The sequence below is a fragment of the Geotrypetes seraphini genome, chromosome 11 (genome assembly GCF_902459505.1).
Source record: "Geotrypetes seraphini chromosome 11, aGeoSer1.1, whole genome shotgun sequence".
In the NCBI taxonomy this organism is placed as follows: Eukaryota; Metazoa; Chordata; class Amphibia; order Gymnophiona; family Dermophiidae; genus Geotrypetes; species Geotrypetes seraphini.
Window position 1 is genome coordinate 4659963 of NC_047094.1, and position 133503 is coordinate 4793465.

General features: G+C 43.3%; 3 protein-coding genes and 1 non-coding gene across 4 annotated transcripts; 1 reads left to right on the forward strand and 3 right to left on the reverse strand.

Annotated features, from left to right (window-relative positions):
* The first annotated feature begins 5954 nt into the window (after window positions 1-5954).
* On the forward strand, window positions 5955-55983 carry ZNF598 (zinc finger protein 598, E3 ubiquitin ligase). Its single transcript, XM_033914468.1, has 12 exons — window positions 5955-6299; window positions 17614-17726; window positions 19514-19643; window positions 22133-22344; window positions 24467-24684; window positions 25094-25211; window positions 28583-28767; window positions 29844-29925; window positions 30844-31616; window positions 32346-32484; window positions 53041-53185; window positions 53440-55983. Exons 1-12 carry the CDS (start codon window positions 6132-6134, stop codon window positions 53785-53787), a joined length of 2631 nt encoding a protein of 876 aa, XP_033770359.1. The 5' UTR covers window positions 5955-6131; the 3' UTR covers window positions 53788-55983.
* A 13689-nt stretch (window positions 55984-69672) lies between these two features.
* SYNGR3 (synaptogyrin 3) lies at window positions 69673-82667 on the reverse strand. Its single transcript, XM_033914734.1, has 4 exons — window positions 82519-82667; window positions 78368-78599; window positions 75426-75568; window positions 69673-72432 (listed from the first exon to the last, which is right to left on the reverse strand). The coding sequence occupies exons 1-4, from the start codon at window positions 82615-82617 to the stop codon at window positions 72223-72225; spliced, it is 684 nt and encodes a 227-aa protein (XP_033770625.1). The 5' UTR covers window positions 82618-82667; the 3' UTR covers window positions 69673-72222.
* A 7303-nt stretch (window positions 82668-89970) lies between these two features.
* Window positions 89971-95807, reverse strand: GFER (growth factor, augmenter of liver regeneration). Its single transcript, XM_033962508.1, has 3 exons — window positions 95664-95807; window positions 93276-93475; window positions 89971-90491 (listed from the first exon to the last, which is right to left on the reverse strand). Exons 1-3 carry the CDS (start codon window positions 95805-95807, stop codon window positions 90329-90331), a joined length of 507 nt encoding a protein of 168 aa, XP_033818399.1. The 3' UTR covers window positions 89971-90328.
* On the reverse strand, window positions 90793-90895 carry LOC117345901. Its single transcript, XR_004536526.1, has one exon. It is a non-coding gene; the product is annotated as a U6 spliceosomal RNA (small nuclear RNA).
* Window positions 95808-133503: the final 37696 nt, after the last annotated feature.

The window sequence follows — 133503 nt, forward strand, 5'->3', positions numbered from 1 at the left end:
ATTTTCTTTTTCTTATACACCCCTGCAACAAAAAAAAAAAACCAACATATCTATCACCCTCAGAAATGCCAGACCAATAAATAACAAAAACATCAAACTAAAAGACCTCACAGATAAAAACTGGGACATATTCCTGACTACCAAAACCTGGCTTAAAGATAATGATAGTTACACCAGGTATATGTCCCTTAGGCTATCACGTTTTAGCAGGTTCCGTTTACACAAAGGAGTAACAGTCATTATTGTATCAATTGATTATATATTCTATTGCACTTTGTGTTTGTTTTTGAAATTAATAAGGAATAAAAAGAAAAAACATGCCCTGCCAAAGATAACTGTGCAAACTGTAACCTAGAAACTAATCGTTTGTATCATAGAAACTTGACAGCAGATAAAGGTCAAATGGCCCATCCAGTCTGCCCATCTGCAGTAATCATTATCTCTTTCTCTCTCCGAGAGATCCCACGTGCCCATCCCAGGCCCTTTTGAATTCAGACACAGTCTCTGTCTCCACCACCTCTTCCGGGAGACTGTTCCACACATCCACCACCCTTTCCGTAAAAAAGTATTTCCTTAGATTACTCCGGAGCTTCTCACCTCTTAACTCCCTCCTGTGCTCTCTCATTGCAGTTTCCTTTCAAATGAAAGAGACTCGACTCAGGCGCATTTACATCACGTAAGTATTTAAACGTCTCTATCATGTCTCCCCTCTCCCGCCTTGAGATCTGTCCCCATACGCCTTATCACAAAGACCACTTGTTCTGTAATTATGTCAAATTGTAACTCGTCAACTATATACTATGTATGTTTAACCTGTAAGCCGTTCTGAGCTCTTTGGGGATAGAAAATGAAATAAATAATACATTTGTAGATCATTTTGATCCAAGTAAAATCATTAGGATGCCCTTTTTTTGTTCTGACTTACATTTCTAGGGTGGCAAAATTGGCAGAGGCAGGTGATACTATTCCGACAAAGTATTGAGGCACGAGCTTTTGAAGACCAGAGTCAGATGTACTGTATTGAGGAAGTGGACTCTGGTGCAGTGGTTAGAGCTACAGCCTTGGCACCCTGAGGTTGTGGGTTCAAATTCCTCACTGCTCCTTGTGACCCTGGACAAGTCACTTCATCCCCCCTCCCATTGCCCCAGGTACACTAGATAGAGTTTGAGCCCACCAGGACAGATAGGGAAATATGAATATAACACCCCTCCCCATTCCTAACCTTACTGTTTGCGTGTTGGCTGTTCAGCAGCAATATCCATGACATCCTGTTTGTCTGTTTAGATTGTAAGCTCTTTGGAGCAGGGACTGTCTTTGTAACTGTATACATCTGGTAGCGCTATAGAAATAATTAATAGTAGTAGTAGCTGATATAAGTGGTATATAAATTAACATAAATAAATGTCTCAATAAACTGGATAGTTTATAAGGTGTCAATTTTTTTTACACCAGACTTCCTTCCCCCCCCCCCCCCCTTCCCCGTCTATGAAGCCAAGTTAGGGTATTTTTATCGCCAACTAACAGAGGTACTCCCTTTTTAAATTTCTAGAGGAGAAATGTGTGCTTATCTTTAGAATGAATTTTGGAAAGACAACTGAAGAAGCCCAGAAAATGTTGCCCAGCTATAAGTGATGCGTAAAAAGCTAAAGTATAAAGGCGTGCAAACAAGAGAACCCAAATGTATTAGACCTACAAAAGAAATAATAGAGCCCATTATTAGGTTAATTTATATTTGTAAAAACCAAATCTACTCTGAAGTTAAACATTGTTAAAATTACCATAAGATGATAACCAGCAGAATAATACGTATAATGACTCATGCTCAGAATTAACTGGAGCCGAGTTTAAAGGTTCATCAATTCACGTCCATGAATAGAACCTATTACTTCTAATGACGTCAAGGCAATCATTTAAGTGCGATTAACTGAGCTAAGAAAGAGCCCAAAGAGGCGTATGAGCATTAACTCAGGAGGTCTCTGTATTCAAATACCCATGGGCAGGTGATTTGCACTTTGGCTGCTGTCATGATGGATATAAGCAGCAACCAAACACCTTCGAGTGAACGAAGCAGACGGGTGGAGGGCATGTGCCTGCTCATCGGTGGCACCAGCTTCCAGTGATTATAACCCCCCCACTGCAGAACATGAGGAGAGGGTGTGTCTTTTCTTTTTAAATATAATTTCAGCAATTCTCATTTATAGAAACATAGCCATAAACAGAAAAGGTGGTTCTTTTGTCTTAAAGTTTCCTGCTAAGTGCTGGGTTTCGATAGAAGGAAAACATTTTTTGTTTTTTGATCCCAAACAGTTATTGCAATTTGTTGTGGCCAGAGAAGGGGGGGGGAGTGACCATTGCTGCAGTGACAATACCTACAGTTTAATGAACCAGCTGCTGGAAGCTGTCTCTCAAATTTCTATTATGTCCTGATGATTTGTTAATATTTTTCTTTATAAGCTTTCTTAGGTCTTGGATTATGTAATTTGTGGACTAAATAATTAATATTTAATTTAGTTTTGGCTGGTCTTAGACCGTCCATATTTTTATATTGTTATTCCAATCAATATTCAAGTTGATGTTCGTGTAAAAATTTTGAATAAAGGTTAAAAAAAAAAATGCCACAACTTGATATACTAAGGCCCGGATTCTCTGAACAGCGCCAATATTGGCGAGCATCTAAAAAGCAGCTGCCGATTACGTTTCAATCATGCTACAGTGTGCAGAGGACATTCAGACATGGCCCCAAGCTTGGGAAAGAAGACACATTGTTCTGCCCCCGGCAGCCTTTCCCTGGTTGTGTCAGGGCTCCAAGATGTGCCTTATGTAATTCAGTAATTTCCCAGAACTTTATTGCCAGGATATGTGAGCTAGGCATTATGGGCAATGTAGTCTCACTCATGCTGCAGCCACTCCTGCTTACCTGTGCAAGTTGTGTCTCTAGTGGTCTATCTCCTGCAAGACCTCCTTTTTCCTCTCAGCTAAGTTTGTACTTCTTTGTCTCACGTCTCACTTCCTGGTCATTTCTGTACCTTTGCTCTGACAAGGTCAGCAAGGTGTGACCTTTCTTCTGCTACCTGGTGCTAAACTCTGTTCCTATAGGTCTCTCTCTTGCACCTCCTCCCCTTGCCTTGCCTCTCTCTGTTCCTTTGTTCATGGTCACTAATGCTCCTGCCTGCATCAGCTACACATGACTGACCCCCCCCCCCCCCCACACACACACCCCTTGATTACAGGACCATCTATTCACCCAAAGCATCTGATCTCACGCAAGAGTAATCCCCTCTTTGTCCTGTATAAACACAAATGTTACTAGTACAGTGGCTCTAGCTGTACTCTCCAATTGAGATGATTCTGGAATCCCAGTAAGATCCAACACACCAGGTTCTTCTGCCACTTTTAACTAAGTTAAAGAAGGGATTCTACGATTATTTTACAGATCTGAAAATGTTGTTTTCTTTGGACTCAAAATTGCAATATTTCCTGATGTCTCTAAATGGATGCAATCCAGACGTAAGACGATTTGACTTTACGTCAATCTACCTTTCAACTGCACTTTCCATGTAAATGTTGTATTTCTTTATCAAAATAATAGATATGTGTTCTTTGAAGCAGATCAACTACAATTCTTTTTGGAAGGCAATTTCAAGGAGCCTTGGTAACAATGCTTAAAATTCTGATTATTTGGAATTAGATTACATAGAAACATGATGGCAAATAAAGGCCAAATGGCCCATCCAGTCTGCCCATCCGCAGTAACCATTTAGGCTCCCTTTAACCCACTGTCATTAGAGCCCAGCAGAGCTAGGCCTCTTCATCAATCACCAAAGATTATTAACATGGACTTACATAGTAACATAGTAGATGACGGCAGATAAAGACCCGAATGGTCCATCCAGTCTGCCCAACTTGATTCAATTTAAAAATTTTTTCTTCTTAGCTATTTCTGGGCAAGAATCCAAAGCTTTACCCGGTACTGTGCTTGAGTTCCTACTGCCGAAATCTCCATCCAAACCTACTCCAGCCCATCTACACCCTCCCAGCCATTGAAGCTCTCCCCAGCCCATCCTCCACCAAACGGCCATATACACAGACCGTGCAAGTCTGCCCAGTACTGGCCTTAGTTCAATATTTAATATTATTTTCCGATTCTAGATCCTCTGTGTTCATCCCATGCTTTTTTGAACTCCATCACCGTTTTCCTCTCCACCACCTCTCTTGGGATCACATTCCAGGCATCCACCACCTTCTCCGTAAAGTAGAATTTCCTAACATTGCCCCTGAATCTACCACCCCTCAACCTCAAATTATGTCCTCTGGTTTTACCATTTTCCTTTCTCTGGAAAAGATTTTGTTCTACGTTAATACCCTTCAAGTATTTGAACGTCTGAATCATATCTCCCCTGTCTCTCCTTTCCTCTAGGGTATACATATTCAGGGCTTCCAGTCTCTCCTCATACGTCTTCTGGCGCAAGCCTCCTATCATTTTCGTCGCCCTCCTCTGGACCGCCTCAAGTCTTCTTACGTCTTTCGCCAGATACGGTCTCCAAAACTGAGCACAATACTCCAAGTGGGGCCTCACCAATGACCTGTACAGGGGCATCAACACCTTCTTCCTTCTACTGACTACGCCTCTCTTTATACAGCCCAGAATCCTTCTGGCAGCAGCCACTGCCTTGTCACACTGTTTTTTCGCCTTTAGATCTTCGGACACTATCACCCCAAGGTCCCTCTCCCCGTCCGTGCATATCAGCTTCTCTCCTCCCAGCATATACGGTTCCTTCCTATTATTAATCCCCAAATGCATTACTCTGCATTTCTTTGCATTGAATTTTAGTTGCCAGGCATTAGACCATTCCTCTAACTTTTGCAGATCCTTTTTCATATTTTCCACTCCCTCTGTTACAAATCTTGGTATCATCTGCAAAAAGGCACATTTTTCCTTCTAACCCTTCCGCTTCTCGTTTCCAGAATAAGCAGCATAAAATCTGGTTTTCTCCTTGGCATCTTGCCAGGTACCTGTGACCTAGGTTGGCCACTGTTGGAAACAGGATACTGGACTTGATGGACTTTTGGTCTGTCCCAGTAGGGCAGTTGTGTTCTTTCTGTAGGGATAGTTCTCCTCTGATAAAAAGTAGGACTAGGGTGATGCACTGAAGCTACTAAGCAGTAGAATTAATTTGTTGCTGAAGAATGTGGCAAAAGCAGTTGGCTTAGCAGGGTTTAAAGTATAAGTCCATAAGTGAATTATTGAGATGGACTTGGGGAAACCCAGTTTATTCCTAGGATAAAATATGTGGGTAGTTGGGACCTGGGTTGGCCACTGTTGGAAACAGGATACAGGACCTGATGGACCTTTGGTCTGTCCCAGTAGGGCAGTTCTTGTGTTCTTTATGTAGGGATAGTTATTCTCTAATAAAAAGTGGGACTAGGGTGATGCACTGAAGCTACTAAGTAGTAGTTAAAACAAAGAGGAAAAATATTTTTTCAAACTCTGTAATGTATTGCTGAAGAATGTGGCAAAAGCAGTTGGCTTAGCAGGGTTTAAAGTATAAGTCCATAAGTGAATTATTGAGATGGACTTGGGGAATTCCTAGGATAAAATATGTGGGTAGTTGGGACCTGGGTTGGCCACTGTTGGAAACAGGATACAGGACCTGATGGACCTTTGGTCTGTCCCAGTAGGGCAGCTCTTGTGTTCTTTATGTAGGGATAGTTATTCTCTAATAAAAAGTGGGTGATGCACTGAAGCTACTAAGTAGTAGTTAAAACAAAGAGGAAAAATATTTTTTCAAACTCTGTAATGTATTGCTGAAGAATGTGGCAAAAGCAGTTGGCTTAGCAGGGCTTAAGAAAGGGGTTGGTTAATATATTCCGGGTCGGCCGCCGGAGCTGAGGTAAAGCTTTTCCCGCTTCCGCCTTGGCAGCGGCTCGAGCCGTCGCGTGACCAGCCCTGGCCCCGCCCCAGCCCGACACGCAGGGAGGACGTTGCTGGCGAGTGGGCGTGGCCACGGGCCAGCGAGCGCGCCCACTCGCTGGCGTCGCACTTCCGCCGCTGGCCCGGGTGACGTCACCGGGAGCCGGTAGTGCGCGCGAGCGGCCGCCGCGGGTGAGGAGAAGGCGAGAGCGCTCCCGCCATGGCCTACCACACGGCGGAGCCGGGCGCTTGCGTGCTCTGCTGCCAGGAGCTGGAGGCCTTCGCCCTGGGCAAGTGCGAGCACCCCATCTGCTTCCGCTGCTCCACCAAGATGCGCGTCCTGTGCGAGCAGCGCTACTGCGCCGTGTGCCGGGAGGAGCTGGACAAGGTGAGCGGGAGCGGGAGCGGGCGGGGGAGGGGGCTTCCCGCGGGGACACCTTTTTCCCGCGGGAGGAGCTCGGTTTCCCGCCTCTTCAGCTCATAATCAATTGCCTGCTAAAGTCTTTCACCTCCCTCTTCATTAGGGCTGTCCCGAAAACCCGACTGGCTGGTGGGAACCACTGGGCCAGAACAATCGGGAATAAATATGTATGAGAGAGATTTGCATATAATGGAAGTGACAGGCATGCAAATCTGCCCCATGCATATTCATTAAGGCTGTCCTGAAAACCCGACTGGCTGGTGGTCCTCCAGGACAGGGTTGGGAACCACTGGGCTAGAACAATCGGGAATAAATATGCATGAGAGAGATTTGCATATAATGGAAGTGACAGGCATGCAAATCTGCCCCATGCATATTCATTAAGGCTGTCCTGAAAACCCGACTGGCTGGTGGTCCTCCAGGACAGGGTTGGGAACCACTGGGCTAGAACAATCGGGAATAAATATGCATGAGAGAGATTTGCATATAATGGAAGTAACAGGCATGCAAATCTGCCCCATGCATATTCATTAAGGCTGTCCCGAAAACCCGACTGGCTGGTGGCCCTCCAGGACAGGGTTGGGAACCACTGGGCCAGAACAATCGGGAATAAATATGCATGAGAGATTTGCATATAATGGAAGTGACAGGCATGCAAATCTGCCCCATGCAGATTCATTAGGGCTGTCCCGAAAACCCGACTGGCTGGTGGGAACCACTGGGCTAGAACAATCGGGAATAAATATGCATGAGAGAGATTTGCATATAATGGAAGTAACAGGCATTAAAATCTGGCTCATGCATATTCATTAGGGCTGTCCCGAAAACCCGACTGGCTGGTGGGAACCACTGGGTTAGAACAATAGGCTTTTCAAGCTAGTCCTAATAAACATGCATGAGAGAGATTTGCATATAATGGAAGTGACAGGCATGCAAATCTGGCTCATGCATATTCATTAGGGCTGTCCTGAAAACCCAATTGGCCTGGTGGTCCACCAGGACAGGGTTGGGAATCACTGATCTAGAAGACACGTTAAAGCCCTGCAATTGCAACTCCTGAGGTCTTCCATATTCTGCTTTCCTACTGTCAACTCCACTGCTTGCTTGGAATAGGAAGGAGATTTTAGGCAGGACAATTGTTGGAGGCGCCTAAGGAAAATGATCTCTGCAACTATTACTTATAAAAAGCAACACTGTCCAGTGCCTTGAGATAAAACAAGTTTTATTATTTCTTGATATCCTGCAAATCACAGTCACTAAGCGACTTACAATACAATTAATATCATACAAAAAATGGGAATAATAAAAGTAAAACAAAATAACATAACAAACAATACAAGAGAGATAGAAACACAGTCTAATTGCTCTCCATGACTATCTCGTATTACATTGTCTAGGAGAGTCTTCAAATACTTCTTGAAAATATGGAGTGAGGGCTGCAGTCTCAGATCCCTGAACTGAGAAAATGGAATTACGTGAATGGTCAAGAAATATCTCTCCCGAAATATCAAGCCGATTTTGATTGAGAGATCTTAGTGTTCGGGTGTAAGATACTTACGAAGAAATAAAGGGGTGTCTGTTGCGTGAATTTTGAATACAAACCATCCTCTAAAAATGTATATTCTCCAATCAAACGTGCCTTCATTTTTTTTTTAATCTTGAGATGCCTCAGATGTACATAGGCATGTTCATGAATTTGGAGGAGATTATAGTCCCTTGTTAGCTCCCTAAAAGCAATAAATGTGTCCTCATTATATAAATGACCCCCCATCAAGCTAAACCCAATGTCTTCTGTAAGCAGATGGTAGGATCCCTGGAGGGAGCAGAGGATTGTAACAGATAAGGGTATAGCTAGATAATTGGACATCTTGTTCAGTTCTCATGGAGTCCCATATTTTAAAAGCGTGAACATAAGAATTGTCGCTGCTGGGTCAGACCAGTGGTCCACCATGCCCAGCAGTCCGCTTACGCGGTGGCCCTTTGGTCAAAGACCAGTGTCTTAACTGAGACTAGCTTTACCTGCATACGTTCTGGATCAGTAGAGACATCTCTTGGTAGGTTATGATATTGGTTGGCAAGTCATAACAAGTAACTCAGGGGCAGTTCCCACTTGATGTTCTTCAGTACATACCCATAGCTCATAGGTATGATTTTGGTACTGCTGCTGTGGTCTGGTCAGCATGATAATAAATCCACAAATTAGGAACACCTAGGCACCTCTTTTTATGTTCAAACAGTTTTTATAGGCATCTCTTTCTTTTTTTTAATATAAATCTCAGTACACCACCGTTCTGGTAAACCTAGTTCCTGTTAGTCCAAATAAACTGAATGACACAGACTTACAAACATTTGATAGTCTCTTTAAGAATGGTTTCTGGTAAAACTTTGGAAAAGGTATAATTTAAACTTTATTGGCTTATATCCCACTTTATACAAAGTGTGTTCCAAAAGGTACTTGCATAATATTATCAGACCACATACAATTAAACAAATCAAACAGCGCCTACAATTACATTGAAGCTTCAATCCCCATATTTCATCTTACAAAACAAATACCTTTTCAGTAGTTTCTTAAAATTGTACAAATTGCCCTGCTCCCGGATGTACAGAAGGATCTCATTCCATGCCTGCAGGCCTCTGCACGAAAACATACCTGCCCTCGACACCTGCAAACATTCATTTTAATAGTAGAAATGCTACTAAACCAGGTGAGTGAGAGTCCCTTCCAGCATTCCAGATCCGCTTTCATAGTCAAAAACAGTTTTAGATAATTAGTCTGACAAAATTGATCATATTTAGGTTGTAGCTAAATCCCCAAATTTTTCAATTCCTTTTTACCCCAATGAAAAGAACATAAGAATAGCCTTACTGGGTCAGACCAATGGTCCATCAAGTCCAGTAGCCTGTTCTCATGGTGGCCAATCCAGGTCACTAGTATCTGGCCAAAACCTAAGGAGTAGCAATGTTCTATACTATTGATACAAGGCAAGCAGTGGCTTCCCCTATGTCTTTCTCAATATGGACTTTTCCTTCAGGAACTTGTCCAAACCTTTCTTAAAACCAGCTACGCTATCCGCTCTTACCACATCCTCTGGCAATGCGTTCCACAGTTTAACTGAGTGAAAAAATATTTCCTCCTATTGATTTTAAAAGTATTTCCCTGTAACTTCATCGAGTGTCCCCTAGTCTTTGTCATTTTTGACGGAACGAAAAATCGATCCACTTGTGGCCTGTAAATTCTATGAAGTACGTTTATCCAAAGTGAGATTAAGGACCTCTGCTTTCCCCATATTAACCAAGGGAATAGGCTTTTAGGCCCAGATTGATCGCGTGTCAGTCACATGATGGTGACGAGTACAGAATCATGCCTCCGGCAAAAGTAGGCCTACCTATGATGTAAATCGTGCCTCCAAAGGTGCTTTAGGCTACCTAATGCCACTTCTGGTATTAGCCACACCCACAGAGGCATTAGGCAACCATAGCACCTGTGGAGGCCCGATTCCAGGGCCAATTTTTTAGGCGCTTTGAAACTCAAATTAAAAACGTTGTTTTAGTAGCGCTTTTTATTGAGTTTGGGCACCTAAAAAATCGGCACCATTAACACGTTATTTATTTAATTCGTTTTCCATCCCGTTGTCTCCAAAGAGCTCAAAATGGATTTCAGGTTAAACATATATAATATACAGTTAGGTTACATTTGCACTGGTTTTTCCATAATTTCAGTATGAGTTTACTGTACAAGTTTTTATCCTAACTTGACACATATTAGGGGTCTAAGACTAATACACTTCTCCCTCCATATTCACTGTGATAGGGGATTAACAGAACCGCAAATACAGAAAAACCGTGAATAACTTTTTCATGTTATTCGCTGTTTTATATTAAAAACCATCGTGAATATGGTGAAACCGCAAATAACTGGTGAGAGACCTGGCCTGTTCCTGAAGGAGAGGCAAAACACGGTGAAGAAAGTGCTGGGAATCGGCGATTTTCTCTGTAAATGCTTGGAACCAGCAATTTCTCTATGCAAGCTGATGTCATTTGGGGGGAGAGGAGCCGGCAAGCTAAAAACTGTGACTAATCGAAACCATGAATACGGAGGGAGAAGTGTATACAGGGTACCGGTTACAATTGACCCTAGTTATCCTTACGATGCAAGTTTGATCCTAATTGACAGGACAGTTTACAGGTTGAATTTGTCATAGTTACAGTACAAGTTTCCTTACGTGATCTTGTCAGTCAAGGTTAGGTGCAGAGGTTTGTTTTTATTGCTTTCCCAGGGAAAGAAGAGGTCAAAGACAACAAAACATTGTCTGAGGAAAGATTTATACTCCTTATACCGTACTTTCCCTCCATCATGCCCCTAATAGATGGATTTGTACAAAAGGCTGAAACCAAGGTTCCATTACTGGTGCAAAAAATAACAGGGATAAAGGGCAAATTGCTGAGTACCTCTGGTAGCATTGCCCCGAATGGCTCCAACACAAGCACATGGTGCAGAGTATAACCCCTTCTCCTGGCTATGAAAAGTCTCTCCAAGACCAGCTTTAAATAGCATGTGATCCAGAAAATCCCAGTGGACCCTGTCAGAGGCCTTGTCTTTATCAATCCCTAACAAGAAAGACTGTTGTGCACTTTTGGAGGATATCCTGTATAACTTAAATTAATCCGTTTTCTGATATTGCATAACATAACTTTAGTCTTCTATACCGCCATGATTGGATGACTTCTAGGCGGTTCACACTGAAGAGAGCTGGACAATCAGCGAATTACAATATGCAAATTATAATAGTACAACATATTACTCAAGAATAGACAGAATAAAATTATTAGATTTAGTGTAACTTCTGTTTAATAATAATAATAATTTATAATAATAATTTATTTTTTTATATACCGCCAAAGCCATGAAAAGTTCGAGGTGGTTTACAACAAGAAGCGCTGGACAATCAGCGAAGAGGTCAACAATTCAAAGAGATCTATACAATCTTATATAATGGAAGAAGTAGAAAGCTAAAAAGTTCTTTAGGTTAAATGGTTGAATTTGCAGTGCTATAGACTTCTTATTTTGCAATCGATTGAACAAGCAAAGAGGTCAACAAATCAAAGAGATCTATACAATCTTATGTAAAGGAAGAAGTAGAAAGCTAAAAAGTTCTTAAGGTTAATGGTTGAAATTTGCAGTGCTATAGACTTCTTATTTTGCAATCGATTGAACAAGCGAAGAGCTCAACAAATCAAAGAGATCTATACAATCTTATGTAAAGGAAGAAGTAGAAAGCTAAAAAGTTCTTTAGGTTAATGGTTGAATTTGCAGTGCTATAGACTTCTTATTTTGCAATCGATTGAACAAGCGAAGAGGTCAACAAATCAAAAAGATCTATACAATCTTATGTAAAGGAAGAAGTAGAAAGCTAAAAAGTTCTTTAGGTTAATGGTTGAATTTGCAGTGCTATAGACTTCTTATTTTGCAATCGATTGAACAAGCGAAGAGGTCAACAAATCAAAGAGATCTATACAATCTTATGTAAAGGAAGAAGTAGAAAGCTAAAAAGTTCTTAAGGTTAATGGTTGAAATTTGCAGTGCTATAGACTTCTTATTTTGCAATCGATTGAACAAGCGAAGAGGTCAACAAATCAAAGAGATCTATACAATCTTATGTAAAGGAAGAAGTAGAAAGCTAAAAAGTTCTTAAGGTTAATGGTTGAAATTTGCAGTGCTATAGACTTCTTATTTTGCAATCGATTGAACAAGCGAAGAGGTCAACAAATCAAAGAGATCTATTCAATCTTATGTAAAGGAAGAAGTAGAAAGCTAAAAAGTTCTTTAGGTTAATGGTTGAATTTGCAGTGCTATAGACTTCTTATTTTGCAATCGATTGAACAAGCGAAGAGGTCAACAAATCAAAGAGATCTATACAATCTTATGTAAAGGAAGAAGTAGAAAGCTAAAAAGTTCTTAAGGTTAATGGTTGAAATTTGCAGTGCTATAGACTTCTTATTTTGCAATCGATTGAACAAGCGAAGAGGTCAACAAATCAAAGAGATCTATTCAATCTTATGTAAAGGAAGAAGTAGAAAGCTAAAAAGTTCTTTAGGTTAATGGTTGAATTTGCAGTGCTATAGACTTCTTATTTTGCAATCGATTGAACAAGCGAAGAGGTCAACAAATCAAAAAGATCTATACAATCTTATGTAAAGGAAGAAGTAGAAAGCTAAAAAGTTCTTTAGGTTAATGGTTGAATTTGCAGTGCTATAGACTTCTTATTTTGCAATCGATTGAACAAGCGAAGAGGTCAACAAATCAAAGAGATCTATACAATCTTATGTAAAGGAAGAAGTAGAAAGCTAAAAAGTTCTTAAGGTTAATGGTTGAAATTTGCAGTGCTATAGACTTCTTATTTTGCAATCGATTGAACAAGCGAAGAGGTCAACAAATCAAAGAGATCTATACAATCTTATGTAAAGGAAGAAGTAGAAAGCTAAAAAGTTCTTAAGGTTAATGGTTGAAATTTGCAGTGCTATAGACTTCTTATTTTGCAATCGATTGAACAAGCGAAGAGGTCAACAAATCAAAGAGATCTATTCAATCTTATGTAAAGGAAGAAGTAGAAAGCTAAAAAGTTCTTTAGGTTAATGGTTGAATTTGCAGTGCTATAGACTTCTTATTTTGCAATCGATTGAACAAGCGAAGAGGTCAACAAATCAAAGAGATCTATACAATCTTATGTAAAGGAAGAAGTAGAAAGCTAAAAAGTTCTTAAGGTTAATGGTTGAAATTTGCAGTGCTATAGACTTCTTATTTTGCAATCGATTGAACAAGCGAAGAGGTCAACAAATCAAAGAGATCTATACAATCTTATGTAAAGGAAGAAGTAGAAAGCTAAAAAGTTCTTTAGGTTAATGGTTGAATTTGCAGTGCTATAGACTTCTTATTTTGCAATCGATTGAACAAGCGAAGAGGTCAACAAATCAAAGAGATCTATACAATCTTATGTAAAGGAAGAAGTAGAAAGCTAAAAAGTTCTTAAGGTTAATGGTTGAAATTTGCAGTGCTATAGACTTCTTATTTTGCAATCGATTGAACAAGCGAAGAGGTCAACAAATCAAAGAGATCTATACAATCTTATGTAAAGGAAGAAGTAGAAAGCTAAAAAGTTCTTTAGGTTAATGGTTGAATTTGCAGTGCTATAGACTTCTTATTTTGCAATCGATTGAACAAGCGAAGAGGTCAACAAATCAAAAAGATCTATACAATCTTATGTAAAGGAAGAAGTAGAAAGCTAAAAAGTTCTTTAGGTTAATGGTTGAAATTTGCAGTGCTATAGACTTCTTATTTTGCAATCGATTGAACAAGCGAAGAGGTCAACAAATCAAAGAGATCTATTCAATCTTATGTAAAGGAAGAAGTAGAAAGCTAAAAAGTTCTTTAGGTTAATGGTTGAATTTGCAGTGCTATAGACTTCTTATTTTGCAATCGATTGAACAAGCGAAGAGGTCAACAAATCAAAGAGATCTATACAATCTTATGTAAAGGAAGAAGTAGAAAGCTAAAAAGTTCTTAAGGTTAATGGTTGAAATTTGCAGTGCTATAGACTTCTTATTTTGCAATCGATTGAACAAGCGAAGAGGTCAACAAATCAAAGAGATCTATACAATCTTATGTAAAGGAAGAAGTAGAAAGCTAAAAAGTTCTTTAGGTTAATGGTTGAATTTGCAGTGCTATAGACTTCTTATTTTGCAATCGATTGAACAAGCGAAGAGGTCAACAAATCAAAAAGATCTATACAATCTTATGTAAAGGAAGAAGTAGAAAGCTAAAAAGTTCTTTAGGTTAATGGTTGAAATTTGCAGTGCTATAGACTTCTTATTTTGCAATCGATTGAACAAGCGAAGAGGTCAACAAATCAAAGAGATCTATTCAATCTTATGTAAAGGAAGAAGTAGAAAGCTAAAAAGTTCTTTAGGTTAATGGTTGAATTTGCAGTGCTATAGACTTCTTATTTTGCAATCGATTGAACAAGCGAAGAGGTCAACAAATCAAAGAGATCTATTCAATCTTATGTAAAGGAAGAAGTAGAAAGCTAAAAAGTTCTTAAGGTTAATGGTTGAAATGTGCAGTGCTATAGACTTCTTATTTTGCAATCGATTGAACAAGCGAAGAGGTCAACAAATCAAAGAGATCTATACAATCTTATGTAAAGGAAGAAGTAGAAAGCTAAAAAGTTCTTTAGGTTAATGGTTGAATTTGCAGTGCTATAGACTTCTTATTTTGCAATCGATTGAACAAGCGAAGAGGTCAACAAATCAAAGAGATCTATACAATCTTATGTAAAGGAAGAAGTAGAAAGCTAAAAAGTTCTTAAGGTTAATGGTTGAAATTTGCAGTGCTATAGACTTCTTATTTTGCAATCGATTGAACAAGCGAAGAGGTCAACAAATCAAAGAGATCTATACAATCTTATGTAAAGGAAGAAGTAGAAAGCTAAAAAGTTCTTTAGGTTAATGGTTGAATTTGCAGTGCTATAGACTTCTTATTTTGCAATCGATTGAACAAGCGAAGAGGTCAACAAATCAAAGAGATCTATACAATCTTATGTAAAGGAAGAAGTAGAAAGCTAAAAAGTTCTTAAGGTTAATGGTTGAAATTTGCAGTGCTATAGACTTCTTATTTTGCAATCGATTGAACAAGCGAAGAGGTCAACAAATCAAAGAGATCTATACAATCTTATGTAAAGGAAGAAGTAGAAAGCTAAAAAGTTCTTTAGGTTAATGGTTGAATTTGCAGTGCTATAGACTTCTTATTTTGCAATCGATTGAACAAGCGAAGAGGTCAACAAATCAAAGAGATCTATTCAATCTTATGTAAAGGAAGAAGTAGAAAGCTAAAAAGTTCTTTAGGTTAATGGTTGAATTTGCAGTGCTATAGACTTCTTATTTTGCAATCGATTGAACAAGCGAAGAGGTCAACAAATCAAAGAGATCTATACAATCTTATGTAAAGGAAGAAGTAGAAAGCTAAAAAATTCTTTAGGTTAATGGTTGAAATTTGCAGTGCTATAGAATTCTTAGTTTACAAATCGATTGAACAAACTCGTTTTTATCAATTTTCTAAAATTGAGGTAGGTTGAGGAGTGTAAGATAAAGTTACTGATCCAATCGTTCCATTTGCCTGCCTGGAAGGCGAGGGTTCTGGGCAGGCCTTTATTGTTGGATAGGAGAACAGATGTATTCTTCGTGTGGGCCTAGTAGAACTTGCCAGATTAAATTGGGAAACTAGGTAAGTTGGGGCCAGACCAAGGTATTGATTTATAAGACAGGCAAGAGAACTTGAACAGAATTCGTGCCTCCAGGGGAAGCCAGTGGAGTTTTAGGTAATAGGGATCCCATTTCTTCAGCCCAAAGATCAGTCGAACCGCTGAATTTTAGGAGATAAATCTATCAAACAAATGCAGTTTTAATTTCTTTCCTAAAGGCGCCGTAAGTCAGCCTAGCTCCAAGACTGCTGTTTACTTGCTTGATACATGAGAGTCCTATCCAGAAAGGATTTCTATTTACAGCCAGTAATGCTTGGGTATGCAAATAAATTACAATTTCTGGTTATCCTTGTAGGACTATATAACATAAAATGAGATAAAAGATAGGTAGGAGCTAGTCCCCAAACCAGCTTGAAACAAACGCAAGAAAACTTAAACATTATTCGTGCCTCTATTGGCAACCAGTGCAGCAGTCTGTAGTAGGTCGCTTTTTTTTCATTCCAAATATCAAGCGGACAGCCGTGTTCTGTAGTATTCTTAATTTCCTCACTGTTTTTTTAGGTATACCCAAATAAACGATATTGCAATAGTCTAATATAGATAGAACCAAGGACTGCCTGTTATTTTTTTTTTTTTGGGGGGGGGGGGTTTAGGACAAAGCTCATCTGATCTGAATGTATAAGGGTAGGGAAAGCTTTTCCAAGATTCACGGCCAATACTTTTCTAAATATTTTCACTCTAACCTTTCCTTCCTTTGGTATAACAGAAGTCTAGGCATGTGACATTGTGGTGACCTCCATTTCTCACCTGATTCATAAGCTTCACAATCAGGATAGAATTCTAAGCCCAGTGATTTACCAATCACCAGACCCCTAACAGATCCAAGGACCTCTTCTTGTGTCAGTATTGAATTCAAGCTATCTATCTAAGATATAGTGGCGCTAGAAAAAGTTCAAAGAAGAGCGACCAAGATAAAAGGAAATGGAACTCCTCTCGTATGAGGAAAGACTAAAAAGGTTAGGGCTCTTCAGCTTGGAAAAGAGACAGCTAAGGGGAGATATGATTGAAGTCTACAAAATCCTGAGTGGAGTCGAAAAGATACAAGTGGATCGATTTTTCACTCTGTCAAAAATTACAAAGACTAGGGGACACTCGATGAAGTTACAGAGAAATACTTTTAAAACCAATAGGAGGAAGTTTTTTTTTTCACTCAGAGAATAGTTAAGCTCTAGAACACGTTGCCAGAGGATGTGGAAAGAGCGGATAGCGTAGCTGGTTTTAAGAAAGGTTTGAATAAGTTCCTGGAGGAAAAGTCTGTTATTGAGAAAGATATGGGGGGAGCCACTGCTTGCCCTGGATCGATAGCATGGAATGTTGCCACTCCTTGGGTTTTGGACAGGTACTAGGGACCTGGATTGGCCACCGTGAGGACTGCTTGATGGACCATTGATCTGACCCAGTAAGGCTAGTCTTTTGCTCTTAAGCAGAAGAAAGAGTAAGTCTGAGACTGCTAAGTAGTTTTGGATATCAGCAGGGTGATTTTTAGTATCACTTGTATACAGTTCCTCTAAAAATTCCCAAAAGCATGCTCTAAACTGAGCTAATTTACATTATAAAGAGAAGCCTCTCAAGACTGCCTTTAAAGCACCCCAAATAATATGGAGGGATGGGCCAGTATTTGAATTGTGTTCTAAAGAGTCATCTTGCACACTCTCTTCATTGTTAAGCAGGCTTCTATTAAGACTCCTTGTACCCTTAACTTGGGAGTCAGCTACTTGCCTGTAATGGGTTTCCCATGATCAGGGGGATATGTTTCCTTCTGCCTTTCCCTCCGCTGAATGACATGCTCAGAATGTTACCTATGTGTAACTGGCTTCTCCAAGTGTCCACGGAGAACCCCTGCTACAAGTAAGCAGCCTCACTGCCTGCTATTCTGGGATTACTTCTATCCTTAGTATTGATTCATTGTAGGAGAAAAGAATCCTCCATACTTAATTGTGAATGAACTTTTTTTTTTAATTTAGGTTGTTTTTGTAAAGAAATTGGTACCATTTTCTACAATTGCAACCCACCAGTTACAATGTGAGAAGAAATACGGCATCTACTTTGCTGATGGAAAAGTGTTTTCCCTCTATAGGTAAGTGCATTTACCTTGACTTTGTCTTTTATGATTGAAATAATTGTAAAATTTGCATCATATCTGTCAGCATCCAACACAGAATTATCCTTTACGTCATCAAAAGTAATGTATGGACAGTTTGGGCATCAGAGCTCCATATCCTATATTTTCCATTTTTCAGAAAGAAGTCATAGTTTTACGTGATCTCTTACGCAAAAGAAACAAGAAAATGACACCAGATAAAGACGATATGGCCTATCCAGTTTGCCCAACCATACTATCTACTGTATATAATAACATAGTAAATGACGGCAGAGAAAGACGAATAGTCCATCCAGTCTGCCCATTAGTTATACTCATTAAAAATACATGATTAAATTCTTTGATATTTCTGGGCTGTAGACTGTAAAGTCCACCTGGTCTTGTCCTAGGTTCCAACTGCTGAAGTTGCCATCCAAGCTCACTCTAGCCTATCCAACCATCCTGTTTTCAGGATATCTACCATAAAGTCTGGCTAGTAACATCCTCATGTTCCAAGTTAGTGGAGTTCCCATTGATGCCCTCCCCAGCCCAATCCTACACCAAATCATTACATATGGGACACAGACCGTGCAAGTCTGTCCAGTACCAGCCTTAGCGCTTTAATTTACATTCTTCATTTTCGAATTAGAGATCCTCTATGTTTATCTCATGCTTTTTCCTCTCCATCACTTCCCTCGACTATAAACCAAAATAACATTTTCCTTCCCTTTTTAGAGGGAAAAATGTTAAATATAAACCAAGGGTTTATATTCAGGTGCCACCCAGCTGTACACCTACCTGCCCCATCTGAACCTAGCGCTGGCCTCTCCCTGGGTCCGCTTTAAATCCTGGTGGTGTGGTGAGCCAAACCGTGATGGGAGCAATCCCTCCCTCGGAGAAGCAGCGCATGCCTCCCCCCAGGCCTACCTTAATCACTGGTAGCCCAGTGGGGTGAGTTGGGGCAGGAGCGCTCCTCTTATGACCCTGTCTGCTTAGTCTCACTGAAAAAAAAATGACTTCCATGAGTTGCCATGGCAATTCGCAAGACTTGACCACCAGGATTTAAGGTGGATCTAAATATAAAGAGTATTTTTGGCCCAAAACCTAGGATTATATTTGAGTATATATGATACTATGTTTCTCTCTCTTAGAGTATCTATGTGCTTATAAATTCATATACAGTCTTCATCTCCTCCACCTCCACTGGGAGGCTGTTTATACATGCACCACCACCCTTTTAGCAGAGAAGGGCTTCTTAGATTACTCCTGAGTACATCCCCTTTAACCTTCAACCTATGCCCTCTCATTTCATAGCTCCTTTCAATAGAACGAGGTCACAGATGTGTTTAACTGGGTCTATTTTATTTTTTCTTTTCCATCACATTTTCAACCTCCTTGGCTACCTTAAGATCATCAGATATGTTCACCTCAAGAGCCAGCATACAAGTGAAATGTTGGTCAAATAGTAAATTCTTGACCCAGAATAATAACGTTTCAAGGCATAAAATAGTTTTATAATTGCTACTACTATTCATGATAGAAGAAGAAAAAGTATACATGTCACAGGGAGGGAGGACAGTGGATTGACAGCTGAACTGCCTTAATGTAAAAAGTTCACACCATTTTATTAAATGTATCCCAGTTTGGGCTTCTCTTCCAGGATATCATAGACCTTTTTCCCAGCAGTCTTTGTACCTAACAGTAATGAACCAGGGATCCAGGGTGGGGGTGGGGTGGTTCTTTTCCGACTGCCTCTTTCTCTCATACCCATTGCTTTGCTTCAGGCGGTTGCTGCTGCATGAGTGCGCTCTGTGTCCAGAGATACGACCCTTTCACTCCTTTCTCGATTTGGAGCAGCACATGAGGAAACAACATGAGCTCTTCTGCTGTAAGCTCTGTGTGAAGTACCTAAAGGTGAGCAACAGTTGTGGATAGAAATACTGGGGCAAGAGGAGGGTTAATAAGCTTTTCTCTAGAAACATGACAGCAGATAAAGACCAAATGGCCCATCCAGTCCACTCTCTCCTCCTCTCCCTAAGAGATCCCACATGCCTATCCCACGCTATCTTGCATTCAGATAGTCTTCATCACCACCACCTCCACTCGGAGACTTTCACACATCTACTGCCCTTTAATTATATACAAGAAATTAGTCTGTTTCAGTTAGGAATAATACCTCTTTTCCATATCATCCTTTCCCACTATTTAGATAATGTAGATTTGATATGTTTTTTTGCTGGGCAACCACTTCAGCTCCCTTGAAGTTGTGGCAGCAAGGTCTGATCTTAATGGTGGAACTGTTCCCCCTTTGACCTTACGGCCTGACCATTGTAGGGTATGACTGAGGCGCAAGGGTTATGCAGATTCAGTGACTGCAACTCTGCTTCAGGCTAGAGAATGATCTACTTTGGTTGGAGAATGTTTGAAGGCTGGTGTGCAGAGAGAGCAATTTCTTTTTATTCCTCTTCCTCAATAGCCCACATCTTGGCTTTTCTTTAGTCGGGCCTGGAGAAGGGCTTAGCATTTGGGTCTCTGACTTGCTTTGACTTGTTTCAGAGGTCAACTGCAATGTTCTTTCTTGGTGGCACACCCTGACGTCAGGTTTTTGACAGGTGTGGTACATATTTGTTCTGGAATGGAACCTCAGTCTGTTCTTTGTGTGCTTCAAAATGCTTCTTTTGAGCCTCTCAAACACCTTAAACTGAAGACACTGTTGTTTAATGGTGATTGCCTTTGTGTACTGCATTTCAGAAATTCAGGCCTTTTTATGCCGGGGGAGGGGGTGTTTCTGGGCAGTCCCGTCCTTTCTCCTGAAGATGGTATCCACGTTTCACATTAACCAGTTACTGGGGCTCCCTTTTTTTCGCAAAGCGGATTGTGGAAGTCCATCCTTGAGACTACTCCATGTTTGGTGGATCCTTCTCCACTACTTGGAGTAACCAATGAATTTTGAAAATCGGACAGACTCGTCATCCTTTCAGTAAGTAGAAACGGGGTTTAGCAGTGACCAAACCTATGACTGAAAGATGTTTGATGGAGGCTATTACTTGGACCTATATTCTTGCAGGTAAATGGCCACTTTCTTCCTTGCAAGCCTACTTGATGAGGTGGGTGACTGCTTCCTGGGCGGACACTACCTTGATATCACCAGAGGATATTTGCAAGGTAGTAACATGTTTGTCCCTACACACCTTTGTTGATCATTATAGGGTAGATGTGGTGGCTCATTTGGAGCTTCAGTATTACAGGCAACAGTGCCAAGAATAGTGGGAAAAGATGATATAGAAAGAAGGAGAAATTAGGTCTTACCTGATCATTTTCTTTCCATTAGTCCATCACACTACTCCAGAAGCCCTCCTGTTGCTTCTGTCTTAACTAGCCATAAGAAGAGTTAGCTTATTACCTGTTAAGCTGGCTGTTTTCTCTCAAGTGTCTCCTCTTTATTTCAGTCATTTGAGGAGTGCAAAAGTTTCTGCTGTTATTTAGTAGTTTTTCTTGTTCTGAAGTTATGGTTTATGGTTGTTTGAGTCTTGGTATTTTTTTATTCACATTGCTTGTTTACGTAAATACTGAAGGGGCTGGGGTACCTCACTGGGGTTAAGACGCAAATGAGCTTGTACCTCCACTTGCTGGTCGATGGACATAACTATTCTTATTACCACAAGTTTTGGAATAGTGTAAAGCAGGGGTGTCCAACCTTTTGGCTTCCCTGGGTCGCATTGTCCGAAAACAATTTTCTGGGGCTGCACAAACGCTACAGCAAGACAGAGGAGGGAGCTGGCAAGACGGTAAACACCCGGGGGCAGCAGAGGAAAACACTGCATCGACCAGGGCCGCAGGTTGGACACCCCTGGTGTAAAGGATTAATGGAAAGAAAATGATCAGATTAGATCTAATTTTTCCTTATGTCTTAAGCCAGAGTTTAAATGGTGTCACTACAAGGGACTTGATTTCTTAACTTGAAATCTGTAAGATTAGTGACTTGTTAAAAAACAATTGTAAATAGCGTAATATGTTTTAATACCAAGGGATCGAGGCGGTCAGTTGAACAATTTCTTCATCACTAGTAGATGCCCACAAATATTTGCAGAGGGACAGAGTATTTGCAGGCAGCACCCCTCCCCCCCCCGGGTCTAACCTCGCACTTGCTTTTCCCTCCTTCATCCCACATGGAAAGTGATCCAGCCATCACAGATGTTTTGTGGATCTAGTGACCTATGTTGGTTGGGCAACTGATTTGATTTCCATCTTCCTTAGCAAGGACAGGAGGTCAATGCAACAGCCTTCTTCCATCTTGCAGAGGAGATAATAGAGAACGTCAGTGCTGCTGTTGACATTGAGAAATGTCAGAGGGGATGCCTTCTATGGTTTTAAGATTTTTGGAAATATTTTTTTTTTCTCAGAACTTTACATATGAACGTAAATGGTATTCCCGCAAGGACCTGGCTCGGCATCGCATACATGGTGACTCTGATGATACATCTCACCGTGGGCACCCACTGTGTAAATTCTGTGATGAACGTTATCTGGACAATGATGAGCTGCTGAAACATCTGCGAAGAGATCACTACTTCTGTCACTTCTGTGATTCTGATGGTGCCCAAGAATATTACAGGTCTGTTGCATCCTGGTATGTGGGGGAAAAAGATTACGTTCTTTAATCGTCTCTCCAGACCGGCACAGCAACTGATGGGTAATAGCTCACCATGACCAGCAGGTGGAGACTGAGACACAGACTTTGGCTGTAGTACAAGTGGGCTGTGCAGTCCCAAGTACAACCAGTGTGTTCTCAGTCTCCAGCAGGGGGAGGTGATAAGCCTGTGCAGGTGGCATTTCCTTACTGAGCCCTGAGTATAATGCACTCAAGTCATGCACTCCCCACACTTGCCTCTATCTCCTTTTGTTTAGCTTGGAGCAGATGCTTCAACTCGGCTGTGTTTCATTCTCAGCCAATAGAGATTGTCCTTGTTTGAGCAGTGTGATGGGGCTAGTGTGAAATGACCATTCTAGGACTTAGTGCAAGTGGAAAAAGAAAAATCAAAACTCTTCTGTCAAGCATCTTTTATTCCTCTCAAAATAATGTCAGTGCATAAGTGTGGCTGAATCAGTCTTCTGTCTTTATGCTGCATTACTTATTTTGTGGAGGTGCTAATCAGAGATCAATGAAATTCATAGCTAGTTTATACTTCATAAGCCAACAATAAAATGTGGAATGGTGCTCTGTAAATAATGTAAGTGTGGTAGGAGGAATTCACCCACTGCTCTTCCAATCCTGAAATTCAAGAGTGTAAACTTGAATAAGATAATGGGAGGAGTTGTCGGATTATTAGAGCAGCAAACTTAGAACCAGGGAAGCCAGATTCAAACCCATCTACTGCTCCTTGTGATCTTGGACAAGTTACAACCCTCCGTTGCCGACTGCACCTGAATGCAACTTGCCTTGAGCTACTATTGAAACAGGTGTGAACTTAAAAAAGAAAACACACAAAGTGTTTGTCAGGAGAGCATCTGATCTAATGGGGTCCTTTTTATTAAGGTAATCTAATGGATTTAGTGCATGCTAAATGCCACACAGCCGATTATAATAATAATAATTTATTTTTGTATACCACTATACCAGAAAAGGTTCAAAGCGGTTCACAACAAGATAAAATATATACAATCAATAAAATTGAAATGACATAATAAAAACAGTCAATTAAAATTGGAATACATCAATTAAGAATCAGTTAGAATTGAAATGCATCAGTTAAAAAACAAAAGTGAATTAAAACAGTTGTAATACTAGGATATTTAATGTTTTCCTAAAATCAAAATAAGAAGTGGCCTCTAATATAGGTTTTCCTAGCCACATATTCAGTTTGGCGGCCTGGAAGGAAAATATTTTGTCAAAAAACTTCTTATATTGGCAGGATTTTAAAGGGGGATAGTTGAATAGATTTATTCTACGTGTTCTCTTGTTGAGATAATTCAAAGAGAAATGGGAAGCAAGATAATAATAATAACAGTTTATATACCGCAGTACCGTGAAGTTCTATGCGGTTTACAAAAGATTAAAAGACGTTACAAATTGATTGAACTTAAAAGAGGTGAAAGAAAGTGGTTAATAGGTCAAGAGAACCGTATTGAGAAGAAAGAGATGTACGGGTCAGCTGTCTAGATATTTCAGGAACAGATATGTTTTTAGGCACTTCCTGAATTCAGTAATCTGGTAACATCCCAAAAACTGCTTTGTAACAAATACAGGAAAACGTAAACAGAATTCTGGACTCTACTGGCAACCAGTGAAGTTTGCCTATGGGCTGCATGGTGCTTAAGGCACACTGGTTTGTTAGGATAGCAAGATCCCTGAAAATCTAAGGGCAAGGAGTACAGGAAAGAATATTCATTGGAACTAAAAGAAGCTGGGAAAGTAATCGGGACCATGAAGGAAAATTAGTCCAACAGCTTTGTGTTCAGGTATGTTAGTGAAAGGATTGAAAAACTAAGCTGGGGAGCAACCGGGTCTCGGGTTTGATATACGGCTTACAATCCAAGTCACAGCTCATCCAGTAGAAGATGACATGACTTGATCAAAGTCACAAGGGCATCTGTAGGATTTGAACCCTGCCTTCTCCTGGTTCTCAGCTTGTTGCTGGGGTTCTTTCAGCAGCCAGAGCAGAGAACATTGGTTTGGTATCCAGGTTATGGGTTGGGATGCTTTTAGAAGGCTGCTTTACTGTTAATTCTTTTTCTAGTGACTATGATTACCTGCGAGAACATTTCCGTGAAACTCATTTCCTTTGTGAAGAGGGTCGTTGTGCTTCTGAGCAGTTCACACATGCTTTTCGAACAGAGATAGACTACAAAGCTCACAAAACATCCTTCCACAGCAAGAACCGGGCTGAGGCCCGGCAGAACCGACAGATTGACCTTCAGTTTAATTACACCCCACGTCATCAGCGGAGGAATGAGGGTGAGTGATAATTTTAGTTTTGAATTAGTATAGCAACTTTAAATGTGTTGTCAAAGTAATACAAAATGTTAGCTGTCTGATATTAGCAGTCACCTGTGGGGAGTGTGTGGCACAGTGGTTAGAGCTACAGCCTCAGCACCCTGAGGTCGCGGGTTCAAACCCACACTGCTCCTTGTGACCCTGGGCAGGTCACTTAATCCCACCATTGCCCCAGGTACATTACATAGATTGTGAGCCCACCAGGACAGATAGAGTACCTGAATGTAAACCACTTAGGCTATAAGTGGTATCTAAATACTAAAATAAATATAAAAATATATATTGAACCATAGAATGATAAACCTTAAAACAATGACATTAACAGAAGACAATATTTGTGTGTGTTTTCAACTGTGGTCATGTGTTGCAGGTGTGGTAAGCAGGGAGGACTTTGAAGAGGTGGACAGATATAACAGACAACAGGGGCGACCAGGCAGAGGAGGATCCCGAGGAGGACAGAACAGGAGAGGAAGCTGGCGGTACAAGAGGTACAAGAGCTCGCTCGCTCGCTCTCTGCCATACAAGCCCTATCGATTGTTTACAGTAGGACAATCGATATTATAAACCTGACACTTTTCTTTTTCATATCCTTTCCTACCAGATAAAAATGGACTGGGTTGAGAGCTAGCAAATACCTCCGACTAGAGCTTCTCACCCCTCCTAAGATCTCAAGATGGTCACAATATTCTGCCTTCCCTTAGGAGCTGCTATTGTCTCCTCTTCCCCCCCTCCTTCTTTCAGGATGAGGGGGCAGTAGTTGTGCATCTATTTTGGAAGGGGGAATTGTTGTCTAGGTGAGGGTGTATCTGAATACATCTGAGGAGCTTTCAGAGTCTATGGTGCATCCAAGGAAACCCCTAATTTGGCAGGGATCTGGAAGTTTTCCAAAACGTTTAGAATATAGGGACTACTCAGTGCGATGTGCCAGGTACAGCATTAAAGGCAGCCAGCATAGTGCCCAAGTTGTACCCTCTGCCCCATAGAAGATCAGAATTTTCTGGTGAGGCTCCCCAGAATGTATAGTTATACCAATGTTATGGAAGCCTATTATGGTCAAAAGTGGGACATTCAGGACCAGAGGTTGGAATCTCTTCTGGAACAGTCTTTCCTCCCCTGTTTCCACTATCTTGGCTCTCCGCAAATCCTAACTCCACCAGATCCACTCAAAAATTCATACTATCATTCCCCTCTTTAAAAGGCATATCCCATACAGGAAAACTTGGAACATCCCTCCTCTTCAAGATCACCGAGCTGTGGAACAGCTTATCTGCCCCTCTTCGGAGTGCAACCTCCCTCCAACGCTTCAGAAAACATTTGAAAACTTGGCTTTTCTCTAAAATGTAACCACTCCCTCCCTCTCCTCTTTGCTTAGTCCCCTCTTTCTTTCCTTTTTACCAAGCCCTTCTTCTTCCCATTGGAGTTCCTTTCTTTAGTAATTCCTGTAAACCGTGTCGAGCTCTACTTCTGTGGAGATGATGCGGTATACAAACTTAAGGTTTAGTTTAGTTTAGTGCAATAGGTGTGCCATTCTGGACAGATGGGTAATCTCCCCATTCTCATGAGCTGTGCAGAAGGAATCCATTCCAGCTTCTCAACATCTCCTTCTTCACCAGAGGGCTCTGCTACCCCCTTCAGTTTTTCCTTTTGAACACGAGCTGGGAGGAGTCTTTCTGATCTGTTTTGTATATTTCATTTCATTCAAGAGGCCAAATTGCTGGCATTCCAGTCCACAGGTTCTAAGAAAGAGGGCCAGATTCTGAAAACGTTGGATGTGAAGAGAGTCCTTCTGCAATATCTTGAGTTCAGGCTGTCTGACCATCTCTTTGTGCTCACCCAGCAGACTCAGTGTGGCACACCAGTGTCCAAGGCTACGATTTCCAAATGGATCCACAGGGCCATTTGTCAACATATGTTGCCCGTGGAAAACAAAACAGTGGAGAGTTCAAGTTTCTGATGTGCAACTTTATTTCAAAACTCTACCTAAGAGTGCAATGGCTCGACACACACGTGTTTCGGCCACCATGGCCTATCTCAGGAGCCTTGCTGTTAACTTTTTCTACTGTGTAGAGCAGTGCATATCCTACAACTAAAAAGTACACTTATAATACTCTTTCATTGCTATGCAGAGTGTCGCATATTGTAAGAAACCATTTCAAAGAAACACTTTTGGATAAGATTCTCGTGAATATCATCAAGAAGATAAAGCTTTATGGCAACGTTTAACGTGTTTGTTATATTTTCAGAGCAGAACAGAGGGATACAGGGAAACTCCCCAAACTATAACTCTGTTCTGTTCTGAAAATATAACAAACATGTTAAACGTTGCCATAAAGCTTTATCTTCTTGATGATATTCACGAGAATCTTATCCAAAAGTGTTTCTATATAAGGCTATTGCCTGCTTTGGTACAAACTAAAGGGGACAACAGAACCCTCTGGTGAATGAGAAGGTGTTGTAAAGCTGGAATGGATTCCTTTAGCATGGCTTGCGACATGGGGGGATTACCTGTCCATCCAGAATGACACACCTGTCTACTAGAAAAGATATTAGCAAGGTAAGAATCTAATTTCTTTTTTGAGGCCTCCAAACTGACCTATGCAGCAGCCTTGTATTCAGGGACCTCTTGAGCTGGGTTCAACAGTTCTGTGAAGCTTGCAAGAGGAGAGATCTTTAGTTTGGAAGTCAGAGCAGCATGTCCTTGTAAGACAGGAAGCCAGAGGAACTGGAGACTGAGAAAGCCATCAGCATTCATTTAGGGGTAGATTGTGCTTCCAACTCCTGCCTAACTTGTAAGGAAAGATTTCTGCATTTCTTGTTGAAGTCCCTTTCTTTTTTTTTTGTTCAATAAATGTTTTTCAAAATAATCAAGAATACCATACAGAGCCAAACATAACAGTAAATTCACGGCACCAGCATACCTACCTAATATACAGCACCAAATTGTAAATCCCCAAAATAACTCATACAACCATGTCTTTTCAAATCCCCCCCCCCCCAACTGTTCACCCCATGTGGATGAGCACCGAGTGTGTTCTTCAGAGCACTCATCCATAATCTACCTGGTCCCCCCCCCACCCAAGTCTTCCCTCACTAGTAAAGTTCAAGGAAATTCAAAGAGTAAAGATCTTATGCCATCTCTCTTTCTCATTCTACAGCTTCACTCAAATATTATTTTAATTTGCCCAATCATGGACCTTAGATTGACATCAGTTTCCTTTTGCAGTTTTTCCTCCCATATATTTCCTCTTTCCTCTGGCTAGCTCAGATACAGTGTTTATAGTATAATAGCAAAATGTTCCTTATTGTCCATACCAGACCAGTTCAGCCAAAGTTCTATTTCTTTGTCTTTTGCTGGTAGGGAGATATAACTCATTCATCTGGACTGGTCTGGTCTGGTAAGACTGAAGGAAAGAAAATGAGCAGGAAAATTTATTTTCCACTTTTTTTTTCTCCTCCTAGTGTATGCACTAACCATTCAGCAGTCCTGTTTTTGAACAGTATAAGAGGTTAATAAAAGGTCATCTTTGATTTATTAATCTCCATTCCTTCAAGTGGATTAACATGGCAACACATTGTGCTCCGCATTGAACATTAAAAGTCAGTTTTGTTATGTTTGAAACAGCTTTTAATTCTTTGTTTTTATCTATGCTGGACTAAAACTGGAATTTTACAGATCACTGCAGGAACTTAATGAGGGAGGGGGCAGAATCTTTGCTAATTTGCTTTTATGCCAGATAAATTCAGGTGTAGGTCTTTTCTAGTACGAGTTGTGTGCAGTATCTGTTTTCACCTAGCATGTGATATCCTGAAGCGGAAAACCAGTAAAACGTGCCTGGCTGAAACCTTTTTACACTCGCAGGGAAGAGGAAGACAGAGAGATTGCAGCAGCTGTGAGGGCATCGGTAGCAGCAAGACGACAAGAGGAAAGGAAACAGGGGGATAATAAAGAAGATGGCAGTAAACCTAGAAGGGATGATGGGAGAGGAGACCCTGAAGAAGGCAGCTCCTCTAAGAAAATGTCCAGACCTCCTCAGGACACTACAGGTTTGCTGCCTCTTGAGATTGATGTGGCTGCTTGGATTCATGGTTTGGGAGTGCTGCTTGGGAGACACTCACTTCCTGCTGTGTACCACAGGAAGAAAAGAAAAGTTAATGAGATAAATACTTAGAAATAAACTACATACACTTGCGCCTTTTTCAAATATTTTTTTTGCTGTAAAAATGAAAGGGATTACAGACAACTGCTCCATGGTGCCTGGACATGGATTTGCTGCTCCCACCTGCTTATTCACGATTTTAAAGCAAAAAAGTCATTTTTATTTTTCGGGCTATTTTAAGCCCTCTAAGTTCCCCCTTAAGCCTTACCTGGCAGTCTAGCGGGTTTTCGGGGCAGGAGCAATCTTCCCACGCTCCTGCCCTGTGTAGATTGCTCATAGGAAATGGCTCGAGAGACTACGGGAGCTCAAGGCAGCCATTTCCTGTGAGCGATCTGCACGGGGCAGGAGCGTGGGAAGATCGCTCCTGCTTGAAAACTCGCTAGACCACCAGGTAAGGCTTAAGGGGAGGCTTTCAGGGCTTAAAATAAGCAGGGGTTAGGGGCAGAACCGGCCCGAATATTATTCACAGTTTTTTAATATTCACGGGCTGGCTCTGCCCCTAACCCCCGCGAAAACGGAGGGAGATCTGTATTTTCTTTTTCCTTTTAGTTAAGGAAAAAGGCATCCAAAAATGTGAAGGCACATTAAAGTATCAAAGTAATGCGAGTTAATGCTAGATGTATGTTCCAAGTAATTGGACCTTTACTATGGAACTCGGTTCCATATTCGATCCGTCTGACCTCTGATTTTTTTAAGCCTATTTTTTCTGACTTGCCGTTTCAAATTTGGTTACTTTGTAATCTTATAATTGCTTGGCTTTTTATTTTAAGACATATGTGTAGGTTATTTATTTTATTCTGGTATTTTAATAATCTGCTATTTTCTGTTTGATTATGCATGTAACATTTTATTGTAATTGTGTATGTAGTTATCTGCGGGCTACAAGCGTAATAAATAAGAATGTCGGCTGCAAAAGTCAGTTGAGGGGTAAGCGCTTCTGAATCTGTGTTTTCTCATTAAAAGCTGCCAAGGAAGTGGAGAAGCCATCAGTTAATGCTGGGACTCAAAGTCAAGAGGATATTCCAGCGTTTGCATCTCTTCCAAGGTATGCAGCAGAATAAATGTTTTATAACACGCATATTGCAAAAGACCAGATAAAGCACCAACAAACAGGGTTCGTTATTTTATTCTTTACTCAGTCCTGTTACATGAGTAAAATTTTGGACTAGTTTTAAAGATTAATGGGTAGGTTCTCTGAGCACAGTTTTAGAATTGGACTGCTTTTGTAGTTGGGTCTAGAGGTAATGAGAAGCAGGACATCTGGTGCTGGCATTAAACTTAATAATTGTCCCTACCTAGAACAACCAACAGGGTCATTTTGGCTCTCATTTAATGGTATTTTAAAATGATGCAAGTTTGTTGTAACTTGTTTTGGGAATTCCATGAAAAGAAGGACTGTTACCTTGAAGAAATAAACTGGGCCTAAAGCACCTCTCTCGGGTGAACTGCTAATCCTTGGTATTGATGCAGTATAGATTTGCTGCTGCTGCTTGGGTTGTCGCTATGGCTCAGGTTTTCATGCAGGCTGTGGGCCTATGTGATGACTGGGTTAGGTATGAGATCTGAAGGAGGAGGAGCCAGCCAAAACCAAGAGCTACTGAGAGACAGCTGTCAGGTTCCCCTTGATGTTGAACGAGAGTAATGGTGCCAAGTAATGCATTTGGAGATGCAGATCTCCCATAAGAGCCATAAAAACACTTCAGAGCAACAAAGCCAAATAAAGGGTTTAAAAAAAGCCACTACTAATATACCTAGCTAGAATTCACTATCAAATTATGTAGCGAGAGATTTACTAGCTGTAGCAAAGAAACTGGGAAGGCCCACAGTCCATTAACAGAGTTGAATAGGGCATTTGTATTTGGGTTGGGTTTGTGATGCATTATAAGATATTTTGAGTAAACTTAAAAGCTGACAAGGTACCAAACAGCTCCACTGTTCTTTATTTTATATACCATTTTTCCAGTTCTGTTGAGCCGGTGTCTGCTAAGTTGAAGGATGAGGATTTCCCAAGCTTGTCCCCTGCAGTCTCCTCAGCGGTCTCCACCGTATCCACAGGACTCTCTCTGTCTTATGCTTCTGCACGAAAATCTTCCGCCTTCCAAGAAGAGGACTTCCCAGCTCTAGTGTCAAAACATAAGCCAAACAAAACCGTTTCCACCGTTATGTCAGCGTGGGCCAATGGGTCCTCCAAAAATATGGTCAAAACGAACCCTTCCAATGGGACCAGTTCAAATCCCCCTGTGAAAAAATCCAGCTCTGCAGGTAGCAAAGTGAGCCACAAGAGCAGTAAAGTGCCCATCTCGGAAGAGGAGGAGGATGAAGAAGGCGGGAAGAGCACTCTGGAGGTGAGGAACACACCCACTATGTTTGACATCTCTTCCCTGCTGACAGCGTCCTCTGCGCAGACTCTTGCAAAAGTTGGAAAGAAAAAGAGGATGGGAACAGAAAAGAAGAGCTGCTTATCCGCTCCGCCAGCTCCAGTGGAAGCTGCTCGCTCCTCTCATAAGGAGAATGTGTTGGAGGCTGGGCGCACACCCACCCCACAAGCCCTTTCGGTTTTGAGCGATAAATCCAATACGGTTGCCAACGGACACACTGAGAAACAGGACACCAGTACCAGTAAATCTAAGGAACCCCCTGGCCTGAGGAAGCCAGTGGGAGTCCACCAGTGCCCGTTACCTGATGAGGACTTTCCAGCTCTTGAAAACCATACCATGTCAAGAATGCCACCCCCAGGTAACGGCTTTATTGCTGATGACCAGTCAATCCTTTTAATAATTAAATGCCTTTCACTAGCTTAGTCATAATTTGATATACTGACCATTGACAAGTATCTGGTCGCTTTACAATCCTAAAATTTAAGTTACAATAAAAGTAAAATGGGGCAATAACATAAAGTATTGGACAAGACATGAACAAAATTGATAAGAGAGGGACGGGGGAAAAGGGAAGATTCAAAATGGGGAGGGGGAAGAATAAGGAGGGAAGCTAAATTTAATGCTATTTCTGGGAGAGCATCCCGTGAAAAAATTGATCCTGTGTAGCCCTCTCAAAGCCTATTATGATCTCTTTATTTTGAATTTCTTGTCCATTGAAATCAAGATTTTACTTTGCGCTTTAGTAATAACTTTCAAGCATTTTGAATGTGTTTATCATATCTTTGCCTCTCCCTTCACCCCCTCCTATGTCTCAGTGATCCATCCTCGTAATACTTTAGCTGAAGATCCCATATCACTTTGGTAGCTGTCTCTTGAACTGTCTCCAGCTTAGCATTTTTTTTTAATCTCATTTTTTGTTTAGAAGGAACCTTAAAAGTCTGGTTTTATGAACAAAGTGCTGTTCTAGTCTTTTTCCTCTCTTCTTAATGATATACAGTAGCTCATTAGAGTGGGCAGACTTGATGGGCTATGGCCCTTTTCTGCCGTCATTTTCTATGTTTCTAATAAACATGTTGCTTTTCTTTAGGATTTACCTCTGTAGTGTCATTAAAGGGTTGCCATCCGCCTCCAGGATTATCAACCTCCCTCAACAATCCTCCTCCTGGCTTTACTACTATTCCACCCAAAAGCATTTCCTCAGGTTCCCCGCTTATACCAGCGAAAGAGTAAGTTTTGTTTCAATGTACTCAGTTTTTTTCAGCATGCATGCTATCGTCGTTGGAAGGGTTGAGCAGAGCCCACTCACCATCGCTCATTAAACCTGTTAAGAACATAAAACATAAGCGTTGCCATACTGGGAAAAGTCCGCAGGTCCATCAAGCCCAGTATTTTGTTTCTAACAGAGGCCAATCCAGATCACAAGTACCTGACAAGATCCCAGAAGAGTAAAACAGATTTTATGTTACTTATCCCATAAATAAGTAGTAGATTTTCACAAGTCCATCTTGCTAATGGCTTATGTACTTTTCTTTTAGGAAGTTATGCAGTCTTATTTTAAACCCCGCTAAGCTAACAGCTTTTACTACATTCTCTGGCAACAAATTCCAGAAATTTATTACACGTTCAGTGAAGATATATTTTCTCTATTTGTTATAAATTTACTACCACTCTCTTTATACATGAGTTAATTTACTAGTCCTGGGGCTCCGGAGGGTGTTTTGAGCATGGTTTGCATTTTGTATGTTGGACATAGTTTGGTTTGCACTTTGTACATTGAAAAACTTTGAGTCTTGTATGGTTTTAGTGTATTCTGTACTGGTTCAGTTTTCGACTCAATAAAAATCATTTGAACATAAATTTACTACTACTTACCCCCGTGACATGTCTCCCGGGGGCAAGAACGAAGGACATCACGGACAGAATAGAGAGGATCCTGGAAGGAGCTGAGACGGAGGAGACATCAGTGATAATCCACGTTGGAACCAACGATGTCAGCAGAAGAAATTACAACAGGACGGCACTAACTGAGCAGTTCAAGACCCTAGGGAGGAAACTGAAGCTGAGGACGAGGAAGATAGCTTTTTCTGAGATCCTGCCAGTACCGAGGGTGGATGCGAGGAGACAGACTGAGCTGCAAGCAATAAATGGATGGCTGAGGAGATGGTGCGAAGAGGAAGGTTTCCACTTTGTAAGGAACTGGACAACTTTTTAGGGGAAGAACAAGCTCTTCAGGAGGGACGGACTGCACCTGAGCACGGCGGGAACAAGAATGCTGGCAAACAACGTCAAGACTGCAATAGATAAGGCTTTAAACTGAGGAGAAGGGGAAAGCCGACAGTCGATCTAACAACAACACATCGGACTAGAGTATCGAACAAAGATACTGAGCGGGGAAATTGTAGAGTAGGACTTCAGGATGGAATACAGTGGTCCAAGGAACAACTGGAACTGGAGAGCAAAAAGAAGAGTAAACAGCAGAAGCTAAAGGGACATGTAAAAGTGGGGAAGCTGGCTGAGGATAAAGGGGACACAACACAGAAGGAGGAAGAACAAAACGAAACTTGAGAGCTGGCAGCCCTAGAGGGGGTCGGCGGGAGCAACAAACCACAAGAGAAACCAGCAAGGAAAACAAACAACCGGGACTACAATTGCTTATACACAAACGCAAGGAGCCTGAGAGCCAAAATGGGAGAACTGGAAGTCATAGCCAACAAGGAGGACCTAGACATAATTGGAATCACAGAGACATGGTGGTCCAAGGAAAACAAATGGGATGTGGTCCTACCGGGGTACAAACTCTATAGGAGGGACAGGACGTACAAGAAGGGTGGAGGAATAGCGTTATATATAAAAGACTCCATTCACTCGACCAGGATGGAAACAGCAGTAAGGGCGGACATTTTGGAATTACTTTGGGTTAAGTTACCAGGAAGAAATGGGGCTGACATTAAACTGGGACTGTACTATCGCCCACCGGGACAGCCGGAAGCCAACGACCAAGATCTGGAGGCTGAATTGAGGCAGGAATGCAAAGGAGGAAGTGTGGTAGTGATGGGGGATTTCAACTACCCTGGGATAGACTGGAGTATTGGACACTCCAACTGCGTGAGGGAAACAAAATTCCTGGAGGCTGTGAGGGACTGTTTCATGGAACAGTTGGTCAAGGACCCAACGCGAGGAGATGCCACTCTCGACCTAATCCTCAACGGGCTAGGGGGACCCGCAAAGGAGGTAGTAGTAATAGCGCCACTGGGAAACAGCGATCACAATATGATCCAGTACAAACTAGAAGCAGGAACATCAAAGGTGAAGAGAACCACATCGACAGCGCTAAACTTCAGAAAAGGGAACTACGACGCTATGAGAAAGATGGTTGGAAAGAAACTCAGAAGCAGCTCAGGGAAGATGGAGATCGTAGAGAAAGCCTGGTCCCTACTCAAGGACACGGTGCACAAAGCACAAAACCTGTACGTCCCCAGGTTTAGGAAAGGGTGCAAAAAGAATCGAGCAAAAAACCCGATGTGGATAACAAACGCAGTGAAAAAGGTGATAAGGGACAAGAAAATATCGTTCAAAAATTGGAAAAGGGACCAAACTGAGGAAAACCAGAAGGAACACAAAAAACAACAAAAGGAATGTCACCGGGTGGTTAAGGAAGCAAAAAAAGAATACGAGGAGAGACTGGCTAGGGAAGAGGGAAACTTCAAACCATTCTTCAAGTACGTGAAGGGGAAGCAACCGGCAAGAGAGGAAGTGGGACCTTTGGATGATGGAAATAAGAAGGGAGTGGTGAGAGAGGGAAAAGAGGTAGCCGACAGGTTAAACAAGTTCTTCTCGTCGGTCTTCACAAGCGAGGATACATCCAATGTTCCAGAACCCGAGGAAATCATAAGTGGGGATCAGGACGAAAAGCTAGAGCAAATAGAGGTAAGCCAAGAGGATATCCTCCGACAGATAGACAGATTAAAGAGTGTCAAATCACCAGGCCCAGATGGAATCCACCCAAGGGTACTAAAAGAACTGAGAAATGAAATAGCGTTTACACTCCAGCAAATCTATAACCTATCCTTAAAAACTGGGAAGATCCCGGAGGACTGGAAAAAAGCGAATGTCACAACTATCTTCAAGAAGGGATCGAGGGGAGACCCAGGAAACTACAGGCCAGTGAGCTTGACCTCTGATCCGGGAAAGATGATGGAATCACTGGTCAAGGACAGCATCTGCGAGCAATTGGAAAGCAATGGACAGCTGAGGGCGAGCCAGCACGGCTTCAGCAAAGGAAGGTCGTGCCTTACAAACTTACTGCACTTCTTCGAAGGGATAAACAGCCAGATGGACAAAGGGGAATCCATTGACATCATTTACCTTGACTTCCAAAAAGTCTTCGACAAGGTACCCCATGAACGGCTGCTTAAAAAGTTGTGGAACCACAGGGTGGAAGGGGATGTCTACCGATGGATTAAACACTGGTTGGAGGGCAGGAAACAGAGGGTTGGAGTAAAGGGCCAATACTCTGACTGGCAAAGGGTCACGAGCGGAGTTCCGCAGGGGTCGGTACTGGGACCACTCCTGTTCAATATATTTATAAATGACCTGAAGACGGGGACAAATTGTGAGGTTATAAAATTTGCAGATGACCCCAAACTCTGCAGCAGGGTTAGAACCACAGAAGACTGTGAGGACCTCCAAAGGGACCTAACGAAACTGGAAAAATGGGCAAAAAAGTGGCAAATGAGCTTTAACGTAGAGAAATGCAAGGTCATGCATGTAGGGAAAAAGAACCCGATATTCAGCTACAAAATGGGGAAATCATTGCTAGGGGTAAGTAACCTTGAAAGAGACCTGGGTGTGTTGGTGGATACAACACTGAAGGCATCGGCACAATGTGCGGCAGCCTCAAAGAAAGCAAACAGAATGTTGGGCATCATCAAAAGTGGTATCACAACCAGGACGAAGGAAGTCATCATGCCACTGTATCGTGCAATGGTGCGCCCCCATCTGGAGTACTGTGTCCAGTACTGGTCACTGTACCTCAAGAAAGACATGGCAATACTTGAGGGAGTCCAGAGAAGAGCAACTAAATTGGTAAGAGGTATGGAAAACCTTTCATACACTGATAGGTTAGATAAGCTGGGGCTTTTCTCCCTGGAAAAGCGGAGACTTAGAGGAGACATGATAGAAACCTTCAAAATCTTGAAAGGCATAGAGAAGGTAGACAGGGACAGATTCTTCAGAGTGAGGGGAGCCACAAATACAACGGGGCACTCAGAGAAATTCAAAGGGGACAGGTTTAGAACAAATGCTAGGAAGTTCTTCTTTACTCAGAGGGTGGTGGACACATGGAAAGTGCTCCCGGAGGCTATGGTAGGGCAGGGCACGCTACAGGGGTTCAAAGAAGGTTTGGATAAATACCTACAGGACAAGGGGATTGAGGGGTACAGATAGACATAGAGATAGGTACAGGAAAGACAGGGACACTTAACAGGTCATGGACCTGATGGGCCGCCGCGGGTGCGGGCTGCTGGGTGCGATGGACCTCTGGTCTGACCCGGCGGAGGCAACTCTTATGTTCTTATGTTCCCTTCATTCCATGCTCCCTAGTCCTTGTACTTTTGGAAAGAGTAAACAAGCAATTCGCATCTACTCATTGCACTCTGCTCAGTACTTTATAGACCTCTCTCGTATCTCCCCTGAGCTGTCTCTTCTCCAAGCTAAAGAGTCTTAGCTGCTTTAGCCTTTTCTCATAGGGAAGTTGTCCATTTCCGTTTCTCTGTACATTTTCTAATTGTACTGTATCTTTTACTGAGATGTGGTGACCAGAATTACACACAGTATTGGGTGCAGCCATACCAGGGAGTAATTCAGAGGCATTATAATAATTTCAGGTATCCCAGGACAAGCAGGCAGCATATTCTTAACGCATAAGTGACGTCACCGACGGAGCCCTGGTACGGACACTTTTAACTAGAAAGTTCTAGTTGGCCACACCGCGCATGCGCGAGTGCCTTCCCGCCCGACGGAGGAGTGCGTGGTCCCCAGTTTCTTCGTTTCCGCGGAGCGAAGAAGACGCATGTGTTTTCAACGGCCGTTGAAAAATCAGTTTCTGCCTTCCCGCTCGCGTAATTTTTCGTTTTTCTTCTATTTTTTCCCTTCGGATTACTTTACTTCTATTTAAAAAAAAAAACAAAAAAAACTCGTCGAGTTTTCTTTATTTTTTCAGGCCGGCCTCGGCGGGGCCTGTTGCCACCATACAGGCCTCCGGCTTCGATTTTGCGGAGGCCGTGTTTCCCTTCATGCCCCCTCAACCGGGCTTTAAGAAGTGCCAGCGGTGTGCACGCCCGATCTCTCTCACCGACCCGCACAATTGGTGCCTGCAGTGCTTGGGTCCGGAGCATCAGGCTGACACCTGCACCCGCTGTGCTACTCTTAAAAAGCGCACATTGAAAAATAGGCAGATCCAGCAAAATATTCTCTTCGGTACCGGATCTGCCATGGAACCTGCCGCGACGTCGTCGGCACCGACTACTTCGACGCCACCGGATCCTTCTTCGGGGTCGCTGGCCCCAGGTAAGCTGGCTAAGAAGCCTTCCACTTCCCTTGAGCGCCCTCCTGCCACGGCTGCGACGCCGGTCCTCCCGGCATCGCACCGACCCCGCAAACGCTCCGCTCCGATATCGGTGAGTGCCTCGTCATCAGCCTCCTCATCGCCGGAGCGTAGAGCAGAACCTATGGTACCGAAGAAGAAAAAAGCGGTACCGGTGCCTCCCCTGGACGACCGCATTGCGGCCATACTCCAAGCCCAATTACAAGAACAGCTGCAGCAACAACTCCAGCAACTGTTGCCGGCAATGTTGGCCCCACACCTTCCGGTACCGAACCGGTCCGAGCCTCGCACGATCCCATCGGTGTCGATCCCCTCGGTACCGCTTAACACTTCCATGCCGGTACTCTCGGCTGAACCACACCGTTCCCAACCTATGGTGCAGGCCCGCTCTGATACCGACCCTTCCCGGTACCAGGAATGACACCGGTCTTCCTCTCCCGGTACCGCCTCAGTATGCTCCGGCAAGTCTCTCTCCAAGACCCGCCATGCCGAGCCCTCCACACCGATGTCCCGCCGTGCGCACCCCGACATCAGGGACCCGGACTTATGGGAAGAATCCCTGCACAGTACCGAGGAAGACGCTTCGTCAACAGACGAGGAACCCTCGGTGGCTGATACCGGTTCAAAACCCGAACAGTCCTCTTTCACCAAATTCCTCAGGGAGATGTCGACGGCTCTTTCCATTCCCTTAGAGTCCGACTCTAAAAAGTCCCAGGCTTTTCTCGATGCCCTAGACTTTGAGCAACCTCCCAAGGAATTTCTTAAGTTACCCGTCCACGACATCCTACGGGAAACTTTTTATAAAAACTGGGAGAACCCCCTCACTGTCCCCGGGGCCCCTCGCAAACTGGATAGCTTGTACCGGGTCATTCCAATCCCAGGGTTTGACAAGCCTCAATTGCCCCATGAATCTCTCCTGATAGAGTCCACCTTGAAGAAAACTCAGGGCTCCAGTGTCTATGCCTCCACCCCTCCTGGCAGAGAGGGAAAAACTATGGATAAGTTTGGCAAGCGCCTCTTCCAGAATGCGATGCTGGCCAACAGGGCAAATAATTACACCTTTCACTTCTCCTTCTACATGAAGCATCTGGTGCAACAACTCTCCTCCTTACAGAAATACATTCCTGAACGTAAGGTCCCCCTCTTCCAACAGCAAATTTCCAGTCTGCTCCAACTCCAGAAATTCATGGTTCGCTCCATTTATGACTCGTTTGAGCTAACCTCTCGAGCATCTGCCATGGCTGTTGCCATGCGGCGTCTGGCCTGGCTGAGGGTTTCTGACCTCGACATTAACCACCAAGACCGCCTGGCTAACGCACCTTGTCTTGGTGACGAACTCTTCGGGGAGTCCCTGGACTCAACAACCCAGAAACTCTCGGCACACGAGACCAGGTGGGATACTCTGGTGAAACCTAAAAAGAAGACTCTGCCTGCTCGCCCCTACAGACAGCAGTCTTCCTACCAGCGCAGGTTCTCGGCCAGACCTCTTAACCCACCGCCTCAGCAACCTCGCAGACCTCGTCACCAGCATCAATCTCAGGCTCGCTCCCAGTCTCACCAACCTGCCAAGCCTCTTCCTCCGTCAAAACCATCTCAACCCTTTTGACTCTTTTCTCCAGGACATAGACAAGTCTCCCACCATCATTGCCTCTTCCTCAGCCTATCGGAGGACACCTCCATCTTTTCCTCAGCCGTTGGGAGGTCATCACATCAGACCAGTGGGTCCTCAACATCATTCGCCACGGCTACTCTCTCAACTTTCAGACTCTTCCACCAGACAGTCCCCCAAAGAGTCTGCTTTCCGCTCCTCCCAATCCTCCCTCCTCCTGAGAGAGGTCCACTCCCTCCTTCTTCTCAACGCCATCGAAGAGGTACCCTCAGACCAAAGGGGTCAGGGATTCTACTCCCGCTACTTCCTGGTTCCCAAGAAGACAGGAGACCTCCGTCCCATCCTCGATCTCCGGGACCTCAACAAGTGTCTGGTCAAGGAAAAGTTCAGAATGCTCTCCCTTGCCACGCTTTACCCTCTTCTCTCGCAACACGACTGGCTATGTTCCCTAGACCTCAAAGAGGCCTACACTCACATTCCAATCCATCCGACTTCAAGTCGCTACCTCCGATTTCAGATACAGCACCACCACTATCAGTACAAAGTGCTACCCTTTGGCCTCGCATCATCGCCCAGGGTGTTCACCAAGTGCCTTATTGTGGTGGCGGCCTTTCTCAGGTCTCACAACCTCCACGTGTTCCCCTACTTGGACGATTGGTTGGTGAAAGCACCTACGTCTCCGCTTGTGCTACAAGCCACTCAGCACACCATATCCTTCCTCCATCTCCTGGGGTTCGAGATCAACTACCCCAAGTCACATCTGCTTCCCACACAGCGACTTCAGTTCATTGGAGCCGTTCTCGACACCACTCTGATGAGGGCGTTTCTCCCCTCCGACCGCCAACGGACCCTGCTCCACCTCTGCCGTCAGGTGCTTCTTCATCACTCCATTCCAGCTCGGCAGATGATGGTCCTCCTGGGCCACATGGCCTCGACGTTCCATGTGCTTCCTCTGGCGCGGCTCCACCTCAGGACACCTCAGTGGACTCTGGCCAACCAATGGTCACAGACCATGGATCCTCTTTCTCATCCCATCTCTGTGACATCATCTCTTCAGCAGTCTCTTCAATGGTGGTTGAACTCCTCCAATCTTTCCAGGGTCTACTCTTTCATCTACCCCCTCACTCCATGATCATAACCACAGATGCCTCCCCCTATGCATGGGGAGCTCACCTGGGAGATCTTCGAACTCAGGGACTCTGGACCCATCAGGAGCGTCAACATCACATCAATTTCCTGGAACTCAGGGCCATGTTCTATGCTCTCAAGGCCTTCCAGCACCTTCTCTACCCTCAGGTTCTTCTCCTGTACACAGACAACCAAGTCGCCATGTACTACATAAACAAGCAAGGCGGCACCGGATCTCCCCTCCTCTCTCAGGAGGCCATCCGCATCTGGACCTGGGCCACGGCCCACAGTCTCTTCCTCAAGGCTGTCTATATCCAGGGCGAACAGAACTCCCTGGCCGACAATCTCAGCCGCATCCTTCAACCTCACGAGTGAACCCTGGATCCTCCCACACTCCGCTCCATCTTCGCTCGGTGGGGCACTCCTCAGGTGGACCTCTTTGCAGCTCCTCACAACCATCAGCTGCCCCATTTCTGTTCCAGACTCTTCTCGCCTCATCGTCTGGCCCCGGATGCATTCCTCCTCAACTGGACGGATCGGTTCCTCTATGCCTTTCCTCCACTGCCTCTGATGTTGCGGACGTTATTCAAACTCCGCAGGGACAGAGCCTCCATGATTCTCATCGCCCCTCGGTGGCCTCGCCAACACTGGTTCTCCCTCCTGAAAGAGTAGACCCTGGAAAGATTGGAGGAGTTCAACCACCATTGAAGAGACTGCTGAAGAGATGATGGGCAGACTTGTACGGTCTGTGTCTGTGTATGGCCGTTTGGAGGAGGATGGGCAGGGGAGGGCTTCAATGGCTGGGAGGGTGTAGATGGGCTGGAGTAAGTCTTAACAGAGATTTCGGCAGTTGGAACCCAAGCACAGTACCGGGTAAAGCTTTGGATTCTCGCCCAGAAATAGCTGAAAAGAAAAAAAAAAAAAAATTTAAATTGAATCAGGTTGGGCAGACTGGATGGACCATTTGGGTCTTTATCAAGTTTCAAGTTTATTAAAATTTGATGGTTCGCCTATTAAATCTAAGCGAATTACATAATAAAAGAATTATAGTATAGAACAATAAAACAAGTTATTTTACATTAACAATTTTCAAGGTGCTACGACAGATTGACAATACAGACGAACTGTGAAACATTAGGAAAGAACATTAAGGGATAATAGTTACAAATTGTAGTTTCCTCGAGGGAAGAAAGGGGTATGATGTGGGTAGGAACAAACGAGTGGGTTGGGGAGGATGTGTGTGAAAGTATTGATTGTTTACAAGTACTCCAAAAAGTTGTTCTAAAGATTAAATGAGGATTTGAAGAGGTAAGTTTTTAGATTAGTTTTAAATAAATTGAGGTCTTTAATGTTTCTGATATATAGGGGGAGGGTATTCCAGATAAGAGGAGCCATATCTGCCGTCATCTACTATGTTACTATCCTGCTCCAGCTCAGCTCCAGGGATCCCATTCCTCTCCCTGTGTTTCCTACTCTACTTACACAGCAGCATCAGTCTCTACTGTATCCCAATCTGTCCTCGCTCCACTTGACAGCTTGGTTTCTCTCGGCCTGACCTCTCCAAACAATCTGTCTCAGCCTGTCCGTCGTATTTTGAATGCCTCCAGGAAACCAGCCACCCTCCAATGTTACCATCAGAAGTGGACCCGGTTCTCCTCTTGGTGTCTACTACATCACCACGATCCCACCTCATTGGCGGTGGAAACTGTACTGGACTATTTGCTCTCTCTGTCCGATGCTGGCCTCAAGTCTACCTCAATCAGAGTCCACCTCAGTGCCATCAATGCGTTTCATGAGCCTATCCTCGGAAAACCTCTCACGGCTCATCCCCTGGTTTCCCGGTTCATGAGAGGCCTCTTCAATGTCAAACCACCTCTGAAGCCTCCTCCGGTCGTCTGGGACCTGAATGTGGTTCTATCAGCCCTCATGAAACCTCCCTTTGAGCCTCTTGCCACAACTTCGCTCAAATTTCTTACGTGGAAGGTGCTTTTCCTCATTGCCATCACCTCTGCCAGGAGGGGTTAGTGAGCTGCATGCACTGGTTGCCGATCCACCTTTCACTGTTTTTCACCATTACAAGGTGGTTCTGCGTACCCATCCTAAATTCCTTCCCAAAGTGGTATCAGACTTCCACCTCAACCAGTCCATTGTGTTGCCTGTCTTTTTCCCTAAGCCCCATTCTCATCCTGGGGAACAGGCATTGCACGCGCTGGACTGTAAGCGTGCCCTCGCTTACTACCTTGACCGTACCAGGGCTCACCGCTCGTCCCCTCAGCTCTTTCTGTCCTTCGACCCTAACCGTCTGGGTCGTCCTGTCTCTAAACGGACGCTTTCCAACTGGCTTGCTGCCTGCATTGCGTTCTGTTATGCTCGGGCCGGTCTCTCACTGGAAGGTGCTGTCACGGCCCACAGGGTCAGAGCTAGGGCTGCTTCTGTGGCTTTCCTCCGTTCCACGCCCATCGAGGAAATCTGCAAGGCTGCCACTTGGTCCTCAGTTCACACGTTCACTACTGTCTGGATACCTTCTCCAGACGGGATGGACACTTCGGCCAATCTGTGTTACATAATTTATTTTCCTAATGGCCAACCATCCCTCCTCCCTCTCTGTTCGCTTAGAGGTCACCCATGCGTTAAGAATATGCTGCCTGCTTGTCCTGGGATAAAGCACAGTTACTTACCGTAACAGGTGTTATCCAGGGACAGCAGGCAGATATTCTTACGTCCCACCCTCCTCCCCGGGTTGGCTTCTTAGCTGGCTTATCTTAACTGGGGACCACGCACTCCTCCGTCGGGCGGGAAGGCACTCGCGCATGCGCGGTGCGGCCAACTAGAACTTTCTAGTTAAAAGTGTCCGTACCGGGGCTCCGTCGGTGATGTCACCCATGCGTTAAGAATATCTGCCTGCTGTCCCTGGATAACACCTGTTACGGTAAGTAACTGTGCTTTTTGTTCTCCATTCCTTCTTCGTACCATTCTGTTTTTTTTTTTTTTAGTTGCTGCTGCTGTAACTGAATAGAGGATTTCAGCATATCATAAGAACATAAGAAATGCCTTCACCGAATCAGACCTTTGGTCCATCTAGTCCGGTTACCCGCACACACGGAGGCCAATCTAGGTGTTCCCTGATGAAGACCTTATTTTCCCATATCCCTCAATGTGATTTGCAAGGAGGTGTGCATCCAACTTGCACTTGAATCCCATAATGGAGGTTTCCGTCACCACCTCCTCCAGGAGAGCATTCCAAGCTACTCGCTGTGTAAAACAGAACTTTCTGATATTTGTCCTGGACCTGTCGCCCCTCAATTTCAGTCTATGACCTCTCGTCCGAGTCACATTTGACAACGTCAATAATGATTCTTCTTGCTCTATTTTGTCGAAACATTTTAGTATTTTAAAAGTCTCTATCATAACCCCTCTCAGTCTTCTCTTCCCAAGGGTGAACAAGCTTAGTTTTCCGAGGCGTTCTTTGTAGCTCAAATTTCCCATACCTCTACTAGCTTTGTGGCTCGCCTCTGCACCCTCTCCAGCAGGGTTATATCCTTCTTTAGGTAAGGAGACCAGTGTTGGATACAGTACTCCAGGTGTGGTCTGACCATTGCTCTGTAAAGCGGCATTATGACGTCTGCCGATCTACTCATAATACCCTTCTTTATCATGCCCAACATCCTGTTCGCTTTCTTTGTTGCCGCTGCCCATTGTGCCAATAGCTTCAGGATCCTGTCTATCAGTACCTCCAGGTCCCTTTCTTGTTCGCTCTTGCCCAATGTCACACCTAACATTTTATAATCATGTTCCTTGTTTTTCGTACCCAGATGCATCACTTTGCATTTGTCTATATTAAACTTCATCTGCCACTTTTCCACCCATTTCTCTAGCTGGTTCAGATCTCTCTGGAGTTCTTCAATGTTCTTTTGTGATCCAACTGATCGACATAGTTTCGTGTCATCTGCGAACTTGATTATATTACTCGTCGTTTCCTCCTCCAGGTCATTTATGAATATGTTGAATAATATTGGTCCAAGAACCGAGCCCTGGGGCACACCGCTTGTCACCTTTTCCCAGTCCGAGAACTTCCCATTTATGCCTACCCTCTGCAATCTGTTCTCCAGCCAATTTCCTTTCCATCTTAGTATATCCCCTTCAATCCCATGGCTTTGTAGTTTCCTCAGAAGCCTAGCATGTGGAACCTTGTCGAACGCCTTCTGGAAGTCCAAGTATATTATATCCACCGGGTCTCCGCTATCAGCAATGCCACACAAATCCTTTTCCTGGGTGCTGACTCCTAATGGGGAACTTTGCATTATGTAGCTGTAGTTTGGTTCCTCTTCCAATATCCACCATTGGAGAGAGTGACAAAGATCTGAGGTGACTTGAATCGGAGCAGACAGATGTACTGTGGTTTGAGACCTATTGGGTCATTGGGGTCCATTGTGGAACTCTGAGGTGAAAATGTGCTAATGGAGTAATGTGTACCGTCGATGCCATGTGACTTGAGAAGGCATAATATCTGATGTATGGATCGCATCAAAGGATGGAGACTGTCTGACACAGGTGAATGAGATTGTCTACTCTCTGCTTCAGTAGAAAAGCTTGTACCTGAGTAGTATCCAAGAGAGTCCGGCATCTGAGAAGGGTGCAGATGTGACATTTGGTAGTTGATGACAAACCTAAGAAGCTCCAGGAGATGAATTGCTGCGTTGATGGCATGCTGAGCTGTTTGCAGTGATGAAGTCATCTAAGTAGGGAAATATATGAAACCCCCATGTGCGAAGGGCTGCCACCACTACCACTAGGCATTTCATTAAGACATGAGGGAACAAAGCCAGTCCGAATGGCAAGACTTTGTATTGATGAAAATGTGGAGATCCAATGTGAAAGTGAAGATACTTTCTGTGAGCAGATAGGATGGATATTTGAGTGCAGGCCTCTTTGAGATCTAGAGAAAAGCCAATACTTTTTTCAGAAGAGGTTGCAGGGTTCCCAGGGAGACCATGTGAAACTTCTCCTTCAACAAACATTTGTTTAGGCCCGGATGTTTAGAATAGACCGACGGCCTCCAGTCTTTTTTTGGTGTCAGGAAATACTTCAAGTAGAATTCTTGACCCCTATCCTGTAGAGGAACAGGTTCTATTGCATTTAGCTGAAGAAGAACCGATAATTATTGGCGAGAGATTGGAGAAACTGGGCCTCTTCCCCCTAGAAAAGAGGAGACTGAGAGGGGACATGATCGAACATTCAAAATGCTGAAGGGACTTAGCAGATAAAGACAGGTTGTTCACCTTCTCCAAGGCAGAGAGAACGAGAGGGCACTCTCTAAAGTTAAAAGGGGATAGATTCCGTACAAATGTAAGGAAGTTCTGCTTCACCCAGAGAGTGGTAGAAAACTGGAACGCTCTTCTAGAGTCTGTTATAGGGGAAAACACCCTCCAGGGATTCAAGACAAAGTTGGACAAGTTCCTGCTAAACCGGAACATATGCAGTTGAGACTGGACTCATTTAGAGCACTGGTCTTTGACCAAAGGGCTGCCTTGTGAGCGGACTGCTGGGCACGATGGACCACTGGTCTGACCCAGCAGCGGCAATTCTTATGTTCTGGAGGGAGTTGAACGGAGACTTTCAGTGGATGGTTTGAAGGTTTTCTAATCAAGTGTAAGGTGTAGCCTTGAATGACGACTTGAAGCACTCACTGATCTGTTGTGATGAGTTCAACATTGATAGAAGTAATCTGCCTCTGATGGGAAGATTAGAAGGAAGAAGCAGGGAAATGTTGGCAGTGCACTCTAGAAAGGAATCAAAAGGATGACTTCTGTTTGGATTGGGATTGAGGTTGCGACTTGTGTCCTTTGTTGCCTTGCATGGGGGCGCTGAGTAGCTTGGTCTCGATGATGATTAAGATGTCTGATTGTAACGCCGTTTGGTGATATAGTAACTTCTCTGAACAAGGCATAATATCTTCTACATGATGAATTGAGAGGTTTGTGATATAGATAAAGTGGTCATAGTATCTGTTTATATATTGATCTTATCTGCCACCTCTTCAATTTTATCCCCAAACAGGTCATTTCCCTTACAAGGAACATTTGAAAGGTGTTCGTGAACCAAAGTTTCCAGATCAGAAACTAAGCCATGCTAAACAGCACATTCCAATTGCCACTGCAGATGCTCAGGAAGAAACATCAAAGGTTCCTCTAGCCATATACTTTTTCATAGCAAGCAAGTTCCTAGATAATTGTTGAAACTTTGTCTGGAGGGAGGAATTCCTCAAACTCTGGCAGTTGTTTTTAAGGAAAGATTTAAAATAATCGGACTTGTAAAATTGGTAGACCATAGTTCTACTGATGATCATAGATGATTGGAAAATGCATTTGCCAAAAGAGTCCAGTGTCCTGGCTTCTCTGCTTGAAGGAGCAGAAGCGTAAGATCGAGAGCTGGACAAATTTCACAACAAATGAATGATATCAAAGTGTAGTTCTGTCAAAGCCTGGACACATGCGAATTCTCTACATTGTGTCTATCTTTTTAGGAGCTACTTGGACTGATAGGTAATTCCCCCAATTCTTATATAAAGTATCTTTCATGACTATTCTTTAATACATTCATTTGGTGGTACCTCAAAGTCAAGGAGTTCAAAAAGTTCAGAGCAAGGTTTCGCTGTTTCCATTTTGATGGGCAAAGCCTGACTCATCTACCTTTACGAAGCCAGTAAAAAATATACTTTCAGACAGAGAAGGATCAGAGGTATACCTTAGGATTCTTTTGCTGAGCATTCTGGCAAATCCTTGACTGAATGGTTGGAGATATCTGAGTCAGACTCATGGAAGTACTTCTAGGTGAATCAGGGAGTATGTGTTGAGGGGAGTGTTGAATTTGCATCAAAGTTCATTGATGGTCTGACCCTGGAGATAACTCCTCCGCTGATAATGGTGCATGACCTTGTCCTTAACACTTTGATGTATCCTCAGATTGGGATGAGGCAGGCATGGAAGCTGTTAATGCCTGTGAAGACTGCATCTGCAGAAAGCCTGGATGTCCTCCTGGAAAGATGGTACTAGAAGAAATATTGGCATGGAAGCAGTCTTCTGCTGGATGTCGGTGCTTGGGAGACCTCGATATCGAGGTACACCTACTAGGAGACATCAGCTGGATGGAAGGAGTGTGGTCTAGAAGGAAAAGAATGTTTGTACTTCTTAGCTTTCTTACATGCCACATCTCTTGATACGTGAGGCATAGATGAAGAGGAAGTAGCGTCAAGTCTCTGTAAGGAGCCTAACGCTCTCATGTGGTGTCGATGTACTTGGCATCGATGTCAATCCTTGAGTCACAGGAGGCTGGATGTCGGATTCCAAGTCCCCCGCCATGCTTGATGTTGATGTGAATACTGAAAAGTTTTTCAAATTGAAGTTTTGGAGCTTTCAGTGACCTCTCTTGCATGCAGAGACAGAGGTTGCAGTGAATGTCCCAATATTCAGGACCCAGACACTGGGCACACCAGTTATGTGGGTCAAAGCCTGAAATGGTTCGATTACATCAATAACATTTTTTTAAAGGTACTTGGTACCCTTTTTGAGGGGAAAAAGGCAAACTCTTAGGTCAAAGGGTTCAATAGCTTGGGGAAGTTGAGTAACTAGGATGCCAAAAACGGTCAACATTCCCAGAAGGAAAAATGGACTTGGCATGGCTTGAAGGCCAAAAAACAAAAAATTGATTAAAAATGAACAAAATTTGGGTAAAATACTGGAACACAATCAAAACAACAAATTATGAGGAAAAAAACAATGAAAAATAAGTACGGATCTGAAAACGTATCTTTTTTTTAAGATGTCTATTGATTAAGGTATTACTAGGTAGCGCTGCTGGCATCATGCAAAACAGGAAAAATGCTAATGTGCTTACTTCTACTTTTTCTGTTATAAGTTGTACTTCATTTCCTTTGCCCTTCATTTTAATTTAATCATGAAACTGTAATGCGTGCGATTACAGGGCAGACTGGATGGACCATTTAAATTTCCAGTTTATTAAAAATTTTCTATCCCACACCTAGGGGGTTGCCTTCAGGGCGGCTTACAATCTAATGGAATTTGTGCTCTATCCCTGTTTATAACAGGGATGATTAATGATGACGTTTAGACATGTCTTTATTATATGTGATAATCGTAGGGAAACAAGATTTTATGGATGTGATAGTTGTATGCGGTATATAAATTTTTTAATAAATAAAATTCAAAATTTTCTTTTTTATTTCTGGGCCACAGACCTTAGAAGTCCACCCGGTGCTGTCCTTAGGTTCCAACTACTGGAGCTGCCGTCGAAGCTCACTCCTCTGTGGGATTCAGACTGTGAAAATTTGCCCATTCATATTCTAATTAGAGATCCTCTGTGTTAATACTATGTGCTTTTTTGAATTCCATCAGTTTTCCTCTCCACTACCTCTCTCGGGAGAGCATTCTAGGCATCTACCACCCTCTCCGTGAAAAAGAATTTCCTAACATTATTCTATAGTGCTGAAAGGCATACGCAGTGCTGTATATTTAATATTCAAAAGATGGTCCCTGCTCGGAAGAGCTTACAATCTTAAGTTGGACAGACAGGACTTCTCAGGGTTGGGGACTTTCTGGTAGAAGGAATGATAAAATGGGTAGAGGTCTCTGACAGTGAGTGGGAGTTAAGAGTAAAGAAGTGGACTTTTAGCTTGGATGTGAAGACTTGTCAGAGATGGAGCTTGACGTATTGACTCTGGCAGCCTGTTCCAGGCATATGGCATAGCAAGAAAGAAGGGACGGAGTCTGGAGTTAGTGGTGGAGGTGGACATCACCCACTTGTGAGATTATTATGCCTGCTTGTCCTTAGAAAATTAGGTTTTTATTTTTTTATTGTTTGTAATGTTTCCCTCTATTGACCTAATTACCCTTTAAGCCTCCTAATTGGGTCCAAGGCCTGTAAATCGGAGATTAGACCTGAGTTGGGTGGGCAGTAGGGAATTAGCACTAGATGCACTAAAGCTGGCAATCGACTGCTTTAGCAACGATTGCATTTGCCGACCCGATGCACAAAATGGCTCACCGCATGTTTTTCCCCCTCGATTGTACATTTTCTGATCTGACCATGCAAATTAGCTATTTAATATTAAAACCCCCTGCAAACTACCCAAGCGACTGATATGCTAACATCGACTGGCAATGCACAAAAAAAGCTATTAAAATAATAATAATTTATTTATATACCACCCTACCACAAAGTTCTAGGCGGTTTACATACGTTAATAACTTTATACAAACAATGATTAAAAATACAGTACTCTAAATAGTACTAAAATTATACAATAAAAATACTAAAATTATGCTATAAAATTCTATAATTATACAGTAAAATAAGATACAATTTGCTAAAATACAGTGAAAAACCTTGAGAACCTTCTGGCTTTAAGATCTGGAACATCAGTTTATAAATTGAATAGATCTGTTTTTAGTAATTTCCTAAAGGACATACAAGAGTTGGAAATAGTAGTACTTAAACATTGGTCCATTTTACCTGCCTGAAAACCGAGCATTTTATCAAAAAATCTCTTATATCGACAAGGTTGGGTTGGAATAACAAATAAATATTGCCCTCGGGTAATTCTGTTGGGTTTATAACATTCAAAGGATAGAGATAGGTAGGCAGGTGCCATGCCAAACAACACTTTGAAACAAGTACAACCAAATGTAAATAATGTTCTAGCCTCAAAAGGCAACCAATGCAACTCTCTATAAGATGGCGTAATGTGGTCATACTTTTTCAGCCCGAAAATTAGGCGGACCGCAGTATTCTGTATGAGTCTCAATCTCTTTTGCAACTTTTTATAAGATCCCAGATATATTATATTACAATAATCCAGTGTGGACAAAATGGAGGATTGCACCAGTAATATAAATGATGTATTATCAAAAAATTTTCTTATCGTCTGAAGTTTCCACAAGATTATGTAACATTTTTTTTACTAGAGAATTTGTTTAATCTTCCAAAGTTAAATAGTGGTCCAATATAACGCCTAAAATTTTTACCGAATCGGATATTAAAAAGGTTTGGCCATTCAGATGTAATTCTTTTTTTTTTTATATTGTCTGAAGGACTTGCCAGAAAAAATTTTGATTTTTCTGGGTTCAATTTTAGTTTTGCCCTCTTTGTCCATTGTTCAATATAAGTTAGTACTAAAGAAATTTGGTTTTTTATCTCCCCTGTAAAGGCCATAAGTGGGATTATTATAGTAATATCATCTGCATAGATGAAAAATTTGACTCCCAAACTATGCATCAATGTTCCCAATGGGGTTAGATAGATATTAAATAGAGCAGGTGATAGTGGGGAGCCCTGGGGTACCCCACAAGAATTGCTCCAGGAAAAGGAATAACTTTCTTCACTAAATACTTGATAGCGTCTTGTTCTTAAGAAGCCCTCAAACCAGTTCCAAACTTTCCCTGAGATACCTATTGAATCTAAACAGTCCAATAATATCTAGTGATCAAAAGCGCTGCTTAGGTCCAGTTGAACGATCAGTGCACTTGAGCCTTCACTGAATAAACAGTGGAGATAGTTCATCAAAGAAGCGAGTACCGTTTACGTACTATGCCCTGATTGGCAGTCATGAAGAATATTGTGTTTCTCTAAATATTTCACCAGGGTGCAATTAACCATCCCTTCCATAACTTTTGTAAATAACGGAATACTGGCTATAGGTCGATAGTTAATTGATTCTTTGTTATTTTTCAATATAGGCGTGATTAAAATATGATCTAAATCTTTTGGAAATTGACCATTATTTAATAAGCTTGCTGTCCAGTTAAATAGGTCGGCTTTGAAAGCATGTGGGGCAGCTTTAAGTATATTTAAAGGACAATTGTCCAGACGACAGTTCTTTTTTGCATATTTAGCTAATAATGAGCAAAAAGAATTCCAGTCAGGTGGGTCAAAATGTGACCAAAACATATCTGCTCTTATGCCTTGTCTGTTGTTCATTTAATATGTAAGGGAGGTCATTTGATGGTAATAAAGTTGCTCTAAGATTATTTATTTTCTTATTGAAAAAGCCTGCAAGATCATTTGCAGTAGGTGGACTTTCCTTTTTAGAACATTTTTTTGATTCTATTTCAAATAAATTATTTATTAATTTGAATAGTTCTCTACTATTATTATTGTTTGTTGATCCAATTTTATTTGAATAATATTTAGCTCGTTTATCTGTGATAGATGTTTTATATTGCTTTAATTTATTTTGCCAGTTTACCTTATCTCCGTCCTTTCCTGTTCTTAACCAGATTTTTCTCTAATTTTCTTAATTCCTTTTTGAGCAATAAGAGTTCTTCATCAAACCATTTGTTTTCAGGTTGATGTTTGATTAAGCGAGGTTTTAAAGGTGCTATTGCATCTAATGTCTTTTGATTAAATTCTGTCAAATCTTCTAAAAAAACGACTGGTCAAGACCAGTTGCTTACCTGTCTTTCAGGCACTTTTTTAATGGGCACAAATGCTGTGCATGTGTTATACATGCACAATATCTGCCCCATAAAAAAAAAGACAACCCTCCCCAATGTCTCCACAACAAACCGGGACTGACCCCCCCACACCCACCTGCAAAAATCGGCAGGAGGGATGCCACTTCCCTCATGGCAACTCCCTCCCTTCCCCCAAGAGAAAATTGGCAGGAGAGATGCCACTTCCCTCATGGCAACTCCCTCCCTTCCCCCAAGAGAAAATTGGCAGGAGAGATGCCACTTCCCTCATGGCAACTCCTTCCCTTCCCCCAAGAGAAAATCAGCAGGAGAGATGCCACTTCCCTTCTGACATGCCGACACCCCCTCCCCCTTCGTGCGAGAGAAAATTGGCAGGAATGATGCCCACTCCTTTCCCCATGAGAGAAAATAGGCAGGAGGGATGCCCCTCCAAAACCATCCCCTATCCCCCCCCCCCAAAAAAAAGGCAGGAGGGATGCCCACTCCTTCCTATCACTTGATGCCCCTCCCAAATCATCCCCTACTCCCCCATAAAAAAGGCAGGAGGGATGCCCACTCCTTCTTATCACTTGATGCTCCCCCCCAACCCCTTCCCTCCCCAATTCTCTTTTTCAGAGGTTGGAAGCTGGAGGTAAGCACGGTCCTTCCAGCTCCAAGGCCCACTGATCCAAAATGGTGGGCCTTTCCTCCTTGGTGCATCATGTGATGCACGGGAGGGGCCCAAGACCCTGATTGGCTCAGACACCTTTTAATGAGTTCTTCTTGTGCTAACTTTCACTGCATGGGTGTATTCTTTTTACTTAGGACCGATTTTAGTGCATAGAAGATCTTCCAAAGCAATATGATGTGAATTAAGCTTTGTGCATCCTCACAGAGCTGGGCCTAAAGATATTTAGGGAAAATATACAACTTTCTGCAGTATGATTAAACTTAATTCTGTGATTCTCTTCAATAGACCCTCAACCTCCATGGGATCTTACCTTGTACCTGAAAACTTCCAGCAAAGGAATATTCATCTGATACAATCCATAAAGGACTTTCTGCAAAGTGATGAATCCAGATTTAATGAATTTAAAACCTACTCTGGGAAATTCAGACAAGTGAGTAGATTGGTATCCCTAACCGTGCAAATGTATGTGTGTGTGTGAGGAAATGAGGCTGCATATGAAACCCTAAGGTTGCCTGCCAGGTAATAAAGACCATGCTGTCATCGGAGAACCATTGGGCATAATTGTTCTGGCACATCTTTTTGTGTTCATGCAGCTAGTTCTGTTATAAGAGAGAATTTCAACAATACTGCAACCACAGTCTCGGAATCATTTATTTCTAACAGTTGTTTTCTCTTTTATATAAGGGCCTGATTTCTGCTGCTGAGTATTACAGAAATTGCCGTGATCTGCTTGGAGAGAACTTCAAGAAAATCTTTAATGAATTACTGGTACTGTTACCGGACACTGCCAAGCAGCAGGAGTTGTTGTCTGCTCACAATAACTTCCGAATCGAGGAGAAGCAAAGCTCCAATCAACTGAAAAAGAACAAGAACGTGTGGCAGACCAATTCCACTCCTCCTGAATTGGACTTCTTGATATGCCCCACCTGCAAACAAGTAGTGGCCCAGAAGGATGCTACAGCTCACAAGACCCTGCATGTGGAAGATGATGAGTTTCCTTCCTTGCAGGCAATCCGTAGGATTATTAGTTAAACCAGCAGCACCAGCTCACGTCTACAAGCTGCTCTCTTACCAGGAAAGAAATTAGGGGAAGGTAAGGAAGAAAGAGACGTAGACGGCCCCCTTGAGAGAGTCTTTGCAGTATGTTGGAAAGGGAGGGTCTGTGTTGTAACCTAAAAAGCAGACAGGAGTGAAAGGAGTCTAAAATGTCTGGTGTCACACGAGGTTGGTAGGAGCTGGCCATTCAGTGGCTGTGACAGCAATTTTTTTGATTTGGAGGGCAGGGAGGCAGTTGGCGAATAAATGTATCTTAATAGATACAACTGTTAGCACTAGTCACAGAGCATTTTGAGTCTACCTCTGAGGGAACTAATTGAGTAGAACAGGGCCAGTTGCCTTTGGGTGCTTCAGACTTGAAAACTATAGTAAAGTTGTACTTGAACTAGAACAAAGTTTACAGCATGACAGACAGGAAAATGGAGTATAAATAAGAAAAAAATATATATATATATTATCGCAATAAAAGAACAGGTAATCCTACTTCCTCTAAAGCCCTCTAGGGTCCATGTCAATGAAAAAGAAGCATTTAAAAGGTAAAGACAAACAAACCATCTTAGTTTAAACACAGTAAATCCCCAAAATTACAAGAAAATGTATGTTTGTAGCACTATATAAAAAAAAAAAAAAGAATTAATATTATTATTAGAAAGCCACTTTCCTCCACCACATTACGAGAGGCTCTCGTATTTAGAAAATGGCTTAGCTGCTTCTGGTCCCATAAAGTATATTTTTAAATGAAATATTTAGACAATTACAAGTGAGGTTCTACACCAGTTCCTCTTGCTGCATAACAATCTGAAAATATGCAAATCTTGTCTCAGAAATAGCCCAGCTGTACTGAAAAAAAATGGTGCGAGGGTGCAGTGGCTCTAGCACAAAAGGGAACAGAAGGGTAACTATAGCTGCAAGGAATTTCTCCAGCATGCTTGAAATGTTTAGGCTGTTCAAAGTCTAGTCGTCTTGCATAGGATCTTCTTCCAAGGAAGCAGGCTGCATCTTCACTGCACCAGCTGGAAATTGTAGGATCGTAACCAATAATTCTTAAGTATCTCTCTAGAAGAGAGACTGGGAGCTTTTAGGGCTATTTAGTTTTATCAGTGCTCCTGTTTGCTGATGGATTTGAAAACATCAACCAGAGGATGTTGCTCCACAGCCACTTCAGATTTGAGTTTGAAGAAAAGTACAAACAGATCCTCTTACTTTGAAAGTGAAATGCATACCTTGCAGTGGATCAGTGGTGGGTAACTAGCCCCCAGCACAATGGCAGAAGTTTTTGGCTTCAGTATTCTTGATCGCATATTCTCCAACAATATAAACTTAAAGTTAGGTCTGGTTGAGACAAAAGTATTACAGGGGGAAACGCAGACTGAAGTTTTCATGTGAATGGGTGCCATCCGCCAAGTATGTTGGAGTGGCCATGCAATTGCCCCTAGCTGACAGCAGTTGTCTACAGCTGCAGTGACTAACTTTCTCTTTGGAAACATTGGTACAAAATAAGAGTTCATAACCTGCACCTTATCTAGATGAGAGGCCAAGTGCAGATATTAGATTGGACAAGATAGGTGGTAGAGTCTGGAAGCTAAGCTCAAGGCAAGATCGAAGGAACTGATTTACTTATAGTATGTGTTGCATGCAGAATGAATGGGACCACCTAGATGAAAGCAAAGACTTCTGTGTGAGCAGAGGACCATCCTTCCATTCAGCATCTCCTCTCAACCCCTTTTCCAGCCAGGGGCTAGTGCTGGCCCATTCAGGGAAACATTTTTCAATTTGATTTTCTCGGCCATTCAGGCGTTTGTTTTGGGGTGGTTTTTTTGGTTTATTTTTTAGCCTTTTCACCCATCCCACCTACCTTTGCCTTCTCCAACCCACACGAGCAGTGTGGTGCAAATAAAATAGGCTGCACTTGGCCTCTCTACTTCTCAGTCCTCCCTTAACCTGCTACTTACCTGCCTCCATGTGGATGGCTGTTGGAGATTTGATCTGCTTTTTGCAGTGAGAGTCTTGGCTGTAGCACTGCCATTTTTCTCCTGATTAAGAAGCGACTCAAACTTGGTGTTGCTGTTTGGGTTTGAAGATAATTGTCAGCAAGAGAAGATGGCTCTATATTTCTGTCACTTTATATGTGCAGCCACTCTGGGAGCCTGAATAAAACAGGATATGCCATGGCTTGGTGATGTGGGTTATTTTCTATTGTATAAATATATGCTGTGCTGTCTTGCTTGGTTACTGGACAATAAGTGTATCATACCATAGTCACTTTAACACAATGTTCTACCCATCAGACTTCCAGACTACTGTACAAACCAATTGTCCCGTAATTATTCTTTGCAAGGTGAACTAAGCTAGCAGATACTCCTGCTTTATCTCTGGAAAATGATGCCTTATCAACTTTAAAGGGGTAACTTTATTCCTGAAATTTGCTTAAAACAGCATGTCATACAGATCAGTGTTCTTTGACCGCCGGTGCGCAGAAATTTTCTGCCAGTCCATAGGGCCGGCACCTCTATCGGGCCCAAGACAGTGTTCTGCAGCTTCCAGTCCATGGTGCGATCAACGTGGTGTCTTCGGGCCAGCTTCCTGAGTGCTGCACTGCACAAAGCTGTGGGAAAAGGCTCCAACGCGCATCCTGCATCTGAATCTGAAGCCTTCTCTCTGACGTCACAACATCAGAGGGAAGGCTTCCAGATGAGGCGCAGGACGCGTGCAAAGAGCCGCTGCCCACAGCTTTGTGCAATGCAGCACTCAGGGAGCCAGCCCAAAGATGCTGCGTTGATCACACCATGGACCAGCCCAAAGATAACACCGGGGGGGGGGCAGGCCAGAAGGCAAAGCACAGCATGGAGGGAGAGAGACAACAGCGGTAGGGGGGAATGCTTTTATGTTTTTTTATTTAGCGATTGATTTACATCTGCTGTCTGTTCAGGAAGAAATGCATTTGTTTCTTTTCCTCTGGGGTTGTACTGCTTGCACAGTCTTGCATCTTGGGGTTTATTTGTAAATATTAGTACTTTTAGGTTTTGGTCCTGCATTTGCATGGGGTTATCTGTTTTCTGGTAGGAATGAATGTTGAAAAGCATACAGTGTGCTTTGTGTATTTTAATTTTGTGGTTAACCATTATGTGTTCTTAATATGATTATATTGTGGAATCCTACTTTACGGAGAGGGTGGTGGCTGCCTGGAATGCGCTCCCGAGAGAGGTGGTGGAGAGGAAAACTGTGACTGAGTTCAAAGAAGCGTGGGATGAACACAGAGGATTTAGAATCAGAAAATAATATTAAATATTGAACTAAGGCCAGTGCTGGGCAGACTTGCGTGGTCTGTGTCTGTGTGTGGCCGTTTGGTGGAGGGTGGGCTGGGGAGGGCTTTGGTGGCTGGAAGGGTGTGGATGGTCTGGAGTGGGTCTTGGCGGAGATTTCGGCAGTTGGAACCCAAGCACAGTACGGGTAAAGCTTTGGATTCTTGCCCAGAAATAGCTAAGAAGAAAAAATGTAAAAATTTAAATTGAATCGGGTTGGGCAGACTGGATGGACCATTCGGGTCTTTATCTGCCGTCATCTACTATAGTTACTATGGTTTATATATATGAAAAATTAATGGAAAAAATGGTGTTACAATTAGTACTCTTATGGGGGCAGGTCTGGGGCAGAGATTGGGTGGAAATGGGCACAACTTAGCCCACTGTTCTTCAACTGCTGGTCCTCGGACCGGTGCCAGTCCACAAAATAATTATTTTATTTCTGCCGGTCCATAAGTGTCAAAAGGTTGAAGAACACTGATATAGATGCCTTGACTTACAGACATGCTTGGCTGTTTGTACATCCTGAACATTTAGATTTAGTAAGGTACTTGCCCTTCAGTACCTTAAAAAGTAAAATTGGTTATCTGGTAAGGAAAGATTAGATATTTTCTTTCTAGAAAATAGGCATGTCATTCTGGAACACTTGTGTATTTCTGATTTCGAGATCCTGTGTAGAGAGCCTCATTTACATTTTTTTGCTCCATCTCCCAGTCCTCTGGGCTGTCCTGTAAGTCCTCAATTCGTATCAAAGCATACAGTCAGCCCTAGAGGAGAAAACAGGGAGGGGTATGGAATGCTCCTCGGGAAACAGATCTGTTCTGCTCATATAACACAAAATAATCATGAAACATTTACCTGTAATGTGGTGAAATGAACAGGTCACCTACCTGAGTACAACCTGCACTAACCTGTTCTAAAAGATGCTCCATGGTCTCTTCATAATAGTAGTGGATCCCCCTATCCTTGAGTCTACTGGACCGAGAACAGAAACAAAGCATCTGATAATATGAACATACATGTCTGAGAGCAAGCAGACTAATGTACATCTGCCAGGATGGGCTTCCAGAATTATGTACCTAATATAATAAAATGCAAAGCGCGCATGCACTCTTACCCCTGTGTTCCCTGATCTGTCGGGCTGTGGTCGGCAGAGTGCGCATGCGCGCTAAGGCGCATGAAAGGCGGTGCGGAGCGGCGGCTGCCGGGAGGAGGGCTTTGAGGTGAGGCGGCTGGCGGCAGATGCGAAAGGAGGTAAGGGGTGCTGCTGGACAGGGGGAGAGGTGCTGACGAAAGGGGGGGGCAGAAAAAGGAAGGGAGGCGTATTGCTGGACAGGGGGAGCAGGGATGGACAGGGGAAGAGGTGATGATGGACGGGGGGCAGAAAAAGGAAGGGAGGCGTACTGCTGGATAGGGGGAGCAGGAAAGATGTGTTGATGGACAGGGGGGAAGAAAAAGGAACAGAGGCCTACTGCTGGACAGGGGAAACAGGAAAGAGGTGATGATGGATAGGGGGGAGGTAAAGCAAAGGGAGAAGGGCTGCTGCTGGATAAGGGGAGCAGAGAAGGGGTGGTGGTGGACACAGGAGGTAAAAAGAAGGGAAAATGGACAGGGGGAGCAGGCAATTAAGACAAAAAATACAGAAAGCGGCTAAGGCGAGAGAGAGAGAAAGAAATAAAGACAGACACACACACATATATTCTGGCACCTGTTAATGTAACGGGCTATAAGACTAGTTTACTATAAAGAAGATTATTAAGGTAAGTACCTAATCTTTCATAGGCACATCATTCTTAAACATTTGGGACATATCAAAACAGTCCCCTAGGATCTAGGGCGGGATAGATGAGCCTGCTGAAAGTATCCAAATTGGTCGCTACCTCTACCCCACAAAACTTGGTGAAAGTATAGTGGGAAGACCATGTGGCTGCTCTACAAATATCTCCAGGGGGAAACTGCTCTGGACTGTACCCAGAAGGAAGCTAGTGGAATGGGCCTTTATAGCTACTGGCAATTGCTTTCTGCTGCCGATGTAAGCTGAAGAACTGGTTGCTTTTGAATCCGGCTGGTACCCACTAGCACAAAGAGCTGATCTGACAGTTGAAGCTCATTTGCCACTTCCAGATAACAAAGCAACACTGAGAATCTCCAGCAGTTTCAGAGCTTTGTCACTCTTCTTGGACCCCCAAGTGAGCGTAAAATCTTAAGTAAGGAAAATGGTATTTCACTGTGATGTAAACCACATCAATCTAGAAGGTATTACAGTCTAGAAATGTATTTTAATGTAATACTTCCTGGTTGACGTGGAAACTATGCCCATGCCTCTGGAATTTGTCGGAGAATGTGGTGAAATCAGCTTAGCAGGGTTTAAAAAAGGCTTGGATAATTTCCTAAAAGAGACGTCCATACGCCATTATGGAGATGGCTTAGGGAACTCCACTGCTTATTCCTAGGATAAGCAGCATGAAATCTGTTTTACTACTTGGGATTTTGCTAGGTTATTGGGACCTGGGTTGGCCACTGTTGCAAACAGAAAATTGAAGCAGAACGAGGCTTTGAAATGTCAGCTGAACAAGATTGTCACCAAAGTTTTAAGAAGTTGTGAAAAAGACCACCTTTAAGGTAGACCAGAGGGGAAGGGTACCGAGGCCAGATTGTGAAGAGATGGTGGGAGGAGACAGGAAATGGGCAACGCAATTCATTTTTTAATTGTGATTAATAATTAATGCATTGATTGTAGTTAACTATGGTTAACCTGCAACCTTAACTTTGATAGGTCGGTACCAATAGATTATACAGTATAATCTCATTATAATGGACTTCAAAGGACCTGGAAAAACAGTCTGTTATATCCAGAGTTGCATTTTTAAAAAAACTTTATTTAGGTCAACTTGAAACAACGAACAACAGTCACTGCACAAGCATATCAACAAAACGTTGGTATGGCACGAAATGATTGCAAAACCAGAACACTAAAAGATGTTCTACTCTACAGCATTATGTTGTACTGTACTGGAAAGAAAAACACTCTGTCCTTTTCTTCTGGGCTGCATTTTGATACTATTTCACTGGCATGCCAAGCGCCTTGTAGATGGTGCCTGCATGTCCGTTATAGCCAAACAAAACTAGGGCTAAAAGTGGTTCTGGAGACCAAATTGGTTGTCCATTCTATCCAAAAGTCTGCTATATGCAATGATTTTCTGCATGTTTATAAAGGCCCACGGCCGGGACCGTTATAAGCGAGTCCGTTATAATGAGATTATACTGTATACCTAGAACAACTCTTAAGTGTGGCCCTGTATGTAGATGCAAGGAACTCTGGGTAATAGCAAGGTGCTTCATTTGCAAATCAACCAGCACTGAGCCTAACCAACAACTGGGCAGGGGTTGTCCTTATCCCTGCAAAAGCCCAACTACTGTAGTTTAACTTCCCTCCCCCCTGCACAAGCATTTATTAAGGCTCTTCTGTAAAGAAAGACTTTGATGTCTTGCAATTTGATTTTATTCTTTTCCATTCATTGCAGAAAAAAAAGACAGAACACTAGTTAAAATACTCAATTACAGACTGTTCTCTCAGAAGATACACTAAATCCATAAAAGTGTAAACATTTCACTTCTTTCTTAACAGGACTATACAAGACACATTTACATCAGAAACTGCAACATTTCAACAGTGGGATTTGCAAATAGTATTTTACACATTGTATTTGGTTGTATACTTCATATTTAAAAAAAATGAAAAGGCATTCTGAGCTGTGAATTTTCATATTGCAAAGTAAAACAAACAAAAAAAATCTTTACATTTTGGTCAAATAAAGCTGCTATAAGTAAGAGAGGCAGGCAGTTAGTTACCTGAACAATTGTGAATTTAGTGTGCATTTGGCTGGGTCATCATCTCCCCCCATGTGACATGTGAGCGCATTTCCTTCCTCTACCCACTCGGGTGCTAGGGAATGGGGAGGAAGCTCGGAGATGGAGTGAGCAGCCCTTGCATCATTCTGCAGATGAAGTTGAATTGATTAAATGGTTACGTCCTGGCATCCTCATTTGCCACATTAGGGTTTATAACTAGAGCTGTACCAAAGAGAAGTAACTGAGGACATTTTATAGCAGAATCTGAATACAAATAATTGTCATTAGCACATTAACATGAAACACCGGGTTGGGGCAAGACAAATCATGGGCTGCATACGAAGGGGTTTCTTCAGTCGTAAGGCGGAAGTCATTATGCCATTGTATAGATCCATGGTGAGGCCCCACCTGGAATACTGTGTGCAATTCTGGAGGCCGCATTATCGCAAGGATGTGCTGAGACTGGAGTCGGTGCAAAGAATGGCCACCCGGATGGTCTCGGGACTCAAGGATCTACCATACGAAAAACGGCTTGACAAATTACAGCTATACTCGCTCGAGGAGCGCAGAGAGAGGGGGGACATGATCGAGACGTTCAAGTATCTTACGGGCCGCATCGAGGCGGAGGAAGATATCTTCTTTTTCAAGGGTCCCACGACAACAAGAGGGCATCCGTTGAAAATCAGGGGCGGGAAACTACGAGGTGACACCAGGAAATTCTTTTTCACTGAAAGAGTGGTTGATCGCTGGAATAGTCTTCCACTACAGGTGATTGAGGCCAGCAGCGTGCCTGATTTTAAGGCCAAATGGGATCGGCACATGGGATCTATTCACAGGGCAAAGGTAGGGGAGGGACATTAAGGTGGGCAGACTAGATGGGCCGTAGGCCCTTATCTGCCGTCTATTTCTATGTTTCTATGGGGCTAACGTCATTTTCAGCAGCCTGGAAGTTCAACACCTGGTGCTCAGACATGGCCTAGCACTGAATTTCTAGATTTAGTCACTGGCTAAATATTGGCCTCTCTAATTTTTAAAACAGAAATTCTTTTTGTTTATTGTAAATGGCTGAGATTGAGCAAGTAAAGCGATATAGCAAATTTAATCAATAAATAAAATGGCTATTATTGTGACTTTTTAGTAACTCCACTATTTTTATTCTTTTTTTTCTACTTTTACCTTCCAATAAAAGAGAATTCTTAGGAGACCTAATAAAAATTTCCTAAGTTTGATTTAGAAAGGCCAAACATTCTGGGATCGTCACGTGGGATCTTTTAGAGGAAGAGATAATGGTTACTGTGGGTGGGCAGACTGGATGGGCCATTTGGCCTTTATCTGCCATCATGTTTTTATGGGCTCCTTTTACTAAGCTTCAATGAACACATGTTTAATTCAGCTTAAAGTGTCATCACGCTGGCCATGCTCAGGCGTTCAGCAGTATTTGGATTTATTTATACCCCGCCTTTCCCAAGGCAGGTCACAATCGAGTACATGAATAAAGCAACAGTGATAAGGTGAACTGTATGTTTTGGAACTGGTGTGTAATACCCATACTCTCAAAAACATTTACATTTTAGGACAAGGGCATGCTTGCAGGCGGAAACCAGGTAGGCCCTGTGCTAATGGGTCAGTGAGGGAGCCCTACGGCCTACAAAACAGGTGGTGGTAAGAGCTCACATGGTAATGGCCATGCACTAATTGGGAAATTAGCATGTGGCTGTGAAAGTGGCTTCAGTGTTCAGAAAATGCACAGCTTAGTAAAAGGGCCCCTCTGGGCTTAATGGGAAAGGCAAGTTGTCCTTTCGGAATGAGTGCTGCATCCATTTCCATTGTACTGAACCACCTTTCTGGGCACGCTGGTGGAAGTAATGGCCAGAAAGGGTTGGGTAAGTTTGTTGATTGTTTCCACCACAGAAAAGGGACTTAAGTTCACAGTAAACATGGCTCTGTGAGAAATTTGTGAAATTGTTCCTTCCCAGCACACTTGAGGACAAGAATCCTGTGCAGGCCCAAAATCAAATGCAGGTGAGGAGCATTTCTGATAGGGGGAGTGGGAGATCCTGTAAGTTCCATCTTCCGTTTCAGTTAATTCCAGATTACCTGAAGACTTAGATGAATCATGCGATTTATTCAGTGGTGTGAAGACTTTCATTTTTACTTAGTCTGTCAGTAGTTTAAACCGTGGGTCGATCCCGTGTGGCAACTGTAAGAAAGACCATCTTCAAACAGATGTTCATTCCATCATCATATGTATGATTGAGGTAGAGAAGTCAAGAATTCACTGCAGGCAAAGAGCTGACGAGTTCACAGGTTGACTGTTCAAAAGCCTTTGGTCCCTTAACATCATTCAATATGGCCTAACCCAGTTGGCAAAGAACAGCAAGTAGATGAAATACGGCATTTGGATGAATGTTTCAAACATTCAACTAATTTTCCCGACGGTACAAAGCGTGGCAGAATTGAAAGTCGTGTGAATGCGTATTTGGAGTGTGTAAGCAAAGCAACTCAAGCTGCATCTCTCGGGGTTCTTCTTATGTTGCCCCATTAGCTTGTAAGACAACACGAACGCTGCTTCTCCAACTCGCCGGCATTTCTGACAAGAGCTTCAACTAAGCAAGTTTCTGTGCGATTTCGATGAAAATACAATGCAAAACAGTAAACTGATGCCGAAAGTCATCACTGATCCAGTAGATGGAAGGTGAGGATTCAGTACTGAAGGAAATGATTTGTTTTGGCAAGGGCATTTTGCACGTTATCTTTAATCCATTCATACAGAGAGAGAGAGCCTTTTTCTGAAAATTACTGAGGCTCCGGAATGGATGTTAGCTTTCGTTTCACTGATGCACCCTCTGAGCTATGTCGCACGGCTTTTTCTTCAACATTAAAAATCAAGCTTTCAGTTGACGTTCCAGGTTCTTATTTGTATTCTGAATTGGCGCCAACTCACGTTTCCCCAGCATGCTTTTATAGTTGTTGGCATGTTTGTCCTTGAAATGATTAAGGTGGAATCTTTTCAAAACCTTGGCTCTATGTCCATTATCGCAAAGTACATCCACCCAGGATTTCGTTCATGTGTATGTTAAGATTTAACAATACTCTTCTATAACTACCAACGACCCTAACAAGTAACCGACCCTAATCTTCATCTTCCCTACTAGTATTCCTCAATTCTCCTCCCTTCCTCAATTTCTCCCCTCTGCCTCCTCTATTTAACGTCCCCTAAACTAATCCCCCTGCATCTACTGTGTAAGCGTCCCCCAAATTGTAACTTCCTGGAAATGCCCAGCTATCTTATACTGCAATCCGCTTAGAACTGCAAGGTAGAGGCGGAATAGAAGTCACTAATGTAATGTAATAACAAAAGCCTAAGGTCTGAGATCCAAGATGACTGCCCCTAAGCATATATAAAACCCTGACACAGACCGTGTTTCGCCCACGCTAAGTACTGCATCAGGGGTTAGCAGAACTAGGTGGTGTGTAAAAGCTGCATCACCAACCAGGTAAAGGCAAGAAACAATCAAAAGGTGGCAGCACTCGTCAGTGCGATATGCTGAGATTAGAGCAGCTTCTCAAATGGGGAACGCATTGATAGGGCAATTACACCTAAGTGCAGACTGAAATTTAAAAAACTATTGAAAACACGGCTATTTGTACGGACAATAGATGGAAGCGGGCAAGAAATGTCATGAAGACTCAGCTTTTCATAATGTTGATTCTACATTATTTGAGTTTTATATGGAAACTGTCTAGATGGTATATGACGGCGGAGCACAAAACCAATTTCTTTTTAAATCAGTGAAATGGTGTTGTGGCCGTGTTTGTCCACATTCCAAGGTAGCATAAAGAAATAAAAAACAAAGGAAATAAGGTGATACCTTTTTTTTTTATTGGATTACCTCAAGGCATTTTATGATGAGCTTTCAGATCAGAAATAAGCAAATGTTGAAAACGTGAAAGCATTTCAGGGATAGGAAGAGGGTTGATGGGTGGTAGAGCAGTGGGAAAGAAAACCCAGGACTTAAGGTTTCTCTTATATATGGTAACATTTGTCAACATTTGCTTAGTTCTGATCTGAAAGCTCATCATAAAACGCATTGAGTTAGTCCTTTACCTTTCCAAATCTGAAATTTATCAAGTTGCTAGGACTGGGACACGAGTCAATGACTCCTAACTACCTACCTACCGTGGAGACTGGAAAGCTATGCTGTTCAAAGGAAACTTACCCCCCTCGTCTACAAAACCGCGCTAGCGGTTTTTAGTGTAGAGAGCCGCACTGCTCCTGACGCTCACTGAGTTCCTATGAGTGGCGGGCCATTCAGTGCGGCTCCCCGTGCTCAAGTTTCAAGTTTATTAATATTTTGATATACCGACCATCCCAAGTATCTGGTCGGTTTACAATAATAAAAGATAGAAAATATGTCTATAAAAACCGCTAGCGCGGTTTCGTAGACGAGGGGGGGGTTTGTCTAAGTAGTTTGCAGCTAAAGCCACAAATCTTGAAGCTGTTCTGATGCAGACTACAAGACATGAAACCCTTATCCAATCCCACCGTGCAACTCTTGAGGAACGGGATGACTGTTAGGCAGTACAAAAGGGTCCAGAGAGCATAAAATCAAGCAAGGCACCTGAATTTAAGATTCCTCAACTTCCCCAAGAGGGTTTCCATGTCCCCTGTGGACTTACTGAAGAAGTACTTTTTGGAAACACCATCTGAAGCGACGTCACAGCTAAAGGTGGGGCTGGGGGAAAAAGGATTTTGTTCCGTACATCGGAAAGAACGAGTCCAAGCAGATGACTCCTCCGTTTCTTACTAATGGGACTGCGGAAGATCTTAGCAGAGAGATGTTGGCATTTGAACACGATTGGAACTTCATTCTAAAGAGATTAATTTCTTAGGGGCTTAGATCTATCTCAAACTAGGAGGACATTCCTGGCTTTTTTTTTTATTAGGATTTTATATACCGCCTATTAAGGTTATCTAAGCGGTTTTTACAATCAGGTACTCAAGCGTTTTCCCTGCTCACAATCTATCTAACGTACCTGGGGCTATGGAGGACTGAGTGACTTGCCCAGAGTCACAAGGAGCAGCGCGGGGTTTGAACCCACAACCCCAGGGTGCTCAGGCTGTAGATCCAACCACTGCGCCACACACTCCTTTGCCGTCAGGATGTCGAACCGCTGGTGCAGTTTTTCTTTTACAGTTCCCGTACTGATTAATTTTCTTAGTTCTTCCGGTGTAGCCAAGGTCGCAGGGCTGGATTTGGTTGAGGGTGGTGGGTGTGTAGAGATTGCACTGGTCATTCCCTTTCTTTTGGTTATTCTGGCTCCAAACTTTTATCTTGGATCTGTCCCTGTTTTTGCTATAAGACGGTTGTACTCGGATTGTTTTGATTTCATTGGAATTTATTCTTGTTTCTATATTTTATTTATGGAATATTCTATTTCATGTGCCATGTTGCATAAAAGGAGCCTAAATTTAAGTAAGAAGTAAGAACTAATCTCTGAACGTTTGCATCACAACCTAAAAGTGTGAAGGGAAGCTCTTCCCAGCACAGCATAAGTGACATTTCCTTGTATTCAGTTTCATGTTTGGCTGAATAAATATTGTATTCAGGTACCTATTTGGTACAGCTGTATTTATAACACTTTTTCAGTATCGTGCAATGCCTCTGTGATGCCAGGTCATTCACCATGGCTGCAGGTTATGTTCCAGCATATCTGATCCTTGGACGAAATCGGAAAATTACTGGAAAAAGGAGCCCTTTACCTAAATTAGCTTTACCGTTCATTTCCTCTTAGGCTGGGCATTTATTATTGACCAGGACTGGCGGCTGGCCTTGATGGACCTTTGGTTTGACTTAGCATGTCTTATGTTCTTAAATTCCAGAACCTTCCTTGGTGCTAGATTTTCTGGCCAGGCATTTCATTCCACGTAACTTGCTAAAGTGTCAGAGGCTACAGAAGCAGGTGAGGATGGTTCACAGAGTTTGCAAAAGACATACAATGATAATTAGTAGGCTTGAGTCTAAAATACTGAATGCAAAATTAAACTCCTAGAACAAAAGTCGGATTCATCCACTATAAAGCCAAACTTGATTACACTTCTATCAAAATTAAGTAATGCACTGCTCCATCAACCTAAAACCTATTCAAGCCCCTGTCAAGAATCTCTACAGCTGCCACAGCTATAACTCCAGTGTGTGAGTGATGCAGATGGCCCTTCTGCCCCACATGCATGTCACATTATGGTGGCCCCCCCCCCCGAACTGTTGCCAGGAATAGCTCTTCAAAGTGGCACAGCCTCAAAATGTCATGGTATTGGCCTCTGCCCCACACCAAGATTTAGGGTTACAGAAGCAGAAAAAAATCTCATTCTTTAGCACCTCTCCAGACTGGCACAGATCATTGATGGGTAATAGCTCACTATGACCAGCAGGTGGAGACTGAGACAAACTTTTGGCTGTAGTACAAGTGGCTATACAAAGAACAAAAGACTTAAAAGTTATTTTCTCCCCAGGCTACTTTTCTTTTTCATTTTTAACCAGGAGGTTTAATCCTCCTGTTTTGGCACTGGCCCTCATGGAAGGGAAAGGGAACGGGACTTGTATACTGCTTTTTTGTGGTTACCCATTCAAAGCAGTTTACATATATACAGGTACTTATTTTGTACCCAGGGCAATGGAGGATTAAGTGACTTGCCCAGGGTCAGAAGAAGCAGCGCTGGGATTTGATCCCACAACCTCGGGGTGCTGAGGCGGAGCTCTACCTCTAGGCCACTCCTCATCTCCATCAGCACTGCACGGTCCTGTCAGAGGCAGTAAGAAATAGCGAGACAATTCAGATATAGGGAATGGGATTTCGATACTACTTTTCTGTGGTTACACATTGAAAGCGGTTTACTTAAATACTGTGCTGGTACTTATTTTGTACCCAGGACAATAAAAGATTAAGTGACTTGCCCACGATCACAAGGAGCAACGCTGGGATCGATTCCACAACCTCAGGGTCGTGAGGCAACAGCTCTAATCATTTCTATACCACTAGTAGAAGTTCACAATGCTGTACACAATACCTGCAGGTACTTTCACTGTCCCTAGTGGGATCACAATCTGAGTTGGCAGGACATTAAACGCCTAGTCTTCTCTCAAGGTTCACAATCTCTATCTAAAAGCTAAGGAAACCTGCCCTCAGCTTATAAGCAAAGAGAAGCCGTACACGATCTTGTATCACACCTGTAACAGTGACTGACGCAGAGGTCTGCACAAAACCTTAGCCTTCCAAATAGGTTGAAGGGCTGTCGAGTAAGATTTGCCTCTTTGCGGATGATACCAAAATCTGTAATAGAGTAGACACGCCAGATGGTGTGAATAATGAAGAAAGACCTGGCGAAGCTTGAAGAATGGTCTGAAATTTGGCTGCTAAGAAATGCAAGGTCATACATTTGGGCTGCAAAAACCAGAGGGAACGGTACAGTTTAGGGGGTGAAGAACTTATGTGCACAACAGAAGAGCGGGACTTGGGTGGGATTGTATGTGATGATCTTAAAGTGGTCAAACAGGTTGAAAAGGTGACGGCGAAAGCTAGAAGGATGCTAGGTTGCATAGGGAGAGGTATGGCTAGTAGGAAAAAGGAGGTATTGATGCCCCTGTATAAGACTTTGGGGAGACCTCATTTAGAATATGGTGTACAATTCTGGAGGCCACACCTTCAAAAAGTATCGGAGTCGGTCCAGAGGAAAGCTACTAAGATGGCGTGTAGTCTTCGTCATAAGGCGTATGGGACAGACTTAAAGATCTCAATCTGTATACTTCAGAGGAAAGGCGGAGAGAAAAGATATGACAGAGATGTTTAAATATCTACGTAATGTAAATGCGCATGAGTCAAGTCTCTTTCATTTGAAAGGAAGCTCTGGAATGAAAGGGCATAGGATGAAGTTAAGAAGTGATAGGTTTTACAGTCTCCCGGAAGAAGTGGTGGAGACAGACTGTGTCTGATTTCAAGAAAGATGGGGTAGGCATGTGGGATCTCTTAGAGGGAGGAAGAAATAATGGTTACTGCGGATGGGCAGACTAGATGAGCCATTTGGCCTTTATCTGCCATCATGTTTCTATGTTTACTGATCAGTATTAGTATCCGACAGCACACCTAGTGTGCTCCATTGGCAGGTTTAGGGTTCTTCTAACTAAAGTCCTTTAGCATATCTAAATTCCATGCTCTGTGTGTATTAAATCACTGGTAAAGCAGGAATACAGCAAGCTCTTTAAACAATAACACTTGGAAACTTCTAGAAAGAACATCTCAATATTGCAACACTCTAAAAATCCCGTGTCTCTGCAAAGGTGAGTAAATGCTCCTTCCGTGACTGTGGAAAGAAGCAGATCAGCTCCCTGCTCGTATTTTTTTCTGGGATTGTCAGTTTAACAAGTTGGTGCACCTTAGGAGAGCTTTTCTCCCACTTTTCAAAATCAAGGGGGGTAACCTAAAACTACCATCACCGTCTGGGATTCCTAATGGAGGCTTTTTACCTGTTACCTACAATCGCAAAAACAGCCTGCTTCAGTGGTTGAGCTGCAGCTGTGGCTCAGACATTTCAAATCACCAGATACTAGAAGGACACGCCACGATGGAGCACAGCTGCAAATAAACTGTCCATGTGGACAGGTACTGCATAGGAAGGTGGCAAAGGTGACTGGGCCTTACATTTCTGAAACCCCAAAGCTCTTTCTTTTTTTTTTTTTGGGGGGGGGGGGGAAGGAGGCCTGTTATGTTTTTATTGATTACTGAAACTAATTTGCTTTCAGCCATGAAATCTTTTCCACACTCAATGGAAGATCTAAGGTTAAGTGGCTAGAACAACCTTCAGCAGTTCTTTTTACTGCAGAGGTAATATATTATGGCATGTGAGGGGTGTACTGTGACGAGCCCTGCATAGGGGTTCTCAGGTCAGAGACAAGGGGGAGAGGTGTATGTGTCCTTTCTATACAGAGAGTGGAAACAGGCAGTGTCTCTTCCTATTTACACCATTGGTTTCCCCAAGGCCTTTTCAGTCACATACAGCGCCCGGAAATACTTAAGTGTACTCTTATTGCACAGATATAATCAGTGGTATTGACTAGACTAGAGGTTACTAACGTTTAAAGGAAAGTTATTATGCAGTGTTCCCTCTAAGAAACTATCACTGGTCCTCATGTCCTGTGCTTAGCTGGTTTATCAGGTCACAATATGACTGGCAGAGGAAAACGCCAACCTAAGCTTGGACATTAGGGGTGTAGTCAACATTTCATTTCCTACAAATCTATTGTCAGGATTACTAGCTATACCTCAAGCCTAGAAATGGGCACTTTGCAGGTCCCTCCCTAACTGCTGGAAGGTGGGATTTCTCTCCTGGAGCTTCGCTTCCTTTTTATCACTTCAAAAACGATTTCTCTGCTGGGAACATGCTTTACTCACACTACAGCTATTCCACGCCAGAGATGGCTGTGCACATTTAAACGTGCGTACGATGCAAGAAGAATGTGTAGGTATAATTAGCAGCCCTGGACTGGCAATTTCCTCCCCTCCCCTATGCTGCCAGAAAACTCACAGACAGCAGAGCAGACGGGCCAAATCTGGCCCACGGGGTCATAGAATTTGGCCCGCAAGACAATTATCACTTTACAATAAAACAGGCCCGCTGGAAGTCAACAGCTGAACATTCGGCTTTATGATTTGCACGTCTCGCAGCAGGCACGCTGCGCTCCTGCCTACACTCTACTGCGGCTGCCTGGTCCTCCCTGCGGCGGTGGTTGGTCAACAGAGGCAGCGCTCAGCCTGATCCACCGGGGCCTTCCCTCTCCCGGCCTCGTCCTCCCGGTAAGTCTCCTGGTAAATATTTTTTGGGGGTTTTTTCCAGTCTATCCAGATTGGAGTTTTGACAGCTTGTCTTTGATAATAACACTTAAGTTACATATCAACCCCAATCTGTGTTGCATTCTGCAAAGTAAAAACCAGTTGTGTCATCTTAATCAGCTGTTTTCCCCCTTGTGGTTTATTTCCCTCCCTGATTACTGGGCTTTAAATCCACATCTCCCTGATAACTCTTAACCGAAAATTCACCCCAGTACCACTACTGCTTCTATTTCATGTAGGTTTGTTTTAACAGATTTGGGGAGTCCATGCTCTACAACCCTTTTCAGTTCTTGATAATCCCCTGACCCTTTTCATGCACTTTTTTTACATCTGATTTAGTAAACAGTTTGTTATGCATCTCATAACCTTATTGCAAACAAATATTTTAAAAACCCGTGCATTTAAAGTTTGAGATTGAGGGTATTCCACTTGATTTCACATGTGTTTATAGTCATTTTTTCAATAAATCTAAATGTTGGCCCACGACTTTGTCCAAGTTTTTAATTTTGGAGAGGTTGTAACCCTATGCTTCTACTAAGACTAAGGGGTGCTTTTATTAAGGGGCGCATTTAGAACACCTTAATAAAAGGACCCCTAAGTATCTTAATTAAAAATTTGGCCCTCGACTTAGCCTATGTTTTAGATTTCGGCCCCTGCAGTAGGGTCTTTGCCCTCTGTCTTAGAAGAAGGTTGAATCAACATCACCTGGGAAAGAAACAGGCTGGGGTCAAGGTTGTTAACTGCCTCGTTTAAACTTGTTCATTCAAACTCAATTTGGGTCACAGAAAAACCGATATAAATGTAAGAAAAAAAGCAGCTGGAATCTGCCAAAATCGAACTCCATACTGGAGACCAGTTTGCTCATTGAGAAGAGACATTTACAGCTGGCGAGGCCCATTACCTCTGGTTTAGATGTGAATCTGCAAGCTGGGGGCAATCGCAATGGATCAAGGAAATGGTAGGACCGTGGAAGTGCTTACGCGGCAGGGTTTCATCTATAGGTGGTGCAAACAAGTCTCAGACTTAGGTCTGGTAAACTCTAAATCAAGCAGATGAACACCTAGCAATCTGGGGGGGGGGGTTCTTCTTTCCCAAGTATTTCAGAGACATTTTGGCACCTGGCATTTCACAAAGTGAAAAACAATTCCTTTTTCTTTTAAACTTAGAGGGAACACTGCTTATGTAAGAGAAACACCCTTAGTAGGGTAAGACACCAAACCAATACCACTGTACAGAGTTCACTGCACAACTAGCTAACAGGAAGTCACCCACACAAAGGAAACGCTACTTATTACGCTTGTGATCAGCCAGTTATCTGTACTGCACCGTGGCTAGACTTGGTCTTTTTTATGCAACGTAAACCTTTTGTCCTTTAATAAGTTGGAACCTGATAACCTTCTGGACCAGTGTTAAGGGTCTCGGTGAACGGCGGGCTCTGATAGGTTTCAGTGTTTGCAATGCCGCTTCCAGTCGAGTATCCTTGGTATCCATTGTTGGGGCCAGTGTCCAAATGATCCGAGGTAAAGAGAGACATGTCCGTCCCCAGGCGGTACTGGTGCAGCGCCTTCACCATAACGGCCACCTGCATGTACATTAAGGAAAACAAGAGCATGGTGTTACACACAGCAGATACTGCGCTTTGGATCCAGCCCTCCCAGCATCAGGACTGCAACGAGGCCTGTCTCCCCTTGAGAGAAAGATGCATGTATGCCTGGTGGCATCCTTCTCCTATCAAGCTGTAAAAGTCTGGAATGCTCTCCCAGTGGTTCCAAGAATAGAAACATCTTATTTAAGGTTCTGAAAATGACTGAAAAACATGTCTCTTTAAGATGTAATTTTATTTGCTGAGATTGTATTATTACATATTACTTAAGATGTTTCTGGAATTTACTTTTCAAGAAATTCCTGCAAACAACTTAATACCGCCAGCTCCTTCCCACGTCCCAATAACTTCCAATTGTTCACAGAATCTCCTACAAATTAGCAATATATTAACAACCAAAGCTCCATCATTTCTAGAAAGGTACATTATTCCAAATGTTCCTACTAGAAGTTTGAGATCAGAGACAAAAACCTTCTAGTAATTCCATCGCTTAGTATAATAAATACAAGACAAGATACAATCTTTGCGTTACAGCGCCCAGAAAATGGAATTCCTTATTAGCATTTATTAAGGAAGAAAAATCACTAAGTAAATTTAAAGGACTGTTAAAATGCTGGTTGTACAAGGATGCTTTTGAGACCTAATTATCGGAGTCTCTTTTGATCCCATTCGTTGCTTAAACTCACTTGTCCTCTGTTTTAGGCTCTGAGAAATTGATTTTTTTTTTTTATCAATACTTTTAAAATTTCTTACCTTCCGTTTGTATTTTCCTTTTATGTATCCTTTACTATATTTATTGTAGTTCTCCCTACTTCCCTTATGTATTGGTACGTCATGCCCTTCTGTGTTGGTTTTAGTTAATAATTAAGACCCTGTTTTAATTGTAAATCGCTTTGAATTAATGATATTGCGATACATCAAAATTTGAATAAAACTTGAAATGTCCCAATTCCCCAATGCAACCTCATCTGCTCTTTATCTCCTCTAGAAATTACCAGATCTCTTCTTCTTGTAATACTTTTGTAATCCGCCTTGAACCGCAAGGCAATGGCGGAATAGAAATCTGTAATGTAATGTCTCTAAATCCGGGAGGATTACGTCCTTCTATTTAACGAAAGATTAGGTTCTTACCTTTCCTAATCTTCTTTCTTGTGGCAAGGGATGCATAAACCAGTGGTCCCAGGATAAAGGGGGATTGTACAAGAATCCACATTAATGTCTTTTGATAATGGCGGAATATACATTTTGGTATTGTACAGGCCTTGCAGGAAGGCTTTCTAATAGGAACTTAATGGGAGGAGTAAGGACAGACAGACAGACAATAAGTCACACTAACTATAATGAGGGTCTTTCAAAAAGTAACAGCAAATTGAATACGCGCCCCCCCCCCCCTCCCCTGTACCTCTTTAATTTTCCCAGTGAGCAATATCATGAATTTGCTCTCCTTCTGACATCACTTCCTAGGCAGAAGTGACATCAGAGAGAGCCGATCCCAACACGGGCAGCGAGTTCCTGATACTGCTCTTGCTGGGAAAATTAAAGAGTTACAGGGGAAGGGAAGTGAAGGGGGTGCACGCAAAGTGGCAGGGGTGGAGGACTGATGCCAGCACCCCCCCCCCCCTCATACGCACCTCAGCTACACCTTAGAGGAGAACCAACTCTTGATAGATTCAAGAGTTCCCTGAAGTCTTTTTTGTATAAATCTCTGCTCCAGGCTCCACAATCTTCCTGGAAATAGAATCTTTCCTTCAAAATTACCGGAGGCTCCAGACGTTCCTTTTCCCAACCTAACTGTGTTGCCCATATTTGTTTCTTAATCTCCTCAGGCAGCTCAGCTCCATCCACACCTAGGAGGCTCTGACAGAACTCTCGCACCACTGCCTTGCAATCACGATATGCCTCCCCCTCCGGGATTCCCTTAAAGCGCAGGTTACACCGGCGTGACCTATTCTCAAGATCTTCCACCTGCGCCTGAAGTTCCTGTAGCTCAGAAGTTAAATGGTCTGTGGATTCCTTGACCCCAGTAACTGTGGCAAACAGGGCCTCCACGTGCTCCTCAGAGGCTAACACTCTAGCTCCCAACTCCCCCACATCCGCACGGAGCTCCGCAAGGGCAGCTTTTACATCCACTCACACTCCAACCATTTCATCCTTCAGGTCCTGGAACCACGTTTGGAAAGATTTGTGCACCGTCTCACTGAGCTCCCCCGAGATTGCCATAGTCCCGGCTTCAATCAGCTCTGCCGGCGCTGATGGCCCCGCGGCCATTTTAAGCGCGTCTCCCGCACTCCCCTGTGTCGCACTCGCTGTTTTCTCTCCTCCATCGCCGAAATATTTAAATTTATCTAATTTCTTCCGCGTTGCCATGGCTGCACCCGCGAAATGCGATCCTAATAAGAAGCGCGTTTTAGCGCTAGAAGCTGAAAAAGCTCTTTTTCTCAACGGCCCCTATGGAGCTCCCGATTCAGGCAGCCATGCGCTGGGATGACGTCACTTCCTCTCTCCCATATTTGTTTCTTTCCTTTGTATTTCCACCCGTCCATTTTCTATCAGGTTAGTCCTCGTCTGATTTTGTCCATGATTTTAATTTGTAACACTATGGGGTCCTTTTATCAAGCTGCGGTAGGGGTTTAATGCGCGTAATACCACCTGCCGCTAATGCCTGCATTGAGCAGGCGTTAGTTTTTTAGCCGGCCGCAGGGGTTAGCGCGTGATGAAATGTCCGACGCACTATCCCCGCTAGTGCGGCTTGATAAAAGGACCCCTATGTCCCTGTTTTTGTCATGTACATCGCTTAGAAATATAAGCGATATTATCAAATTTTAAAGAAACCTGAAACCTGTGTGCGTCCCGTTGGAGGGAGAGAAATCACAGGAAGAAGCCAGAGGTATGTTACAATTCTCTGGAGTCTGGACAGCAGCCAATGGTTTATGAAGGTAGGTGTTAATCAATTGACATTCTGCTCTACTTACCCAGGAGAAAATGGAGAAGAAAGAGAAGGCAATGGCTGCCCTGGCGGCATCACCTTTCTGGAGGATGGTGTCATTGTGTTCCGTCCTCTGCCACTGGTTGGTCAGAAAGCAAAAACCTACAAACCAGAGGAAAGACAGCAGCCCTACAACACAACAACACGACAGAGTTGTCAACCTGAATGGAGAGAGAGCGACAGTACACAAAACCCAGAGAGAACGGCTTCACAAAGCACAAACAGCGGAAGTCAAAGCACAGCACGGCAGCAATTAAATCATGATTGATTTTCCTAGGCTTTAGGATTCTGGCCGTTTCTGCCCACTCCTTGGGGCTTTCAGGTGGGCTGCACTGCCATTAGCCTTCATCTTTTTAAAAGCACCCCCTCCAACCCATTCACCAGTGATTTGGAGCAGGGTGGAATTGATTTAAATCAAATCCATTTAAATGATGAATTTAAACCACCAGTCAGAAAGTCTTGATTTAAATCATAGAATTCCATTCATTAACCAAAAATTGTAAACATTGCATGAATATACATCTCATGCTACATATTAAAAACTAACCCTTATTTCATGATAAATAATTTCTGGACTATAATGTATTTTAGATAAAAAAAATTTTTTTTTTTAGGAAAAATCTATTTTTAAAAATCCAATTTAATTCAAAAATTTGATTTAAATTTAAAAAAAAAAATCCAATTCTTTTTTTTAGATCATTGATTTTTATCCACCCCAATTTGTATCAGGCATTTTCTGGAAGATTAAGGAAAGCTGACACCATGCATAATTAGGATAAGAAGGGATTTCTAATGTAAATATATGATAAACTGTGTTGATTGTTTGGAGAAGAGCCTGGACCCCTAAGGATAAACCCCCAAATTATTTATTCATCCATTTAGGAATTAAATCTTAGGGGTCGATATTCAGTCAGTAACTATTCCTGACCAGTTTGAAGCTAACCAGTCATTTTCAGTGCCTCTAAAATGTCTGGTTGTTTTGGGGGAAGACTCAGCATTTGGCTGACATTCAACACTTACTCTGTGGAGAGTTGATGTTCCTGAATTGGACTTTATTATAAATTCTCCTTGATAATCCACAGAAAAACCAAAAAACCTACAGGACCCAATCCAACACGGTCCGTGTTTCGACAAAGACGTCTTCTTCAGGGGTCGGTGACAGGAGCTCTAGGCAGCAAACAGATCAGTAGATTATCCACGAGTTTTTCTTTATGGACAATAGGGACCCCTGAAGAAGACATGGACCGGGTAGGGTCCCACATTTTTAATGGATTGGGTCCTCTTTATGTTTTTAGGTTTTTCTGTGGATTATCAAGGAGAATTTACAATTAATAAAGTCCAATTCAGGAACATCAACTCTCCACAGAGTCTTTTACTTTGGTCATACATTTCTCTAATGTGGAGTCACTGGGTCAACTTCTTTGATATTCAACACTTAACCAGCCAGGTAATTGTGTAAACAGGACCGCATACAAATCAGGTAAGTCTTGACTATTGCACTTAACCAACTATGTTTTACTGGCTCCACAACCCTGGAAATTCAGTGCTGAAGCTCAAACATGGCCCAGCATTAAATTTCTGGCAATAACACCGGTGGCATTCAGCAAACCCCTGAGCAGTGGAGGAGTGGCTTAGTGGTTAAAGCAGCTGCCTCAGCCCCCTGACGCTGTGAGTTTCATTACCACTGCAATGGAGAATGACACGGTGACTGTTACCCACGGCTAGCCATCGCTTCCGGGTCAGCCACGTGCAGCGGGTTAAGAGCCGCTTCATGCTGTCCCGGCAAACAAGTGCGGCTGGCACTGAAGACAAGAAGGAGCAGCCAAGCTGGAAGGAGGTCAGTCAAGGTAACTGGGATTCCCGGCTGACCAGAAAAGCTTCCCTCCAACATCAGCTCTGACATCGGAGGGAAGCCCTCGTGTCGGCTTCAGCGGAGGGGAGCATGCCCAGCTGGACGGCCCTGAAAGGAACAAGGGAGAGAGAGGGGATAATGTGGAAAAAAGGGAGAAAGGAGGGGGGGTGAAGTGCATTGGGACATAGGAGGGGCACGAATTTGGGACAAAGGCTGGAAAGAAGAGAGGGAGACACTAACTCGGGACACAGAAGGAAGGGAGGGAGGGAATAGAAAGGGAGAATTGTTGGCATGAGTGTGTAAGTGAGAGGGAAAGAGATGGGGACAGGAAGAAAGAAGAAAATTGGGCAGAGAATGGGGATGAGAAGGAGAAATGTTGGATATGGTGGTAGAGAGGGAACAGAGGGACAGATTAAAGGGGATGCAAGAGGGAGGAATATTGTTCTGGGGCTGGGGCGGAGACGAGAACTGAGCTGGCAGAGACGGGGCGGGGACTGGGACAAAATTTTCCCCCATCTCATTCTCTACACTGCAGCTCCTTGTGACTATGGGCAAGTCACTTAACAATTCATTGGCCCAGGCATAAAATAAGCACCTTTCTAAAATGTGTAACCATCCAGAAAAAGAAGCATGTCAAGTCCCATGCACCTTGGACTACAGTACTCCCCTGAAATTCATGTGGGTTCCATTCCAAGAACACCTGCGAATTAAAAAAAACAAACGCAAATGCGGTTTAAAGGGCTGATTGAAGGCAGGAGAGGGTGGCTGGGCGCTGGCGGGTGCTGAAAATCATTTGCGATATTTCCAGACCGTCTCTTCCTGGTACTAAAGTCAGGCTACACCAATCAGGAGCTGCTTTGACTCGCCAGATATCTCCTGATTGGTGTAACCGTGACTTTAGGACAAGGAAGTGCGGGCGGAAAATATCGCAAATTACTGAGGCCACAAATTCGCGGGAGTTTACTGTATACAAAGAGAGAAATATGCTGGGGGTTATTCCTTTCTGCTGCTAACGTCCTGCTAATTCCCTCTTAACAATTTTTCTCCAACAAGCTTCATTTGCTTCTCCAACCTACCTGAGCACGCCAGGTCCAGCAGAACAGCTTTCTTCCTGTCTTTCACGCTGCTGATCTGGGGGAAGTATAGGTCCAGAATAAAGAAGAACACGCAGGCGAAAAAAGCCATGACCCCAATTGCAATGCCGTAGTTACAGGCGTCCTCTGAATAGAAAATGCATCGCAAGGACCCAGCATTTAGGTTCACGAAGCCCTCGTTCACAATGGATGCAAAGACCACGATAGAGAAAATCTGAAAGAGGAAAAGAGACTGAGGCTGTAACTGCCTGGGTCCAGCTGCGGTCACAGAAACTGACCTAGGGGGTGATTCTAAGACTGGCCATCAAAGGTAGGCCCCTAGGTAAAGCAGATTTTAATAAACATAGTTCTTGTGCACATGACCAGACAAACCCTGAAGTATAAGCCCATATCAGCACTGCTCTTCTGCCCTGTGAAATATGAGTCTTTCAAAAATGGTTTTTCACTCTGTCTTGCTCAGACTTGCGCACATGCGTGGTTCTCATTAGCACGGTCAAAACTTGCACCGGCTTCCTTTTCCTTCCAAAAGAAGACAAAAACGATGAAATTCTATAAACAGAGCCCTAATTGCTGTCGCCTAGTTTGAGATCTGCGCTGAACTTAATTTAAGTTGTTAAGTAATGCACGGAAGGGCTGCGTTTAGGCCTGTGCATTTGTGCCCGCTGTTGACATGGTGGAAGTGGGGCTCAGACGCCACTCCAAGATTCCATTATAGATTGGCGTCTGAGCCCCACTTCCACCATGTCAACAGCGGGCACAAATGCACAGGCCTAAACGCAGCCCTTCCGTGCATTACTTAACAACTTAAATTAAGTTCAGCGCAGATCTCAAACTAGGCGACAGCAATTAGGGCTCTGTTTATAGAATTTCATCGTTTTTGTCTTCTTTTGGAAGGAAAAGGAAGCCGGTGCAAGTTTTGACCGTGCTAATGAGAACCACGCATGTGCGCAAGTCTGAGCAAGACAGAGTGAAAAACCATTTTTGAAAGACTCATATTTCACAGGGCAGAAGAGCAGTGCTGATATGGGCTTATACTTCAGGGTTTGTCTGGTCATGTGCACAAGAGCTATGTTTATTAAAATCTTTATATACCACCCACTTTGCCTAAAAGGATCAAAGCAGTTAACAATCCAATCCAATCAAACTAATGAAAAGAACTACAATTAATGGACAACAATTTTTTTATTGATTTTCAAAACGAAGTACAAACCTTCATACATTCACCTGGCCCAAAACACAAACAATACTCTGTACAGAACTGGAACTACACTTCTCCTTCCGTATTCGCGGTTTTTAGCTTGCTGGCTCCTCCCCCAAAATTACATCAGCTTGCACAGAGAAATTGCTGATTCCAAGCGTTTACAGAGAAAATCACCGATTCCTAGCACTTTCTTTGCCGTGTTTTGCCTCTCCTTCAGGAACAGACCAGGTCTCCCACCATGTTATTCGCGGTTTCACCATATTCATGATGGTTTTAAACAGAAAAAAGCGAATAACGTGAAAAAGTTATTTGCGGTTTTTCTGTATTTGCGGTTCTGTTAATCCCCTATCACAGCAAATACGGAGGGAGAAGTGTATAATCAAGAAAAAAAAACAGCATAATCCCCCCCCCCACACTTCCAGGAGCAGGGAGTACCCTCCGGTATGCAGAACAATGAACCAAATAAGAACAAGATATCGGACCACATCCCATATGTAACATGACATAAATCTGAGCACAACAGAAGGTGTGGTAGCTTCACAATGAAAACACAACACTGCAAATAGCAAACCCTCCTCAAACGTAACCTCAACAGAGAAAAGAACTCCATTGAAATGGAGGAAAGACAAAGCAAAATAAACTAAGCATCGTACATCTAACATACAAAATATTTAATATATTCTTCAAAATAAATGAATAAATGAAATGAAATGATGCAACTTGAAGTACTGAATTCAAATCCTATCAATGCAAAAAGGCCACAAAACCTCTGTATGTTCAGTTTTATTAGCGCAATTAACCACACATATCATTTGGAGCACTGCTTTGCTATTTCTTTGTGTTCCTTTCTGCATTATGGACTTTGCTTTATGCTCTTCTGTGCCTAGCTTTGAGCATCAACCCCTCAGTTGAACATTTGAAACGGTGCCACATAGGCTGCACAACTAGTGTCTGCTGAGGGGCCTCAAAGCCCACCAGCAGACTACATCTCCTTTAGCTTTAAGCAGATTTAGGGTCCCTGTTTCCATCCCCCCCCCTGAACTGGCTGAACATATTTGTGGACTAGCTTTTGGATGCAAAAATATGTAAAATTTAGTCTACTATAATTTTTGTTGACAAGCCTGAAATTAAAGTGTTATCACAAGTAAGAATATTCTCTCCAGGCTCCCAGAGAAGCATCACATTTTCACAAGTTTTGCAGACGGTGAGGCCACTATTTTTTTTTTTAACAACACATCACAGTCATTCTTTTAAAAGTTCATCAGTTCCAACTCTTGACTTTTTGGGAAATGCTGGAACTCATTCACTCCAGACATCACTGCAGGCACTGGATTTTTGTAAGGCTGAAATTTAGCAATAGAATAATATTCCAGCACCTGTACAGATGTGTGCTGCCACTTTCATTTTGCCCTCGGTGCTTAGTTCACAAGTTCTGCTCGCTTCAAGTTTGCACGCAATTAGCTTATTGCATGAGCCCTCGTTCCATTCCCTTTAGAAGCTATGTGCTCAACTGTCGACACGTGGCTTTCTGCATCAGCCCCTCCATGTGCTCCAACAGAATATGCAACATCCGTGCTATACCACACATAGCAGATATCATCATTCACAAGTATATATTGTCCTGCCTTACCACGCGTCATACTGACAGGCTCTATTAGCTACCGCAATGTCATACCAAACTAATAACATCACCACCCCATGCTCCCCTATGTGTTGTCCTATCACGTCAAGACCTCCATTACTTTACCCTACATCCACTAGCATGTCATTCCATATATGGACCTGTGAAAAACATTCTTCAGTCTTGATCCCCAAGGGTGGTGGCACATGGCCCTGACAGACCTGTACGCTCTAAATCCTGTTTATTGGCAAGGCACATGGGATCTCTTAAGGAGAGGAAGAGATAATGGATGCTGTGGATGAGCAGACTGGATGGACCCTTTGGCCTTTATCTGCCATCGTGTTCCTATAACCATAAAGTTCTATGACCTCACAATGCAGGTGTAAAGAGCCTTAGCCTATAGGAAGAGGAGATGCAAATGTTAAGAGCCTTAACTAATAGGGAGAGGAGGAGATAGCAGATGCTGCGGATGGGCCTTTTGGCCTTTATCTGCCTTCAGGTTTCTATGACCTCACAATGCAGGTGTAAAGAGCCTTAGCCTATAGGAAGAGGAGATGCAAATGCTAAGAGCCTTAGCCAATAGGGAGAGGAGTAGAGAGTGGATGCTGTGGATGGGCAATTTGGCCTTTATCTGCCATCATGTTTCTATGACCTCACAATGCAGGCGTAAAGAGCCTTAGCCTATAGGAAGAGGAGATGCAAATGTTAAGATCCTTAGCCAATAGGGAGGGGAGGAGCTGGTGGATGCTGCCAATGGGCCATTTGGCCTTTATCTGCCATTGTGTTTCTATGATCTCACAATGCAGGTGTAAAGAGCCTTAGCCTATAGGAAGAGGGGATGCAAATGTTAAGAGCCTTAGCCAATAGGGAGAGGAGGAGAGAGTGGATGCGGATTGGCCATTTGGCCTTTATCTGCCTTCAGGTTTCTATGACCTCACAATGCAGGTGTAAAGAGCCTTAGCCTATAGGAAGAGGAGATGCAAATGTTAAGAGCCTTAGCCAATAGGGAGAGGAGATGGGCCTTTATCTCTTGTAGGCCAGGTTCGGAAGAAACACAACCCTTCGGGCACTTCCTCGTTTCGCTTTGGGTGGGCGGAGGCATAAGGGACTTTCCAGCCCCTGCACTTCCCCTGGAGGTTAGAGAGCACGCATGCTGCTGCTGCTGCTCCCCGGGGTTGTGCCCCTCACCTGCAGCTCCACTGCATGACCCCTCCCCGTGCATGCTCCGTGCTCTCTCTACCCCCAATGCAATGCAGCTCCAATGCAAGCGGGCGGGGGCTGCTGCACTGCGCCTCCCCCGCCCTCTCTTACCCAGCAGACGAGTCTCAGGATGGTCTGAGGGCGCAGCAGGAACTCGAGGGGTTCAAAGGAGCCCCCGGCCCGGCCCGCTCCGTACGAGGCCCCCTCCATAGCCGCCGATCGCGCTCCAGCTGCCGCTCCTCTCGCCTCCGCGCGTCTCTGCAGCGTTGCGCCTGCGCGCGAGCGGCTCCCGGGGAAATTCCGAGCGCGAGGGGGGAGGAGTTAATAACCATTAGCACAGGCTTCAAGAACCCGCTGCAGAGCTAGCAGCTGGGCTCCGAGGTCCCTGCTCCGGTGAGCTGATAGCCAAGACACTCAAATGTCCCAGGGTGGCTTCCATTTTCCCTTTCCTTCTTCTGCTCTCCATCATCACCCTCCACTTCTGCCTCAGCTCATTCTCCATCCTGCCTACATCTAACTTGCTTCCTAGACCCCAAATGATTCAACTCACTTGTCTCTTCTTGGATATTTCTGGGTCGTAGACTGTAAAGTCCACCTTGTCTTGTCTTAGGTTCCAACTGCTGAAGCTCACTCCAGCCGTTGTTTGCAGGATATCTACTCTAAAGCCTGGCCAATATCAGCCATAGGCTTTTTTTTTTTTTAGTATTTATATACCACTTATAAACTAAATGATTTACATTCAGGTACTCAAGCATTTTTTCCTGTCTCGGTGGGCTCACACTCTTTCTAATGTACCTGGGGCAATTGGGAATTAAGTGACTTCCCCAGGGTCACAAGGATTTGAACTCACAACCTCAGGGTCCTGAGGCTGTAGCTTTAACCACTGCCCCACACTTAATTCTTAAGTACATTTCTTGCACCTTCTCGATAATCTCATTGCATATTTAACCTCATTTATCATTTCTTCATGCTGTCGGCTAAATTTTAATCAAATAACTCAGCTTTCATGTCACCTGACACACCTGGAAATCTCACAATTCTTCAACATTATTAAATCACATGAGAATTGTGAAAAATTGTGACTGGGAAATGGCATAAAAATAGCAGATGAAGTTGAAGGTGAACAAATGCAAAGTGATGCATGTGGGAATGAGGAACCCAAATTATAGCTACGTGACGCAGGGTTCCACATTAGGAGTCACTGCCCAGGAAAAGGATCTGGGTGTCATTGTTGAGGATACGTTGAAACCCTCAGCTCAGCGGCTAAGAAAGCAAATAGATTGTTTTTCATTCCTTTCCTGATAATTCCTAACAAAGATGAAAATGTTATACTGCCCTTGTATCGCTCCATGGTATGGCCACACCTAGAATACTGTGTGCAGTTCTGGTTGCCGCATCTCAGAAAAGATATAGTGGAATTAGAAAACGTACAGAGAGGAAAGGCGAAAGTGGCTAGGGCTCATCAGCCTGGAGAAAAGATGGCTCATGGGAGATATGATACAGGTCTATAAAACACTGAGTGGAGTGGAACAAGTAGATGTGAATCGCTTGTTTACTTTTTCCAAAAATACTAGGACTAGAGGGCATGTGATGAAACTACTATGTAGTAGATTTAAAACAAACCAGAGAAAATATTTATTCACTCAACGGGTAATTAAACTCTGAAATTTGCTGCTGGATAATGTAGTACCAGTAGTTAGCTTAGCAAGGTTTGGATAAATTCCTAAAAGAGAAGTCCATAAGCCATTATTAAGATGGACTTGGGGAAACCCACTTCTTATTTCTAGGATAAGCAGTATAAAATCTTGCCAGGTGCTTGTGACCTGGGTTGGCCACTATTGGAAATGATATTGGGCTTGATGGACCTTTGGACTGTCCCAGTATGGCAACTCTTATGTGCGCCAAATATAGGACAATTGAGCCATTGTGACATCACTGCTGAGGTTGGCTCTTAGGCATTGGTGGAATGAGGCATTATGACATCACAATCTCTGTTCTGGAATGTTGCTACTCTTTGGGTTTCTGCCAGGTACTTGGGACTTGGGTTGGCCACTGTTGGAAACAGGATGCAGGGTTTGATGGACCTTCAGTGTGTCCCAGTACGGAAACTCTTATGTGAGCCAAGTATAGGACAATCGAGCCATTGTGACATCACTGCTGAGGTTGGCTCTTAGGCATTGGTGGAATGAGGCATTATGACATCACAAGCTCAGCTCTGGAATGTTGCTACTCTTTGGGTTTCTGCCAGGTAATTGGGACCTGGGTTGGCCACTGGTTGGACACTGGGCTTGATGGACCTTCAGTTTGTCCCACTAAGGGAATTCTTATGTTCTTAAGTAAATTATAAAATAGGTGAGGCTCCACAAGTATAATTTTGGTGAACAAGACTTCAAGTGCAGATTTGTTTATTCTTGGATGAGACCAGGCAGATCTGATTCAGGGGGTGCAAAAGAAAAAGTGGCATTTGATTCCTCCAATGACGTCTCTTCAGGCTCTGACCTAGATGTTTCCTCATAGCCCATAGCAAAACAATTTTACAAGGGAAAGAGTTAATGAGATCTCAAAATTGACCTCCAAACACCAGGTCGCAACAATGATGTCCCTTTATATAATTGAACTCAATGAGCATTGTCTACTACTGAGATCTCATGTAATCTTTGTTGTATACAAGTTGAGCTGTTTAAATTCTTCCAAGATCGGAAGTTCTTGTTGTTTTTGTGGATGAATCTCCTTGTCTTTTTGGTCTACATGGATGCCTCTAGATCTAATGGATTGTAATCTTCAGGCATTTGAGAACTTGGCCTGGCAAGAAGTCTCTTCTGTCTTGACATTTAATCATTTATTCAATAAAGAATTAATGGGTGCTTCAAAAATGTTTAGATCGTGGCTTAAAACCTATTTTTTCTTACTTATGACAGTCCATAGTTGCCAATTTTGGAGTTTGTTGACATTGAACTGTTTGTGCCCTCCCCCTGAAAATTATAAATCAATGCCCTCCTTCCTCTTGCTTTCTCTCAGGTCCCCCTCCAACCACATCTCTCTCCATGTCCACCATCTCTCCTGTTTCTCCTTAGCCTCCATTCCCCTATGTCAGGTGAGGAGGGGGTTGGGATGGCATGAGCATGGCAAGGCAGAGAGGAGCCAGCACCCCCATCGACTCGGCACCTGGGGCTGTCCGCACCATGCCACTATGCACTGCCTCCTTGCTATGCAAATCTATCTTATGCATATTCATTGTGGATAAACTGAAAACTCGACTGCCTATGTGTGCCTGAGGACTGGATTGAGAAGCACTGGGCCAGCGTAATAAAATGCGTGAGACTTTTTGCACCGTTTAGCACTGTGTCTGCAGTGATAACGCAGGCATTAGCAACTAAACCTCAGTACAAAAAAATGTACACATGACCAAAAAGCTTCAGTTGTGGGACTCAGCATGAAGTGAAAGCTTAGCTGACATTTCTGTGTTGCTTATGTCAGCAAGAACTAGCCACAACTGCTGCCTTTTTGTTTTAGTGGAGAGGATGGGTGAACAAACTGAAAAACAGCCAAAGGGACAGCATCACTGGGGTTGGGGAGGGAGGAGAATGGGAGGTGTTAAAGGTAGGGTGACATGCTTGACCACAAACATTTTGAAGATGTCTTTATGCACCAAATCTTATTCCAGACACAATATTGATTTCTGCAACTCATGCATGCCTGTGTGCACGTTTCCAGGGTGGCCGGCTTACACTCCTGATTGCAAACATTTCTGTGCAGATAGTTTGGTTGCATTAGAGAAGGGTGCACCCAGCTCTAAACAGGGATTAGAACCCTGGTTGCTTTTAACTCTTAACCCCTTATTCGCCTGTTCAGTACCCATGTCCCCTAATACTTTATTTGTCTGTCCTAAACAGATTGTGTTGAGCAGGAACTGACTCTCACATATTTGTAGATGTCTAATAGGGCTATTGAAATGATACTTGACGGTGGTAGTCCACTCCTCTCTACAACGGACTCACTCCTGATCTCTTCCTCCCTGGAAGGGATGGGGCGGTGCAGAACGCCTCTGAAAACTCGACCACTCCATCTCCAACCTGCTGATTCTTTTCCACTCCAAAATATCAACCAAGAATACAGTACCCTTCCAGTAATGCTTCTGGAAATAGCCAGCTATCTTATTTGTAATATTGCCTAGAAATGTCCAGTTGTTCTTCTTGTTATCTAATTTGCAATATCTCCCGGAAATATCCAGCTATCTCATCTCATTTGTAACCCAATATTGTAACCTTCCTGGAAATGTCCAGTTAGCTCTTTTGTAATCCGCCTTGAACTGCAAGGTACAGGCGGAATAGAAGTCACTAATGTAATGTAAATCTGAGAAGTGGCAGAATGGTTTGAAGCCTTTAACCTACAATAAGCCATGCAGATGTCGTAGGCAGGTGAAAGAGGGAGACTGGGACATTTAGTTTTGTGTTTATCCTTTGTTAAATACTAAGATAAGACAGGGTGAAGTGCATCAGCATTCCCTCTAACCATCTATACCCAACTGGTTACTTTACGGGTGGGTAGAGTTAGAGCCGAGCACAAAATTAGCTGGTTATGGCAATTTTCAGTCTGCTAGCTGGCTAAGTAACCATATAAACTCAGGACAGGATAGCAGCTGTGCTAATTTTATGTGCTGAGTTAACCAGGAGCTGGTCAGATTGGTCAATGCCTGTTTAACTTTAGGGTTGGTGGTTATACCCAGATAGTCAATGCTGGGAGCCATGAATGTCCCAGCACTGAATATCCAGAGTTAGTTCACTCAGCTTCTTACTCCCAAGGGCCAAATTTGTGTATCGAATGCCTTTTCATGAAGAGATTCACCCAAAGTGGTTACAATCTGGAACTCTTAAGTATTTTCGCCATCTGTCCCAGCAGTTTCACAATCTAACTATGGTATCTGGGGCAATGGTACCCCTTTTTTCAAAGTGTAACTCAGCCCCAAGCTTCTCTCCTTAAACAGATGCATGAACAGGAATGCCAGGCTAAGGCACGTGTCCTAAAGATGCATGATCAAAAAGACCCACACACAGCACAGAGAACCTGAGGACGTGTACTATACACACTCTGCTCACCTTCACTTTGTAAGCCTCTTTCTAAATATATATTTGGAGAGGCTGTTCCCTCTAAGCTGAGCAGGAGTCCTCCACCCACAGTCTCACCAATAGAGGGTGCTGTTTCACTGTCACATTTTTCAATTGTGAGGGACAGGCAAGTTCTGCAGGACTCCAGGGAACATACCTGTCCTTAGCGACTGAAAATATTCCCCCTAGTGGTAGCAATGCAGCTGGAGGACACCTGCTCAGCTTAGAGGGAACAGATGTTCCTATATATGAGCTAATTTTTCAAAATGATTGAGGGTGCTAAACCCAACAGAAATTACTCATCCCTGGACACATTGAAGGAGTTTGCTCAATATTAAGCACCCACAGAGCTGGCTCCTAGAGAGAAAGACAACATGGCCCTAGCCAATCTGCCTATCCATACAAGCCACATATTGGAACTGGCCATGGACTCACTCAGAACTGACATCTAGCATCAGGGGGGGGAGGGGGAGGGGGGAGTTCAGGAGTTGGTTTTCCCTCCAGGCCTCCTTAGTCCAGTCACTGCAGCAACGGTGAACCTGTGGACCTTGCTATCGTGAGTCCTAAATCTGGCCACTGGGTGTCACCGTTGTGCAATGACATGTGGGTTCTAAATCTGCCCACTGGATGTCACCATTGTGCAATGACATGACTCAGCAGCTCTATATTTTATTTTTCATTCATATTTATTTTTAACATCAAAGATAATTTCTTTAAAAAATGAAACAAAAAGTGAAGAAATAGTATTTCCACTGAAAAGAATATCACATAATCAAAAAAGGATTACAGTCCACAAGAATTAGAAAAACCCTAGAAGATGGTATCTATTACAATCTGTTTCTTACATAATTTTAAACCTGCTGAAATAACAAATATGAGAAGATCAGACTATATAATACATATCCAATAGAGACACCTTCCCTTCTAAAAAGAATCTCAGCTGAGATGCCTCACAGAAGACATAGCTATTATCATTCTGAAAAGAAATTATAAATTTTCAGGGAAATCTAAGCTAGGAAATGCCTGCTCTCAAAATGTTTTCTCATTGGGAGTTAGTGTCTATTGCATGAAAGAGAAGTTTCATAATAGCTTCTTTGTCTTGGCAGAAATCAAAGAAAACCAACAGAAGTAGATCAAGATTTAATATCCTCCAATGATGGCTCCAAATATTTCTGACACATTCAAAGATCTCTGTCCGTTATTAGGCTTAGTAATTTGTGACAAATGCTAAATGTTCTATATAGACAACGAAGCACTTCCAGGATAACCTAGTAGAGTAGTCAAGGACTTAAGTTCTTTTGCTGATAGAAAATTTAGAAATCTCAAATTGAGATTTTGATTAGAATTTTCTACGTTCTCCAGTTTCCTCAAGTATAAAAACTTATCCTGAAAAACACCAACTTTTCCAGCTTATCAAGCCAAGGACGTTGTTGTAATTTTACTTCCATGGCCTCCACGGAGAAAGTTGTAACGGTAGCAAATGAAGAGCATACCTTATGTTACATTTTCAACGGCTGACTAAAGCACATCTACATTTACCAGAGGCTGCAAGGATTCCAGAGTAACTGAACGCAAAGCTTGAACAACATTAGATCTTGTCTATTCGGGTTTCTAGGTCTCCACAGTGCTTCCCTCCATGGTTGGTGCCCTTTGACTACCAAGCATCACAGCCTCATCACCTCAGGGGTTAACTTCGGCTCTCTGGACTTCATTCCAGGCTTCTCTCTATGCCGTCGCATTTCAGTGCTGTTATCCTTGGGACATGGAGGGGGCTCAGTGAAACATTGCTTGCCAAGACGGGGCTCCTCCGAACTCCGACAGCAGTAGCAGTCTGGAACTAAGAATGAAGTAATGGGGGGGGGGGACAGGGAAAAATCCTCCAAGTCTTACTCAGATGCTGCAGCATGAAAAAGGTAAGAGTTAAAAAAGACTATTTAGATCTAGTGGGAGCGATTTTTCAGCTCACTTTGTGCTACTGTTTTTGATTTTGATGGTTTGTCTCTATTTGTCAGATTTGGCTCTTGTGAAAACAGTGTGGGGGGGGGGGGGGGTTGCCGTCTCTTTAAGGCAAAATACTGGGAATGTATAAAGAGTGGACATCCTATACAAAGTTATTCGAATGGGAGGAGAGAGCCAGCAGACAAGGTGCATACTGGAATGGGAGGAGCGAGCCAACGGATGTCTCATAGACAGTTATCAGAATGGGAGAAGTGAGCCAGAAGACGCCTCATACAGAGTTATAGGACTGAGAGGAGAGAGCCAGCCTGGGAACCAAGTTCAAATCCCACTTCTCTCCCAGACATTCCTTCTGACCTTGGGGAAAATCACTGTTATTGCCTCTCCCATGGGTACTCACTTACAGAGTAAGCTCTCTGAGGCATGGACTTGTAGCTGAAAACTTAGTACATAATTGAGTACACCCAGGAGTACTGCAAAGAGAGCAGAGTTATTAGTGAACCCCCCCCCCCCCCCCCCCACACACACACACACACAGATCCACCTTGCTCCTCAGCAACAGAATGCTACTGTCACATGTAGGGGACCATATGGTCAGCTGGGGGCAAATACATATCACTGAACTTTCCCACGCACGGATGCAGAGTGTTAACAACGGCCATTATACAAAAATAAATGTCTCATTACAATTTCTTAGAAAGAAGCTTCTGCACAGCACAAGCACACGTGTGTCTTTCATTTTACAAAACAGAAAAAGCACAGTCTACTCACGTCTAGTTTCATTTTAAATAAATTTGCACCAATTTTACACAGCAGTCAAGGCTGGATCTCGTTAGTGTTTGGTTGTGGCAGCCTTGATATTAATCACAAGAGCCATCCTTCCAGCCATCTCGCCATCGCTCATCGACTTGAGAACAGTCAAACTCGGCTTTTCCTAACTTTCGGTTGACCTCATTGTGTAGGAGACACATCCATCGTGAGAAGTTATTTCTGCTGCTTGTGTCTGCTTGTGCTTTGGCTAATCTATAACACAGAAATAGCAACATTCAGGGAACACTGCAAAAGCTTAATTGCTGGGGCAGCGCTGGGATCCACAATTTTGAAAGAACCAGGACAGAAATTCAATCTTCAGGAGCAAAATTTTATTTATTTATTCAGTTTTCCATACCGTTCTCCCAGGAGAGATCAGAACGGTTTACATGAGTTTATTCAGATAGGGCTCACCATCTATCTAATGTATCTGGAGCAATGGGGGGATTAAATGACTTGCCCAGAGTCACAAGGAGCAGTGTGGGTTTGAGGGTGCTGAGGCTGTTGCTTTAACCACTGTGCCACACTCTTCATGAATTTGCGTGTCATCCTTGCACAGGGGCCACTCTAATCTTCTCTGTATAGTTCCAATTTTAGTATATGTGCTGCCGAAGCATAGTTTAATGGGTATAACTTATGGACAGACTAGATCAGTGGTCTCAAACTCAAGCCCTTTGCAGGGCCACATTTTGGATTTGTAGGTCCGCAGAAAAATAAATAACAATTTTGCATGAGGTAAAACTCTTTATAGTTTATAAATCTCCCCCCCCCCCGCGAAGGCCTGCATGTTCCCCCTTCTTTGCAGTATCCTCCAGCTTCCTCCCTGGCCTCCCGATCTTAGTTTCAGCTAATTACCACAGCCTGCAGAGAAGATCGCTGGTGCTGTAGCGTTCCTTGCAGGCTGCCATCAGCCTCCGCAGCATGTTCCCTCTGCTATGGTCCTACCCCTCCTGTGACGTCAGGGGCGGGATCGCAGCAGAGGGAACGTGCTGCTGAGGACGACGGCAACCTGCAAGGACTGCTACAGCACCAGCAATCCTTTCTGTAGGCTGCGGTAATTATCTGAAGGTAAGAGCGGGAGACCTTTGGGGAAGCCGAAGAAAGCTGCAAAGAGCGGGCAGCGCTAGTACAGGCAGCACTAGTGCAGGCCACGGGCCGCAAAATAGTATCTGGCGGGCCGCATGTGGCCCCTGGGCCGCGAGTTTGAGACCACTGGACTAGATGGACCAGTCAGGTCTTTATCTGCTGTCATTTACTATGTCTTTGGTTATGGATGCAGAGGACTGGAGAACACACGAGGCAGAAAGGGGTCAGACCACCCTAAAACTCTTTTTTTTTTTTTTTGTGTACAACAGCAGAATCAAAGACTGAACGATTTAGTTTGTACCTAGAGCAAAGATTTATGGAAACAGATCTCCTCTGTGGGATGTGCCAGGCAGTTCTGCCCTGGACAGGAAGCTGGGGTTCATGGACTTTGCTCAGACTGACTTTTCTTATCGCTCTTGAGCAGGTGTTCACAACCTCTTAGAAACACCTGTGACTATAACTGTGTACTATACTGGTCAGACCAGTCCAACAAGCCCAGTATCCTGGCTCTGACAGTAGCCAGTCCAGGTCACATGTACCTGGCAGGATCCAGTTTTCATTTAAATCATGTCTTTCCCAAGTCTGCAAAGTGCTCCAAAACATGTCTAAACCTTTTTTAACACTCTGAAATCCTCAAAAAATAGGCTATAGTAGGAGTCCAAGCAAACAGTTGAATTAAGAGATTATTAGGATCTCAAGTGCTCACAGTTGTATGCCATTTAATACGATATGCATACGATAGTTATATGCTAATACTTGTCCAAACGGCATACAACTGTGAGCACTTGAGATCCTAATAATCTCTTAATTCAACCGTTTGCTTGGACTCCTACTATAGCCTATTTTTTGAGGATTTCAGTGTGTTACATAAGTTTTTAAACCTTTTTTAAACCAAACTTTTTTAACTGGCAACAAAATCCATAGCTTAACTGTATGCTGAAAAACACCTTCTCAGATTTTAAGAAATGTGCTGCATGATAATTTCATGGATTTTAATAAAAACCAATTGAAGTGAAGAAAAAAAAAAAGATCTGGGGTGCTTTTTTTTTTTAATGTTTTCTTTTATAACTCAAAGAACATATAACACATCACTGCAAGTTAATGAGCCCCTAGAACAACAGCAAAGAGAAACCCCCAAAACACATCACCATCCGCCCTCATAGAAACCATTCCAGGTAGCTAGACAATAAATCCCAGAATCCAATCAGTGCTCCCCATTTCTCCCCATAAGTCTGGGGATACTTTTCAAGACAATGGCCCTGATTCTATAAAAAGCGCCTGCCGTTAGTCGCCTAGACAACCAACTTAATTTTTGAATTGGTTGAATCGGCACTGTTAATTGAACAGCGCCACTAAAACCCAATTTCAAAAAATTTAATATTTGGGTAGCTGCTGTCTACACTGAGCCTACCCAAAAAGTGGGTGTGGCTAGGGGGCGGAGTTTAGACATGAAATGAGTTAGGCACTGGTATTTTAGGCCTAATATGTCGGCACCTAAGTTGCAATTGTCTAACGGTGCCTAACTTGATTTAGACACCGCTAGGTGTGATTCTACAAATGACGCCTAAGTTTGAATGACAGGCAGTAGGCACTGTTTACAGAATCGGGCCCAATGTGTCTAGTCTTCACTAGAACGCAGGACCCAGAATAAGGAATAGTAACAGTCGCAGTACTGCTTGGCAATAGCAAATATGACATAATCGTTCGATGGAGGACATTCAGGAAATCCACTGCATTTAATCATAAAGATTGGGTGTGATAAATAAGGATATTAGGAGAGAGGAGGAAAGAAAGGTGAGGAGGGTTCAGTCTCCAGTGAACAAGATTTGCAGGCTCCAATGATCCTTTAGTAATCCAAATGAATTTATAATCATACTGTGCTTTCTGGACATGAAAAATAAAACCACATACCTCTCTCTTAAATCTTCTGCACATTCTTCACAAGGATAAAACTTTGAGAATAAATTGATGAAAGTCTTCATTTCTTCCTGCTGAGCGGTGCTTGGTTTATCTGGATAGTAAGCAGCCGTCGTGTGCAGGAAGGCCCAGGTGCTCCTACCGAGCTCTTCTCTGTCTAAGGGACACTCTGGGGGTCTCGTCACCTCCTCATCCTGCTTCAGAAAAACAGCGCTTATAACTGTTCAGACTTGTCCAAAGTGATTAAGAAGATCCTCAAATACTAAGAAATGAAGTCAAGAGATTGAGAAAATGTGGCAGAAAGATACAGAAATATTTTCTATCATTGTGGTTACCATACACTTCACGAAAAGGAATTTCCAAACTCACCTGGATAAGTTGCCTAAATACGTTACATCTTATGGTACTACAGCAACTGTTATTAGTAAATCTGAGAGACTGAGATCATACTCCCGTAATTGATACTGGTTGCATTTTCTTGTCATTCACCACTCTGTATCCTCGCTATATATGTAACTATCTTTGCATAGTAAACCGCTTCAACCGCATTATACAGTCTCTTGCATTGTATCTTGCTCTATAAGTCTCTTGCACTGTATTTTCACTGTATAAATATCTCTGCTGTATATGTACAGTCTCTTGCATTGTAAATCTGCATTGTTTTTTCGCTGTATAAACACCTATGCTGAATATGTACAGTCCCCTGCACTATAAACTGCTCTCAACTGCATAGTACATTCCCTTACATTGTATCTTCGCTGTATATGTACAGTCTCTTACATTGTAAACCGCTCTGAACTGTTTGTGGTATTGCGGTATAAAAAATAAAGTTATTATTATTACTCCATATACCCTGGTTTAAGAGAGGGGTTCATGTATGCAAAACTAACCCATGTGAGATAGATATTAGCCCCAGAACGATTTATCTCTAGACAGAAAGGAAGAGTAAAATTGAGGTGTTACATGCAATGTATATTATACCTAATGCAGACAGAGCATGAGGAGCTACTGAGAATTTTATATCAATATATAGCCATATAAATAGATGAGAGATTTGCAAGCATTATATAGTATGTAACATATATTGTAGAACAGCATGTACAGAAAGTGGGAGGAGTTATACATTCTCTATATAGATATACCTTACATGTAACAATTTCTGTGTACATTATAGAAGTTTCTAGAAAGGGAGGAGTTATATGTGAGATACATATATTGAGGGGATTCTCCCTATATATATATATGCAAAGAGAAAACTGTAGGTGAGTAACAGCTGTATATGACGAAAGAGAAATTTCATGTGGGGGGGTTAAACTTCTACCCCACTTACATCCTAAGTGGCTACACATCTATACATAAAGAGGGAGAAATTGCAGGTTTTTTATGCAATGGACATTACAGAAGTTAGGAGTTATATTTGCTATATATCAGTGGTCTCAAACTCGTGGCCACATGCGGCCCACCAGGTCCTATTTTGAGGCCCTCGGTATGTTTATCATAAACACAAAAGTAAAATAAAACAGTTTCTTAGCTATAAATGACAATATTATTATCAAGACTTAGCCAAAAGGAAAGATTTATAAACTATAAAGAGTTTTACCTCATGCAAAATTGTCATTTCTTTAAGAAGACATTAACTATTTTTTTCTGAGGCCCTCCAAGTACCGACAAATCCAAAATGTGGCCCTGCAAAGGGTTTGAGTTTCAGACCACTGCTATATATCTATATCGAGAGTGAGCATTGCAAGCGTTAAATATGACGGATATTACAGAAGTTTTAATTGATGGAAAGGAAGAGAGGTCTCGGGTTTCTCTCTCAAACTTTTTTAGCTCTGGCACACTAAGGGCTCCTTTTACAAAGATGCGCATTTTTAACGCACGCACCAGTTTAGCGTGCGCTGCCCAAAAAACTACCACCACTATTCTGCGTGTTAAGGCCCTAACGCACCTTTGTAAAAGGAGTCCTAAATGGAGCAAATGTTTTTTGTCTGCAAATCTCTCTCATGCACATTCATTAGGGCTATCCCAAAAACCAGACAGGACAGGGTTGGGAACCACTGCTCTAGATCAGGGGTAGGCAATTCCAGTCCTCGAGAGCCGGAGCCAGGTCAAGTTTTCAGGGAATCCACCATGAATATGTATGAGATGGATTTGCATGCACTGCCTCCTTGAGATGCAAATCTATCTCATGCATATTCTGTAAACCTGACCTGGCTCCGGCTCCCCAGTCGGGCTTTCAGGATTTCTTCCATGAATATGCAAATAGATCTCATGCATATTCATGGGGGAAATCCTGAAAGCCCGACTGGGGACTTTGACGCCCCTGCTCTAGAGAGCGGCTGTTCTGATGGTTCGAGGCAGAGGAAGGCGCTGCCCACCCACCACCGAGGCCCCCGTCTGCTTCCGCTGCTCCTTGATCCAGCTCCGGAAGTCGGTACAGGCCCGGCACGGCTTCTTGGCTCGCTGCTCGCCAGCCTCCTGGGTCGGCAAGGGCTCGGCTTCCCGCCGGCCGCTGGGCGCCGCCATCTTGGGCGCGCGGTGCACGCTGGGCCGGGGAGAGCCGGGGTCGCCGCTCGCTGGGCGCCGCCATCTTGGGCGCGCGGAGCACGCTGGGCCGCCGGGCGCCGCCATCTTGGGCGCGCGGAGCATGCTGGGCCGAGCCGTCTCTCCTCCCTCCACTCAGGAAGTGAACTTGGCCCTTTACTAAACAGCTAAAAAGACACTGAATTTCAGTCTATGTATGGTTTATTGAAAAAAAACAATGGAATCAGCAAAATTGAAGTTCCAACATGAACCACGTGTCATCTATAGCCATATAAGTAGATCCAATAGACCATTTATCAGTGTTGTGCAATGTAATAAGGCTTTTGGGGTTAAGTAGCTCTCATATCAATATATTAAACAAACTACATTCCACCATTGCATATAGTGTCATTTGGAGTTTAAGATCCATTGCTTTGGAAATTAGTGCACCAATTAAGCTAGTTGGCAATTCAGCATTTACTGCCGCCTAACTTATTGCGCCGTTTGCAGAATCTGCCCCTAAATGTCTAGGAGGGGCCATTAGAAGTAAGGAGGGATTCCTGTCTATTCTCATCACATCCTGAGACAGGGGCAGAAGTTCTTACCTGCTGCTTTCACTACTACTATTCCTATTAATTATTTCTATAGCGCTACCAGACATAAGCAGCGCTGGCCAGAGTCCCTGCTCAAAGGAGCTTACAATCTAAACAGACAAGCAGGATGTCATAGATACAGTTAAGGGGAACGGTTAATCTGCTGGCTGAGTTGGTGGGCAGTGGGGAATAGGGCTATGGATTGAAGGCTATATCAGAAAAGTGGGTTTGCAGTCTACTTTTAAACATGGAAAAGGGGCTTGACCGACAAACTCAGGTAATTTATTCCAGGCATAGGGGGCAGCTAGATGAAAGGAACAAAGTGTGCAATTGGCAGAGAGGAGAAGGGTAATGCTTAAGGTGACCATACGTCCCGTTTTGAACTGGACAGTCCCTTTTTCACATCCCCTGTCCTGTTGTCCCCACTCACAGCTTCGGTACACACGAAATGTCCCGTTTTCAGAGAGGGCGTCCCAAAGCTGTGAGTGGGGACAAAGGGACAGGGGATCGCAGCCTCCTATCTCTCTCTCCCAGCGAGTTGACAACCTCCCTCTAGTAGCGTCGGCAGCCGCAACAAGCTAAACAGGCTGCTTCGCGGCTTTCTCCTGCCGGTGAAGCATCACTGATGACATCGGTGACGCGGCAGAGGGATTCGCGGGCAGGAGAAAGCCGCAAAGCAGCCTGTTTAGCTTGCTGCGGCTGCCGACGCTACTGGAGGGAGGTTGTCAACTCGCTGGGAGGGTCGGGAGGGAGAGATAGGAGGGTCAGCGGGGGTTCGACTGGGAGGGGGGAGAAGCGGTCTGGCTCAGTGCTCCATTACATTCTTCAGGCAGCAGCAGCGTTTACAATTCGCTGCTGTTGCCGGCTTCAGGCCTTGCTCTCTGCCGGATCCTGCCTACTTCCTGTTTTCATGAAGACAGGACCCGACAGAGAGGAAGGCCTGAAGCCGGCAACAGCAGTGAATTGTGAATGTTCAGGACACCAGGCCTTGGGGTGACAAGGAGGAAAGGGAGCAGAGGGGGAGAGAATTGGGGAGAGTGTTGAAGGAAGATGAGGGAGGGAATGAATGAAAGGAAATGCCAGGGCTTGGAGGGAAGGAGGAAGGTATGCCAGACCAAGGGAAAAGGAAGGAGGAGATGTCAGAGCATGGAGGGGGAGGGAGAGATGGAAGGAAAGGAGAGAGATGCCGGGAATCAGGGAAGGGATGATGCCAGACCATGGGGGAAGGAAAGAAAGGAGAAGAGAGAGATGCCAGAGCATAAGGGAGGGGGTGGAGACAGAGAGAGAAAAACGGAGAGGTGACAGAGCTGAAATCAATCATGTACAAAGGAGAGAAGGGGCACGGGATAGATAGTTTATGGAAGGAGCATAGAAAGAGGGAAGATGCCATATGGAAGAGAGAGGGCGGACACTGGATGAAAAGAGCACAGAGGGCAGTGACTGGAAGGGGCAAGATAAAGGGTAAACAGTAGATGGAAGGGATAGAGAGAGGGAAATAGACACTGAATGGAAGTGTGGAGGAGAGGAGGGACAGCCGCTGAATGGACGTGTGAGGGACACTGGAAGGAAGTAAGGAGGAAGAAAGAAAAAAAGGGTACATGCAGGATTGAGGGAAGAGGATAGAGTTAGTTACTGGAAGGGGTGAGGGAAAGAGGTGGCAAGCTATAGGCAGACACAGTGAAAGAGGGAAATTGAGGACTGAATAGTAAAAAAGAATTTAGACAGAGGCAGAAAATAAATTGAGAAGGAAGACCAGGGAAGAACAGGAGGAAGGGAGCGGAGAGAGAGATGCCAGAGCAGGGGGGAAGGAGAGGAGACAGATACCAGACCTGGGAGGAAGAAAAGAGGAAGGCGACAGATACTAGATCCGAGGGGAAAAAAGGAGGAGAGAGAGATGCTAAAATCTGCTGGGATGGAGGAAGGAAAGAAGGAGAGAAAGATTCAGAGAAAGGGGGGGGTTGTAAGCACATTAGAAAGACTACAGAGAAAAAGGCTTTGACGAAAGTGGAAAGACAGGAGGCAGATGCTTGACTATGGGAGGTTCAAACAGAGGGGGAGAGAGAGGGAAACCTGGAACAAAGGTAGAAAGGAAAACTGACACTGAATCTGGGGAGGGTAACAGAGGGAAAAGAGAGAGAGACTTGGACTCAAAGGGGATGGAGTGGATTCTGAAAGAAATGTTGAATGCGAAAGAAAGATTGGATGCACAGTCAGAAGGAAGTGCAACCAGAGACTCATGAAATCACCAGACAACAAAGGTAGGAAAAATGATTTTATTATCAATTTAGTGATCAAAATGTGTCTGTTTTGAGAATTTATATCTGCTGTCTATATTTTGCACTATATTTGTCTATTTTTCTATAGTTACTGAGGTGACATTGCATATTTTAAAGTAATCTGCCTTGATATCTTTGAAAAAAACCCTGAAACTCGTAAATGATAATTAATATTTTCTCTGCGTACAGTGTGCATTGTGTGTTTTTTAAAAAATATTTTATGTTTACCATAATGAATTAATAAGATATTGTGTGTACAAGAAAATGAATGGAAGAAATTGGGGGCGGGGCTAGGGTGGGGCTAGGGCAGGATTGTATTCAACCAAATCTCAGAATTTGTAGAAAAAACAAATGTTCTTGATCCAAATCAAACAGGCTTTAGACAATATCACTCCACGGAACACTCCTTAATAGGCATGACATCTTCCATACTCTATCACCTTGACCATCATTCATCTGTCCTTCTGATTTCAATTGATCTCTCATCAGCTTTTGATACTATCGACCATGCTCTTTTACTAAATAGACTTCAATCTATCGGTATGTCAGATCAAGTACTTTCTTGGTTTCATTCCTATTTTGACAATCGCTCTTCCACTGTTGTCTTTAATAATACTACTTCTGAAAGTTTCTCAGTTCCATATGGAATTCCGCAGGGATCGATTCTCTCTCCTCTTCTATTTAATATTTTTCTTGCACCCCTCATGACCCTCTGTCAATCTATTGGTTTTACCGTATTCGCTTATGCAGATGACATACAGCTTCTACATTCCCTGGATCCCAACAGTTCCCTTGAAGTATCCGCTATTAATGCAAAACTTGAACAGATTCATCACTGGCTTGAATTAAATAGATTGGCACTAAACATTGATAAAACAAACGTTATGCTCTTTCCTTGGAAAGACAGTTTTACTCTTTCTTCCCCAATCACCATTAAAGGCATTTCTTTGAAATTGATTCATAAGATCAGGATTCTCAGAATTATTTTTGATGAAAAACTAACCTACCACGATCATGTTAGCTATGTCGTAAAATCTACTTTTTGCAGGCTCCATCAAATTCGCTCAATGGCAAAATTTTTATGCCCAAAATCCTTAAATATACTGGTTCACTCTTTGGTCATTTCCAAGATTGACTACTGTAATGCCTTATTTAAAGGATTAGCTCAAAAAGAAATCAAACGTTTACAAATTATTCAAAATGCCTCAATCAAGCTTATTGAGAAAGCTAAGAAATTTGATCATGTTACTCCTTTACTTGAGAAAGCACATTGGTTACCAGTTGCTTATCGAATAATGTATAAATTATGTTTGCTCACTCTCAAATCCATACTATTCAAAACCCCAGCATTTATTCATAAAGTTTTAATTCCTTATACTACTTCGAGAGTACTACGGTCAACAGAACAATATCTGTTGGTTTTTCCTTCTTTAAAAGTTATTAGTACACGACATCATTCTATCTTCTCGGTTACGGCTCCCCCAAGCTTGGAATGCCCAAGAGAGGAAAGAGTTCTAGACAAATTTAAGAGCAAACTTAAGGGCTTCCTTTTTAAAGACGCTTTTAGTGATTAACTGAATTTCTTATGTTTTTAATCTCTTCTTAAATTACAATAAATTTCTTCCCCTTTTCCCAATGTGTTATTTACCTTAATTGTTTCTTTTATATTCAATTGTATTTCTTCCTGTAACTTTCCCATTGTTTGATCTCGTATATAAAAATAGTCTTGTTAGTCATGTTTAGTCATGTTATATTATGTTATGTATTTAATTATATTTTAATATGTTTAGTAATAATTTTGTTAGTCATGTATGTTTCCCTTGACTTTGTAATTTTTAGCTGTACATCGCTTAGAATTTGGAATAGGCGATTAATCAAATCTTATAATAAACTTGGAAACTTGGGGCGTGATTGAATATTAATAGATGTCCCATTTTGATGAAAAAAATAAATGGTCACATTAGTAATGCTAAGAGCGGCTTATCTGAGGAACGGAGTTCTCTGGGAGATGTATAAAGAGAGAGATTGAAGGGCAGCAGAATGAACACACTTGTAGGTCAACAAAAGGAGCTTGAACTGTATGCGAAGGCGGATAGGGAGTCAGTGAAGTGATTTAAAGACAGGGGTGACATGAGTGGAGTGAAGTTGGTAGAAGATGAGTCGTGCAGCAGAGTTTTGCATAGATTGCAGAACCTTGCAACGCCCTATTTGGGGGGGGAGTAAAAAAATATGTATATTATAAAGGGAACCTAGCATTTGCCTAGGGACCACCAAACAGTTAATCCTGTCTCGTCTACACGCTTCACTCCCAAATGCTGGCTTCTAGATCCAGAGAAAATTTGCTAAAGCTTGTTCTCTTTCATCTCTTTTCCATATAACAAAGGCTTGGCTGCTGACTAAAAGAAATGGGAACAGTCTGAGAAGGGATGACAGGTCAGTGTCTCTGAAATCTCATATAAATCCTGGAACAAATTGTAATAACATCCACAAAGCACATTTGTATGTCTTATGCAAAAGCCATTCACTGTTATATTTAAATGATTTTTATTATTCCAGCAGTAAGAAGCAAATACAAACAGTAGTACCATTCAGGAAATAACATTTTCAACAATATAATCAGTTCCCCTCCCCTCCCCTCCCTCCCCTCCCCTCCCCAAGAATCCATGGCCAGTCCAACAGCTGAGAGTGGGAATAAAATCTTAAAGATTCAAAAGTCTACTGCGAGCACGCGGTGTGAGGTCCTGCCAGAAGTGCTCCCACACCTGACAAAATTTGCGACCCGGGCCAAGAGTTAAGTCTCCCACCATGCGTCTCTCCAGTGTTGCGTGCACTATCATTAGGGATCTCCATTGTGCATATGACGGGGGATCACGGGAGAGCCAGTTGGTGAGGATGGCTTTTTTTCCCATCAAAAGGGCTCTGGAGATAAATGCTGACATTCCCCTGGGTTTGGGCGAGGCTATATTATAAAATCCAAATAACGCCCTCGGTTGTGAAACCATCGCCGTCCCCAAAGCGATGTGGTATATAGGCCCAGATGAGCCATTTACTGTTAAGTGTATTTTTTGCAATGATAGTTTGGAAAATGCTTTTATCAAGTGTACCAATAGAGGGCAGTAAAAGTCAACTTGAATATTTCCATTTTGCAGCTCATTCAGGCCGATGTATTAAAATGTGTTAAATTTTGTGAACTTTTTTATTCATGATTTTGCACACGTTTTGAAAGTTACTCTTCATTTAATAAGGCTTTTAGTCACAAATTTGATACACTGAAACAGAAATAGAGGAGACTGAGAGGAGAAATGATCGAAACATTCAAGATACTGAAGGGAATAGACTTAGTAGATAAGGACAGGTTGTTCACCCTCTCCAAGGTAGGGAGAACGAGAGGGCACTCCCTAAAGTTGAAGGGGGATAGATTCCGTACGAACGTAAGGAAGTTCTTCTTCACCCAGAGAGTGGTAGAAAACTGGAATGCTCTTCTGGAGTATGTTATAGGGGAAAACACCCTCCAGGGATTCAAGACAAAGTTAGACAAGTTTCTGATTGAGAGGGGACATGATCGAAACATTCAAGATACTGAAGGGAGTAGACTTAGTAGATAAGGACAGGTTGTTCACCCTCTCCAAGGTAGGGAGAACGAGAGGACATTCTCTAAAGTTGAAAGGGGATAGATTCCGTACAAACATAAGGAAGTTCTTCTTCACCCAGAGAGTGGTGGAGAGCTGGAACGCTCTTCCTGAGTCTGTTGTAGGGGAAAACACCCTCCAGGATTTCAAGATTAAGCTGGACAAGTTCCTGCTAAACTGGGATGTATGCAGGTGAGGCTGGACTCATTTAGAGCACTGGTCTTTGACCTGGCTGCCGCCGCGTGAGTGGACTGCCGGACAGGATGGACCACTTTTCTGGCCCAGCAGCGGCAATTCTTATGTGTTCTAATATTAACCCAGCTTAGGGTTACCAGATTTTATAAAATGGAAAATACAGACCCCCCGGCCAAGACCCACCCCCAGGATTGCCCAGTTCTATCCATCCCTGCCCCATTATGCCCCAGTCTCACCCCCAATCCTGCCCTAGCCCCTCCCCCCTCCATGGCCTACTCTCGGGGAGGAGGACATCTGTGCATGCATCGATGCTACATATTGACACCATCTCGTGGTATGTGTGGATACCCTCCTGCCCGACGATGATTTGTTGAAAGCTTTTCAAAACCCGGACAAAGTGCCGGGTTTGGAAAGCCATCCGGACCCCCAGACATCTGGTAACCCTAACCCAGATCTCTGCATAGTGTACCCTAAGCAGGGATGTGGGTTAAGGCCCTGAAGGCTTAAATCATGTTTGTTACCTGAAATGCAATTCCTGGGTCAGAGCTGGAGTAAATTGAACTCCTATTTCTGGAGCTAGTGTTATTCTGTGATGTCAGGCCAGTGTGGTCCCACAGTTCTTGCATGTATGGATCCTGGATGCAGGTCTTCCTGGTCCTGGGTGGGTGATTGTACTTCAGGGACCATGTTGGCTCAGTTAAGGCTACCACGTGGTTCCAGAAAAAAGAGGACAGATTGAGATATTAGGACTCTTCAGCTTGGAAAAGGGACGGCTGTGGGAAGATATGATTGAAGCCTACAAAATCCTGAGTGGTGTAGAACGGATACAAGTGGATCAATTTTTTTTTCCCCCCATCAAAAATTATGAAGACTACGCGACACTCGATGAAGTTACAGGTAAGAGTTAGTTCGGTGTCATCAACTTGTGTTCGAGTCCTAATGACTTGATGAATTACAGATGTAAGAAGAAATCAGCGTCATCCCCATGGTTGTTTTCAACGTGTCCAGTGCAGGTTGCCCTCTTCACCTGGTTCCTTCAATGTTTCCAAACATGACATCCTTCTCCACTGATCTTTCTCTTCTGACACTGTGACCAAAATAAGACAGTCGTTGAGGATACGTTGAAACCCTCAACTCAATATGTAGCGGCTAAGAAAGCAAATAGAATGTAAGGAGTTATCAGGAAAGGAATGGAAATCAAAGATGAAAATGTAATAATGCCTTTGTATCATTCTATGGTCCAATCCAAATCTTCGTCTTATATACCAAGTCATCCCAACTGTGGATCTCGATTTAGTTTACAAAAGTTAGCTACTAAGACAAGGAAGTCATCAATTTCAATTTCAATCCCTTATTTATCAGTTAGAAATTTCTGAAATAAATAAGTTTTTAAGGTTTTCCAAAAGATTATCAGAGAAGGAAAGAGTCTAATTTCTGTAGGAAGATCGTTCCAAATTTTTACAAAAGAAAAGACCAAAGATTGATAAATCTTACCTAAAGTTTTAATTCCCCTAATCAAAGGGAAGGCTAATTTAAATCTGTGAATTCCCCTAGAGTATAAAGGCTATTGGGAATTAAATGAGAGAGTAGTCAAAGGGGAATAAATCCCATATAGGATTTTAAATGTTATACTGGCCCATTTGAATTGGACTCTCCAGAAACCGGAAGCCAATGCAGGGTTTTCAACAAAGGAGTAGCATGATCATATTTACTCTTACCAAATATCAATTTGGCTGCCGTGTTTTGAATAAGTTGCAGCCTTTTCATGTTATACTTGCTTAAGCTGATATAAAGAGGGTTTATATAATCCAAATGATCCAGTATAATTGCCTGAACCAGAACAGCAAAATGTTGCTAATGAAAGAAATGGCAAACCCTTCTCAACATCCGAAGACTGTAAAAACATTTTTTCGTTATATTATTAATTTGATTAGACAAAGAAAGAGTAGAATCCAGAACAAACCCCAGGATTTTTGATGTGAACTCAATCTTCAAAGTGTCACCAGAGTTTAACCGCAATGAAGATGGTAATCGGTCTAGATTGGGACCGAACCAAAGAAGTTTTGTCTTGGTGGTATTTAACTTCATACACAGAGAAAGCCTAGTCCTGAATTCTTGAAATATAAGAATTAATGTCTGCTGTTAAATTTGTTAATGAGGGATCAACTTCAAGTAAGATGAATATGTCATCTGCGTAAGTAAAAATTGATTGTGTATAATTCTGGTCACCGTATCTTAAAAAAGATGTAGCGGAATCAGAAAAGATACAGAGAAGGGTGACGAAAATGATAAAAGGGATGGGACGACTTCTGTATGAGGAAAGGCTAAAGCGGCTAGGGCTCTTCAGCTTGGAGAAGAGACAGCTCAGGGGTGATTCGATAGAGGTCTATAAAATACTGAGTGGAGTGGAAAGGGTAGATGTGAATCGCTTGTTTACTCTTTCCAAAAATACTAGGACTAGGGGGCATGCGATGAAGCTACTAAGTAGTAGATTTAAAATAAACCAGAGAAAATATTTATTCACACAACGTAGGAACGTAGGGAGAGAGGAGACATGATCGAAACATTTAAGTACCTCACGGGACGTGTCGAAGTGGAAGATGATATTTTCTTTCTCAAGGGACCCTCGGCCACAAGAGGGCACCCGCTCAAACTCAGGGGCGGAAAATGTCATGGCGACACCAGAAAGTGTTTCTTCACAGAGAGAGTGGTTGATCATTGGAACAAGCTTCCAGTGCAGGTGATCGAGGCAGACAGCGTGCCAGACTTTAAGAATAAATGGGATGCCCATGTGGGATCCCTACGAGGGTCAAGATAAGGAAATTGGGTCATTAGGGCATAGACAGGGGGTGGGTAAGCAGAGTGGGCAGACTTGATGGGCTGTAGCCCTTTTCTGCCGTCATCTTCTATGTTTCTATGTTTCTATGTAATTAAACTCTGGAATTCGATGCCAGAGAATGTGGTGAAAGCAGTTAGCTTAGCAGGGTTTAAAAAAGGTATGGATAATTTCCTAAAGAGAAGTCCATAAGCCATTATTAAGATGGACTTTGGGAAATCCCCTGCTTACTCCTAGGATAGGCAGCATAGAATCTGTTTTACTACTTGGGATCTAGCTAGGTACTTGGGACCTGGGCTGGCCACTGTTGGAATCAGGATACTGGGCTTGATGGATCTTTGGTCTGTCCCAGTACGGCAACTCTTATATTCTTAAAAAATAGCATACACAAACAGGGAAAGCAAGAACTGCAAAATGCTTTAACACGCTTTGCGGTAGCCTGTTTTTCCTACTTTAAGTGCGCATTAAGGGTTCTTTTACTAAGGGGCGCTAGCCAAATTAGCACGTTAGCATTTAGTGCGCGCTAAATCGGCTAGTGCACCTTAGTAAAAGACCCCCTAAGGCTTAACATCATTTAGTCGGTGAGAGCAGTAGATTAAGCCGTGTGGGAAAAGGGAAATACCTTCTGTACCTAAATGTTACTTATCTTGAAGCTAAATACTTTCCACTTCATAGAAGAGAGTTAGATAATGGCAGAAGTTGGCACCACCTAGAATCTATTGACGGCCCCTTTAAATTAGCCTCAGACTGGATTCCAGTACAGAAGAGGCTCCATTCTCACCACTGGTACAGGCTGCCCTTCTCATATAGTCTGATTATTTTCCCTTTTGTTTGTGCTGTTGTAATTTACGATCTGGCCACCTTGTTGGGCAGACTGGATAGACCATGCAGGGTTTTTTTCTGCTGTCATTTACACAGTGTGACATGGTTCTGTTTCAATACAAAAAGCAAATAGAAACGAGAGAGATAAAAACATCAAACAGATCAATTCGCAACGAAAACTCAGTCCAAACCAAAGAGAATTTATATAAATAACTTCTAAAATGGCATAATTAAATTAAATAATTGTGTGCTCAGTGACGTGAACATCCAAATATGCCAGTAAAGGGCTAGAAGATGCTCAACTCCTGACAGCAAAAATGTGTTACTCCAAGTCTTTAATTCGCATAATCCGTGCATGAAAAGAAATCCACACTCTGCTTCCTCGACACAGATCGTGTTTCAAGAAACTCTTTTTCAAGAGAAAGATAACACATTTTTTGAGTTTTTGTTTTTTGGACTGTTTATTTTGTGCACGTTTTTGGGGATTGGGAGCACTGAGATTTTGATGCCAGCTGATCAAGAACGCCGTTGTACCCCATGCATTCGTGCCCCCCAGCTTGGAAATCACAAGAGTTTATATGAACTTACAAGACCTACTGAGCTAAGTAACCTTTTATTACATTTTTCAAGTTATGGTTCCATAATGGAGGCAGGGAGGGCTGGTGCAATGATGTAAGGACATGAACATCTTCTAGTCCTTTACTGGCAAATTTGGATGTTCACGCCACTGAGCTCACAATTATTTTGATGGTTCTATTTAAATACACAATATAGATGCCAAATGTGTAGCCTTCCTTAAATCAGTTATATAAATTAATGTTGAGTACCTGTGAAAAAATGAAGTGGGCAGAAATGTTTCCTGTCGTGAAGTGCTGAAAAGACTCTCAGTCCCATGGGGTCTTGTACAAGGTATTTACTGACCCTTCATACCCAGTCTGAAGGAGTCAAAAATTGGAAAACAACTCGTGAGGCCTGCAAGAGCTGCCTGTGATGCCACTGCCTGCCCATTGTCAGGTGGATGCGCAAAGCAGGATTCTTGTCTAATGAAATGATGCAACTCAGTAAAAGAGCATCACCACCACTGACAATGTGGAACTTTCTGGAGTTTCTAGTTTTACTTTCAGGTGCACCATTGTTTATTTAACATATTTCCTAGGGCAGGTTTTCAGATTCTGGTAGGAACAGGTTGATACTGAATTGCTGGGTTTCACTTATGAAACTTGAATTACTCATATCAGCTGTTTCTTTTCTAGTGTGATTTTTTTTCCCCCTGAACACTTCTCTCTTCCTCAGAAGAACTTGTGTCACATTCCCTTACGTGCAGGAATGCACTATGATTGGGTAGTAGCCAGAGGATGTGGTAAAAGCAGATAGCTTAGCTGGTTTTAAGAAAGGTTTGGACAAATTCCTGGAGGAAAAGTCCATAGTCTGTTATTGAGAAAGACATGGGGGAAGCCTCTGCTTGCCCTGGATCGGTAGCCTAGAATCTTGCTCCTATTTGGGTTCCGGAATCTTGCTACTCTTTGGGGATCTGCATGGAATGTTGCTCCTATTTGGGTTCCGGAATCTTGCTACTCTTTGGGGATCTGCATGGAATGTTGCTCCTAGTTGGGTTTTCGCCAGGTACTATTGAATAGATAATGACCGACCGCTGGGCCCTGGAGATTATCAAAGAGGGTTACAAGCATAAAATACTGTATATAGAGAGAAATGACCACTGGAAACTAATTCTTCCACAGTTCATGTCCCTAATTGACAAATCAGCATTACATCCCTGAACGTTCCTATTCCCCGAACATCCAAGCAGTCTTGATCATGCATTTCCTCATCCAATATTTTGTATTGTTTAATTTTTAAAAGATTTTTATACACCACTCACAAGGCCAAAAGCTTTATCGCATTTCTCCTTTTCTCAACATCCACAAGTCACAAGGCCATTTTGCAGCTGAAAAATGTTTAACTCTGCATGAGAATGCTTCTGATCTGTTGGCAGGCAACTGGATCTAGATAACCTCCTTATGAGTAAAGAATAGACTTCATTGCTATTGTATGAAATATTTACTTACAGTATCTTGCCAGCTGTTACTTAACATTCTTGGTCCTAATTAGAAAGGTTCCAGCTTAGGAGCCTTGAGCTAAACAAGCTTTGACTGGATTTGAGAGCCTTTGGAAGCTGCACTTTGCAATTGTCTCTCCTAGGGGTTACACCTACTCGTGGTGAATGAGCACAAACAGGTCCTGCTATCTACTGTACACTGAGCAAAAAGCCTCATCCACAATCATGAAAAAGACAGTGATATTGGATGGGGGGGGGGTTGGATGTGTAGCAGAGAAGACTCATTGGGGAGGGGGGTCATAAAGCCTATGGGGGACAGACTTGAAGATCTCAATAGGTATAACTCTGGAAGAAAGGCAAGAGAGGGGAGATATGATAGAGACATTTCAATATCTCTATGGCACAAATGAATGCCAGCTGAGCCTCTTTCAATCGAAAGGAAGCTCTCGAATGAGGGGGCGGTGGACGTGTGGAGCAGTTTCCCTGTGGAGATGGTGGCATAGCCAGACAGATTTCGGTAGGCCTGAGCCCAAAGTGGGTGGGCATGAGAACCCCACCTGGCATCTCTCCCTCCCTTCCCCATGCAATCAGGGATCTCTTAACTACACTCTCCTTTAATTCTTTACTGCTGCTTGTACCGGCCTAAGCCTTCTCTCTGATGCAAATTCCTGGCCCTTTGGTCGTGTTCACAACGGAGAAGCGTGGCTGGAACACAGCTGGGGCTGACATTTACCCACAGAACTTAGAGGAAGTTGTCATGTAAGCGCATAACGGTTTCATTTGCTTTTGCCATGTAAACTGGCCACACACCTGGTGTAGGTATCTTGCACTAGTTCCCTATCAGGGCACTTACGGGCATAAGGCTCACAGTCCACATCATTTGGGCACCTAAATTCCAATACCTGGTTATAGAAGAACCCCCCCAGGGCCTTTATCTGCTGCATTTTTCTCTTCTCCTAGTACCTGAGTGTCATGGATGGGGGGCAGAAGTGTTATGGAGTAGAGGGGAGAAGAGATATGATTGTGTGAGGGGAAGGCAAGCACTGAGGAATTAGGGGGTATTATAGCCTGCACTATCCATTTTGTGAAATGGCATTCCATATGTTTATGGACAGTTTTATCTAGCTGCCCCCTATGCCTGGAATAAATTACCCGAGTTTGTCCGCCAAGCCCCTTCCCTTGTTTAAAAGAAGATTGAAAACCCACCTCTCTGATATAGCCTTCAATCCATAGCCCTTCTCCCCACTGCCCACCAACCCAGCCAGCTGATTAACCGTTCCCTTTAACTGCAGCCATGACATCCTGTTTCTCTGTCCTATCTGTTTAGATTGTAAGCTCTTTTGAGCAGAAACTGTCTTCTTTGTGACTCTGTACAACACTGCATACGTCTAGTAGTGCTATAGAAATAATTCATAGTAATAGTTGGTGGAAAATGAAATGCTCACAGTGGCTAAGACTGTCATGGACTTCAAGTGAATGTGAAGAGTTAATGGAAGAAGCAGGTCAGCCACTCCTGTGACGTGGGTTGGTGGTAGCACAGTGGGCTCTGGAAAGGTCACGGGGATCGTAAGGGATAAATGTTGGACAGCAGACAGCCTGCTGTTGATGGTCAATTGCATTCGTGCGCAGCTCGTGGGTCCTCAATTATTCGTCAGATTTCCTCCTTTTGACTCTTTCGTAATTGTTTGAAGGCTTTTTTTTTTCCAGAAGTCTTTTCAAAATTTGTGATGGGAACTGCCTTTATTGTTTTTATTATTTATTACTTTTTGTTAGACAGACTGTATTGAAAAGTTTTAAGTACATTGTGTTAGCTTTGGAATGTTAGAGCTTGTATGTGTTATTTTTTTTGTAATCCAGATAGATTTTTTGATATGCGGGATATAAATGCTTTAAATAAATAAGTAAAATGTGAAAAGTAAGCTAAGAGCCGGGTTTACCTGGCCTCTTTTTAGATTTAAAAAACCTGGCAGGACGAGAGCTCAGGACTGCACCTAGAGGGCGTCTGAGCAAGCGCCCCCGAACTCAGGGAAGAAAAGATAAGGTTTGAGTGGGGGCAGGGCTGGGAGTGGAATGGGGTGGAGCTGGAGGCGGGGCTTCAACTAATCTGATAATCCTAGCTGGGAGGTGAATCCCAAACTGAGGTAGGAGGAGAAAAGTTCTTAAGAAAAAATCCCACCTTAAGAAACGGGCAGAGCCTGTGCCACATTGAAAATTAGGGAGCCACGGGGGAAATATGGCCATATTAAGGAATTACAGCTCCCAGGAAATAGCAGCAGATAGAGCTGAACCGAGGGCAATTGCAATCCTTAAGACAGTGGTCTTCACTCATTTTTAAGTTGGGGTCACTTTGGATGCAAATGAACTGAAGGAGAGCCACCTACTTAGATTTTCCCATGGTCTACTAGACTATTGCAACATCCTCTATCTCCGCTGCCCTCCAACAATGACTAAACAATTACAAACCATTCAAAACACAGCTCTGAGACTTGTTTACTCATTGAGGAAACACGACCACATTACAGAGGCATACCTCAACTCCCACTGGCTTCCAATTCAGGAAAGAATACTATTTAAGTTCTACTGAATACTATGTAAAACTATAAATGGCAACGGCCCAACCTACCTGAACAATCGCCTCATCCAATCTACCTCAACCAGACTTAGAAAAACACACACCCCCATTCACTCGCCCTCCAATCAAAGAAGTTAAACAGAAAAAAACTACACGATGGCCTCCTGGCCACTCAAGCAGCAAAACTAGATGACCAAATCTCCAATCTACTGATAACAACCCCAGACTAGAAGATGTTCAGAAAAGAAATAAAGATTATACTCTTCAAGAAACCCCTGAAAGAGTCTTAAATACCACGAAAACCTTCCTCTTCCCATCTCCTTCCCAACTCACCGATACTACCTGATCTAATCTTTATTCTTTTTGTTATGTACCTTTACTAGAAATGACCAATGATCTTTTGTAACCCAACTTTATAACTCTTTTGTAATCCGCCTTGAGCCGCAAGGTAATGGCGGAATAGAAATCTCGAATGTAATGTGGTCTGCAGGACTTCTGACTAACAAGCAACTGATGACATCCAGCACTTCCAGCCCACTTTCAGACTTTTGCATTTGCAAATGCGTTCTCCTCTTCTACTGAGAAATGCCTTGCCCTTGAAGCAAAAATATATTTCCCCACCATCTACTTCCCTATCTCCGTCACAAGCTTGGATAATAGAAGTCAACCAAACCCATAATGACAATGGGGGCCACTTCAGAGGTCTTTAGGGGCGACCAGTGGCCCTGGGCTTTGCACAGAAGAGGAGCAGTGTAAGAGAGAGGAAGCTTCCCGGAGGAAGAAGGGGGGTTTCCTTGCAAATCTAGGGCTCCCACATGATCAGACAGATCCAAACAGGTAAATTGAGATAGACGCGTGCCACCCCACTACTAAAAGAGTTACACTGTCTCCCGACTGAGAGCAGTGTGAAATTCAAAATTTTATTGCTGACGCACAAATAGAGAATGACACAGGGACAAATTTTTCCCGTCCCTTTGAGTTCTTTGTCCCATTCCTGGAGCTCTGTCCTCATCTGCACAAACCTGAAACACTTTAAAATCATAAGTGCTCGAGGCTTGTGCGGTTAAGACAGAGCTTACAGGAATGGGGAAGGGATGGGACAGATGGGGAAATTGAGTTCCTGCGGGGACAGGGACAAATTTGTCCCCTTGTCATTCTGTACGTACAAAACTGTTCACCTCTCAGAACCGCAATAGCTAGCAGCCAGACTACAGAACCATAAACCCCTAAGTGCTCTGCGTTCGAGCCAAATCCCCTCCTTCAAAGACATCAAATACATAAGCACCAAAGCGAGAATGGTCTCGGTAAAGGCCCCGACGTGGTGGAATCTAGAAAAGAACAGCAGAAAATTCAAGAAAGGGATAAAGACTCCTTTTCTCAAACTTATGAAGTTGACCAAGGGATGCTGCTAGTTGAACTGGCCAACTTCCTTAGGTGGTGTGTTAAGCTGCAATAGTAAACCTAGTTTCTATTTGTATAGACGTAGGCTGATTGATTTGGTATAAACCTGGCATATAAGGAGACCTCATCTGGAATACTGCGTGCAATTCTGGAAGCCACACTACCGCAAAGACGTGCAGAGGGTCGAGTCGGTCCAAAGAATGGCCACCAGAATGGTCTCAGGGCTTAAAGGTCTCCCGTACGAAGCAAGACTAGACAATTTGCAGCTCTACACTCTAGAGGAGCGCAGGGAGAGGGGAGACATGATTGAGACGTTTAAATGCGTCACCGGATGTATAGAAGTGGAAGATAACATCTTCCTTCTTAGGGGCCCCTCAACCACAAGAGGGCACCCGCTCAAACTCAGGGGCGGAAAATTTCACAGCGACACCAGGAAGTATTTCTTCACGGAGCGAGTGATTGATCGGTGGAACGGGCTTCCAGTGCAGGTGATCGAGGCCAGCAGTGTGCCAGATTTTAAGAATAAATGGGACGCCCATGTGGGATCCCTAAGAGGGTCAGGGCAAAACACTAGCTAATCTTAAGGGGAGGGTCTATAGTGGGCAGACTTGATGGGCCTTGGCCCTTTTCTGCCGTCATCTTTCTATGTTTCTATGATGATTATGGCCTAATCATGCCGATATTAATAACTCCACCACAGAGCTCCGTGTATTTCACTTTAGAGCCCATGTAACACCTCTACCGAAGCTCATGCAGAGGCCCAAGTAAACCGCTCTGAATTGATTCCCCGGTCATTAGTAATGGCACAGAAACCCTCATTAAGCATAAACTTGCTACCGGATGTGACCCTCCCAAAGCAGAGGCTTTCCTACTGGAGAGACTGCAGAAATGAAGAGAAGAGACAGCAGCCCAGTGTATGGGAAAGGCAGCCAGATATTGTAGGGCCTGCTGTAGGATTCAGGCTGCGGTTTAAGAAATAGGTGAGTCAAGCAACGAAATAAGCCTTCAGAAGGAAATGCTGGTGCCAAGCGGTTGCATTAACTAGGCTAGAGTTCAAATGCCGAAGGGGCTGAATCACAGCAGCTGAAAACGGAATTAAAGGTGAGCGCTGCTTGAGGTAAAAGGCACAGCTGGAAGGACATTGTATAAGGAGGAGTGGATAGCCCGGGCTCCAAAGTCCAGTCCTGCCTTAGGGCAAGGTAGAGCTGTAAGGACGGACAGTGTAGATGAGGGGGTAGCTGGAATCTTCTTAAACTCAGACCAGGGGAGTTACTACCAGACGGACATAGCGCTGTACAGAGTCACAAATGAGACATTTAGATGGGCTCATTCCCACAGTTAGTGCTCCATCCTTAGTGTGACCATATGGCTCCAGAAAAAAAGGGGACGGATTGAGACATCCGGGTTTTACTTCCATTGAAAGCAACCAAGATGTCTCAATCTGTTCTCCTTACTTCTATTGCTTTCAATGGAAGTAAAACCCGGATGTCTCAATCCGTCCCCTTTTTTCTGGAGCCATATGGTCAAACTATTTCCGGTAACTGGCATTGAATACCTGGTTTATTTTTGGCCACTATAAACCCAGCCAGCTAAGTTGGTTTTACACGGGTAGACGGCTAGCCACTAGTCACTGAGTGCTAATATTTAGCGGCAATCTCAAGCTGAATATTAGTCTAAGCCAGTGGTTCCCAACCCTCTCCTGGAGGACCCCCAGGCCAGTTAGGTTTTCAGGATAGCCCTGCTGAATATGCATGAGAGAGATTTGCATAGAATGGAAGCGACAGGCATGCAAATCTGCTCCATGCATATTCATTAGGGCTATCCTGAAAACCCGACTGGCCTGGGGGAACCATTGGTCTAAGCCACCTAAGTGCTATTTAAGCAGCCAGGGGCTGATCCCAGCCAGTTACGTAGCACTGAATTTTGGCCAGAGAATGAATAAAAGCTCATGATAGTATTCTGGAGCATTTGTGTTTCAAGGTCATGCATTTGAGCTGCAAAAACTAGAGGGAATGGTAGGGTTTATGGGTGAAAAACTTTTGTGCATGAAAGAGGAGCAGGACTTGGGAGTGATAGTATGTGATGATCTTAAGGTAGTTAGGGAGAGGTATGGCCAGTAGTGAAAAGGAGGTAGTGACACCCCTGTATAAGACTCTGGTGAGACCTCATTTAGAATATTGTGTACAATTCTGGAGGTCGCACCTTCAAAAAGATATAGAAAGGATGAAGTCAGTCTAGAGCAGGGATGTCAAAGTCCCTCCTTGACGGCTACAATCCAGTCGGGTTTTCAGGATTTCCCCAATGAATATGCATGAGATCTATTAGCATACAATGAAAGCAGTGCATGCAAATAGAACTCATGCATATTCATTGGGGAAATCCTGAAAACCCGACTGGATTGCGGCCCTCAAGGAGGGACTTTGACACCTCTGTCTTAGAGCAAGGAAGATATAATGGTTACTGGGGATGGGCAGACTGGATGGGCATCACAATGCAGGTGTAATGAGCCTTAGCCAATAGGAAGAGGAGATGCAAAAGCTAAGAGCCTTAGCCATTTGGCCTTTATCTGCCATCAGGTTTCTTTGTTTCTATCCTGATGACAAGCTACACCACCAGCAAAAATTGCCCATGGAGACTCTACTGAATTGTATCTCTTGTAATAAAAAGTATTTTAGGCAAACCATTTTGTAGTTTTATTTAGAACTGTCGAATGCCTCCTCCACTGTGTCTATGAATCTGTCCTGCATCCTTGTTTAACTCACGCCATACGTCTCCTGGCTGTAAAAACCACATACACCCCCATCGGTAGTATTTGTGAAAACATGGTATAGAGTACATCACAAACTCCTGGGTAAGCCTGTTGAAATCATTTTAAGTTCCTTTTTAAACACTCCCAAGTTTTGTTTCTCTCTCATTTTCAGTGGCAAATTATTCCAAAATTGTTGTCCAATAACATAAAATATGGACAACTGATACTCTTCCGGTCTGATTTTAAGTCACCAATACCTGGCCAAAATCCAAGGAGTAGCAATATTTCATGCTACCAATACAGGGCAAGCAGTGACTTCCCCCGTGTCTTTCTCAATAACAGACTATGGACTTTTCCTCCAGAAATTTATCCAAACCTTTCTTTAAACCAGCTACACTATCCACTCTTACCACATCCTCTGGTAGGCTGCTGAGAAGACAGTGAAAATTTGAGTCTTTTACTCTGCCTTCCTCTTAAACTCTTCTGGCTTTCTTTCACCATTATTGGAACCTCTTTACCAGAACTCCCTAAATATCTTGTTTCAATAGTATCCTCCAAGGATACCTTACACCGAACCATCCGTGACTGTCGACTTTCTCCCCATATCTCAGTTTAAAAGTTGCTTTATAAACCGGGCTCTCTGTAGGAAGCTGAGCTTACTGGCCAGGAAATGTATTCTTCAGTGCTGGACGGTCCCGGACCCTCCGGCGTATTGGCATTGGCGGAACCAGTTGCATCAGCTGGCCACCTGGGAGGCAAGAGATGTGGGAGGGTCTCAGAAGCGGAAGCCATATCTACAGTCCTTGCATCCAAAGGGACGTAGTGAGGTTTTAAGATGGGTTTCCTAATCTGAGCGCTCAGTTTGTAGGGATGAGAGAACGATGGTGAGCTCAGGTGGGGCGGGGTGGGGAGTACAACTGGGGGGAGGACATGGAGAGGAGGGAGGAGGTGTTATGTAAGGTTCTGGCACTTAGTCACGGATCTGTTCTTTGGGGATAGGTGGGGATGGGGGGTGATGTGGCTTCGGGGCTCATAAGAGTCCAGGGCCCCAGAGTGTCTTTCCATCACCTAGGGCCTCACTTCTCCTGTGTAGATTGGAGAGGAGGGGGGTTGTGTATATAATGCATAATTGATTGTACTGTGCACCATTTGTGTATCTTTATATTGTTTTTGTGTTTGCATCAATAAAATTGTTTGAACCTAAAAGCTGCTTTATCTCCTTTTTAAATGTTAGCTCCAGCAGCCTGGTTCCATCCCAGTTAAGGCGGAGTCCATCCTTTCGGAACAAGCTCCCCCTTTCCCAGAAGGTTGCCCAGTTCCTAGCAAATCTAAATCCCTCATCCCTGCACCATCATCTCAATCATGAATTGAGACTTCGGAGCTCTACCTGCCATCAAATTTTAAATCTAATCCTATATTTTATGTAGAGCCAGTGAAGGTGTTTTAAAATAGGCAAAATATGAATAAAGTGGCTTCTAAGAGCTGATGTTATCTGCCAGTTCTTCTCCCCTCCCTTCAAATCCTCAGATTACTTCTTTCTCTTGATGGTTACACATAACCATGTGCAGTGGTTTTTGGAAGATGGACTATTGCAGAATTAAGAAAATTGTTGCATAAGAACAGGATTGACAAAAATAGATCCTTTCTAGGAACATTCTTCATGCAATCCTCCCTTCCTATAGATGGCGACGAGGAGATACTAGGTTAAGCCTGTCCAGTGGACAAGGAAGAGGCCTTGAAGCTAGAATGATACACCAGGAATTTCTTCAGAAGAGGAGGAATTTATTTGCTGCATGCAATCAGATAAAAGAGATGCCTTTCAGTTTAATCAAATGTACTCTGATCTTTTAGCATCTCGTTTCCTCTTTTGCAGGAAGGGATACACCCACCATGAACCTTCAGTGACACTCTCCCAAAAAGGCTTCTCTTCCTCTGAGGAGGAAATTGCTCAAGTAAGAACTTAAGAATAGCCTTACTGGGTCAGACCAAAGATCCATCAAGCCCAGTAGCCCATTCTCAAAGTGGCCAATCCAGGTCCTTAGTACCCGGCCAAAACCCAAAGAGTAGCAACATTCCAGAATCTCAAAGAGTAGCAAGATTCCGGAACCCCAAATAGGAGCAACATTCCATGCAGAATCCCCAAAGAGTAGCAAGATTCCGGAACCCCAAATAGGAGCAACATTCCATGCAGAATCCCCAAAGAATAGCAAGGTTTTGGAATCCCCAGAGTAGCAACATTCCATGCCACCAATCCAGGGCAAGCAGAGCATTATTTTCTGATAGCAGAGATGCCAAGTTATCCAGTTCCAGGCTGGAGATTTCAGGACAATCCTGGATTCCTGACCACCCTGTCCTGGTGCATTATGGAACTTGCAGCACTGATTTCAATATGCTCTGTGATTTAAGTTCAAAACGAAGACATAGTAACATAGTTAACATAGTAAAGATCTGCAGAGCCCAACCAGTCACATTCGTTATCAAAGCATTATGAAACCAGCTTTCTTTAAAAGTGTGAATAAACATGTGGATAAAGGTGAAACAGTTGACATAGGGTTACCAGGTTTTATGTCACCGTGTTACATCCGCACATGCGTGGATGTCCCCTCCCGACGTAATTTCTTTTCAAAACTGGGACAAAGTGCCAGTCTATCCAATACTGGCCTTAGTTCTTTAATTGATACCATTTGTTTTCTAATTAGAGATCCTCTGTGTTTATCCCACACTTTTTTTCCTCTCCACCCTCAGGAGGGCATTCCAGGCATCCACCACCCTCTCCATGAAAAATAATTTCCTATCATAAATAATATGACGTAATGAAAGAATAGTAAGTAGATTCTGATGACTGGAGTGTTATACAGAAGAAGTAATCTGTAGATGCTGGAGAATGTTCTTGTCAAGATTTAAAAGTAAGAAGTAAAATTTTAAATGTCATTCAATGAGAGATGGGATTGGAACCCACTACCCCAGGAGTATCAATAAGAAGTGGTGTAACTTGGCCAAATTTTTTGCCCTCGATAAAAGTTTCACGCTACTCCTGAGTTTACCACCCTGCAACCTCCACTTCTGTCCTCTACTTTTACCACTTCTCTGTCTCTGGAAAAGATTTGCTTGTAAATGAATGCCATTCAAGTATGTCTATCCTTTTTTTCCTTTAGGATATACATTGTCAGGTATTCAAGCTTCTTCACATATCTCTCTTTGCACAATCCCAATATCATTTTTGTCACCTTCCTCTGGATAGCTTCAAGTCTTAAGTCCTTAGCAAGATATAGCCTCAAGAACTGAACACAATATTCCAAGTTGGGCCTCACCACCAACTTGTACAAGGGCATTAGCACTTCACTTTTTCTGCTGCTGATTCCTCTCTCAGTGCAGCCCAACATCCTTCTGGCTAGGGCCACCGCTTTGTTTTCAGCCTTGAGATCCTCAGATACTATCACCCCAAGGTCTCTCTCTCCCTGATTCATGCATAGCCGTTTCTTGCTCCAAGCATATACAGCTCCTTTGAATTTTACTCCTCATGTGCATCACTCTTAAGTGCCCTTGCCAATGCCGGCCTTCATGCCAAAGGTATATGGGGAGGTGGGGGGGGTTGTCAGGGGTTTGGGCAGCAGCGGTGGTGGGAGGGAATGGGCATCCTTCCTCTGCCCTGGGGGGTAGGTGTTTGTCAGGGCAGGTGGATGGTGGCAGGAGGGGGTGGACATACCTCCTGCTGCCCAGAGGGGGGGGGGGTTGGTTGTCAGGCTTGGGTGGCAGCAGGAGTGGACATCCCTCCTGCTGCTGGGGTCTCTGGTTACGGTTGTTGGGGATCTCCAGCAAAGGCGGCCAGAGGGATCTTTGATTTTAAAAAAAAATTTGTGGGGTATATTCTGCACATGTGCCGATTGCTATCACCAGCCATTCATCCCATGTAAATTTAGCAATCCTCTGTGAGCCTCATTTGCAAGCGCAGTTTTTAGAGAATGACGTGTGGTTTACAAATCGTTACATTTACGGCTGCAACAGCGGCCCGTCGGATTGTAGCACGAGTGTTAGAGAATCCGCTCTGGAAACTATCCCTTGGGACTCTGCTGAGCACTTGTGGCCTGGGTTTGGCCAAGGTGAGAGACTGGGAATAATTATGCAAGGTAGAGGTCTGAGTAAAGCTGTAAGGAATGAGACTGCTTACAAGTTTATGTAAGGAAAGCCAGCGGGATGGGTAGGTGACATTGTTCATCCTCAGAAAAAAGTCCAAACTGTTTCATTTCCTGAGCTGAAGCAAAAATGTCATGGCTGGAAATCACAGTGGAATAACCACATTTTAAAGCCCAGGGAAAGTGATGATACTTGAGTGCTCACCTTTAAACACTTCCTGGAAAGTTTAGTAGTGGAAACTGTTTCCTGCCTTTATATCAACTGGGTTTCAAGAAAAGAACAGTGCATACTGTACAGTATGGATGGGAGGTTTGTATTACCACATGCAGGGTGGAGCATATGAGCAGTTTAGAAACAAAGAATGTGACACAAAAACCTTAATCCATGTAATCTTCCCAGATTACTTCCTGCTACAATGACATTGGCAACAGTATCAGATGTTTCCTCTAATCCCTTTTGGCGCATGTGTGGTCTGCCCTGGCAGTGGTAGGGTTGAGTGCAGTGTTGGGTTGACCACTGTTGGAAACAGGCTACTGGGCTTGATGGACCTTTCTGTCTGTCCCAGTATGGCAGCTCTTATGGTCTTATGTGAGCCAAGTCTAGGACAATCGAGCCATTGTGACATCACTCCTGAGGTTGGCTCTTAGGCATTGGTGGAATGAGGCATTGTGACATCACAATCTCAGCTCTGGAATGTTGCTACTCTTTGGGTTTCTTCCAGGTTCTTGCGACCTGGGTTGGCCACTGTTGGAAACAGGATACTGGGCTTGATGGACCTTTGGCAATTCTTATGTTCTTAGGTGAGCAAAGTATAGGACAATCGAGCCATTGTGACATCACTGCTGAGGTCGGCTCTTAGGCATTGGTGGAATGAGGCATTATGACATCACAATCTCAGCTCTGGAATGTTGCTACTCTTTGGTTTTCTACCAGGCACTTGAGACCTGGGTTGGCCACTGTTGGAAACAGGATACTGGGCTTGATGGACCTTTGGCAATTCTTATGTTCTTAGGTGAGCAAAGTATAGGACAATCGAGCCATTGTGACATCACTGCTGAGGTTGGCTCTTAGGCATTGGTGGAATGAGGCATTGTGACATCACAATCTCAGCTCTGGAATGTTGCTACTCTTTGGGTTTCTGCCAGGTTCTTGCGACCTGGGTTGGCCACTGTTGGAAACAGGATGGTGGGCTTGATGGACCTTCGGTCGTTCCCAGTATGGCAATTCTGAAGTTAAGAGGTGATAGACTCAGGAGTAATCTAAGGAAATACTGTTTTTACAGAAAGGGTGGTAGATGTCTCACAGAAGAGGAAGTGGAGATAGAGACTCTCTGAATTCAAGAAAGCGTGGGATGGGCACATGGGATCTCTTAGGGAGAGGAGGAGTGATGGACGTTGCGAATGGGCAGACTGGATGAGCCATTTGGCCTTTGCCATCATGTTTCGGCATTTCTGTCCTCTCTTCTGTCTCGTTATCCCCCATACTCAGCCTCGGATGCCTCCCTTCCTTTCTATACTCCCCTTACCTGAACCCACACATTCTCCCTGCCTCCCCATGGTGTTTCTTAATCAGTGGTGAATAAACTCCCACCACATAAACTGCCCCTACCAAACTTTTCAAACCACCCTTGTATACATGAGAAAGGAATAGAGCAGAGCTGTAAATGTAAGACAAAATAGTTTTAGATCGTGCTAAATACTTTGACACACACATAACAGATGAGATTATTGCTCTGTGTTGGCTGTTTTGAGTATGCTTCAGGCAGATGCTTAATGACGACGGACAGGACGTCAGGGCCTGTGGCCTTCATCGCGATCAACAGTACAGAGACTTGCTAAAGTGATGCTATGTAGAAGTCAAAAAAGCAGGTTCAAGTGCTTTATACTCCATAATAACTTTTCATAAAATAATTAGTCAATACTATCCAAGTTCTTTATCCACGGTGGTTGCAAAACAACCTGTTGACCTGCTGTATTTCAGAGTTGCCCTGTCAGAAGCCCTAAACAGTGAACCTGAATGCTTTCCTTATATTTTACAAGCTGAAACAAGATCGTCCCAAGGGAAAATAAATCATCTTGAACAGCTTCAGTTAGCACTAGAGTGTAAACATAATCCTTCTCGAGGTTATATACTGAAGTTACAAATCACCCATGGGGCCAAAATTCTAGCTATAAAAACATGAGGACAACCAACACCCATCAATAAAGCTTAGCTTGGGTGGAGTGTGCTTGGTATGTGGGGACAAGTATGTGCTTAGGTTTGGCATGTGCCATGATGTTTTCCCACGTAGAAAAAGGCAGAGAAATGGCGGTGTTTATGTGTGAGCTATGGCTAAGCAGGAAGTGAGGCAAGAAAGCGACATGACCATCCTCACCTCGTTATTAAGTCTGTCTGATTTGCATGTCTCTCCAGCACTTATTTGACTGTGCTGGGTGGAAATCACGGGGGAAAATCCCAACCCTCTCGTACACATGCAAAACCATGTATTACAGTTAGGAAAGAAAGCCTGAGTGGCTTAGTAAACTGCAATGCACGAGGAAGTGCTGAAATGTAGGGCCAGCACGTGTGCAGAAGGAAAGAAATATGTTAATCTGTGACCGTCACCCTTCCTATGAAGGGCATTAGCCATACATGAAGGGTAGTTTTAAAAACAGGCCACCTGTGTCTGAAGGGCAAGTGGGCAGCAGAAGCCAGGTTAAGACTGAAGCCGTGGACGTTCATTTCACGCTCAAGTGACGGTTCTGGCTGTGCCATCCCTGAACATGCCTACACGTGGGCTGCATGCACTCTTGGGTGATTTTAGACGTGTCCCTTTACATTACATTACATTAGGGATTTCTATTCCGCCATTACCTTGCAGTTCAAGGCGGATCACAAAAGATTTATCAAAGATGTATTATAACAAGAACTTACTAGAAAAAAAAAAAAAAGTTTGGTCATTTTCAAAGAGAGTGAGAAATGGGTAAGGTTATTTGTTTGGGGTAGTTGGATTTAGTAAGAGGTGGAGTTTGAGACTTGCGGTATTATTTCTTTTTTTTAGAGTTTTCTTGAAGAGTATGGTCTTTATTTCTTTTCTAAAAGTCTTGTAGTCGAGGGATGCCGTCAGTAGATTGGCGATTTGGTTGTCTAATTTGGCTGCTTGAGTGGCCAGGAGGCCATTGTATAGGTTTTTCCATTTGACCTCCTTAATTGGGGGGTATGAGAATGGGGCGTGAGTTTTCCTATGTCCGGTTGAGGTGTTGTGGATGAGGCGGTTATTCAGGTAGATTGTACTGTCTCCGTATAAAGTCTTAAATAGTAGACAGTAGAATTTAAATTGCATTCTTGCTGGGATCGAAAGCCAATGTGATTTGAGATATACTTCTGTAATGTGGTCATGTTTCTTCAATGAGTAGATGAGTCTTAGTGCTGTGTTTTGGGTAATTATGTATAAAGTAACTTGGAACGTGGTTCGCAAAGGTGGCAGAAGATGAGCTTGAGGTCCCTAAGAAAGACCCCCCCTGGTGTGGCAGAGTCCCCCTCAAATATCCTTTTCGTACTTGGGCCCTCTGCAATGTAGGCATCCAATTTGACACTGCATTATACCCATCCCCCCTCATTCTGTAACATTAGACGCAAATTGCGCACGCAAATTACAGACTAACGCCACTCACGCATGTGACCGCTACGGTTGCACTCAAGTGCTAGCCATGTGCTCAGCAGTATTCTATAACAGTGGCATGCAACATGATTAGTATGAAATTGCAACTTGCATACACGTGAGCCGATTTCGCATTTACATGCGCAACTTAAAGAATGCTAGAGAGCCGCATTTAGGCGTGCACAATTCCACCTACTGTTGGCACGGTCTTTCTGTGGTAACAACCAAAGCAGTTCACATATTACATACAAGTACTTTCTCTGTCCCTAATTTTTGATATCTGGAGGCATGGAGGATTAAATGACTTGCCCAGGGTCACAGGGAGCCACAGTGGGAACTGGACTGGTTCTCTTGGTTCTCAGCCCACGGGGTTTAGTCATTAGGCTCCTCCTCTTCATAGAAATGCTGATTTACACTGTGCGTAGTCTGTGGTATAATGGAGTTTCAATGCCCATAAGTCAGACCAGTGGTCCATCAAGCCCAGTAGCCCGTTCTCATGGTGGCCAATCCAGGTCACTAGTACCAAGGAGTAGCAACATTCCATGCTACCGATCCAGGGCAAGCAGTGGCTTCCTCCATGTCTTTCTCAATAACAGATTATGGATTTTTCCTCCAGGAACTTGTCCAAACCTTTCTTAAAACCAGATACGCTATCCGCTCTTACCATATCTTCTGACAACGCGTTCCAGAGCTTAAGTATTCTCTGAGTGAAAAAATATTTCCTCCTATTGGTTTTAAAAGTATTTCCCTGTAACTTCATCAAGTGTCCCCTAGTCTGTAATTTTTGATGGAGTGAAAAATCGATCCACCTGTACCCGTTCAAATCCATTCAGGATTTTGTAGACTTCAATCCTATCTCCCCTCAGCTGTCTCTTTTCCAAGCTGAAGAGCCCTAACCATTTTAGTCTTTCCTCATACGAGGAATTATAGAATTAGCTCCTAGCCTGAAGCATCTTGGCCAGGGCTGTAGAGTTGGAGTCATGGAGTCGGAAGCAATTATTGGGCTGTGGAGTCGGTGAAAATGTGCTGATTCCAACGCCACCTCCTAATAGAGTTAAATTGTATGTCATGCACATAGAACAATGCTTAAAGTTCTTATGTCATATTTCACAGATGATCATTGATTAACTCATTTGTTTCAGGATATATTTTACTTCTAGAATCAAGTTCTTTGATGATTACAAAATGTAATATATTTTGTGATATTTATATTAGTGAAAGTGGCATCTGGAGAGCGACATGCCCCATGAACTCCTGTATAGATATCACAAATAAAGGAATCAGAAGGCTTTGCGTCCTGCCTCCACAGCCCTGACTTATGGCGCTCTTTACAGAATTCCCCCATCATGCACTGCTCAGCTCCTACACTGTTTTCATGGCCTTGCAAGCTCACAGACGTGTTACATATTTCAGCACAGGGAGCGATGCTTCAGAAAGGTACAAGGTCATGGGCAGCCATGTGATCAAATTCCACTGGACCTAGGACAGCAAGGCTAGAGGCGCTGGGCGGTAAGACTTATCTGTCCTTTGCCTGGGCTCCAGCACACTTCAAAGGGAAGGGCGTCTATCGTTCACCCGTTCCTACACTCTACTGCCTTTTACAACAAAAGATGCTCTACAAACCTTCTGCTGTTCTTGCCAAATAACATGTCAATGAACCAACAAATAGCTAGAGTTCTTTGTGGTGTGTTTTTCAATTGTGAGGTGCTTGAATGCTTTTCTTAGTGTTGCCGTATAGGAGCAAATCTATATCTGGGTGTCAAAGTCACAGTAGAAGTCTAGATGCAGCGCACTGAGTTCAAATTCATTAACGGTATCTGGACACCAAGTGCGGAATTCCATTATCTGCTCCTACAACATGGTGCACCTAAATGCATCACTTTAGGATAAGAACATAAGAATAGCCTTAGTGGGTCAGGCCAATGGTCCATCATGCCCAGTAGCCTGTTCTCATGGTGGCCAATCCAGGTCCCTAGTACCTGGCCAAAACCCAAGGAGTAGCAACATTCCAGAATCTCAAAGAATAGCGAGATTCCGGAACCCCAAATAGAAGCAACATTCCATGCAGAATCCCCAAAGAGTAGCAACATTGCATGCTACCGATCCAGGGCAAGCAGTGACTTCCCTCATGTCTTTCTCAATAACAGACTATGGACTTTTCCTCCAGGAAACTGTCCATAATCCATAGTCTGTAAGCTATTTGAATAAGCGGAAGCTCTACCTAGTCATCAGCATGCTTTGCCCCTTGGTTTACACGCTAAACAAGTTCTGCTCAGTTATAGAAACTGCACTAAGGCCTAAATTCTATATCTGGCACCTAAAACATAGGTGCCAAGGAATGCATGGGGTTACCAGACGTCCAGATGTGTGGAACTGGGCGGGCCTGGGAGGCGGGTCTGGGAGTCCGGATTTTCCAAACAGCACATAGCAAATGTCATTCATGAGTTAGGCATCGTTTACAGAATCACACCCAGTGGCACCTGAATTGGACTTCACCACCAGTAAGCGTCAAAACCCAGAAGAATTGAGGTGGAAGCAAAAGGGGCACAAAAGAATCAAAGGTCAGCAGTAATACAGTGAAAGCTCCGTGGCAATGACGGGCAAGATTTCTAAAGAGACATCAGAAGCTTGAATGATAGCAAGCGATCACATGACCCGAAATTCTCCCCTGTGATTTACCGCTGCTCTCCCCGAACCCATCGCAAAGCGAGCATCCCTCTAGGCACTAGCTACTGTTATTTAAGTTTCACATTGGCAGCAGTTTAATTCTCACTTTGTAACTGTATTTTGGGTGACTGGATGTTCTGCTGACCTGCAGATTCTCCCCAGTGAGTCACCTGCAGAACACAACCTTATCTAACAGGTCCACAGTTGCCTACTACAAACTATCCCTACAAATTGTCCTGGAAAGTAACTCAAAGAAGAAAAAGTATCTGTGTTCTAGAGCAGAAAGTGTCCGCAGGGCAGGATTAATTCATTGAGGGCTCCTAGGCACACAAGTACACTGGGCCCCCTGCCCCGCCCCACCCCACCATTTGCCCAGGTGGAAACAGGAAGCTGCGTCAGAGGGAAGCTTTGGACAAACAGCACCGCTTGCACAATTACAGTTCCTGTTGCCTTTCTTACCCGCGTTGCTTGCTTGTCTTACTTTCCGTCAATGGGGGGGGGGGTCACGTTGCCGATCGATGCTGGAGGGGTCCATCACCATTTGGAAAAAAACAATGTTGATGCCCTCCTCCATTGGGCCCCTATAACCATTTTGGGCCCTAGGCACATGCCTACTGGGCCTATTGGTTAATCCTGCCCTGAGTGTCCGAGTCCTCCAGGGGATAGCGGAGGCTGGTGTTCTGATAATGTCCATCTATCTCCTCTTCTCTTGCCCAGCAGGTGGTTCTTTCATTTTGGGTGCTGATATGCAGGCTGTGAGATGACAGCTCTTATCACTCCTGACCTTCTGCCACTGTCAAGAGTATCTTTGATCCTGAAAAACAAAGAGAAGATGAAAAGCTCAGCCATCCAGGCTATCCTACCACTGATGACAGGTTGTTGTTGATGCAGGTGGCAGTCCGAAACCAAGGAGGAATTGCCGGTCACGGGATGTCCTTGCATCTGCAGATGCTGCTCAATCAAACACTTTGCTTTCTTATTTTCAGGCTTTTGCCTTGATGGACAGCACAAAAGTTTCAAGTGTAGGAAATTAATCCTTTGAACTGCAGCCCAGGCCTGCATGTCTCTAACTTGCACAGAAATTATTATCTTAAGGTGCTTTGGTTTTTAAGTTTAGGTTTCTGATGATCTGCATTTGTATGAAATTGCCAGGCGGTTTACAACATCTCATACCCTGCATTAGAGGCCACCCTAAGCCCCTCCCTGTCCGCAGTGTTCCTGGAAATGAACCAGCACCTTCCCAAATGTCCCTCAGGCGAAATCCTCACTATCCTGCCCCAATTTTAATGCACAGAAAACAGCTGCCAGTGTAACCAGACAGGTTGTTCCTGATTTCTGGAATTGTAGAGCAGTTTTTTAACAGTAAGGGAGATTGCTGCTTCCTCCAGTTCTTGCCTGGGATCACCAACGAAGCTGGGTCTGTCCGGATAAAGGGCTTTCTGGACTTCTTTCATCCCTGAGAATTCAAAAAGTGTTTCAGCTCAGCTTTTCTCTTCTGCTTTAGGAAAAGACGCAACTGAAGAGAGCAGCGGGTCTGGTTTAGTAAGTCTGATCCCTAGTGCCTGAGATCTGCTGCTGAACATGAAGATAAGGAGGTCAGGGAAAGCCAGCTGAACAAGTTCAAGAAGGTGCCAGAAGAACAGGAGAGTGGGAAATACCTCTCTGCTGCTCCTGCCATACCCGGGTGCTGTTCCTTTCATCTACCTCTGTAGAGTTTAGTCAGAGTGCTGTCTCTGTGGTCAGTGAACTGATCCCTAAAGAGCCCCCGATAGGGTTGCAAGTGCTAAGAGCTGCTCTCCAACACCCCCTGCCCCCTATCAGAGCATCTGGTCTCTGACCCCACTGGGATCCCATTAGCTGTTCTCTCAGAGACACTTGATGTCCCTTGTTTAAGGCTGATCAGATGAAAATGGTGGGAAAAGGGAACTTGGCGTACAGGAGAAGCTGGGTAAGACCTGCAGTCTTTAATAGAAATATTTTCCAACGAAAGAAAAGGGAAGGTAGAGAAGAGTAGCTTAACATGGAAATGGTGGGATGCGCTATTTGCTTTTCACGTGGAGGTTTTCTTTGTTTGTATACAAATTTTCGCTAAAAAGATTAAACCAAATGAAGGAGTCTGGGACTGGTTTTCCTAAGTGTTGAACTAAGTTTTCTCTTTAATGAAATGCTGAATTATGTTTAGCTGCAGACCTAACTTATCTCATGTTCTAGCCTGCCTTGGACATTCTAACTTCTTATGGCTATCTCAGCATAAACGACATGTAACAGAAAGACTGCAGGGCTTAGATAAGTGACCTGCTAGTGACCTGCTAGTGTGAGCTTAGCACCAATGATTGTTAAGAAAAGTAACACATGAAAAGATTTTTCTAGAATTCAATTGTATAGCCAGAAGAATGTATAAATATTTCTGTAAATTCCTGGTTTCGGGACTTCTGAAGCCAGTTTGGAGCTCGGGAGTCGCATCCGTATGCTAATAAAACCTTTTGCTTTCTTCAAGTCTCTAAGTTTTGTGGCTGCCCAAAGTGACCTTTCACAAAGAGAAGAACAGCAGAAGGGTAAGACAGGAGCGGCAGAGGGTTCTTGCTTTTGCTCACGCACTTCTAACCTCAAAATGGCTGCTGCAGTCTGCAGGAAATTGACTGCGGAGCCGGCAGAAGCGACTCAGGAGACACCACTAAACCACCAGGGCTTGGAATATAAGCCAGTGGAGGGGAGGGGAGAACTGTTTTGATTTGGGCATTGGGTCCACCCGAAATTGAGCACAGTTACCCTCTACTCCACAGTGACACAAAAAGTGATGAGGGAGGAAGCTACAGATTTCTGAATGATTCTGGCACATCCTCTCGCAAATGCTCCTGGGGAGGGGGGGGGAGATTTTTCATTGTACTTTTCAGCCGCTGCTGTGGAAGGACAGTGTTACATGTTACACCAGCTGTGCATTCCTGTGTTCATGACTTTCTCACTCCACTACTATTACTTATCATATTTATAGCGCTGAAAGGCGTAAGCAGCGCTGTGCATTTTGACATTTAATAGATGGTCCCTGCTAGGAAGAGCTTACAATCTAACTTGGACAGACAGATATGACATAGAGGGTTGGGGATGCAGAACCCAAGGTGAGAGGAGTTAGGAGTCGAAAGCACCTCCAAGAGGTGGACTGACATTTATAGACGGTCCCTGCTCAGAAGAGCTTACAACCTAACTTGGACAGATAGACACGACCTAGAGGATTGGGGATTTAGAACCCAAGGTGAGAGGAGTTAGGAGTCGAAAGCACCTCCAAGAGGTGGGCTTTTAACTTGGTCTTGAACACGGTCTCACCCCTGTACTTGAAAAGTTAATCATCCCTGTATTTAAGAAATCTGTTTCCTCAACATAAGGAAGTACAAGTTACAAAAAAAAAATAAAAAAATTTATGTCTCAAGTTATGTTTGCCTTGCAAATAAGGATTGTAACCCTAAAGAATGTAAGTACACAATCTGCCTTTGTAACCCTGAAGGAAGAAAGAGACCTTTCACCTGCGAGGCATTCTGTATCACATACCCAAGGACAGACATAGTCTGCAGAAATGAGAATTGATTTCTGCAGTGAGAAGACCCCCCCCCTCCCCACCTTAAGAGTTTGAAAAAGTCTCTCCACTTCTAGACCGCCAGAAAGATCCATCCTAATCCCAACCCCACTCCCTCCCTTCCCCCCCCCATCCCCACCCCCGGGATAGAGAGATTACGCAAGGCAGCTGACTGTGAACCCCGGGAAGGAAAGCACAATACTAATCCCCATCAGCACAGAGCAAGTTCAAGGCAGGTGAAGCTGCATAGTCCGCTTCACACGTGGAAGACTGTTTGCAAAAGAAGGACAGGAATACAGTACCTTTGAGTTTGCTGCACAGTCAGGACGGAGTTCCGGCTCTATAGGAATGGGAGATGCTTTCCCCAAAATGAGTATTTCATGGGCGTACTATATCTGACAGTGCAGCGCTTAGAGATGGGCAACCAGGGCGATCTTGCCTCATCAACCTACTGCATTTCTTTGAAGGGGTGAATGAACATATGGATAAAGGTGAACCGGTTGATAATAAGACCTGGTTGAAAGACAGAAAACAGAGAGTGGGTTTAAATGGTCAATAGTCTGAATGGAGGAGGGTAAATAGTGAGGTTCCCCAGGGGTCTGTGCTGGGACCACTGCTTTTTAACATATTAATCAATGATCTAGAGATAGCAATAACTAGTAAGATAATTAAATTTGCTGATGACACAAAGTTGTTAAGTTGCAAGGGGATTGTGAAAAATTGGAAGAAGGACATTTAATGTAAACAAATGCAAAGTGAAAGAAAGAGGAACCCAAACTATAGCTATGTGATGCAGGGTCCCACATGTCTGTTGAGGATACGTTGAAACCCTCAACTCAAGAGTGCAGCAGCAGCTAAGAAAGCAAATAAATGTTAGGAATTTTCAGGAAAATGTATCGCTCTATGTACAGCTGCACTTCGAATGCTATGTGTAGTTCTGATCACCATATCTCAAGAAAGATATAGCGGAATTAGAAAAGGTACAGAGAAGGGTGATTAAAATGATAAAAGGGACCGGATTACTTCCCTGAAAGCGTAACACGGCTAGGGCTCTTCAGCCTGGAGAAGAGACAGCTCAGTGGAAGTGGAAGGGGTAGATGTGAATGGCTTGTTCACTCTTTCCACCAGTGGGCATGCGATGAAGCTACTACCAGGTAACAAGATTACATACCTCCTCTCTTCCACCTTTCCTCCAAAGTATACATATTGAGATCTTGAAGTTATTTATTTGGTTATAAATCTAAATAAATAAATAGATTTAAAACAATCCAGAGAAAATATTTCTTCACGCAATGTGTAATTAAACTCTGGAATTTGTTGCCAGAGAATGTGGTGAAATCAGCTTAGCAGGGCTTATTTAATTTATTTATTTCAAAAAACGTCTAAACTGCTTAAAATCTAGGTGGTGAACAAGAGAAACATATATTAGAAAGAAACAAGAGTACGCAAAGCAAACATCAACTAAACCTAAGAATGTTACAATAACATCCTAGTCTAGACATCTTCAGCATCTCTCAACCCTAGAGAGCAAAATAGATGATCACAAAAAGCAATGGCCACCCTATAAACGAGATGAAACGACTGAAAGGTGTAAAAACTAAGTCCCAACTAGGATTCAAGTTTTGGCGACTACGCCGCCTTCTTCAGGGGACAATATCAAGCGTGTCAGCGTCTCTATCTCACTTGGATCCTAGTTGGGACTTAGTTTTTACACCCTTAAGTCGTTTCATTTCAAATAAAAGACTTGCACCCATTAGTTGGCTGTGACGTCTCTTCTTGGTTTGGGTATAGCAGTCCGAGGCTTGTTCTCTTCTTTCCTTTCCAAATAATTGTCTTGAGCAGTTTCTTAAACCACATACGATTCTCAAAGCCCCGGGAAGAGAATTCCAATGTTTTACTCCAACATTAGAAGAAATGGAATTCCTAAAAGAGAAGTCCATAGGCCATTATTGAGATGGCCTCGGGAAATCCGCTGGAGAAGCAGCATAAAATCTGTTTTAGGACTTGGCATCTAGCTGGTTAATTGGGATCTGGGTGGAATCAGGATACTGGGCTTGATGGACCTTCGATACTTCATTTCTTTTCTCTCCCTAAAGAGCTCAGAATGGGTTACAGGATAAACATTCTTATGTTTTAAGTGGATCGATCTTTTTTACTCCATCAATAAACTACAAAGACCCTCAATGAAGTTACATGGAAATACCTTTAAAACAAATAGGAGGAAATAGTTTTTCATTCAACAAATAGTTAAGTTCTGGAACTTTCTGTTAGAGGATGTGGTGACAGCAGTTAGAGTAGCTGGATTTAAAAAAGATTTAGACAAGTTCCTGGAAGAAAATTCTATAGTCTTGTTATTGAGACAGACATGGGGGAAGTTACTGGATCTGTAGCATGGAATCTTGCTACTCTTTGGGGTTCCGGAACTTGCTTACTCTTTGAGATTCTGGAATGCTGCTACTCTTTGGGGTTCCGGAACTTGCTTACTCTTTGAGATTCTGGAATGCTGCTACTCTTTGGGGTTCCGGAACTTGCTTACTCTTTGAGATTCTGGAATGCTGCTACTCTTTGGGGTTCCGGAACTTGCTTACTCTTTGAGATTCTGGAATGCTGCTACTCTTTGGGGTTCCGGAACTTGCTTACTCTTTGAGATTCTGGAATGCTGCTACTCTTTGGGGTTCCGGAACTTGCTTACTCTTTGAGATTCTGGAATGTTGCTACTCTTTTTGTTTCTGCCAGGTACTTGTGACCTGGATTGGCCACTAAGGAAATAGGAAACTGTTCTAGATGAACCATTATCTGCTTAACAATTCATTAATGCTTTATCATTCTTGGCAAATTTCTCTCTTCTCTACCCTAAATTCCTTCCTTCTCTGAGCTGTTGCCTCCTTTACCCCTCAGCAATCACTAGACATGAATGCCCCTCTTTCTTCCTGTAGGCTGTTCCATAGACTAAACCCACTTATCCAGTTTCAGGATGAAGGTGTCTCAGGTAGAGACCTCTCAGTTCTTCGAATGAGAACTATGGAATGGACTCTTCTATTGGGGTCTTCTAGATACTTCCAAATAACTTAAATTGGCCATTGTTGGAGTCAAGATGCTGAGCTCAACAGACCACAGGCCTGATTCAACTTGGCACCTTGTGTGTCCTTTTCCCTGAGGTTAGTAGGGGTCAACAGATGGGGCAGTATGGAGTGAGAATGGGAGTTCCCTCACCCTCTGTAAAGATACCAGAGTGTTAAAAGCAATGTCCTTTTAGCGTGCAAAGTGTATTTTGCTTTAACCCTGTCCTCATCATTATAGAGTTGGTTCTAGTAGAGGCAACCTCTTGGTCCAAGTTCCTCCTCAGCAGAGTGTCCTGGATTATTGCCGTCTGTCACTGGACACTCTCAACTCAGTTTCCTTTTTGCTGCACATAAGAACATAAGAATTGCCACTGCTGGGTCAGACCAGTGGTCCATCATGGCCAGCAGTTTGCTCATGCGGCGGCCCCCCAGGTCAAAGACCAGTGCTCTAAATGAGTCCAGCCTCACCTGTGTACGTTCCAGTTTAGCAGGAACTTGTCCAACTTTGTCTTGAATCCCTGGAGGGTGTTCAAAAAATATTTGTATGAGTTAATTTGTATTCCATTTCCTGAGATGAATCTTGTATCAAGGGGGATCGGAAGGAGGAAGTCATTTTGCTTCTTAAGGAACAGTCATAACCTGAGAATGAGGTCAGGGCCTGTCAACCTTCTCCAAGGAAGGTCTCACATGGAGATTATGACCTGTTCTGTTCTACCAGTGAGACCCCTCCCAATGCATCCTGGCATTCCTCTGACTCTCATCAATACCCTCTATAGAGACAGTTTCACTAGTGCTCTGTTATTTTGTTTTACCACCCTCACTTCATCAGATGGTTTGTTTTATTTATTTGTATCACAACGAAAAGCGTGCACAGTCAAAAACACAACCATAGTGACAGTATCAATAATGAAACAAATTTCAAATGGCCCAAAATCCATTCCAACACTTCTATCCTTTTTTTTGCACCATTTCCTTGGACTCTGTCTTCAGCACTGCTATGAGACGTCTCTCACAATGGCGTTCATTGTTCTTCGTCTTCGACAGGCATTAAACTCTTCTGTAAATTAGTTGCCATCCACTCCATCTTTTCTAAAGGGACATGTAGGACCCCTGAGGAAGATGTTTTAATTGAAACATGGAGCGTGTCGGATCCCCATTTCTCAAAAGCAAAGTGGATTACAATTACTTTTTACCGATTGAATAGAATGCCTGCATCAAAGTGCATCTGTTTTGCAGTTTTCAGTTTTGTTCCTGTTATTCCTCTGACTTCGCCAGTGCCCTCCACAGGGACAGTTTCACTAGTGCTCTGTTATTTTGTTTTAACACCCTCACTTCATCAGACGGGATCATTCCAACATTTCTGTCCTGCTTGTGCACCGTTTCCTTGGACTTCAGTGCCTTACCTCGGTATTCTATTTGCATGTCTCCCAGTATTGTACTTCCATGCGACTCTTACTCTGTCTCTCTTCCTCCCCACAAATATTCATGTATTCAAAGAC

Coding starts and splice junctions, on each gene's coding strand:
- ZNF598 (XM_033914468.1), top strand. CDS start 6,132: ATGGCCTACCACACGGCGGAGCCGGGCGCTTGCGTGCTCTGCTGCCAG. Junction 17,727..19,513: donor AAAGTGTTTTCCCTCTATAG/GTAAGTGCATTT, acceptor GCTTTGCTTCAG/GCGGTTGCTGCTGCATGAGT. Junction 29,926..30,843: donor GCGTTTGCATCTCTTCCAAG/GTATGCAGCAGA, acceptor CCATTTTTCCAG/TTCTGTTGAGCCGGTGTCTG.
- SYNGR3 (XM_033914734.1), bottom strand. CDS start 82,617: ATGGAGGGGGCCTCGTACGGAGCGGGCCGGGCCGGGGGCTCCTTTGAA. Junction 78,600..82,518: donor TCCTGAGACTCGTCTGCTGG/GTAAGAGAGGGC, acceptor TTCCTCTTTCAG/ATTTTCTCTATCGTGGTCTT. Junction 72,433..75,425: donor TCTTCTCCATTTTCTCCTGG/GTAAGTAGAGCA, acceptor ATGTACATGCAG/GTGGCCGTTATGGTGAAGGC.
- GFER (XM_033962508.1), bottom strand. CDS start 95,807: ATGGCGGCGCCCAGCGGCCGGCGGGAAGCCGAGCCCTTGCCGACCCAG. Junction 93,476..95,663: donor AGCAGACGGGGGCCTCGGTG/GTGGGTGGGCAG, acceptor TTTCTGAAGCAG/GATGAGGAGGTGACGAGACC. Junction 90,492..93,275: donor GCAGAAGATTTAAGAGAGAG/GTATGTGGTTTT, acceptor TCTGTGTTATAG/ATTAGCCAAAGCACAAGCAG.